General features: G+C 15.7%; 20 protein-coding genes across 20 annotated transcripts, besides 262 other annotated features; 8 read left to right on the forward strand and 12 right to left on the reverse strand. All coding sequences in view use genetic code 6, as the record gives it.

Moving 5' to 3' along the window:
• Positions 1 to 23: 23 nt before the first annotated feature.
• Positions 24 to 109: a microsatellite.
• Positions 60 to 151: a microsatellite.
• Positions 152 to 272: 121 nt separating this feature from the next.
• Positions 273 to 320: a microsatellite.
• Positions 321 to 458: 138 nt separating this feature from the next.
• Positions 459 to 504: a microsatellite.
• Positions 505 to 931: 427 nt separating this feature from the next.
• Positions 932 to 973: a microsatellite.
• Positions 932 to 991: a microsatellite.
• Positions 932 to 1,006: a microsatellite.
• Positions 938 to 1,010: a microsatellite.
• A 741-nt stretch (positions 1,011 to 1,751) lies between these two features.
• Positions 1,752 to 1,792: a microsatellite.
• A 36-nt stretch (positions 1,793 to 1,828) lies between these two features.
• Positions 1,829 to 1,859: a microsatellite.
• A 398-nt stretch (positions 1,860 to 2,257) lies between these two features.
• Positions 2,258 to 2,320: a microsatellite.
• A 557-nt stretch (positions 2,321 to 2,877) lies between these two features.
• Positions 2,878 to 2,924: a microsatellite.
• Positions 2,925 to 3,582: 658 nt separating this feature from the next.
• IMG5_116710 (pre-mRNA splicing factor, putative) lies at positions 3,583 to 6,422 on the reverse strand (the record flags this gene model as incomplete). The annotated part of the gene is made up of 2 exons (XM_004034579.1): positions 5,053 to 6,422; positions 3,583 to 4,930 (listed from the first exon to the last, which is right to left on the reverse strand). Exons 1-2 carry the CDS (start codon positions 6,336 to 6,338, stop codon positions 3,583 to 3,585), a joined length of 2,634 nt encoding a protein of 877 aa, XP_004034627.1. The 5' UTR covers positions 6,339 to 6,422.
• Positions 4,963 to 5,040: a microsatellite.
• Positions 4,975 to 5,051: a microsatellite.
• Positions 6,423 to 6,548: 126 nt separating the features above from the next.
• Positions 6,549 to 6,607: a microsatellite.
• Positions 6,549 to 6,614: a microsatellite.
• A 3,649-nt stretch (positions 6,615 to 10,263) lies between these two features.
• On the reverse strand, positions 10,264 to 12,099 carry IMG5_116720 (n-terminal domain protein; the record flags this gene model as incomplete). Its single annotated transcript, XM_004034580.1, has 5 exons — positions 10,264 to 10,467; positions 10,560 to 10,983; positions 11,052 to 11,218; positions 11,319 to 11,459; positions 11,899 to 12,099. 5 exons carry the CDS (start codon positions 12,097 to 12,099, stop codon positions 10,264 to 10,266), a joined length of 1,137 nt encoding a protein of 378 aa, XP_004034628.1.
• Positions 10,481 to 10,532: a microsatellite.
• Positions 11,586 to 11,625: a microsatellite.
• A 325-nt stretch (positions 12,100 to 12,424) lies between the features above and the next one.
• Positions 12,425 to 12,507: a microsatellite.
• Positions 12,457 to 12,507: a microsatellite.
• A 682-nt stretch (positions 12,508 to 13,189) lies between these two features.
• Positions 13,190 to 13,231: a microsatellite.
• Positions 13,232 to 13,737: 506 nt separating this feature from the next.
• Positions 13,738 to 13,792: a microsatellite.
• Positions 13,770 to 13,854: a microsatellite.
• Positions 13,855 to 13,917: 63 nt separating this feature from the next.
• Positions 13,918 to 13,957: a microsatellite.
• Positions 13,958 to 14,304: 347 nt separating this feature from the next.
• Positions 14,305 to 14,361: a microsatellite.
• A 256-nt stretch (positions 14,362 to 14,617) lies between these two features.
• Positions 14,618 to 14,660: a microsatellite.
• A 3,538-nt stretch (positions 14,661 to 18,198) lies between these two features.
• Positions 18,199 to 18,272: a microsatellite.
• Positions 18,273 to 18,731: 459 nt separating this feature from the next.
• IMG5_116730 (hypothetical protein) lies at positions 18,732 to 19,004 on the forward strand (the record flags this gene model as incomplete). Its single annotated transcript, XM_004034581.1, has 1 exon — positions 18,732 to 19,004. The coding sequence occupies one exon, from the start codon at positions 18,732 to 18,734 to the stop codon at positions 19,002 to 19,004; it is 273 nt and encodes a 90-aa protein (XP_004034629.1).
• Positions 18,741 to 18,777: a microsatellite.
• A 400-nt stretch (positions 19,005 to 19,404) lies between the features above and the next one.
• Positions 19,405 to 19,501: a microsatellite.
• Positions 19,454 to 19,489: a microsatellite.
• Positions 19,462 to 19,504: a microsatellite.
• A 51-nt stretch (positions 19,505 to 19,555) lies between these two features.
• Positions 19,556 to 19,657: a microsatellite.
• Positions 19,556 to 19,660: a microsatellite.
• Positions 19,556 to 19,663: a microsatellite.
• Positions 19,603 to 19,663: a microsatellite.
• A 118-nt stretch (positions 19,664 to 19,781) lies between these two features.
• Positions 19,782 to 19,825: a microsatellite.
• A 135-nt stretch (positions 19,826 to 19,960) lies between these two features.
• Positions 19,961 to 20,016: a microsatellite.
• Positions 19,962 to 20,016: a microsatellite.
• A 1,330-nt stretch (positions 20,017 to 21,346) lies between these two features.
• Positions 21,347 to 21,453: a microsatellite.
• Positions 21,381 to 21,472: a microsatellite.
• A 727-nt stretch (positions 21,473 to 22,199) lies between these two features.
• Positions 22,200 to 22,411: a microsatellite.
• Positions 22,308 to 22,411: a microsatellite.
• A 137-nt stretch (positions 22,412 to 22,548) lies between these two features.
• Positions 22,549 to 22,639: a microsatellite.
• A 714-nt stretch (positions 22,640 to 23,353) lies between these two features.
• Positions 23,354 to 23,439: a microsatellite.
• Positions 23,426 to 23,521: a microsatellite.
• Positions 23,436 to 23,484: a microsatellite.
• Positions 23,439 to 23,530: a microsatellite.
• Positions 23,442 to 23,503: a microsatellite.
• Positions 23,531 to 23,595: 65 nt separating the features above from the next.
• Positions 23,596 to 23,649: a microsatellite.
• Positions 23,650 to 24,061: 412 nt separating this feature from the next.
• Positions 24,062 to 24,119: a microsatellite.
• Positions 24,066 to 24,122: a microsatellite.
• A 912-nt stretch (positions 24,123 to 25,034) lies between these two features.
• Positions 25,035 to 25,126: a microsatellite.
• A 419-nt stretch (positions 25,127 to 25,545) lies between these two features.
• Positions 25,546 to 25,615: a microsatellite.
• Positions 25,546 to 25,620: a microsatellite.
• Positions 25,621 to 26,362: 742 nt separating this feature from the next.
• Positions 26,363 to 26,437: a microsatellite.
• Positions 26,376 to 26,449: a microsatellite.
• Positions 26,450 to 29,103: 2,654 nt separating this feature from the next.
• Positions 29,104 to 29,148: a microsatellite.
• Positions 29,134 to 29,185: a microsatellite.
• Positions 29,179 to 29,219: a microsatellite.
• Positions 29,220 to 29,710: 491 nt separating this feature from the next.
• Positions 29,711 to 29,758: a microsatellite.
• Positions 29,759 to 30,967: 1,209 nt separating this feature from the next.
• Positions 30,968 to 31,004: a microsatellite.
• Positions 30,968 to 31,010: a microsatellite.
• Positions 30,968 to 31,018: a microsatellite.
• Positions 31,019 to 31,301: 283 nt separating this feature from the next.
• Positions 31,302 to 31,346: a microsatellite.
• Positions 31,347 to 32,518: 1,172 nt separating this feature from the next.
• Positions 32,519 to 32,608: a microsatellite.
• A 405-nt stretch (positions 32,609 to 33,013) lies between these two features.
• Positions 33,014 to 33,069: a microsatellite.
• Positions 33,017 to 33,113: a microsatellite.
• Positions 33,114 to 34,060: 947 nt separating this feature from the next.
• Positions 34,061 to 34,116: a microsatellite.
• A 788-nt stretch (positions 34,117 to 34,904) lies between these two features.
• Positions 34,905 to 34,956: a microsatellite.
• Positions 34,957 to 35,119: 163 nt separating this feature from the next.
• Positions 35,120 to 35,151: a microsatellite.
• A 544-nt stretch (positions 35,152 to 35,695) lies between these two features.
• Positions 35,696 to 35,759: a microsatellite.
• Positions 35,760 to 36,103: 344 nt separating this feature from the next.
• Positions 36,104 to 36,147: a microsatellite.
• Positions 36,109 to 36,147: a microsatellite.
• An 81-nt stretch (positions 36,148 to 36,228) lies between these two features.
• Positions 36,229 to 36,280: a microsatellite.
• Positions 36,264 to 36,312: a microsatellite.
• Positions 36,313 to 36,594: 282 nt separating this feature from the next.
• Positions 36,595 to 36,628: a microsatellite.
• A 624-nt stretch (positions 36,629 to 37,252) lies between these two features.
• Positions 37,253 to 37,305: a microsatellite.
• A 45-nt stretch (positions 37,306 to 37,350) lies between these two features.
• Positions 37,351 to 37,401: a microsatellite.
• Positions 37,360 to 37,423: a microsatellite.
• Positions 37,362 to 37,412: a microsatellite.
• Positions 37,424 to 37,844: 421 nt separating the features above from the next.
• Positions 37,845 to 37,891: a microsatellite.
• A 238-nt stretch (positions 37,892 to 38,129) lies between these two features.
• IMG5_116740 (phospholipid-translocating p-type flippase family protein, putative) lies at positions 38,130 to 41,909 on the reverse strand (the record flags this gene model as incomplete). The annotated part of the gene is made up of 5 exons (XM_004034582.1): positions 38,130 to 39,736; positions 39,768 to 39,910; positions 39,999 to 41,366; positions 41,459 to 41,583; positions 41,637 to 41,909. 5 exons carry the CDS (start codon positions 41,907 to 41,909, stop codon positions 38,130 to 38,132), a joined length of 3,516 nt encoding a protein of 1,171 aa, XP_004034630.1.
• Positions 38,198 to 38,251: a microsatellite.
• Positions 38,260 to 38,363: a microsatellite.
• Positions 38,266 to 38,367: a microsatellite.
• Positions 39,925 to 39,995: a microsatellite.
• Positions 41,368 to 41,454: a microsatellite.
• Positions 41,386 to 41,451: a microsatellite.
• Positions 41,910 to 41,993: 84 nt separating the features above from the next.
• Positions 41,994 to 42,043: a microsatellite.
• Positions 42,005 to 42,046: a microsatellite.
• Positions 42,047 to 42,290: 244 nt separating this feature from the next.
• Positions 42,291 to 42,333: a microsatellite.
• Positions 42,334 to 42,478: 145 nt separating this feature from the next.
• Positions 42,479 to 42,532: a microsatellite.
• Positions 42,481 to 42,532: a microsatellite.
• Positions 42,484 to 42,528: a microsatellite.
• Positions 42,533 to 42,720: 188 nt separating the features above from the next.
• Positions 42,721 to 42,771: a microsatellite.
• Positions 42,742 to 42,783: a microsatellite.
• A 66-nt stretch (positions 42,784 to 42,849) lies between these two features.
• Positions 42,850 to 42,929: a microsatellite.
• Positions 42,930 to 42,938: 9 nt separating this feature from the next.
• Positions 42,939 to 42,985: a microsatellite.
• A 561-nt stretch (positions 42,986 to 43,546) lies between these two features.
• Positions 43,547 to 43,615: a microsatellite.
• Positions 43,547 to 43,676: a microsatellite.
• Positions 43,575 to 43,677: a microsatellite.
• Positions 43,678 to 44,484: 807 nt separating this feature from the next.
• Positions 44,485 to 44,547: a microsatellite.
• Positions 44,548 to 45,295: 748 nt separating this feature from the next.
• Positions 45,296 to 45,343: a microsatellite.
• Positions 45,298 to 45,365: a microsatellite.
• A 352-nt stretch (positions 45,366 to 45,717) lies between these two features.
• Positions 45,718 to 45,771: a microsatellite.
• A 295-nt stretch (positions 45,772 to 46,066) lies between these two features.
• Positions 46,067 to 46,128: a microsatellite.
• Positions 46,129 to 46,573: 445 nt separating this feature from the next.
• Positions 46,574 to 46,620: a microsatellite.
• Positions 46,579 to 46,666: a microsatellite.
• Positions 46,609 to 46,700: a microsatellite.
• Positions 46,609 to 46,702: a microsatellite.
• Positions 46,623 to 46,701: a microsatellite.
• Positions 46,627 to 46,702: a microsatellite.
• Positions 46,633 to 46,698: a microsatellite.
• A 210-nt stretch (positions 46,703 to 46,912) lies between the features above and the next one.
• Positions 46,913 to 46,964: a microsatellite.
• Positions 46,936 to 46,973: a microsatellite.
• Positions 46,938 to 46,977: a microsatellite.
• A 111-nt stretch (positions 46,978 to 47,088) lies between these two features.
• Positions 47,089 to 47,155: a microsatellite.
• A 1,118-nt stretch (positions 47,156 to 48,273) lies between these two features.
• Positions 48,274 to 48,371: a microsatellite.
• Positions 48,282 to 48,393: a microsatellite.
• Positions 48,309 to 48,373: a microsatellite.
• Positions 48,393 to 48,438: a microsatellite.
• Positions 48,401 to 48,439: a microsatellite.
• An 83-nt stretch (positions 48,440 to 48,522) lies between these two features.
• Positions 48,523 to 48,557: a microsatellite.
• Positions 48,558 to 48,916: 359 nt separating this feature from the next.
• Positions 48,917 to 49,046: a microsatellite.
• Positions 49,047 to 49,509: 463 nt separating this feature from the next.
• IMG5_116750 (hypothetical protein) lies at positions 49,510 to 49,777 on the forward strand (the record flags this gene model as incomplete). The annotated part of the gene is made up of 2 exons (XM_004034583.1): positions 49,510 to 49,667; positions 49,771 to 49,777. The coding sequence occupies 2 exons, from the start codon at positions 49,510 to 49,512 to the stop codon at positions 49,775 to 49,777; spliced, it is 165 nt and encodes a 54-aa protein (XP_004034631.1).
• Positions 49,628 to 49,754: a microsatellite.
• Positions 49,631 to 49,766: a microsatellite.
• Positions 49,633 to 49,757: a microsatellite.
• Positions 49,670 to 49,794: a microsatellite.
• A 1,001-nt stretch (positions 49,795 to 50,795) lies between these two features.
• Positions 50,796 to 50,888: a microsatellite.
• Positions 50,889 to 50,893: 5 nt separating this feature from the next.
• Positions 50,894 to 50,946: a microsatellite.
• Positions 50,947 to 50,968: 22 nt separating this feature from the next.
• Positions 50,969 to 51,525, reverse strand: IMG5_116760 (hypothetical protein; the record flags this gene model as incomplete). Its single annotated transcript, XM_004034584.1, has 2 exons — positions 50,969 to 51,406; positions 51,514 to 51,525. 2 exons carry the CDS (start codon positions 51,523 to 51,525, stop codon positions 50,969 to 50,971), a joined length of 450 nt encoding a protein of 149 aa, XP_004034632.1.
• A 1,130-nt stretch (positions 51,526 to 52,655) lies between these two features.
• IMG5_116770 (hypothetical protein) lies at positions 52,656 to 53,595 on the reverse strand. Its single transcript, XM_004034585.1, has 2 exons — positions 53,520 to 53,595; positions 52,656 to 53,460 (listed from the first exon to the last, which is right to left on the reverse strand). The coding sequence occupies exon 2, from the start codon at positions 53,178 to 53,180 to the stop codon at positions 52,704 to 52,706; it is 477 nt and encodes a 158-aa protein (XP_004034633.1). The 5' UTR covers positions 53,181 to 53,460; positions 53,520 to 53,595; the 3' UTR covers positions 52,656 to 52,703.
• A 109-nt stretch (positions 53,596 to 53,704) lies between these two features.
• Positions 53,705 to 53,764: a microsatellite.
• Positions 53,765 to 54,029: 265 nt separating this feature from the next.
• Positions 54,030 to 54,086: a microsatellite.
• A 213-nt stretch (positions 54,087 to 54,299) lies between these two features.
• IMG5_116780 (hypothetical protein) lies at positions 54,300 to 57,309 on the forward strand (the record flags this gene model as incomplete). Its single annotated transcript, XM_004034586.1, has 5 exons — positions 54,300 to 54,420; positions 54,478 to 54,677; positions 54,767 to 55,615; positions 55,666 to 55,756; positions 57,299 to 57,309. The coding sequence occupies 5 exons, from the start codon at positions 54,300 to 54,302 to the stop codon at positions 57,307 to 57,309; spliced, it is 1,272 nt and encodes a 423-aa protein (XP_004034634.1).
• Positions 54,687 to 54,753: a microsatellite.
• Positions 55,617 to 55,645: a microsatellite.
• Positions 56,744 to 56,791: a microsatellite.
• A 277-nt stretch (positions 57,310 to 57,586) lies between the features above and the next one.
• Positions 57,587 to 57,637: a microsatellite.
• Positions 57,638 to 57,750: 113 nt separating this feature from the next.
• Positions 57,751 to 57,809: a microsatellite.
• Positions 57,752 to 57,817: a microsatellite.
• Positions 57,757 to 57,815: a microsatellite.
• Positions 57,764 to 57,815: a microsatellite.
• Positions 57,818 to 58,546: 729 nt separating the features above from the next.
• Positions 58,547 to 58,601: a microsatellite.
• Positions 58,560 to 58,704: a microsatellite.
• Positions 58,681 to 58,711: a microsatellite.
• A 141-nt stretch (positions 58,712 to 58,852) lies between these two features.
• Positions 58,853 to 58,916: a microsatellite.
• Positions 58,856 to 58,906: a microsatellite.
• A 73-nt stretch (positions 58,917 to 58,989) lies between the features above and the next one.
• Positions 58,990 to 59,052: a microsatellite.
• Positions 59,053 to 59,673: 621 nt separating this feature from the next.
• Positions 59,674 to 59,717: a microsatellite.
• Positions 59,677 to 59,713: a microsatellite.
• A 16-nt stretch (positions 59,718 to 59,733) lies between the features above and the next one.
• Positions 59,734 to 59,772: a microsatellite.
• Positions 59,772 to 60,924, reverse strand: IMG5_116790 (protein kinase domain protein; the record flags this gene model as incomplete). The annotated part of the gene is made up of 3 exons (XM_004034587.1): positions 59,772 to 60,197; positions 60,371 to 60,722; positions 60,860 to 60,924. 3 exons carry the CDS (start codon positions 60,922 to 60,924, stop codon positions 59,772 to 59,774), a joined length of 843 nt encoding a protein of 280 aa, XP_004034635.1.
• Positions 60,215 to 60,323: a microsatellite.
• Positions 60,662 to 60,692: a microsatellite.
• Positions 60,746 to 60,841: a microsatellite.
• Positions 60,925 to 61,704: 780 nt separating the features above from the next.
• Positions 61,705 to 61,775: a microsatellite.
• Positions 61,729 to 61,770: a microsatellite.
• Positions 61,729 to 61,779: a microsatellite.
• A 37-nt stretch (positions 61,780 to 61,816) lies between these two features.
• Positions 61,817 to 61,872: a microsatellite.
• Positions 61,832 to 61,877: a microsatellite.
• A 777-nt stretch (positions 61,878 to 62,654) lies between these two features.
• Positions 62,655 to 62,706: a microsatellite.
• A 47-nt stretch (positions 62,707 to 62,753) lies between these two features.
• Positions 62,754 to 62,847: a microsatellite.
• Positions 62,769 to 62,825: a microsatellite.
• A 393-nt stretch (positions 62,848 to 63,240) lies between the features above and the next one.
• Positions 63,241 to 63,309: a microsatellite.
• Positions 63,310 to 64,081: 772 nt separating this feature from the next.
• Positions 64,082 to 64,106: a microsatellite.
• Positions 64,104 to 64,136: a microsatellite.
• Positions 64,137 to 64,860: 724 nt separating this feature from the next.
• Positions 64,861 to 64,902: a microsatellite.
• Positions 64,903 to 65,159: 257 nt separating this feature from the next.
• Positions 65,160 to 65,204: a microsatellite.
• Positions 65,205 to 65,345: 141 nt separating this feature from the next.
• Positions 65,346 to 65,371: a microsatellite.
• Positions 65,372 to 65,426: 55 nt separating this feature from the next.
• Positions 65,427 to 65,456: a microsatellite.
• A 96-nt stretch (positions 65,457 to 65,552) lies between these two features.
• Positions 65,553 to 65,605: a microsatellite.
• A 38-nt stretch (positions 65,606 to 65,643) lies between these two features.
• IMG5_116800 (hypothetical protein) lies at positions 65,644 to 66,602 on the forward strand (the record flags this gene model as incomplete). The annotated part of the gene is made up of 1 exon (XM_004034588.1): positions 65,644 to 66,602. A coding segment is annotated over one exon (957 nt), but the record flags the coding sequence as incomplete, so codon positions are not given.
• A 556-nt stretch (positions 66,603 to 67,158) lies between these two features.
• On the forward strand, positions 67,159 to 67,692 carry IMG5_116810 (transcription factor s-ii, putative; the record flags this gene model as incomplete). The annotated part of the gene is made up of 1 exon (XM_004034589.1): positions 67,159 to 67,692. One exon carries the CDS (start codon positions 67,159 to 67,161, stop codon positions 67,690 to 67,692), a length of 534 nt encoding a protein of 177 aa, XP_004034637.1.
• Positions 67,693 to 67,733: 41 nt separating this feature from the next.
• Positions 67,734 to 67,769: a microsatellite.
• A 152-nt stretch (positions 67,770 to 67,921) lies between these two features.
• Positions 67,922 to 68,025: a microsatellite.
• Positions 67,928 to 68,009: a microsatellite.
• An 89-nt stretch (positions 68,026 to 68,114) lies between the features above and the next one.
• Positions 68,115 to 68,173: a microsatellite.
• Positions 68,125 to 68,193: a microsatellite.
• A 12-nt stretch (positions 68,194 to 68,205) lies between these two features.
• Positions 68,206 to 68,279: a microsatellite.
• A 68-nt stretch (positions 68,280 to 68,347) lies between these two features.
• Positions 68,348 to 68,409: a microsatellite.
• Positions 68,410 to 69,143: 734 nt separating this feature from the next.
• Positions 69,144 to 69,189: a microsatellite.
• Positions 69,160 to 69,204: a microsatellite.
• Positions 69,205 to 70,001: 797 nt separating this feature from the next.
• Positions 70,002 to 70,035: a microsatellite.
• Positions 70,036 to 70,157: 122 nt separating this feature from the next.
• Positions 70,158 to 70,190: a microsatellite.
• An 877-nt stretch (positions 70,191 to 71,067) lies between these two features.
• Positions 71,068 to 71,130: a microsatellite.
• Positions 71,076 to 71,130: a microsatellite.
• Positions 71,083 to 71,154: a microsatellite.
• Positions 71,090 to 71,154: a microsatellite.
• Positions 71,130 to 71,171: a microsatellite.
• A 3,496-nt stretch (positions 71,172 to 74,667) lies between these two features.
• On the reverse strand, positions 74,668 to 76,273 carry IMG5_116820 (hypothetical protein; the record flags this gene model as incomplete). The annotated part of the gene is made up of 4 exons (XM_004034590.1): positions 74,668 to 75,213; positions 75,380 to 75,495; positions 75,630 to 76,031; positions 76,186 to 76,273. The coding sequence occupies 4 exons, from the start codon at positions 76,271 to 76,273 to the stop codon at positions 74,668 to 74,670; spliced, it is 1,152 nt and encodes a 383-aa protein (XP_004034638.1).
• Positions 75,274 to 75,346: a microsatellite.
• Positions 75,274 to 75,352: a microsatellite.
• Positions 75,274 to 75,374: a microsatellite.
• Positions 75,296 to 75,388: a microsatellite.
• Positions 76,075 to 76,117: a microsatellite.
• A 139-nt stretch (positions 76,274 to 76,412) lies between the features above and the next one.
• Positions 76,413 to 83,266, reverse strand: IMG5_116830 (hypothetical protein; the record flags this gene model as incomplete). Its single annotated transcript, XM_004034591.1, has 5 exons — positions 76,413 to 79,117; positions 79,176 to 79,386; positions 79,908 to 80,613; positions 80,692 to 81,672; positions 81,735 to 83,266. 5 exons carry the CDS (start codon positions 83,264 to 83,266, stop codon positions 76,413 to 76,415), a joined length of 6,135 nt encoding a protein of 2,044 aa, XP_004034639.1.
• Positions 78,061 to 78,104: a microsatellite.
• A 217-nt stretch (positions 83,267 to 83,483) lies between the features above and the next one.
• IMG5_116840 (leukotriene a4 hydrolase, putative) lies at positions 83,484 to 86,002 on the reverse strand (the record flags this gene model as incomplete). The annotated part of the gene is made up of 7 exons (XM_004034592.1): positions 83,484 to 83,723; positions 83,829 to 84,069; positions 84,154 to 84,377; positions 84,427 to 84,672; positions 84,773 to 84,979; positions 85,143 to 85,327; positions 85,474 to 86,002. 7 exons carry the CDS (start codon positions 86,000 to 86,002, stop codon positions 83,484 to 83,486), a joined length of 1,872 nt encoding a protein of 623 aa, XP_004034640.1.
• Positions 84,079 to 84,126: a microsatellite.
• Positions 84,678 to 84,763: a microsatellite.
• Positions 84,682 to 84,760: a microsatellite.
• Positions 85,329 to 85,470: a microsatellite.
• Positions 85,337 to 85,392: a microsatellite.
• Positions 86,001 to 86,035: a microsatellite.
• A 1,286-nt stretch (positions 86,036 to 87,321) lies between these two features.
• Positions 87,322 to 87,359: a microsatellite.
• Positions 87,358 to 87,423: a microsatellite.
• Positions 87,366 to 87,448: a microsatellite.
• Positions 87,404 to 87,570: a microsatellite.
• Positions 87,571 to 87,621: 51 nt separating this feature from the next.
• Positions 87,622 to 87,646: a microsatellite.
• A 342-nt stretch (positions 87,647 to 87,988) lies between these two features.
• Positions 87,989 to 88,050: a microsatellite.
• Positions 88,003 to 88,052: a microsatellite.
• A 936-nt stretch (positions 88,053 to 88,988) lies between these two features.
• Positions 88,989 to 89,043: a microsatellite.
• Positions 88,989 to 89,051: a microsatellite.
• Positions 88,989 to 89,060: a microsatellite.
• Positions 89,061 to 89,370: 310 nt separating this feature from the next.
• Positions 89,371 to 89,415: a microsatellite.
• Positions 89,386 to 89,682: a microsatellite.
• Positions 89,473 to 89,519: a microsatellite.
• Positions 89,482 to 89,740: a microsatellite.
• Positions 89,502 to 89,851: a microsatellite.
• Positions 89,584 to 89,851: a microsatellite.
• Positions 89,584 to 89,852: a microsatellite.
• Positions 89,591 to 89,772: a microsatellite.
• Positions 89,669 to 89,841: a microsatellite.
• A 419-nt stretch (positions 89,853 to 90,271) lies between the features above and the next one.
• IMG5_116850 (hypothetical protein) lies at positions 90,272 to 91,751 on the reverse strand (the record flags this gene model as incomplete). Its single annotated transcript, XM_004034593.1, has 3 exons — positions 90,272 to 91,002; positions 91,045 to 91,212; positions 91,264 to 91,751. Coding segments are annotated over 3 exons (1,385 nt in total), but the record flags the coding sequence as incomplete, so codon positions are not given.
• A 646-nt stretch (positions 91,752 to 92,397) lies between these two features.
• Positions 92,398 to 92,482: a microsatellite.
• On the forward strand, positions 92,461 to 93,928 carry IMG5_116860 (vacuolar ATP synthase subunit, putative). Its single transcript, XM_004034594.1, has 3 exons — positions 92,461 to 92,622; positions 92,679 to 92,894; positions 92,976 to 93,928. The coding sequence occupies exons 1-3, from the start codon at positions 92,491 to 92,493 to the stop codon at positions 93,840 to 93,842; spliced, it is 1,215 nt and encodes a 404-aa protein (XP_004034642.1). The 5' UTR covers positions 92,461 to 92,490; the 3' UTR covers positions 93,843 to 93,928.
• Positions 93,929 to 93,934: 6 nt separating this feature from the next.
• Positions 93,935 to 94,007: a microsatellite.
• Positions 93,935 to 94,036: a microsatellite.
• A 402-nt stretch (positions 94,037 to 94,438) lies between these two features.
• Positions 94,439 to 94,498: a microsatellite.
• Positions 94,499 to 96,108: 1,610 nt separating this feature from the next.
• Positions 96,109 to 96,195: a microsatellite.
• Positions 96,196 to 96,543: 348 nt separating this feature from the next.
• Positions 96,544 to 96,639: a microsatellite.
• Positions 96,578 to 96,652: a microsatellite.
• Positions 96,596 to 96,707: a microsatellite.
• Positions 96,688 to 96,735: a microsatellite.
• A 584-nt stretch (positions 96,736 to 97,319) lies between these two features.
• Positions 97,320 to 97,369: a microsatellite.
• A 377-nt stretch (positions 97,370 to 97,746) lies between these two features.
• Positions 97,747 to 97,785: a microsatellite.
• Positions 97,786 to 98,323: 538 nt separating this feature from the next.
• Positions 98,324 to 98,391: a microsatellite.
• Positions 98,392 to 98,402: 11 nt separating this feature from the next.
• Positions 98,403 to 98,516: a microsatellite.
• A 1,324-nt stretch (positions 98,517 to 99,840) lies between these two features.
• Positions 99,841 to 99,898: a microsatellite.
• An 88-nt stretch (positions 99,899 to 99,986) lies between these two features.
• Positions 99,987 to 100,027: a microsatellite.
• Positions 100,028 to 100,152: 125 nt separating this feature from the next.
• On the reverse strand, positions 100,153 to 100,798 carry IMG5_116870 (phospholipase carboxylesterase family protein, putative; the record flags this gene model as incomplete). Its single annotated transcript, XM_004034595.1, has 2 exons — positions 100,153 to 100,535; positions 100,594 to 100,798. The coding sequence occupies 2 exons, from the start codon at positions 100,796 to 100,798 to the stop codon at positions 100,153 to 100,155; spliced, it is 588 nt and encodes a 195-aa protein (XP_004034643.1).
• Positions 100,799 to 101,203: 405 nt separating this feature from the next.
• Positions 101,204 to 101,283: a microsatellite.
• Positions 101,216 to 101,284: a microsatellite.
• A 122-nt stretch (positions 101,285 to 101,406) lies between these two features.
• Positions 101,407 to 101,467: a microsatellite.
• Positions 101,468 to 102,499: 1,032 nt separating this feature from the next.
• IMG5_116880 (hypothetical protein) lies at positions 102,500 to 103,467 on the forward strand (the record flags this gene model as incomplete). The annotated part of the gene is made up of 2 exons (XM_004034596.1): positions 102,500 to 102,805; positions 102,940 to 103,467. The coding sequence occupies 2 exons, from the start codon at positions 102,500 to 102,502 to the stop codon at positions 103,465 to 103,467; spliced, it is 834 nt and encodes a 277-aa protein (XP_004034644.1).
• A 676-nt stretch (positions 103,468 to 104,143) lies between these two features.
• On the forward strand, positions 104,144 to 104,595 carry IMG5_116890 (hypothetical protein). The gene has a single exon (XM_004034597.1). The coding sequence runs from the start codon at positions 104,145 to 104,147 to the stop codon at positions 104,550 to 104,552; it is 408 nt and encodes a 135-aa protein (XP_004034645.1). The 5' UTR covers position 104,144; the 3' UTR covers positions 104,553 to 104,595.
• Positions 104,596 to 104,721: 126 nt separating this feature from the next.
• Positions 104,722 to 104,781: a microsatellite.
• Positions 104,782 to 108,018: 3,237 nt separating this feature from the next.
• Positions 108,019 to 108,111: a microsatellite.
• Positions 108,020 to 108,111: a microsatellite.
• Positions 108,036 to 108,110: a microsatellite.
• Positions 108,062 to 108,130: a microsatellite.
• Positions 108,068 to 108,122: a microsatellite.
• Positions 108,089 to 108,162: a microsatellite.
• Positions 108,163 to 109,222: 1,060 nt separating this feature from the next.
• On the reverse strand, positions 109,223 to 110,629 carry IMG5_116900 (nucleoside transporter family protein, putative; the record flags this gene model as incomplete). Its single annotated transcript, XM_004034598.1, has 2 exons — positions 109,223 to 109,640; positions 109,698 to 110,629. 2 exons carry the CDS (start codon positions 110,627 to 110,629, stop codon positions 109,274 to 109,276), a joined length of 1,299 nt encoding a protein of 432 aa, XP_004034646.1. The 3' UTR covers positions 109,223 to 109,273.
• Positions 110,630 to 110,704: 75 nt separating this feature from the next.
• Positions 110,705 to 110,763: a microsatellite.
• Positions 110,705 to 110,772: a microsatellite.
• A 25-nt stretch (positions 110,773 to 110,797) lies between these two features.
• Positions 110,798 to 110,864: a microsatellite.
• Positions 110,798 to 110,866: a microsatellite.
• Positions 110,809 to 110,846: a microsatellite.
• Positions 110,867 to 111,249: 383 nt separating the features above from the next.
• Positions 111,250 to 111,302: a microsatellite.
• Positions 111,303 to 112,045: 743 nt separating this feature from the next.
• Positions 112,046 to 112,106: a microsatellite.
• A 160-nt stretch (positions 112,107 to 112,266) lies between these two features.
• Positions 112,267 to 112,327: a microsatellite.
• A 73-nt stretch (positions 112,328 to 112,400) lies between these two features.
• Positions 112,401 to 112,475: a microsatellite.
• Positions 112,411 to 112,476: a microsatellite.
• Positions 112,413 to 112,443: a microsatellite.
• Positions 112,433 to 112,476: a microsatellite.
• Positions 112,443 to 112,481: a microsatellite.
• Positions 112,469 to 112,572: a microsatellite.
• Positions 112,474 to 112,564: a microsatellite.
• Positions 112,481 to 112,563: a microsatellite.
• Positions 112,491 to 112,541: a microsatellite.
• A 2,066-nt stretch (positions 112,573 to 114,638) lies between the features above and the next one.
• Positions 114,639 to 114,687: a microsatellite.
• Positions 114,644 to 114,694: a microsatellite.
• A 327-nt stretch (positions 114,695 to 115,021) lies between these two features.
• Positions 115,022 to 115,061: a microsatellite.
• Positions 115,062 to 115,171: 110 nt separating this feature from the next.
• Positions 115,172 to 115,233: a microsatellite.
• Positions 115,234 to 115,235: 2 nt separating this feature from the next.
• Positions 115,236 to 115,291: a microsatellite.
• Positions 115,246 to 115,289: a microsatellite.
• Positions 115,292 to 116,673: the final 1,382 nt, after the last annotated feature.

Raw genomic sequence — 116,673 nt, forward strand, 5'->3', positions numbered from 1 at the left:
TTTATAAAATCATATTATATTATTTTAATTTCAATATATAATTTATTTAATTAAAATTAAAATAATTTAATTCAATAAATATAATTTTTTTAAATAATTTAAAATAATTAATATCTTTTGTTTAAAAATAATATATTTAATATTATTTTTTAGATATATATATAAATTAAAAATATCAAATTTATTTATAAAATTATATTTTATTATAGATAAATAAGTAAATCAATATATATTTTTACATATAATATAATAATTATTTATATATATAATACATTTTTTTAGAAAATAAATTATTATTTTAAAAATAAAATTTATTTTAATATCTGCAATACAATAATATTTAATAATTATTTATATATTATATTTTTTATATTAATATATAAAATTATAATTTTTTAAAAGATTTTTTTATTTATTAAAAAAATTTTTTTATTCAAATTATTTAAAAAGTTTATATTATATTTAAATATAAATTAATTTTAAAATAATAAATTAAATTAAAATTTATTAAAATCTTTTATAAAAATAAACTTTTTACATTTATTTTAATTTTAAAAATTTTTTAATTATAAAAACTTAAAATTTAATATTTAGATATTTTTTTATAAAATATATTTTTGTAAATATATATATGACTAATTAAAATTATTATAATTTATTAAATATTTTTTTTTATAAAAATTAATTCATTTATATAATATTAATACTTTTTTTTATTTTTAAAGATTATTTATTTTATTTTCATTATTTTAATACAATATATAAAAACGACATTGATTTTTTTTTTTAATTTGGTCAATATTTCTTAAATAATATATTTAATTTTTTTTTTTTTTTTTAAAGAAATAAGAAATATACAATTATTAATATAAAAATATATATAATTAATTAATTAATTTAACTTAAATTAAATATTATTAATAATATAATATTTATATTTATTTTATTTTTATTTTTATTTTTATTTTTATTTCTTATTTTTATTTTTATTAATTTTTTTTTTTTTTTTTGTCATAATTTTTTTAATATTATTTTATATATTTATGTAAAGATATTAATATTTAATTTAATAATTAATAATAATTATAAAGAGAAACTAAAAATATATAAAATTATTTAATTTTAATTTTTTTATTTATATAATATTATATATAAAGATATTTTAATAATTTTTATATATACTTATTAAAGTATTTCTAAATTATTTAGAAAAAAAAAAAAATTAAAAATATAATTAATTATGTAAAATTTTAAATATTTGAAATGAAATTATTTTTTATTTAATGAAATAATTGTACCAGATTAATATTTTATTTTTAATGCTTATTCACATTTTATTTTATAATTTTAATGAATTTTATATATGCTATTTAATTGAATCCAAAGGATTTTATAAGAATGGTTTAAATTTTAATATTTATTAAACTTATTAGATATCTTTTATACTTTTTGTTATTTTTTATTAAAATAAATAAAATAACAATTTAAATACCTTTCTTTTTGTTTATTTTTATTCGAAACTCCGTTAAACTATTTATTCTATTTTAATTAAACTTTAGGTTATTAATTAGAAATATTTTCCAAATTTAATTTTATTGAATCCATATCAATGTTTCCTTTATTTATTTATTAAAAAAAATATATTATAAAAAAAAATGAAAATATACCATTATGATTTTAATCTATTTTAGATAAATATTCATTAAATAGCTAATTTAAATAAATAAAATATATAAAAAAATATTTATATTTATATATATAAATATATATAAATAAATATTTAAATATATATTTTTTCATTTTTTTTTATATTTTTATTTATATATAAATATATATATTATATTATATTATATTATATTTTGTACATTTTTTTTTATTATCTTTTTCTTTGCTTCTGCTCTTTTTCTTTATCCTCTTGATAATCGAATTTATTTATTATCTTTTGTTAGTTTTGACTTAATTTTATCTTTTCCTACTAATTTAGATAATTAATCGTTTGTTTATATTTTATCTTAAAATTTTTAAAATAATAAAGCTTTATTATTTTATAAATGAATTTTTTTTTAATTTTCAGATTCTTTTTTTTGTTTAATTGAAGACTTTTTTTTCTTTTCTTTTTGAATATTTTTAGAAATCTTTATTTTTTCGACTTTTTTAATATTTTTTTAATTTATTTATTCTATTTCAAAAGAATTTTGTTGCTAATATTCAACTTTTTCATTATCACTTTCAATTTCAAATTTACCCATTTTTAATCAAATATATATAATATTTATTTTTATATATAAAAAATATATATATATTTTTATATTTTTTATATTTAGTTATTTTTTTCTTCTTTTTTATAATTTTATTTAATTATATATTTATATATATATTATTAATGATTAATTATTTAGTTTTATTTATTTTATGTCATTTAATTTGTAGAAATACTGATAAATTAATTTTTTTATTATCATTAAATTATTAAAGAATTAAATAAACAAAAAAACTGTAAAAAATTACCAATACTACATTCAAATGCCTAAAAGAAGTAAAACATATATTAAAAAGTTATACTTTTGATTATTAATATATAAAAAAGCGCCTGGAGGAGGATTTGGATATATTTTCGGACAATAAAGATTTAATTATGGCTAATTTGAAAAATAAGAATAAAATTAATAAATTGAGTAATAAAACTAATCTTAATTTTTTTTTTTTCTGAATTAAAAAATACGTTTTCTTTAGGACTATAAATTATTGTTGAATTTGTGGCTACAAATCATACATATTTATAAGAATAATAAAATATTAAAAATTAATAAAATAGTTAAACACATAATTAAAAAGATGATATTTAATTTGCAAAAGTATTAATAATATATGAAACAAATATATATATATATATATATATATATATATATATATATATATATATAAATTATTAATTTTTTTGTTATTTATATTTAATTTATTTTTATAGTGATGCGGATGTCTATGGTACATTTTATAAGATGAAACTTAGCTTATTTACTATATAATCAAATTAACTATTATATATAATATAAAATTAATATACTTAAAATCTATATACTTAGCAAAATCAAAATAAATCATATATTTAATTATTAAAATTTAATTACAAGTTTTTAATTATATTATTTTTATTATAAATTAAAATTTATGATAAATATTTATCTAATAAATTTTTTAATAACAAATTAAAGAAATATTTATAATATATATTACATATTTTTTATTTCTTTATTATTAAATTTAGAATTTTTAAAATTCCAATATTTGATAAACTATTCTAAATATAAAAAATATCTGATTACTCATTAAATATTATTGAAATATAACAAATATAAAAAAAAATGAATTTATGAATAATAAAGAAATTACATTTTTATAAAATTCAATAATAAAATGAAAAAAATATATAAAGATAAATTGAAAACATTTAATAATAATAATATTAAAAAATATAACAAATATAATAATTTTAATAAGATAATATAATATAATTTTTTAATAAGAAAAAAAAAAGCAAATAAAAATGAAACACTTTTAATAAAAGAAAGAAGAAAAAAAAAATCATTCAATATTTAACATTTCTTTTTAAATAATTTCCAAAATCTTCTAAAAAATTTCATCAAAACTCATTTTCCATCCTTCATCACTTTTCTTAACTTTCATATAAAGCCTTCCTTATTTTTTCTCTTCACCATTCTTAATTTTTAAAAAAGCTTCTTCCGCTTTCCCACTTTTTTCATCATCATCTTTTTCAAAAAGATATAAAGTAGCCCAAGAATCGACAATGTCTGGTCTTTCCAAAAGTGATTTTTATATCCATTTTCTAGCTTTTTCCATTTTCCTTTCTTTCCAAAATAGCTTAGCTACACTAATATTAACATATGGATCCTACCTGCATTTATCTAAAGCTTCCACAATTTTTTTTTTCCTAGTAGCTTTTGGTTCTAATTCAATTGCATATGACCATAACTGACTATAATCAGGGCATTCTTTAAGTCCTCTAGCAAGCATATATCTCGCTCCTTTTTTATTTTCTGCTTATGTTTCCAATTCTACTGCTATACACCATAATTCAGGACATTTAGGTAATTTTACCCTCGACTTTTCTAATATGGGTCTTGCTCTAGGAAAGAATCTGTGATTCATCTCTAATTCTACATATCTTATTATCAAAGTGGTTGATAAGGGGTTAAATCGTATTCCCTTTTCGAATATTTATCGAGCAGCGTCTATTGATTTAAATTTATAGGCTATTTTAGCTAATAAAATGAACAATTTTTCATCTGTAGGGAATAAACTTATTGCTACTTGGGCATCTTGGAAGCTTTTTTATAAAGAACCGAGCTAATATTCCAATTTAATAGCGGCTATATATGCCTCACATGTGCCTACATTTTTGGCTTTTTGGGCTACAAGTCTTGCTTATTCTAATTGATTATTTTATTTGTAATTTTTTAAAGATAGGATTAATATTTGGCTGTTTTCCGGTAAATTTTTTTCAGCCTCATCTATTATTTCTCTTATATTGAAATTTTTCCAGTGAAACTTAATTCTTTAAGTCCAAAAAAATTCATAAAAAGGATGCTATTATGTCGCTGATTGTAATTATTTATTCAAATTATCCTTACTTTTTCCAATATTTTTCTCAAAATCAATGGTTTTTTATATAATAGTTAAATTTTCGGGGAATAAAACATCTATACCATATTCATATATTGCCCTAGCAGTATTTATGCAAGTCCTCTAAATCATGCTTTGGGCTTCTTCAGTAAATACACGCTCTCTTTCAGATTATTCGATCCCGTCACCAATTACTGCTCTTATTATAGCCACACAGGTTAATGGATTACCACTTTTTTCACAATAAGCAGCTTCATCAAGCCAATCTTCTCGATTAATAATATATCCTCTAAAAATATATATATTTAAAACGTAAAGATTTAAATAATAATTTATATATAAATAAATATATATATATATAAATATATATATATATATAAATATATATATATATATATATTTATAATATACCTTCTTTTATATAAATCAATAGCTTTTTATAATAATTCAGTAATTTTACTTTATGGTTTTCCATCTGATTCTTCTAATTTAGCTGCATTTATCCATATTGAATGTTCCTAAGGTAGTGCTTTTCTTGCTCTATTTAAAACTGCTTTAGCGTTTTCATAAGTTTCTAATTTAGCCAAAGCTAGCCACATGTCGAGATCCCCTGGAATACATTCTACTGCTTTATAGAGTAGTATTTTGGCTTCTTTTTCATTTTCTAATTGTATTAGGTATTTCCATAATTTTGGCTAGTCAGGTATATGCTCTAGTGCTTTTCTTAAAACTTTGATTTTATTTTCCTTTAAAACTTCTCTATCGGCTGCCGCGAGCCATATCTTTAAACTTTTCGGTAAAATCTAAGCTGCTTAAGCCAATATACTTCTTGCTTTTTCCGGGGTTTCCAACCTTGCAATTTCAAGCCATAAATCATCTGATCTCTCGCATTATTTAAGTCCTTAATAAAGAATATTTCTTGCCTATTAAATTTTTCCGTCTAACTCTTCGATTCTTGCCGCCCCAATCCATCCGTTTGCATTTTTAGGGTCTACATTTACCACATTTTTCATTAATTTTCTCGCTCTTTTAAAATCTCCGATATCTGCTTCACTATTGACTATTTGTTAATTTAAAGAAGTCAAATAACCGGATTTATCAACTGTAGAAATACCACTTACAGAATCTATGCTTTTATCTAATTTTGCAGTTAAGACTGTTTAATTTGCTTTTCCAATATCGTTTAAGTTTAGGTTTAATTAGGATTGAATTTCTATTGAATTTTAGATTTATTGTTCTTTTCGAGCCGAATCAATTATATGGTCCGGAACTGGCACATATTTTTCCTATTTTTTTTTTTTAATGGAATAATCTTATGCTTCTGGAATTTTCATCCATTCATCTTCTGTGATTTTTCCTAAATCACGTTTTAAATCTGCAAATTAATAGGCTACGGATGGGTTATTTTCCATTATTTTTTTAGTCTCTATTTTTTCTTTTTTTTCTTTGCGTTTATGTCGACGTTAATTCATATAATCGTCAACAGATTTGAACACTTCATCGGCTTAACGATCCTCGTCGTCGTATTTTTCACCGTTGAATATATTTTCTTAATAACCACTCCATTAATCAAATTAAACATAATTTGCAGGACCTATGTCAGAACGAGTGATAAAACCCACTGCTCCTCTAGCTAGACCTGCTACATAATTTGGTGGAGGGGGACCGAATTCGGTTTTGGCGTATTGGTGGCTCATTTTTTTTATTTTGATTTTTTGTGTCTATTAAATTATTGGATTTTTTATATATATATATTAATTTTTTCTTTTGATTTTTGATTTTCTTTTTATTTCTTTATTTTTGTTTGTTTGTTTATTTTATTTTAAAAGAGGTATATTATTTTTTGATTTAACAATTTTTTTTTTTTTTTTTTTTTCTTAAAAAAACAAATTATAAAATATTTCACAAAAAATTAAAAATAAAAATTTATTAAATTATAAAAATAAAATCTATATAAAAATAAAAAATTAAATAGATTATTATTAAAATATATATTAATTAGAAATTAAAAAAATAAAAAATTAAATTAATTATTATAATTTAAAATTTAAAAAAACAATACTTTTTCAATGTTTAAATACATTTTTTATATTAAAAATATTGAGAATTTATAAAAAAAATATTAATTAATTTTAAATAAGTAATAGATATAACTTTTTAAAAATCCAAAATTAATCATTTAAATATTAAAATAAAAAAATATTGAAAAAAATCAATAAATTAGTAAAAATAATAATGTTAAATAAGTGTTTATATTAAAGATTTTTAAATATGCATATATAATATACTATTTAAAGAAAGAAATATACATACAATTTATAATAAATTTAATTTAAAAAAAAGGAGAAAAATTATAAATATTTATAAAAAATTAAAATAATAAAAGTAATAAAAATAAAACAAGAAAGTAATAATTTTCATAAAAATTTTAAATAAGTAGTAGAATTGATTTTTAAGTTTTTTTGTTTTGTTTTGCTTTGTTTTCATTATTATTAATTTTTTATAAAAATCATTGAAAACCTTCAATTCTAAATAAATAACTATAATAAAAATTAGTTAAAACAATTAACAAAATACTAAACACAATTAAATCATCAATAACTCCGAAAATTCCCAAAATACACTCAGGTAGAATGTCCAGAGGACTTATAATATATAAAAGTCCAATAATAAAATATTAAGATGAACAAATTTAAGATAGCATATATATAATCCCTTCTTGAGTTCTTAAGAAAGTTAATGTTTTTTTAATTAAAAAAGGTGCATCATATACTATATTAAAAATCTTTGTATATATTAAAAAATAAAAGTTATAATTTTCAATTTAAATAAATATATAGTATTATTTTACTGATCTATTTTTTTTGAATATGTTTTATTGTATAATTTTATTAATTATAAAGAGTTGCATATATATTCTTTTTCTTTTTTAATTATATTATCTTCTATATAAAATCTATTTATTTATCTTCTACATATTGGACATTTTAATTGTTAATATTTTTTATTTTCCAATAACTCATAATACAATTTCCTTTTTAATTATGAATAAATGTTTTTTATGCTTTTTATTTTTTTTAAAAAAAATACCACAATAAGTATGTTCACATGTCGATGATACTTTTTCAGAAAATTATTATAAGCAAATGGAACATAGGCCTTAACAAAATTTGGAAAAATTAGGCATTTCATCTTTAGTATATTAAGGAAAATATTTTATTATAGGTTGAAGTAAATTATAAAAACAATTAATTGCAAACTTATATAAATCAAAAGATATTAAAATAAATGAAACGGATATTATCATTAATTTTTTGATGCTATCGTTTTCAATACCTTGCATTTTAAATTTTTCTTATTTTTATATATAATAATTAAATAATAATGTTATTTTAATGAAAAAAAAAAAAAATATTTTATATAATTGATCTTTTTTTTCTATTATTAATTTTTTTGAAAATTATTAATGTCTTTGTTTTTTGTTTTTTTTTTAAAAAAAATAAAAAATAATTAAAAATACATCATTTTAATTAAAAATATATTTATTATTTAGAATATATTTTTAAAATATAATTATTTATATTTCTTAATTATACAAATTTTTAATTTATTTTATTTTAAATAAAAAAATATTAATTTTTTAATTAATAAATACGCATATAGTTATAGTTTAAAGTGAAGAAAATAAATATTTATATTAAAATATTTGATTTACTATAACTAGATTCAAAGATTGTATATTTGTATATTATAAAAATAAGATTAAATATTTTATTTTTTTGTATATAATTTATTAATTAGTATTTTAGTAAATTAGTTAAAAAATATTAATTTTTTTTAATATTAATATAATATTATTTTTTATATTAATTTTATTTAACAAAAAAATCGATATATAATAATTGATCAAATACATTAATTTCATACTTATATTCACTTCTTTATAAAATAGTTAAATCATAATTTAATTATTAATTAATTTAAATAAATATTTTAATAAGTAATACTCACTCTTTATGAAAAAAAGTATTTATCAAACTAAAAAAAGATTAAAAGCATAATAATAATGTTTTATGAGCTTATTTAGTTATAATAATAACAGTAAATAATAATAATATCTATTTTTTATATTTTATAAATAAATAACTATTATTAAAATAAATTATAGATTATATAATTAATTTTATATGTATTTTAATTAGTTGATTATTTTATACTAAATAATAATATTTTATTTTAATTATAATTTATATAATATTTTCAAAAAAGTAATTAGAATGGTTTTTTTTTTCAAACTAATAAATTCTATTTCAAACTATTTTTTATTTATAACAATTTATGTTTATTATTGCTTATTTAGCATTTTATATGATTCTAATTAAAAATAATAAAATTTTGATATGATAGATTAAAAAATATCAAAAGAAAATAATAAATTAATAAAAAGAAAACTAGAAAAGCCGGAATAGTAATTATTAAAGAAAAAATGATCCATAATTAAATAGATAAAATATAAACAAATGAGGATATTAAAAAAACAAAAGATAATCAAGAATATTTTTTTATGGAAATCTAATAAGATTAACTTAAAGATAAAAATTAAAAAAATGCTGATTTTTATCTTGGAAAAATAAGATCAAATTAAGATTAGTAATAGTCATTTACAATAGATGAATTATTATAAAGGTAATTCATTAGAAAGATAAAATATATTTATAATAAAAAAATTAAATTTAATTTAAAAATAAAAAAATAGAAAAGGTAATTATTAAATTTTAGAATCGGATCACTCTTATATTTAATGGATTTTTCCTAATTGTTTTAAATCTTAATTTAATAGTAATTCATATACATTAACTGAAGATGATATATAGGAGTTTTTAATGAATAAAATAGTAAAAATATAAATAAAAATATTTAATAAATAATATATAGATTGCAGAAAAATATGTTTAAAGTTATGAAATGATGCTAGATTTTTATGGAATAAAACTAAAAATAAAAAAACTGGAGAATTATAAAGGTTTATTTTTAAATATTAAATTAAATAAAATTTATAATGAAAAATATTTAATATAATAATGTCTTTTTATTTTTATTTTTAAAAGGACTGAAAATTATAAATAAAGATATAAATAAGCTATTTAAGGTCATAATTATTTAAGAATTAGAAGAATTTTAACTTCTTTGAATAATTTAGGATTTAGAAGATATGCTATTAAATTAGTTGAATTTTTAAAAGGAGAGGCTGAGCAAGGATTATTAAATAAATAGAATTTTCATTAGAATTGGGAATTTTATGGTATAACAAAATATGAAATAGAAGGAGATGATAAAACTGATCCTAATAATGACCCTTAAATTAAGATGCTCGTTAGCAATTGTTTTATGAGTTATAATCAAATTAAAAGGGAAAATATATATTTCTAATCAAAATGAAAAAATTTTAAAGATTTTTAAAAATATAAATAAATTAATTTATAAAAAAAAAAATTAAAAATTATGTTTTATTTTAATAAAATAAAAAAATGATGAATATAAAAAAGCATGTTATAATATTTTATATAAAAATATTATTTTTATTTATTTGAAAAAAAATATGCTATATATTAAATCTATATTTCATTATTAATATTTAATAATTTAATATTCTTATATTAAAAATTAGTTATCAAATTAAAATTTATTTTCAAAACCATTAAATTTCTTTAAATTTTAAAATTAAGGATAATATATATCAAATTTTTTCGCTAAATCTAAAATAATTATACTTAATTAAATTATTAATTTTTATTCAATTTATAATACTGATAATACTTATTAAATCTAATAATATAGAATATATATATATATATATATATATATATATATATTATTATATATATATATATTAATATTTAAATATATTCATCATATACATTTTCTTCAGCTGAAAAATTTAAGTTAATTTACTATATAATTTTGAAAATAATATAAAGTACAGATGCAGCAATAGTACTATAGGAAGCCATTTTTATATTTTCATAATCATATAGTATCATTTTTGATAAATAGCTGCATATTTTGTGTACATATTAGAATTCTTAATTACTTAACCTATCTTAATAATTTAGAAATGTTAAAGTTTACATACTAATTTCATAAGGTGAAGTTCCAAACAAATTGAAATTTAATGTTATTAAAATATCAGCTTCCATATTTTTTATTTACTATTCTGAAATTTTTTTATGTGAAATTTTTTCATCTATAACTTTTAAAGTAATTGGATATATTTCTTCATATTTACTTGCTATAAAAAAGCAAGTAACTCCAACTAAATGTATATCAGATATTTCTTTAATTCTTTAAATAACGAAAATATTTTAATTTAAAATATATTTATTAAAAGTTGAAAATTATATATGTTTTACTTTTTTGTTTTTTCTAAATATAAATCTAAAAGTCTAACAGTCATAAAATATGTTTCTTCAGAAAATTTATATGCTTTTACGACTTCAATTAACCAATCAAGCATTTTAGCTCTCAATAGTTGTGGTATATTATGCTTAAAAAGGCAATTTTTAGGTACATATTTAGACTAAAGAAAATAAAAAAATTTATAAATATTAATATATAAAAATCAAATATTTAATAGTATATATTTGAATAATGATATATAAATAAATATATAATATAACTTCTTATTGTTTCTCAAAAGTTATGATATCTTATAAATAGTTTTTATTTATCTAAATTCTAGCCAAAAGCAATGATAAACTTTCTTCTTTATATGAATTTTGAATTTTCTTATTATCCGAAACATTTTTATTCAAATTAGACTAATATAAATTAATTTATTATTATTAATTTATAATGTAATTTAAGTCTTTAAATAATAAATTATTATTTGAATGTATATTAGGAGCAATTAAATTATTACTTGTATATATATGAGCAATTAAGTCATTATTATTATTATTATTATTATTATTATTATTTATTATTTAGTTTATATTTATTATAGGATTACTATTATTTAAAAAATTTATGTTCGAACTCACTTATTACACTTACTAAGAGTTTATTTTGAATTTTTTCTCTATTTCATTATTTTCTTTCTCAAATATAAAATTTTCTTTATTTTATAGATTTATATTACTATTTTCTTTTTTTGTCATGTATTATTTTATATGATAATAATTAATTATCATCATGAATTAATAATGCTTGATTTTAATAACTCTTACATTCATTCTAAAGTTAAATACGATTTTATACTGTCTATGAAAGAATATTTGCATTAGATTAATTGTTTTCACTTTTTTATTAGAATTCTAATTGTTTATATTATTGTTACTAATAAGGAATGGAAGAGTCTTTTAATATTTTTTAAATAGGAATTCTGTATGTATTGCTTGTAGAAATAGATGTTACTTTATTTTTAATCTTTTGCAAATTTTCTAAAGGCTCAATTTCCATTTTATTAATAAAAATATTGTTTTATTTATTATTACTATTTTTGGATACATAGCTGTTCTTCTTGTTTAATTAATTATTCATTTTTTTATTTTATTAATTGCTATTCTTAATATTATGTTTTAATTAGTTTTAATTAATAAATTATTTATTAAAAATGCATTTATATATTATTTTTTACATATTAGTTAATTAAAAATTTTTAAATGATAATTATAACGTTATTAAAAATATGTTTTAAATTACATTTAAATTTCTATAAAAATATTAATTTAAAAGTGTTTTTTTTTTATAAATATTATATTTTTTAATTAATTATTTTAAATACTATTTTTATTAAAAAAAAAATCATTTTTTATATTATTATTATAATCAAAAAATAAATTTTTATTATTAAAAAAAAAAAAAAATATTAGTTTTTTATATAATTATTTTAGTTATTTTTTTTTTTTCGAGACTATCATTTAAATATAAATAACAATTAATTTTTTCAGTTTTATGTTGTTAGTATTAATGCTTTTTGATAATTTGATTTATCTAACATTATTATTATTATAAATAACAATAATTATACTTATTAATTATCACATTTTTAATATTTCATTTAAATAACTATTTTAAATTAAAGTTTTATTTAATTTTTAAAGGTATTTAAAAAATATATAGTGTTAAGGATAATCCTATAATATCACTAAATTATTGTCTACATATTGTATTTAAAATATATTATTTTTATTATTTAATTCTTTTTTTAAAAGATTATTTTTAAATATTATATTTAATATTAATTATTTTTCAATTTTATAAAGATTTAAAATATTATTTTTTAATTTTTGCTACTTTAATCATAATTTTAAAGTTGATTTTCGCAAAAAATCTAATAATATATTACTCTATAAATTTTTTTCTTTGTATTTTTAATATATTACTTAATGTAATTTATTTATACAAGAAATTATAAGTAAATAAAAAATTAAGACCTATTTTTTTATATAAAACTGAAATTTATTGTTTTTTTATTTCTTTATCAACTAAATGAATTATTCAAATACATCTAAAACAAATTATTAATTATAAATAATATTCATCAATTTTTTAAAAATTTATTATAATTTTAAAATATTAATTATTAATTACAAGAAAATAATAATTATTAAACTTTAGCATTTAATTTATTAATTTATTTAATATATATTTTATTTATACATTATACAAAATTGAAATATATTATCGCTTAAAGTATTTTGTAAGAACTATAGTGTAATTAAAACATATTTTTAAGACATATATAATAATATTTAGCATTTAAAATAATATTATTTTATTATTAATAATTTTTATTAGCAATTAATACATTTTAAATCAATTTAATTTAAAATTTATTTCTTTATAAATTATAATATTGTTTTTTTTAAAAAAATATATTTTATTCAATTTTTATACTATCTTTAATTTTTCATGTTCTTATGCGTAAATTTACTTTCCTATTTTTAAATTATATAGTTTAAATAATTCTAAAGAAAAAAAAATTATAAAATTTATAAAATTTAAACATTTTTAAACATATATAATTAAATGTTTATATTATTTTATCCTATAGTTATATAAATATTCATTCATAACAATTATATTTTCTATGACTATTGTATTATAATTTTTTATATTAAGTATTGTTTTAATTATTTTTATATATTAAAATTTTTATGTTTATTTATTATTAATATTTTCTTATTTTTAATTTTCAAAATATTTTATTTTAAAAAAGATTCAAAAAAATTATCTTTTAAAATAAAATAATAACAATATTAAATAAAATAAAAAAAATTAATTATATTATAATATAAATTAATATTATAATAATTTTTATTTATATTCATCTTCATTTTTAATTATTTAACTATTTTAGTTTTTTTTTTATCAGGATATTTAGTTTTTGTATATAGTATAAATACAAATATTATATTTTACAATTTAACATAAAAAAATATTAATAATTCCTTCAGCTTCTTTATTCCAAATTACTAAAACTATTAATCTTCAAAATAAAACTAAAATAATTAAGTAAAACTTTAAATTTAAAAACAAGTAAACTTATGAAAATTATTTAAAAAATAATTGACTTTCATTAAAAGGTAATAATAATTTCATTTTATAAAAAAAAAAAATTATGGAACTTAAAATAAAATATTAAAAATAAGTAAACTATATTTTATTTATTATTTTGTATCTGAATTTTATTTATTTAATTATTATTATATTAATTATAGTAAAATTAAATTATTATCTAAATATTATATATAAGAAATTTATAATATATTCAATATTGTTATCATTTTTTATTATTAATTTAAATATAATTCAAAATTATATTTTATTTTAATATTAATTTTCAATAATCTAATGTTATATATTTTGTAAATAAAAACTTTATGAATAATTTTTTATTAACTGTTATAAAAGAATGCATAAATAAGTTTTATTTATTTTATAGATTTTATAATATTTCCTTATATTTTAGGTATATAATAAATATTTATTTATTAATATTTATTATATTAAATATTAAATATTATATCTTTTTTTTATTATATATATAATTTTTTTCTTTTTTATATTTAATCTTAATAATGTATATAAATTTAAAATAATATTTATAATAATTACAATATTTTTAATATTTTTTTTTTTGATTTTCATTATTTAAGTCAAAACAAATAATCTTTTATAATTTATTTACTAAATTTTTAAAAAAGTTTAAGATAAATTTTATGATAATTTAGTCATTTTTTATAAAAAAATATTATTTTATATGTAAATTTTCATATATTTCTAAAATAATTTTAATTAAACAATTATAATATTTGCTTTTTATACTCTATTTAAAATTTAATTCCTAATTTTAGTTTAATGATTTAGAGTTATAAATTACAATTATTTTTGATTATTATGATTTTTAATATTTATTTATTTTATAAATAATTAACCTTATTAATAATAATTAAAATATCTTAAAAATTACACATTTAACATCAGATTTTATATAAATTATTATTATTACAATTCTACACCAGTTATATCCTATATATCATTTAAATCTTTAATTATTATAATATATAAAAACTAATAAAAAATTATATTATTATGATTTATTTTTGTTATTATGATACTAATCAATTTTAAGATAAGTATAATTGCGAATAATTTAAATAATTTTGATAAAAAATATAAAAAAAATACATTTAATTATAATTATTATTATATATAGCTTTATTAATAATTAAAAAGATTTAAATTACTAAAATTATAAAAAATCAAATTAATATATATTTTTTTCTAAATAAAATAATACAAAGTTTTATAAACAATTATTTTATTTTTTATATCATAATAATGAATTACAAAATAAAAATATTTTTTATTATTAAACTATTAAGATGAAATCCCCCTTTAATTCATTAAGGTGAAAAAGAGGAAATATTAACTCAGATTTAATCCGAATAGGATAAAAGATTCAAGATTAGGATCGAGCCTCCAAGGGCGAGGTTTATGCAGTTCCCACACCCTAGCGAAATCGAGCCAAATAAACTACAAAGTCGATCCGTATTAACTACATGCGGCGATCCCAAATGAATAAATTCCTATATGCAATTGCTTAGGTTTTATAAAATAAATTAAATATATTTAAAGATTTTATAAATAGAAAAATAATGTTTTTTATAATTAATTAATTTAGTCTATTATAAATATTAATTAATTCATTCTTAATATATAATAAAAATAATAATAATAAATATTTTATTTAAATAAAAATAATTTATAATTAATATATATTATAATCTATATTATTTTACATAATATAATTATAATTTGTTATTTATATTTAATAAAAAAAAATATATATTAAAAGAATGATAAAATAATTATTTTATCTATAATTAATTGTTATTAATAAAATTTGGTAATATATAAAATAATAAACTTTATTCTTCTTAAGAACAAATTTTATATATACGTTTTTTTATATGTAGTTAGTTTATATTAAATATATATTTATATTAAAATTATAATTTTATAAATTTAATAGGAAGAAATATAATTTTTTAAGTATTATAAATATATATTTTAAAATATAATTATTATAATAATGGACACTGAAAGAATTATTTATTAAGTTTATGAATAAAAGTATTTAAAAAGTGCTATTGAATGTATTTTAGATGCAAAACATCCTAATGGATCATTAGAACATGATTTTAAATTTACATAAGAATAAATTTAAAAATCAACCATAAACTTACTTTCAGATAAAAATATATATAGAAACACTATAATAGCTTTAGATAAAACAAAGGAAAATCACGTAATAGGGATTGTTATTGGACAAGATTTTACTATTTATTGGCCTTAAAGATAAATTCCTTAATAAAATTAAAATATTGATATGTTATTTAAGGTAATTAGGAAACTTTTAAATCCTTTTTCAAAATAAAATTATAGTTTTGGAGAATTTTCGATTTCATCTTCTTTATGTGTTAGAAGAGAATATTAAAAAAATAATATTGGTACTATGATTTTAGATTATTAGAGAAAACATATTTTTGATTTAGGCTATAAATTAACAACCGGAATTGTTTATAATAAAATATCTCTTAAGATTTTTAAAAATTTAGGTTATAAAATCTTAAATTAACTTAATATTGAGGAGGTTTATTAGTTAGATTAAAATTTATAATAATATCATAAATAAGATATTTATTTCATGGGTTGCTTTAATCCTTATAAATAAGATAATTTTGAGTATTTAAGTTAACAAAATTTTGTTTCAAACTTATGAATAAAAAAAAAAAAAAAAATTGTATTTGTTTTATCATTATTACTATTATAATTATTTTAATAATAATTTCATTATTTTTATTAATTTAATAGTTTAAATTAATATTATTTTATGTATAAAATATTATTATAATTATATATATATATATATAAGATAAATTTAAAATCATTTTATTAAATATAAAAAACTATAAAATTTAAATTTTTAAATATTTATAAAAAATAAATTATATATTAATGCATATTTATATTATTTGTATTTTTTTCTTCTATTTAGAAAATAAAGTTTTTATATTATAAATAAAGAATATTTGTTTATTTTTTATATATTTAAAATAAAAAAAATTAATTAAAATAAAATATATATAAAATTAAATTGTTTTAAAAAATCAATAAAAATTATCAATTTTAATATAAGAAAAAATAATTTAATATAAATAAAATTTAATAAACATTAATATCAAAAATATAATTCTTTGAATTTTTTTTCATCTTTTTTAATATAAAATAAATAAAAAAATAAAAATATTATAGGAATTCAAAAAAAAAAAAATATACTTTAAATTCTTTTTTAAATCTCTTTTTCTACATATTATTAAAATGGTTTTGAAACTTTTTTCGGTTTACTCATTTTATAGGTCCATTCCCTTTATCTTCTAAATAAATTATTATCGTATGTAATTATTTGATCTGGATATTAAAATTAATTTGTAGTTCTTAACATATTTTTAAATTTTAAATTATTATTTTCTCCACTACTCATTAATCCTCCTGAGTTAATTAATATATATTTATCTCTACCCGAACCATCTGATATATAATGAATTGTCTTTTAATTTGAACATGGTTTAAAAACTCTAGGACCATCAGATTATCTTAAATATCTTCCTATAAATAATTTATTTTTAGAATTAATTTAATATAATAAACCTGTTGTAGGATATCCTGTTTATGGACGCGATTTAACTATTCCACCACTATCAGTAAGTATATAACCGTCTCTTCCTTTAATTTATATTTAATTATTAAATAATATAAATTTTTATTTTCTATTATATTTATTAGATTATACCTGTGCCGTCAGATTAATAAAACTATGATTTGGGGTTTATTTATACACACCTAGACATTTTTATAGTGGTTTTATTTTTATGTGTACTATTAAATTTTTATTTTATTTAATTTAAACTATATTAAAAATAAATTTTTTATATTGTTTATTTTAATTTTTCATATAAAAAAATGAAAATATTTTCATTTAAAGGATAAATATATATATATATGTATATATATTTATATATATATATATATATATATATTATATATATATATATAATTATATAAAACAATCTATAAATATTAATATTTATATTTTTTATTATTTTTCATAAAAAGAAATGTGTTAAAATTTAAAATTATAAGTTAGAATATTATTGAGTTCAATAAAATAAATAATAAATAAAATTCCAAAAGATAAGCAAGACAAAAATGCTTTATAACTTCAATAATTAATAAAAAAATATGATCCTGAAAATACCAATGATTTATTAAAACTTTAAAAAGATTTATAATATAAAATTAATTTCTTTAAACTAGCTTATCCATAAATTACACCAGATGAATCTCTATAAAAATCTGACGAATAAGATTTACCATAATTAAATAAAATCAATGAAAGAAATAATTAAATTAATTAATAAAAATAATAATAATAAGAATAATTTGAAAAATCAGGTTTTTTTTTTAGTGAAAAAAAAATTTTTCAATAATAAAAAAATAAAATATAAAAAGGAAAATATATAATGAAAGATGGAGAAATGATAAAAGGAGAAAGTGATAAAAGAGAAACTGTAGATTGGTCTAATTGGTTTGCTGGAAATGTAGATCCTGAGGATTTGAAAAAACATAAAGAACTTTTAGATAGAATGCATTTTGGCGGACCGATTTGGGAAGGAAAAGGAAAACCAAAAAGTATTATAGATGATGAAAATCCAGTATATGCGGAAGGTGTAAAAGAAGAAAATCCTAGTTTTAAAAATCCGAAAAAAATAGAATATGAGAATGTTAAAAGGTGATTATTATTTATTGAAAATATTTTAAAAATAATATATTTATATAATATATAACTAAAAAAATGACTAAATTAATTACTTAAAAAAAATCAATATATATAAAAAAAAGCTTTATTAAAATTCATAAATTAAAAATATTAAGTAAAAAATGTAGTTTTACAAAAATAATATGAAAAAAATAGTTAATATAAAAATTTAGATAAAATATGGTATTATAATATATATTGATTATCTGAACTTTTTAGTATTTTATAAAAAATAAAAGTGTTAATAGAAATAATAATATACTATTTATTAAATTAAAAAAATGTTTAATTGGTTTATTTTTATTGGGTAAAATAATACAATGAAAAGATATAATGGTATAAAATAAATTATAATAAAGAAATAAAAATTTTATTATATTTATAAAATAAAAAAAGAAAAAGAGAAAACAAAATATAATAATTTTTAAATAAAAAAAATAAAAAAAATAATAAAATATAAAATTTATAAAATAATAAGATAAATATATAAAGAATAAATTTGATAATTAAAAAAAATTTAAAAATAAAATATTTATATATTTTATATATTTATATATTTTAAATATTTATTTATATATTTATATATTTTTATATTTATATTTATATTTTATTTATATTTTATTTATATTTTATTTAAATTATAAAAAATATTAATTACATAATTTTAAATAATTTTTCATTTTAATTTTAAATATTTTTTATATATTATGATAACATTAAATTTTATTTTCTTTAAATAAATATTTTTTTTTTCTAAATTTTATTAATATTTTATATATATTTTATTTATATGTTTATCTTTTTTACATTTTTTTTTTTTGATATACATGATTTATTCATTATATAATTTATATATATATAAAATATTAATTAAATTAAATAATTATTAAAAAAGATAAAAAAGAGATTAAAAAGATTTACTTATCTAAATCTTTTTTAAATAAATTTATTGAATTTTTATAAATATTATTTTATTTTAAATAAATATTTATATTAAAATATTAAAAAAAAAAAAATATAAAATATTTTTTTTTTTAAATAAAAAAAAAATTACTTATTGATATTGTAAAAATATATAATAAATATAATATTTTTAATTACATAATAATTAATATTTTAATAAATATATATATATATATATAATAATATTTTTTATTTTTTTTCAAAATAATTATGTATTTATAGAGTTAGAATTATTAGTAAAATTCTCGAAATTTAAATTAAATAAATTTAATGATTTTTATGATGATTATTTTTAATCTGGCTTTTATTTTTTTTATAATTTTTCTTAAAGATTTTTCATTTTTTCTTAGATTTTTTTTTTTTAAGAACCTTCTTCATATTAAAATGCTAATTCTTATTTTTTTTAAGAAATGCAATTATTTTATTAAATATTTTCTTTGAAAAATATTTTTTCTTAAATATTCTATATTTCTATTTTTAACTAAATAAATATTAAAGAAAATAAAAAAACAATTTAAAAATTATTTTATTAAATTAAAATAAATAAAACTTTTCAAAATTACCTCATTATTTTAAAATTAAAGATTTTAAATATTATTTAATAAAAGTTTAAATTTTTCTTATTTTTAAAAAATCTTTTATAATAAATAACCTTCTTTTGTTTTCTATTCATCATTTTTTTCGTTATTAAATATATCTTTTTATATTTAAACCCAACTTTAAACTAAATTAGGTATTTTTTTATATTTTCCATTAAAAAAACCTTAAAAAATATCGAAAATAGACTAAAAGTCAACAACATTTTTTTTTTTTTATTCATAAAGGTCATTATATTATTTTTATAATTCCTAATATTAATTAAATATTTATTATTTTTCCTCTAAAAGAATGTTATTATCATTTTAAAGATTAAAAATTTTATTCTAATTAACATTTTATAATAAAAAATCTTATATTTTCTCCAAAGTATTCTCTATTTTTTAATATTTATCCTCCGAAATTTCATTATTATCTATCTATTAAAAAATCTAATCATCAGGTTAACCTATAGAAGAAATTTAATATAAAAAAGTACAATTTTAATAATTTTATTGTAATTTCTTTTCCAAAAAAATTTATTTTTTCATATTATTAAATAAAAAAATTCATGTTTTCAATTTCTTTTTAAAAGAAATTCATATTTGCATCATATTTAATTTATAATGTATGATATTATGCAGCTTCTTTTTCACAATTTTAAAATAAGCTTTTATATTCGAAAATTTGTTTTTCTAAAGATGTTATTTTTTATATATGTCTTTAATTATTTTCATAAATTTAATTTTCTTTTTCTTATATTAATATATTTTTTTCCTTTAAATATATAAATAGTATAAAATTAAAAAAAAAAATATATATATAAATATAATAATAAAAATATATATATATATAAATATATATATATATATATATATATATATATATATTTATTTATTTATATATTTTTTACTTAAATTTAATTATTTTTTGTTTCTAATTATTTCGTAAATTTCTCTACTATATTTATTTTTTCATTTTCATTTTTAGATATTGATTTTTCTAATATAGATTATTTTTATATTAAATCTTCATTTTATTTATTTAATTATTAAAATTCATATTATCTAGTATTGGCCGTTTATAACATATTGTTTAATTATTATTCTTTTTCTTTTAAATATTTCTCTTTTTCGTCAAAAAGTAAGTCCATAGAGTTCAATTTAGTTTAAAGATTTGAAATTTCTTTTATTTTTTTTTAAAGATCTTCTATCAAATTTTCTTGATTTTCTATTTAGTATTATTTTTAGTTTATATTATTTTCTAAAAGTTTGTTTTAATCCATTAATGAATGTATTTTTTACTCATAAGAGTATAATTCACTTAGTTTAATTTAAATAAGTTTTTCTTGAGGATATTAATGTTCTTCTTCTTATTTTTTTGATTTGTTCTTATTGTTATTGTTTATTGGAGATTATTAACTTTTTTGTTAAAATTATTATTATATTTTTTATATTTATAAATTTTGGGTAGGTTATATTAATTATGTTGGTTATTATATTATAGCTTAATTAGGTTAGTAATTAGAAAGATCTTCATTAAATTACTATTATTATTGAAGTTATATTAAAGGAATTTATTATTTATTTAAAAATTATTGTTCATTTATATACAATTATTAATTTTCTATTTTTTATTATTATTATTATTATTATTCATTAATGTATAATTATTATTCATTAATATACTGTTTCTCATTTATATATTATTAGTCATATATATATTATTAATTATTTATAAATTATTTTTATTTCTATTATTATTATTATTCGTTTAATTTTTATTATTATTAATCTTTATTTATATATTAATTTTATTAATCTATAATATATTATTATTATTATTTATTTTTAAATTAATCTTATTCATTTGCAATTTAATTGCTATTATTAAATTAATCATTCATTTATTATTTTTAATTAACTAATTATTATTAGTCGTCAATTTATATTTTTTATCCAATTATTTTATTATTAAAATTCTATTATATATTATTTATTTGCTAATTTTCTTATAGTTATTATTATTATATAATATATTGTTATTGTTCTTATATTTATTATTATTATATTAAATCTTATTAATCATTTATTACAAAAGAATAATTTTATTAAAATTATGGTAGTTATATACTATTATTTTTTTAAATATATTCTTCATTATTTTCGAAATCTTATTATTATTAATTATTATTTTAAAAATTTTCATTATAATAATTAGTAATAGCTTAATCATTATTTTTTTCTTAGTTTTCATCATATTCTTAATCCTAAATTATAAGATTTTCTTCATTTTTTTATGAATTTTAACTTTGTTCTTCCAATTAATATTCTTCTTCTTAAATTTGATGAATTAAATATGTATTATTATTTTCTTGAAAATTGTACTTTTTTTATTCAATATTATTATTTTTGATACTTTAAATATAATCAAGTAAGGAATTGTTTTAATTTTTTAAATTAATTTTTTCTTATTAATTTAAATTTAAATTTTCGATAGCTTTTTAAACTTAAAATTATAATTATTTTTCTAATTCAATAATTTTAGATTCGTAAGTTTTTACTTAATTTTCAAAGAAAATTATTTTTTCATTATTTCTTTAAATTAAATTCTTTAAATGCTAATTTTCAACATAAAAATCTATATTAATGCTTTTGTTTTTTTATAAAAACATACCATAGCCGCATTCTAATAGTTTTTTTTCTAGTTCCTATTTTAAAATATTAATATAAATTCTTTATTCTTCTGAATTTAAAATTTCTTTTCTTAAACATTCCTATTTTGTTAATAAATATAAATAAAAATATAAATATAAATATAAATATAATATAAATATAAATATAAATATAAATATAAATATATATATATATATATTTATAATTTTTATTAAATTTATATTTTTTATATTTAAATTTTATAATTTTATATATAAATTTACTTCTTATTATTAAATTTATTTTCTTAATTTTTTATTTATTTCAACTAAATTTTACATATCTAAATAATCCTCTATTTTTGAAGAGCTAGTATTTTAGTATGTTTTTTATTTTTATTATATGTTATTTTATTGTTTTTATATTTTTCTGTCATTTAGAGATTTACTACTTGATGATTATTCTGTATTATTTTATGTTTTTTCTACTTTTATTATTTATTCTTATTTTTAATTTGGTTTTTGATTTTGTGTTATTTATATAAGATGTTTTTTTATTTAAGATGATTATTATTTATCTGAAAATTCTTTTTTTTAAGAATATAATTGTGTTTAAGGTGTGTATATTTAATATTTTTTAGGTGTTTGGTTTATATTTCTTTCTGAATTCGTTTCACTTGGAGGCATTTCAAAACCTTCGATTTCATATATCTATTTTTTTATAAATATTTATAAATGTATTATTTTTAACATCATTATGAAAAGATCTGTGTTTATCTAATGGATAATTATTATTATTCATATTTTTTTGATTTTTAAATTAAATTTTTATAATTAATATATTTTTATTTTTTTTATTTTTTTCGTATTTTTATTTATTTGTTTTATTTTTTTTGATTTGTTGCAAAATTATAAATGTATATATTTTTTATATTGCTAATTATAAATATAAATGAATATATGGAATATTTTTGAATATATTAATTCTTTACTATAATAATTTTAATTTAAACTATTAATATAATAAAAAAATACTTAAAAAATAGTAAAATCATTATTTTTTTAAAACATAAAAATAAAATAAAAAAATTTAAATTTTTAAAAGATATAAATTAAAAAAAGTAAAAAAACAATATATATATACATATATAATAAATATAATAATATAAAAAATTTATTAATTTTTTTTTTATAAAAAAAAAAAAAAAAGTTATTTTTTTTTTTTTTTTAATTTATTTTAAAAATAAATAAATAACAAATAAAAAAAATCATTTCTTTTAAATTTTCTAATTTTTTTGTTTTTTATTTTCAACCCAATCTAAGGGATTTCTAATATAGTGCAACATAATGTTATTTTTATAATTTATAAATGATTTTTTATTAATCATATTACCTTTAATAAGATTTCTTAAATATCTTTCTTTTAAATACCATTTCATAAATTTTTTAAAAACATTCAATTTCTCATCTTAACTTTAAACTAAAATATGCTTTAATGTTTTGAAACCTGAAATAATTTCTATTTAAGACAAAAAAAAGATTTTTGAATCTTCATATAGTTTTTAAACTTCATCTTTATTTTTTTATTTATAAATTTTTTAGATTATTTATTAAACGTCATTTTAAAATTCTTAACTAACAAAACTTCTTATGACTTATCTAGTTATATATCTACAAGCATTTTTATCATTATTAATTTTTTTACACATTTTAAATTAATATTTACTAATTTAGAAGACATTATTATTACTATTTTCATTTTTTTTAATTTCTATATTCTATTCTTTTTATAAAAAAGTATTTACTAAAGTTTTGTATTTTTATTATTATAAATATTATTATTATTATTATTATTATTATTATTATTATTATTATTATTATTATTATTATTATTATTGTTATTATTAAAATATATCAAATTATTATTATTAAATGAAATGTAAAGGAAATAAATTAATTATTTCTTCATTTTATATATTAAAATTAATATTATTACTAAATAATCTATTATTATTATTATTATGATATTATATATTATTAAATTATAAATTTAATTTTTACAACTCTTATTAGTCAAATTATAGTTCTTCTAACTATCCTAAGTATTATCCAAATTTTTAATTACCAAATTCTGTTTCATGCATTTGATAATCTTTTATTTGATTTTGGTTGAAATCGAATATTTCATTTTCTTGATAATCTATGTATTCTTATTTTTTTATGCTTTAACATTCAATGTTATTAAGATAGTTTTAGTTCATTTTTTTTTCTCTTTTCTCTTTTAATTAATATTAATTTATTATATATTTTTTTATTTAATTAAGAATTTTTGTTTTTTTGTTTTTTTTTATTTTATTTTATTTTATTTTGTTTTTGTTTTTTTTGTTTTTTTTTTTCTTTTATATTTCGAATTATACATATAAATTCTTTTATTAATTTTAGTAATTAATCTATACTTAACTTACATAATTTATTTTGCCTTTTTTATTTTTGTATTTTATAGAAAAACTAAGTTAATAATATAATATTATTTTTTATTTTTTATTACACTATTTTTAATTATATTTAGTTAAGAAAAAAATATTAAATAATGTAAACAAAAGTATATAAAAAAGTATAATATATTAAATAATATGTTAAAAATATTTAAAAAATTTATATATAAATATTAATAATTAAAAATATTATTTTTTTTAAAAAAATTATATTTGAATAATTTAAACAAAATTTTAAATAAATAAATAAAAATTAAATATATTTATATTTTTGCAATAGACAATAGACAATAAAAAAATAATAGTGACCTATAACTATAAATAGAATTCATATATTCCATAATTCAAAATAACTAGGATCTTAATAAGGATCGTTAGTAAAAATAATTGGTTTACAAATAATATAATCATCAAATTCTTATTCTATTTCCATTTTATCTTTATCAAATTCACTCATATTTATATTTAGTTCAGTAGGATTATCTCCTTTTCTATTTTTTCCTATTTAGAAAATTAAAAGAATAATAAAATAAAAAAATATACTTGAAGCTAATAATCTACTTCTAACATCTTTACTAACTTAATTAGTTTTTAAACATCTTTTAAGAATTTATATATTAACAGCTCCCATTTCACAATTAATTCTATAATTAAAATATTAATATATATATATAAATTTAAATGTATATATATATATATTTATATAACTATTAATTTATATATTTATATATTTATTATATTAGAAACCCTTATATATCTCCTAAACTTTCCAAATATTCATTATCTTCATGTAATACTTTAATCAAAGCTTCTGCTCCTTCTACTCCTATTGGATTAAATGAAATATCTACCTCAAATAGTATTTGATTTATTTTCAAACAATCTGCTAGTTCAAATGCGAACGGATTTTTTAAATGGTTATGTGATAAATTTAGATGCGCTAGAGAGATATTATCTTTTAAGTTTTTAACGATATGAATACCTGAAATAGAATCTAAGGCATTATGCGATAGATCGAGTTTAATAAGTGTTTTATTTTTAAATAAGGCTTTTTTCAATGAGAATATTTATTCAAGATTTAAAAAACAATACTAGAAATTTAACGCTGTGACATGCATTTTATCATTTTCAAGTGCATTTTGTATATTTAACATTGCGTTTTTAGTAATTTTGGAATCTATAATAGATAAACTACTCAATGAGTTATTTTAAAACAATAATCTGGTTACATTTTCGCTCATAGAGTAGTTTTTGTTTTAATTTACGTCTTAAGTATTTACATCTAAGCATAAATGGTATAAATTATTTTATTTTTTCAGACCTTAAATTAAATGGGAAACTACAGTTTCATTATTGGAAAATAAATTTCTTGATAAATCTAAATATTCAATTTGTGAAACTGAACTTTTTAATAAATTCGCAATTTATAAACAACCTTATTTCCCTATATTATTTCTTTAGAGATTTATTTTTTTTACATTCGCAAGATTGAATAGACATGTTAGTTCATCTATATAAGTATCATCTATGCCATTATTTTATAATATAATTGTATTTAAACATCTCATATCCACTATTGATTCTAGCAGTTCTTTTAAACCACTCTTTGTGAACTATTTAAAGGCAAAATTAGATAAATTTATCACTTCAATCATATGATTGGGATTAGAAGGATCGAAAGTAGTTTACATATTCAATTTTCCCTTCTTTTTTTATTCACCGGATATTTTTTAAGGTAAACCGAGTTGGAGTAAAGCCTAAAGAAATGTCTATTCTTTATTTTCTAATTCTATTTAGTATTATTTTAGCTCTTCTTCACTTTAAAGTATTGGAGCATTGGATGTTTGTACATTTAAAAATTGTGATAATTATTAGGGAATATTGGCATCGTGACCTGTTTAGTTTTTATATTAGTCTCTTAAATAATCGATTATTTTTTATTACTCAACTAATTGATGTTATAAATTTGTTAAATGTGACATTTTTTATATGTATTTATATTATATATTTAAATTTTTTATTTTATTATATATATGTTTTTTTCTTTTTATTATTATTTTTCAATATATAGTATTTTTTTTTTATAAATATGCTCATTTAAAAAACTTTTTTATATTGTTCTTTTCCATATAGTTTAAAAACTGCTATATTTGAATTATTAAGTCTCATTTTCATTAAAAAATCTTCGTTTTAAAATTCCATCTCGTTTATAATTTTGTAATTAAGTTAAAAAATATTCATTTCTTTAATTCGAAATTATGAAAATGGGGAAAAAAAAGATTAAGAATCTTTAAAAATAATATACAAAACTCTCTTTTATATTTACTTTTTCACTTTTTAAAATAAATAAATCAATTTTATAAAATTTCTTAAGTTTAAAAAATATTTTCTTTTTTATTTATTTTTTCAAAAGGCATGATGCTTAATTAAAAACAAAGCAAAATAAAATAAATTCAAAATTCTACCCTTTTTAATTTAATTATTCGACATGTTGGGATTTAAAAAGGTAGTTTTTATATTAAAAAGATATTATCTGCCTATATTATTATTTACTAGAATAGGTTTTAGTATTTAAAGTGATAAAAAAAGATTTTATGGGTAAAATCCATATATTATGAGATTTTAGGTTTGAAAATCAAAATTTGATATTAAATAAAAAAAAAAAAAGGGAAAAATTATTTAATAAATTTGAGATTTTAAAAAAGGAAATATATTTATGGAAGAACTTATTTAAAACAAAGCTATAAAAGATTTCTAGTAAAAAAGCTTTTTTTTTTGAGATTTTTTAGTTTTTATTTTATTTTATTAGTATTCTTTTGGATTTTTAAAGTATATATAAGTCTTGTTTATTATAAAAAAGAAATATATATTTTACGGATTTTATTCAATATATTAGTGGAAAAATTTATATTTTTGTTGAAATAATAATTTGGTCTTTTTAGAGTAAAAATTAATTTTTATATCTGAGATATTAAAATTATTATTTATCTAAATCGTTTTTTTTATGTATTTTTTTTATTTTGTTAAAAAAATTTTAAAAATAAATAAAAATAAAAACAATATGAAAATATAATATTTATAGCGGAATTTTGAATATTTTTTTATACAATAAAAAATTAAATTAAGGATTATAATGATTATTATATTTTTAGACTTTATGTTTTAAAATTATAATTTTATACTTATGTTTATTTTTTATTTAATATAATATATATTTCTTTTTATAAATAATGATTATATATCCTTTATTATGTAAATTAAATAATTTTCTAGTTTATTATTATTTATTAATATATTAATTAATAATTTATAATTTTTATGTTTAGTCTATATTGATTATTTCTTTATTTTATATTATTATATTTTTTTTAATTTGAATAATGATAAAAATATTTAATTATATTTTTATTCTATATTTGATATATATATTTATTATAATATATATATAAATATATATATATATAAATATATTATTTTATTTTTAATATTTTTTTTATTTTGTAATTAATCTTTATTTATTTATATAGAATCTTCTTCTTTATATTTTTTCAATAAATTTTTGTCTATTTTTTATACTTTCTTGATTTTTGTTTTTTATTTATTTAAAGATAATTTATATTGTATTTTAAATTGTAATTTTTTTAAATTATTTTATTTATTTAGATTTAAAGTTTTTATTCTTAAAAATGTATATTTTTAAATTGTTATTTTTTTTTTTTTTTTTTAATATATCTTTAAAGTTAATTAATTTTTATGTTTTTGATCTTTTTTTTTATAAAAAAAAGAATTCTTTCTTAAAGATGACTTTTTTTTTTATTATCAAAAAAAAAATATTTAATTAAAAATTTCTATATTTATTCATTTTTTCCTTCTTCTTTTAGATATATCAATGTTTTATTTTATTCTAAAAATGATCATTTAACCTAGTTTAAGTTTTATATTATTTTTAATAATTTTTAATTTATATATATACATTTTATATAGATAGACTAAAATTCCTTTTTTCTTTTTTCCTTTTTTCTTATTATCCTATTTTTATTTTATTATTATTATCTTTAATTTCTCATTTTAATATATATGTTTTATTGTTTTAATTTAAAAAGCTTTTGAAATTATAAACTTTATTTTAATATAAAATAATTATTTCTTCCACAAATAAAACATTATTTTTAAAATAATTTGATCTTTATTAAAAAAAATACTCAAAATTTATCCGCTTATATCCACTAAAGGTAATATATTTTTTCTAAATAAATATTTCTTTTCTTATGTTTAAAATTATATTTACTACATTTATAAAACATATTAGAAATATTTTTAGGATCTTCTATTCTAAAAATGGTTCTTTTTCGAAAATTATAAATTATTCGGGAAAACAAACATTCTCAAATAAGCCTTTTTTCATAAGCTAAAAAAATATATATTGTTTTCTATTTTATTTTATTTTTATTTAAATTAACTTGATTATTCTGACTTTTAAAAAACTATATTACCAATATAAAAAATAAATTATATTATTATTTTTATTATTATTCCAGGACTTATTTGAATTATATAGGGTCTGGGCTTTGACTAAAGAAATAATTTCTGGATGAATTTTAGTCTTTGTGATAGATTATACTTTTTATTAATATAAATAAAAATGTATAATGCTGTTTAATAAGTAAAAAATTCTATAAAAAGATCAATGTATTATTTTATTATATACTTATTTCTTATTTTTTATAAATTATAAATTTATATTTTATACTATTTAAAAATGTATTAATTTTTTCTTTTTACTTTAAATCATTTTTAAAGAAATATTTATGAAGATTTATTTTATATTTTCTATTTAATTTTATCTATAATTCCTTGATTATGTTATTTAGGAATTATCTTTATTTATTAAATTTCTAAATATTTTTTATTTAGTTTTATTCATTAACTATTAAGAATTCTTTCTATATATTATTATATGATTTTTTTTTTTTTTAATTGAATATTTAAAATAGTATTTGATAATAAATAAATATTTAAGTATATTTTAAAAAATTAATTTTTATATAAGCTATTATTAATTTTATTTTTAAATACATTTTATATATATATATATGTATATATAAATATTTTATTAAATCATTTTTAATATATTTTTGTTTGTTTTTTTATTAAATAATTATATGTTTAATTTAATATTATTTTTTAAATAAAATTGAAAATTATAATAAATATTATGTTAATTAGTATAAACTTATAGAATATTTTATAACAATATAATATATATATATATATATATATATTTATATATTATTATTTAAATATAATTTTTTCATTTTATATAATAACTTCTTAAAATTAAAGATTAAAAATATTTTTATTTTAAATAATAAGTAAAAATTTAAAAACTGATAAGAAAATATGTAATTTAAATAATAAAAAAATAATAATAGACAAAAAAATAATATATATATATTTAAATAAACATAGGCTGATAATTATTAATAAATAAAATAAATAAATAATTTATAATAAATTTGATTTTAAAAAAAAAAATTATAAAATAAATTAAATTAAATGAAGAAACATAATAGTTATGTTATCCTCATTTAACAAATATTTTCATTTTATTTTAAAAATTATTTTTATTTTAAGCTATTAAACAAAATTTATAATAGCTTTTTAGATTTCAGATTTTTATAATAATTAATATAAGATTTTTTTAATATTAATTTTAAAAATTTATGTTTAAAAAACTTGGCTAATTTTAATACAAGAATAAATTTTAATTTTTAGTAGTTTTATGCAATAAAGTAAATATTTTTTTTTATAAATTATAAAATTATAAAAATATACAAATATTTATAATTTTATATATACTTATTTTTAAAATATAAATATATTCTTATATTGTATCACTATATTATTAATATTATTTATAAATTATATTAAGTAAATTTATTATAATTTTATATTTTTATATTTTTTTAAAAATAAAAAATAATTAAATTAATTTATTATATATTTTATTATTTATTACTGATATTATTTAATAATATAAAAAAAATAATAATTTTTTTTAATTAATTAAAACTTATTATAAAATTTTATATATATTAGATTTTTATATAATATATTTAATTCATTATTATTATATATTATTTTTTCAAAATTAATAAGTAAGATATAAACAAATAATTATATATTTTATATAATTTTATTATATTAAAATATTTATTAATTAATTAATTAATTTTTACTTTTTTTATTATTTTATAATTCAATATACTTTATTAAATAATACTTAAGTTTAAATATTATTACATTAAATAATATTTTTTAAAAATTTATACTTTTATTATTAAGTAATTATTTTATTTTTATTTTTTTATTCATATATAAAATATATTTACTATATAATTAATATATTATTTCAATTTTTAATTTCTTTATCTATAAAAGATATAAATATTATATATTTTTTTTATTATATATAATTATTATATAATTAATAATATAAAATAATTATAAAAAAAAGTAAGAGTATTTCTTTTTATTAGCTAAATTATATTTATAATTATTAAAAAATGAATGTTAATTAATAGAAAAAAGTATTTTTTAATTAAGCGTTGCCTAATTAAGTAAATCAGCAAATTGATATTGATAAAAAAGATATTTAAAAGTAAATGCAAATATATATTAAAAAAAAATCAAACAAATAATTATTTTGAAACTAAATATAGTTAGCAACACATTTCTTATTAAAAGAATGAATTAAATTAATTTTAAAATAAGTAATAATTTATGCAATACTATAATTAATTTTAATAATAATAAAATTAATATTATTAATAGCAATAATAGCAATAATAATAATAAAATAATTAATTAAATTAGTAATAACAACAGTAATAACAGTAATAAATAACAAAAAATGATTCGATGAATAGTTTGAATAAATTAAATTTAAATAATAATGATTGTGTTTAAATAAATTCAATTAAAGGAAATGTTAAAAATACGTATATCAAGAAAATATCTTCTTTAATGAAAATAAATAAAAGCGCGAATAACTTAATACATTAAAAAATGTATTTATTAAAAAAAATATATAAAAATATTTGAATTTTATTATTAAAATAAAAAGAATAAAATAAGAAATAAAAGAAAGTGAAGATGATGATGATAATTCTTATTCAAAATCTTATGAATAAAAAGGGGATGATTCAAACGAAAATAAAAGACTAAAAAAAATAGAGAGTCAGCAAGAAATTCAAGGTAAAGAAAGAAAATTTATATAGATTTATTGGAGAAAAAAGTAAAATATATATAAAAAAATATATATATATGTAAATATATATAAATACATATATATATATATATATAAATATATATATATATATATATATATATATATATAATTTTTTTATTTTTTTAAAATAATAATAGGTTAGTACATTAAATAATGAAATCGATGATATTTGTATTCTTATTGAAAAAAATTAATAATCAATTTAAAGTATTATATCTTAAAATCCATCTGTATTATTTTTAATAAAATAAGAATACAAAATTTAAATTCATATATATTATTAAAATAAAAGCTTTCTAGTTTAGTTTAAGTCAGATTTAGTTACATAGAAAAAATATAAAAACTTATTTAAGATAAAATTCTGAATGAGGATTAATTAAATTTATTATGTGATTCCTTTAGAGTATTTAATATATATATATTTTTTTTTTTTATAATTAAAATTTTAAAAGCTTAGATTAGGAGCTACTGGAAAAACAAGATTATATGCATTAAATATATTTTTTAATTTTCTTTATAACGCATTTTTAGAAAACAATTATTAATATTTTTTATATGGATACGATATAAATACAAATAATAATAATAATGGTTTAAAATTATATAATTTAAAATTTTATTAAAATATATTTATTTAAATAGTTGAAATATAAGATAATGAGTTTAATAAATATGTTGAAATTTTCAAAAATATAGTAGAATTACCAGATAATGATAATTAAATATATTGTGCACTTCCAACATTAAGAAAATTAATCGAATAAAGATCTTAATTTAAAAGGTTAAATATAAAAACAAATTTCAATAATAATTAAAAAATATAAAGTATATACAAAGAAATGAAAAGTTTATAATAGCAGTTTTATTAAAGAGCTAATAATATAGAAATTTTAATTGATAAAATATGCCCTTTATTATCAGTAATTTAAACTGGAAAATTAATAAATTCAATTGAAAAAGTAAAAAATAAATAAAAATAAATATATTTATGTATTTTATAAAATAAAGTAACGATAATAATAATAACTATCTTATATAAAACCAAAATATAATGTATAATAATAACAATAATATTAATAATAATATATGAATAATAATTCAAATAATAATACATTAGTTAAATAAAATTAATAAATAAATAATCAAAATTATCATAATCAATTTTAAATGATAAACCCAAACGTTAATTAAAATTAATAATTGGCTGTTTTAAATAATATTTTGTGTGCAAATGGAAATTAATAATGGTTGCATTAACCGAACAGTAATTTGATAAAATAAAATATTGATTTGGGTTCAGATAATAATATACCTACTCATCATTAAATTACCTAAGATGATTCAATGTACCATTAATATTAATTTAGAATGAATTATCAAATGTACCCTTAATTTAATATATAAAATTTACCAAATAGTATGTATTATTAACCTAATTCAAATTAACAATTTTATTCTAATTAATAAAACCCATTCTAAATGTATGAATTTATTGGCGGAGGTTAGTAAAAGGATGATAAAGATGAACCTATACACTTACATTAAATTACTGGTAGTAATTAATAATTAGGAATTGTTAATGAATAATAATATTATTAGTATGATACTATATAAAAGAAAAGAAAAGCCTGATAAAATAAATTAATTATTAAACTTTATATTTTATTTTATTTATATAATACAATTATATAGATTTTTTTTTTTTTTTAATATAAAAATAAAATTAAAATGAGCTTCATAATAAATTTAAATAAACTAATTATGATTATTTACATATAAAATCTAAATATTCATTTAATTCTTTTTATTTTTTATCAACTTTACACATAAGTTTACCTTTAAAATTTAAAGAATGTAATAAATCTTATAATTATATATTTATTTTGATATTATTTTATCTAAAAATAAAAATAAAAAATATATAAATAGAAAATAAATAAAATAAAAATAAGAAATTTCCAGATGCATTTATTTAAAATAATTATATCTAGCCATTTCTATAGTTTTAATATATATATTTATTTTTTTAATACAGTTTCCAATATAAATTATTTTATAGTTATATAATTAATGTTTTTTTTTATATGTATATTTTATTTTAAATAAAATAAAATTTATTTATTATTATTATTATTTATTTTTATTAATAATTATGTAATTTTTCTTCATTTATTAAAAGTCTTATTTCCATAAATTAAAATAACTTAGTCAAAATTTTATGTATTCTAATTACTTAAGCTTTTTTTTTAATTTCTATAATGTTTTACTTGCATTTTTTTCTTATATTATTATTAGAGATATTATTTATAATTATAGCATTAATATTTCTTTAATTAAGTAATAACTTATCTTTTTTCTTCACTTATAGACTCTATTATTCAATATTATTAAAACTCATTGTTTTTTACCTTTATTATTTTTTAATTATCTATTGATTTTTTTATTTTAAATGTTTAGAAAGTTTTGGAAAGAAAATAATATATTTAAGAAAATTCTAACTAAAGAAAAAATCTTTTTTTTTATAATACTTTTTTTTTTACACTAATTAAAAATTTAATGTATTTTGTTTGAATTTTAAAAATAACATAGAGTATTTGCATATTTGGAAAATAAATATAGGCTAAATAGAACATAATATATTTTAACTTAAATTTATAAATTTAATTCTTAGAAAAATAAGTAATACAGTTAATATAAACTAATAAATTATTTATAATATAATAAAATATAAAAATAAAGTATTTTTAAATATAAATTTGTAAATCAAGTATTTCTATATATTTAAATTGTTTAAAATATTACCGAATAAAATAATAATATTTATGTCTTATTTTATATAATCATATAAATTATATTAATAAGATTTTTTAAGATTTTTTTTTTATAAAAATATTTAGATTAATTTTTTTTATTAACTAAAAAATAAAAAATAAAGTTTTAAAATATTAAATATTTATTATACTATTAATACTGAAAATTATAATGCTAATTTATTTTTAAAAAAAATATCTTATATATTTTTTTAAAATAATACAATAAATACAATTATTTATAAATATTTATACATTTAAGAGTAACTTTGTAAATATTTTTCTTTAAAATATTATAAAAATATTAATTATTTATAAAATTATAAATATTTTATATTATTCAGATTGTTTCTATTTAAAATTTGTGAAATATAAAATGAAAAACTTATTTAATAAAATATTTATCTAACTTTTTTATATAAAAATAAAAAATATATATAAATAATGGAATAATTTATATAAATATAATATATTTTAATAATTAAAAATATTTTAATGTATGTTTTAATTATATTATAAATTAAATTTTTATAAATAATTTATAACTAAAGCCAGTCTTAAAAAATTATTTGTTTAATAAATGTTAATATAAAATTTAAAATTTGGATAGACATAATTATTATATAAAAAAATAAATATATAAATATGAATATGATATATATATATATATATATTTAATATTTATTATTAATTTAAATTATTTGTATAAATTGACAAATCTATTTTATTTTATTTTTCTATTAATTAAAATATTGTAGAAAAATATAATTACTTTTATTTTTAATTTATATATATCTTTAATTATATACATATATATTTTTATACTTTTTATACTTATTAATATATATTTAATTCTATAATATTTTATTTTATAAAGTATTTTTTATAAAAATATTTAAAATAATATTAATTTTGTTTTTTTTTAATTAATACAAATTTTCTTAAAAATATTTACGCACAAATTATATAAATAAAATATAATATATATATATATATATTAATTTTTTTCAATATTTTAATTATATCAAAAATATTAATTTTTATAATTTTTTCATTAATAATATTTTTTATTTAATTTATTTTAAATTAGAATATTTTTTATTTCTTATATTTAATTTTAATTTTAATTTTTTATTATGTTTATTTATTTATAGTCTTAACTATTTTTTCTATCTTTTTTTATAAAATCTTCTTTATTTTTAATAATAATATTATGATTAAAAACATTTTAATTATCTTCTTATATTTAATTCGAACTCATATAATTTTAATATTTTAAAATTTGTTTTATGCTTTTTAAAGAATCTATTACTTTTATAGAAATATTTTAAGCAATTTATTTTATATTAATAAGATTTTAATTTTCATTTATTAAAATATTATATATGTCTTATTCTAATTTATTTTTATAATCTGTATATAAATTATTATATTCTTATTTTATGTTTATTTCTTCTTTCATTTTATTTTTTTCTTGCTATTCTTTTATTATTTACTATACTTCTGGAGATAAAAGATGGGAATTTTTATCAAATTTATTAGATTTTTATATATTATTATTATATTCTTATTATATATTATTATTATTATTTTATTAATTTTTATTTTTGAAATAATCATGTACTTTTTATATGCTTGAATTTTCTGTTTAAAAATATTTATTTCTTTATGTACTTTATATATTAGGGATTATTAATTATTAATTTAATTAAATTTATCTGTCTGTATTTTACTGAATTTATTATTATATTTTTGTATTTATTATATTTTAGATTTTGTTTTCTTTATTTTCTTAATTTTATTAATTATTTAAATATGCCTAAGGTATATAATGAGTAGAAAAACACTTCCTTTCTTTATTTATTATTGGTTAACTTTTTGATGTATTTTTTTTTTAAATATTATTATGTTTTTAATTTTTTACTTATTTGATTATTTTTTATTTGAATACATTTTTTTTATAAATTATTTAACAATATTTTTTTAAATATACTAAATATTTATTTATTGTATTTTTTTATTATAAATAAATAAAATATATTAGCATATAAATATATTAATATAAAATATTATATATTATTTTCTAAATTTTAAAGATTATATAAATAAAAAAATTATATTATAATTGTAAAAAAATATAAATATTAATAAACAAGTATAAATAGAGATATATTTATAAAAAAATATATCATAATTTTTAAATTTTAACATTTTAATTTAATATTTTTTGCATTTCTATAGATATTATATTCTTTTAATTAGCACTAAAAAATCATTAATAATAAAAATATGAAAAAAAAAAATTACAAATCTTTCATTGATTATTCTATTTTTATTCTTCTAATCTTTTCATTGTTAACAATTTTAGAATAATATATGTCTAAAAAAAATATATAATTAAATTAAATATATAAAAAAATAAAATAATAAAGAAAAATACAAAAATATTTATATATATAAATATATATAAAATTATATAATATATATATATATATATATTTATTAATATATATTTATAAATAAATAAAATATAATATAAATATATATAAATACCATCTAAAACTAATACTGTATATTAAACTAGCAAGCAAACTCCAAATAGAAAAATTTAACCTAATATAAATATTTCTTTTTATCCTAAAATCATTCTATCAAACAATAAAAATGTGCTTTTATACTAAAAAGTTTACAAACAAATATAAAATAAACATACACTTATAAAACTACTTCCAAATATAAATATATTAGCTCCTTTGCAAAAAAAAAAGATACTAAAATTTGATATAAAGACTACATTTGATAATATGAAATTCCCTGTCAAATCTAAATAATTGCCAAATCCTAATTTACTAAAATAATTTTAATCTTCGAAAATTTAAACTGCTAAAATTCCTAATATACATGCCTAAAATGCTCCCATAAAAAACCATTTCCAGAAAACTCTCGAATTAAACATCATATTATTAATTCCTTCCCAATAAAAAAGCGGATTTTCCTTTAAAAATTTACATTTAAACTACTTATCGTATACAGCAAATATACCTATAGGCGCTGAAGTAAAAACAATATTATATAGTTAAAAAACCCAAATATCATATAAAAATTGCCCCGAAAAGCCATTAAAAAATCCATAAAACAACTAAGGCAGTACCAAGAGAATATTCTTATAAAAATTATATAAGACTATACCTGAGTTTTTTCTATAGAACTCCCTTCCGTAAAATAATAGCAATTTATTCAATTATTGGAACTCACATATTGCAAAATCGGAAGCTCTTGCAGCTTATTAGCCTTCTAAGCCTTTTATTCCTACACCAACATGTGCTCCAATGATCATATTGACGTCGTTTGCACCATCTCCTATTGCTAGGGTTTTACTTTTGGGCATTTTGGCCCGAAAAAGGTCTATTATTTGCCTTTTTTATTTCGGAGAAACTCTACAGAGGATTACTGATTCTACTAATTAAGTTATAACCATAAATTAATTTAATAAATTCTCTGTTTGTTCCTATTATTTCTAATGAGTCATAAATTCGAGAGATTAGCCAGTAATTATAAGGCTTATTTTTTATATATATTTTACAATTTAAGCTTATTTATATACATAATTTAACTTATTAATAACTATTTACATATCTTCGTCGTTTTGGAAATCTAACTCTAAAATTTTATAGTCTTTTTCAATTATAGCGGATAATAAGCCGACATTTATTGCTGTTTCTTTTTTATCTCCAGTTAACATCCATATTTAAATACCAGCAAGTCGTAAATTACGAATTGTTTTTGGAACATTTTTTTATAGTTTATCTTCAATAGCGGTACTGGCAAACAAAATTAAATTATTTTCTATTTCTGAAGTTATTTTTTCAATTTATTCTTCTCTCTATTAGTAAATATATTAAATATATATATTTGATTTGTCTATAAATTATGGTATTAGTTACATCTGGACCTAATAAAGTAAGGGCTTTAGTATATTTTTATTACCAATTGTCATATTCGTAATTTTACAAAGTTTTTTTTGCTAAAAGTAATGTCCTATAACCTTATTAGGAACATTAATTAAGATATTTTTAAGTTAAGTTTTTTAAATTTCTGTATAAAAATAGATATATATAAATATAAAAATATAAAAATATATAAATAAATATATATATATATAATATATATATATATATATTACTTATTTATTTTATTTTTTTTATCCAAATTTTAAAAAATAACACAATCAGCACCTTTTGAAAATAAGAATATTTTTTTTTTTTCTAAATCTTCGAAAATAATACTCATTTTTTTTCTTTGACTTGAAAATTCAATTATGTTTAGTATTCGATAAAAATACTTTTTTTCTGTTTTTATATTTTATATTACTAATATACCATTTTCATCACTTTCTTATATTTAAAAACCTCCTAATTTTAAAGCGAAATCCGCTATGCATACATCGTCTGGGGAACATCCATTATATATATACTAATTATTTTTTTTTTCAACAATAATCTAATTGCAAATACTTAAAAAAATGAAAAAATCTTCCTAATTCTACTCTAAATTGCCTTAATTAACATTTTTCTATAAATTTAAATCATTAAAACCTTCCAAACCATCATCCTAATTCCCATATATAATCCCTTCTAGCTAAAAGCTTTTAAATATCAATTAATTACATGTCAATGTTCCTGTTTTATCTGTAAAAATATAGCCTATTTACCCTAATTCTTCATTAAGTGAGCTACTTTATACCTGAGGTTTAATTAATCCGTCTTCTGAAGCCATTTCTTTATCCTTAATAACCCCCTAGGCTTAAAAAAACTTGACCATATCCAAAGTTACTAGCAAAGAAATAGGCACGAAATTTGAAAAAAGTAGCATCCACATTCCATAATTAACCAAAAATGGTTTAAAATAATTTTTTTGCTGAAAAAAATTCAAAGAATGTGAAAGTTCCCAAACTAAACATAATAAACTGCACAAAATACAAATAATTATCTATACTAAAAAAACCAATATAATTTCTTCATTCATCTATTTCTAAATAGAACTCATTTTAGGCCTTGCTTTGACCGAATTTAGCATTATTTTTGTATGATTTCCCGTATAGGCAACTAAACCAATTATAAAGTCAGTCTATTATAATGTACAACCCCTTAAAATAAACGCATTCGGGTCTAAAGGGACTTCTATTAAGCCTTTTTCAGTACAATTGAGGGCAAAACTGCCTTGAAATTAGTGTAAAAAATGATTAGGTCTTTCATATTTGGCAAAGGAGAAATTCTCGAAAATATTTTCAGGGGTTTTAAATATTTATTTTATTTATTTTGGAACTGTTTTTATTTTTAGATTGGTTTCACCGTCTAAGTTCTTTGTTTCAATGTAACATTTGCCTTTTTTATCAGAAGAATAAAGAAGGATTAAATCAGATGGTAAAGGTTCGTTTTTTTTCACTTTTATTATGTTTCCGATTCGTAAGTCGCGCCATTTTCCTTTTATGAAAATATTGTTCTGACCAATTTCAATTTCTTTATTATTTTCTTATTCATCATATATATGCCTATTTTTTTGTTTTTATATTTTGTATTTTTTATTTTTATATTTCTGTATTTTTTTATTTTTTTGGTTTATATTTTTTTATTTTTATAAAACCTGTTTAAATCTTCGTATACATCTTTTATAGCTGTAACTGTTAATATTATAGTTAATGGTATTAAAATTACGGGTTTTCCATCGGAATTGCTTATATCATGTATTGTTTGAGTTAAACCTATTATCTATATTATATTATTTATAAATATTTTTAATTATTATTTAATTTTCGAATTACTAGGAAATAGACATTTGATAATTTAGAAAATTATTCGAATAAATATAAAGGTAAAAAATTTAATAAATTATATTTAGCTGTATGTATTTGATTATCTATTACATCTAAGTCTGGAATATTTGTTTGTATTATACGATTTGGGTGCTTTTGGGGATCTGATATGCTACTTTTTAAACAATAATAAATATTTTATTATTCCGGATAGTTTTTATGGTTTAATTCTTCTTTTGTGAAGTACTTTTCTTTATTTTATAATAATAATTATTCGTTCATTTTATATTTTTTTGTTAATTATTTTTTTGCTTTAAAATGTGTTTCTTTAGTATTTTTATTATTTTCTTTAAATTGATTTGTAAATATTTTTTTTATTTTTATTTTATTTTATTAATTTTTTTTTTTATTTTATTAATGATAATTTATTATGATAAATATATTTTCCTTTATTTTTTCTAATTTTATTATTTTGTATTATTTTAATTTAAAAATATAAACTTATAATATTAATATTAATAATATTAAAAACAAAAGTTTGTTATTATATTTTTTAGTAAATTAATAGTTAATTTTTGAAAAAATATTCATAAATATAAAATAAAGAATTTAATTAAAATCATATAATCAAACATTTTCATATATTTACTAAAATAGAATCATATTTAAAAATAAATAATTAATTTAATAATTAAATGATAATTTATGATCTAAAAACAGATAGCATTATTATTATAATTAATAAATTAATTTTATAATAGTAAGAATTTTCATACAAATAAATATTTTATTTTTACTTCAGTAGATAAAAAAAAAAAAAAATTGTATTTTGCATTATAAATTTATTATATATAAATAAAATAAAGAATAAATTAAAAAAAAAAAAAAATTATAATAAAAATAAACTAATTATGTAAAACTCTAAAGATAAATATAATCGACAGCATAATAATTTATTAATTAAATAATTACATATATATTTTAAAAAATTAAAATAATAATATAGTATTAAATATTATTAATATAAAATATATATTAAAAACATCAATTAAATATTTTTAATTAAACAGATATTAATATATTAAAATTATGATAATATATAATTATTAATTAAAATAATTAATTTATAATATTAATAAATAATCTATAATTTTAAAATCTTAATAAAAAAATTACAAAATTAAATATATTAATTTTCTTAAATTTTTAATAATTATATAGTTACTATACTATACTATACTATACTATACTATACTATACTATACTATACTATACTATACTATACTATACTATATTATACTAATATATTACTTTATTTAAAAAAAATATTTTTATTTTAGAAAATATTTTTAATTAAATTATTAAATTTTTTAATTATAATATTTTTTTATATATGTTTTTTATTATTTGTTATTTTGTATATTTTTATTGAATGTTTTAAATTAGATAAAATTAAAAAACTAATAAAAAAGTAATTAATTAATATTATAATAAAAATTAATATAAAAATCTTTTTTATTTATCAATTAATAAAATAAAATTTTTTGAAATAAAGAAATTTTAGTAATAATTTATAAATATTTAAAATGATTTTTATATAATTTATATTATTAAAATTATATACTTTGTAAAAATATATTAAACATAAAACACATTTTTACTTTTTTTAATAAATATTTTATAATTTTAATTACAATAAAATCATCTTAATTATTTTTATATATACGAATTTTATTGTTATTTAAATAAATTTTTTAATAAAAATTGTCACTATTTAATTATTTTTTAATATTTTGTTATTGAGAAATAATATGCAAATTAGAAATTCCATTTAAATTTTTAGCTTATTTTTATTAAATTTATTCTTTCATATTTTTAATTTATAAATTTATTAAATTTATATCTTAAATTTAAACATCATTATTATTATAATTATTATTATTATTATTATTATTATTATTATTATTATTATTATTATTATTATTATTTATATTAATAATTTTATTTCTTTTATTATTATTTTAATTTTTTATATTGTTTTAATTTTTTTCTAATTAAATAGTGGTTTACTTCTGTATAATAGTTCGCTAATAAGTTTTTTTTATTAATATATTTTTTCTTAATTTTTATTTTCTTATGAATTACCTATCGAAATTTATTATTATTTTCTTTTAGTACTATCCTTATCTTAAATAAAACTATTAATATAATAGTAAATATTAATATAATAATACAATTTTTTACCTTTATTTTGAAAATATTTTTGTTAATGTTTATAAATTTTATATTTAGTCATATTATATATTTAAATAATTATTAGAAGGTTCCGTAATAATTCTTTAGTTTCCATATAAAGAACTTATATTTCCTTATTATTATTACTATTATTTTCTTCTACTGTTGATTGAAATACTTATATTATTTTAATTAGGCATTTTATGAGCTTTTTCATTATTTAAATTATTACTACTATAAATTTTATTTAATTAATTATTTAATGTTTTGTTTTGTAATTATTATTAAAACTATTAATGAAAACTTCGATTTTTATATTATGAATTTTATTAATTGCATAAACTATATTAATTTGAAAATTATTCGTTTATGAAAATATTATTATTATTATTATTATTATAACTTAAGTTATTTTTTTATATACATTTTATTATTTTTTAATTTCTTTATTAATTTTAATATAACTCTAAATTACTTTTATCATTTTAAAATTACTAATTACTTTTTTTTATAAAATAAAAAAGAAATAATTTAATTATATTAAATAAGATATATTTTTACTTTGATATTAGTTTTATACTATTTTTTATGTTTTATATTTTTGATACTATTTTCTAGGAATTTATTATTAATATTATTATTATTATTATTATTATTATTATTATTATTATTATTATTTATTATTTTGATTTATTTTTTTAGAAATTTCTTCATCACTTTTATTTAAATTAATGTATTTTTTCTATACGTTATTAAACTATTTTTCTTTAATATTATTTATATCTTTTATTTTTATAATTTATTATTAATTATATTATATCCCTGAATAATTATTTTTAGAAATATTTTTTTTTTATAATTATTAAATTATTTTAGTTTATTATCTTTAATGCTTTAATTATTTTTATTATTATTTTGATATTTATTTATTATGTTTTTTAAATTATTATCTTAATCTTCTTATTTTTTATTATCTTCGACATTTTTTTCTATAATTTATATTTTTTATTATATATTATTCTCAAAATCTTCATTTTCTTCAGTTTTAATTCTTCTAAATTTTTCATCTTTTAAAAGTTAGACTTTTTTGTTTTATTATTACTATTTAATAAATAATTTTTTATCATTAAATTATTAATTTTATTCTTATATTTTTAATAATTCTTCTTCTTTTTAATCATTTTTTATCTCTTATTATTTAAAATATTCTCTTTGATAATTTTTCATATTTTATTCGTGTAAATTATAAATAAAAACTTCTTCTAGAGATTATATTGAGGAATTTTAAGACGGTGAAAAGTTTTAATTTATATCAAATTTTTCATTTCCTTTATTTCCTTTCTTTTTTATTGGAAATTCATATTTTTAATTACATTCGCTTTTATTGAATTTTTTTTCTATTTCTATTTTAAAATCTAATGTTTTTTTAACATTATTATATATTATTATTATTTTATATTAATATATTAATTTATAATTTTTTTATTTTTACTATATTCTTATCTTTCTGATTAATTATTTTAACATTTTTCGAATTCTTCATATGATTTTTGGGTGTTGTTATTACTTATAGACGATTAAATATTTTATTTTTTTTATTTATGCATGTTTATTTGGGTATTTTTTTGATTTAATTCTTATTGTTTTAGTTATTCTATTGATTCATTTATTTTTATTTTTAATTTTTTTATTTGTTATTCATTCATTTTTTTTTTTTAATAAAGAATCAATTTTATTTGTTATTAAATATATAGGCGATAATTTATTTTTTATATTTTAAATATTTTTAGTAAGTATTTAAAAAAATAATAAATATATGTATATTATAATTATACAGTTAATAATATATTTAATTTAAAAATAATTATTTCTATTTAAATTTAATTATATATATATAAATATATTATATTTTTATTTACAAAATGAAATACTTTTTTTTTTAATTTTATATTAATGCTTCATATAAATTAAAGATTATTAAAAATATATTTTTAAAAAAATTATTATTATTATTTGATATTATAGAAAAATAAATTAACCAATTATTTGTTATTTCATTATTAATATAAATTATTATATATAAACTTTGTTAATTTTTATATTTTAATCATTATTTTTTTTTATAAAAAAAAATATAAATATTAATTTTTAAAAATACATAAAAGAAAATATAAAAATAATATAAATTAAAAATTTCAACTATCTAAATAAAAAAAAAATTATAAAAATTAAATAAATAAAAATAATTTTAAATTAAATAAATAAAGTTTGTTAACTTTTTATCTATATAAAATTAATATTAATAAAAAAAATGTAACTATTCATAGTTTAAATAATTTTTTACTCACCAATGTTTTTATTATTAACTAAAGAATATTGAATTATAAAATAAAATTAAATAATAAATAGGATAAAAATATTATTTAATATATAATTTATTATTAATTAAAACTTAACAAGAAAATATATTATTATATAATATTATAATATAATTTTTCTAAAAATTATTTTATATAAAATAATCATATTTAGTTAAAATTAAAATCCATTCAAAATTATTAAAAAATAAAAGAATAATTTTTTAATATTTTCTTAATAAAAAAAGAAAAAAATAATTAATATATATATAATTTATTAAAAAAATACAATAAATTATAAATTTAGCTTATTAAATTAAAAATAATTTTAAATATATGTATATCTTATAAAAAATAAAATATATATATATAAATATATAAATATATAAATATATAAATATTTTTTATATATCTATATTTTTATATATTTATATTATTTATATATATTATTTTATACATTATTATATTTTATTATATATATTAAGTTAATTTATTTATCAAATATTTATTTTTATCATAATATAATATCATGTTAATAATAAGGTTTAATTTTATGAAAAAATTTTATAAATAAATAAATAAGAAATATATCTTTTAGTATTACATTAATATTTTTAAATCATATAAATGAAAAACATTTTTATTCTTTTATTTTTATGTTAATTATTTACTTTAGTTATAGAATTGCTTATTTTTTTTTATATTAATAATATCTTTTTAATTTTTTTGTATTTAATATTTTTTTTCTTTAATAATTTAAATAATTTATTAATTAAACTTTCAATTATTTTTTATACTTTCATTATTTAAATATTATATTTTTTACATGTTTATATAATAATTTTTTCTTATTCTTAATTTTATATTTATTATAGAATTTAAAAATATTATTTTTTTTACTAATATTTAATAATTTTTTTTTATTTTATATAATTTTATGATATAAAAAAAAGTAATAATCTTAAAACAATCTTATTAAAAAAGATTAAACATTAAAATTAAAATTAAATTTTAATTTATATATATACAAATTTTACAAATATTTTTGATTGATTAATTTTACATATGAACGAAAAAAAACTTATAATAAATAAAATGCCTTTTTTTTTTAAAAAAAAAATATAATATTAAAAAAAAAAAAATTATAAAGAAACAATTTCAAAAATTTATTTATATAAAATGCATAACAATATTATTTAATAATAAAAAACTAAAAAAAAATCATTTTTTTTAACTTCTATCAGTTAAAACAACAGAAATAAGACTATTGACATGCAATAAAAGAGTCGAAACATTCATATAAATAGCAATAGCTCCAACCACCGGATCTTCCCTTGACCATTCAGTTTTTGCCCCACTAACGACAGTTTCATTTTCCCATACAATAAAGAATCCAAATAATATACAAATGACAGCCAGAATATAAATTGCATGTAATTAAATTGAGCTGAAAATTTCAAAAACAAGTGTAACAGCAAGTACATTTCCAAAAACATACAAAGCAGCTATTTAAAAAGTAAGATATCCTTTAGAAGTTAATACATGAATAAGGAGAGAAAACATAAGAGTGGCTCCATAAAAAAGTAGGTAAAATATAACTCCTGAGAATTAAGTAGTTAAATAGGCAAATAATAAGGCAAATGATAATACAAATATTACATAAGAAAGATAATTTACTAATAGACGAGATAATAATGATTTAAATAAAAAAGCTAATAAACCTAAAGTAATAGTTATTATTAAGCAAAATATAAAAGTAAATCCATAGTTATTTTATAACCATTTCGAATATTCTTCAAATTTCATAGCACATGACGAAAAGGTACAGGCTATTGTGAGTTGTAAAAATACGTTAAAATATAATTTCCTTAAATATAATACTCGGGATAAACTCTCACCTTGTAATATGTTTATGTCTTCTTCTTCTTACTCTTGTTAATAGTCCATGTTTTGGTTTTGTAAAGGACTATTTGATTGGAAATTACGATCTTGATTAGCTTAATAATTGGAACCGTATATTATTGATTATGGTAGATTTTGATTTGGATAGAACATTTTTAGTTTTTTTTATTTTTTTAAAGTATTTAAGTTTTTTTATTTTTTTGATTAGTTTTTTTTTTTACTTTTATAATTTTTTTTTTTTTATTTTTTTAAATTGCTTTCGTTTTTTTATTATAAATATATATATAAATATATATATTATATATATATATATATATTTAACGTATTTCTTATTTAATAAATATAAATTTTCATATTATAATAGTTATTATTTTATTTATTTATTTAAGTTATTTTAATATTTATAATTTGTTTAATTATAATATGTTTAAGTATATGATTTTTTGAATATAATCTAAAATAAAATAAAAATTTATATTATTTGTATTATTAAAAATTATTTATATCTGTTTTTTTTTAGTTTAAAAATGATTATATTTTTAGAAAAAATAAATAAATAAAAATTATATAAAATTTACAATAAAAAATAACAATATAATGATTTATATATAAATTTTTTTTAAAAAAAATTAAAAGAATAAATATATATTTAAATAATAAACATCAATTGTCATCATTATCATAAGAATTATGTTAATAATAATATTTATTATATTTATCATACACATATTTTTTATGAAAACTTCTACTCCTATTATTTTAATCATCTTTGTTTCTATCAAAAGATTTCGAAAAATTATTAGTATTATTATTATTATTATTATTACTATTATTATTATTATTATTATTATTATTATAAGATCTATTATTATAATCTTAATATTTATTATTATAATTATAGTTAGAATAATTATTATTATTATTAAATTTATTTCCTCTAGAATAATTACTGCTTTAATTTTATTCATTATAATCTCTATTATTATTATAATTATTATTGCTTTTATAATAATTATAATTATTATTATTTTAGTTTTTATCCGATATACTTTTAGGTAATTACTTATCCACATAATATTATAAGAATTCTTATGGTTCAGATTAAAAAACTTCTATATATCTTTAAAATATTTTCTGACCATGAAGTTTTTATTTTGCTTCTTTTATCTAATCTTTATTTTAAAGAAGAACAAAACATTCCCCACTCACTTTTTGTTCATTATTATAAACTCTTATTAATCCATCTTGTACAATTTAAAATCCTTTAAAAAAATCATATATATCTTTATTTGAACATGAATAAGGAAGACCCCTTATTCTTAAAATTCCAAACTTTTTTACGGTTTTCATATCTTTGAAATTGTTTTGATATTAGTTTTGAGATTAAGATGATGATGAGTGTTAATATTATTAAGATTATGTCGATTATTATTACTATTGTTATTACTAACCTTATTATTAAGATTGCTAATGTTATGAATATGACTATTATTATTGAGACTATGTTTATGATTATTATTATTAATGTGATTATTGTTATTAATGCGTTTATTATTATTATTAATTTTATTATTATTATTATTATTATTATTATTATTATTATTATTTTTATTATATTTATATTGATTATTATTATGATTGTTATATAGGTTATGATTATTGTTAATTATTATAATTCGAATAACTATTATTACTTTTGTAGGTTTAATTAATTTTTAATAGCAATTCATTATTAAATCTATTATTATTTTCATTAATAATAGGACTTCCTATTTATAATTATTATTTATTTTAAATAAAATGTGTTTATTGTATATTAGGAATTTAAATAAGATTTTATTATTATAATTATTATTATAACTTAGTATTTTTTAAAGGAAAAATGAAATTATTTTCAATTTTTATGATAATATTTAAAAGCTTTTGCATTTATTTAAAGATATTCTCAGTTGAATTTTAATGAATATTAGTCCTTAAAGATAAATATTTTATTTCAGACTCTATAGTTCTATATTCATGGAATTATATATTAAATAATTCACAAAATTATTTTATATATAAAATAATTTTCGTAATATTCCTTTGGTTATATTTTATATTCTTCTAAAAATTATAATAAAAAATCGTCATTATTTATTGTTTCGGCATTAAATATAAATGCATATCTTTGATTCTTTTAAATAATTTCGCTTTCTATCAATTTATTAAGAGTATTAAAACATTAATAAATCATATTATTTTACCTATCTTTTACAAACATGTTATTTTATATCATACTATTTTGATCATTTTTTAAATTTTATAAATTTAAATATTTTTATTCCTAAGTTTTTTTCTCTTTTACATTATATAATCCCCATATCATATCTTTTATCTTTTATTCATGTTAACTTTGCTCAAATCCAAATTCTAATATTATAAAATAATCAAAAGGTAATTATTAAATTTAGTTTGGGTATAAATTAGGAATATTTATTTATAATATGCTCATTTTTTTATATATAAATTTTTAATAAAATATAATAGTATAAAAAATATATAAAAAATATTTAAACTATTTTTATAATTATTAATATTAAAAATAAAAATAAATATTATAAAAATATATATCTTTATATAAAAAGAAAATATATTATTTAAAATAATAATGTATAAAATAATATTTAATAAAAATTATAATATATATATATATATATCTATATATCTATTATATATAAATATAATATATATATATTATTATTGAATATTATATTTTTATATATATATAAATACTTATATTTTTTTTATATATGTTTTTATATTTATTTCATTATTTTTATTATTTAAAAATTGTAAATAAAAAATTTTTCAATCTTCTTTATTCATTAAAATATTAATAACTTTTAAATCTATATCATATACTATTTTTTATTAATATGCCATATTTTTTTAATTAATCCACTAATGCTTTATTTATTATTTAATACTTTATCTATTTACAGAACTAACATTAAGTAAACAAGAAACAAAGTTTTTAGCATCATCACTAATATCCTTAGTAAAATTAAACTATCCTTTTTCTATTTTCTAAAGAGTTCCTTTTCTACTTCTTTCATAAAAAGGAGTTACTCCTTAAAGAATTTCATAAGCTAATACTCCAAAAGCCCACATATCAACTTACTTATTGTATTTTTCTCCTTTGACAATTTCTGGACTCATATAATCAAGAGTTCCACAATAAGTTTTTTTAGAATCTTTTTTTCCACAAACTGTGCTATATCCGAAATCTGCAATTTTCACAACATCCTTTATATTAAAAAAATATTTTAAATAAAAATACGAATTTTCAAATATATATATATATATATATATAATAAAGAAAAAAAAATATAAATTAGTTTTTTGTTTTTTACAATTTTTTACATTACAAAGTAAAATATTTTCTGTTTTAATATCTCTATGTATAACTTTTTTTTTATGAATGTAAAATAAAGCATCAGCTATTTACATTAAATAAAAAGCTGCTTATTCTTCATTTAATTTTCTTTCTGGTTATTATCTTTAATAGATATGGAGTTCTCCACCTGGCGCATATTCCATAATTAAATAAAAGTAATCTATATCATCAAAGAAGCCATATAATTTTACTATATTTGGATGCTATAATGCACTTTATACTTTTATTTCTGAACTAAATTAATTTGACATATATCCATCTATAAGATCTTTTTTAGAAAGCTTTTTAAGAGCAAATAAAAAACCTGTATTTGTATCTACACTTAAGAAAACTTCTGAGTGTTTTCCTTTTCCGAGTTTTTTAATTATTCTAAAATTATTTATACTATATCCTTAATTTATTTATACTAAATTATTATTATTTTCGGTTTTTTATTCATCTTCGAATTTATCTAATTAAATTGCACTTTTTATAATATTTTAAGGCTCGTTTTTCTAATTTTAAAAGTCAAAAACAAGGGATTTATTAGCAAGTTATTTCGGATATTTCAAAGAGATATTTAATTCTAAAGGATTTTATGAAATATCATTATTCTAAAAATTAAAAATTTACAATTGTCTTTATTATTGTTCTTAATCTGCTAAAAATATATCGTATTAACTTTTATCTACCTTATTAATACTTGGGGAATTCAAAATAGGAAAAATAACCGGACTATGTTAATAACTATTAGTATATTATTAAGAAATTTAATTCTATTAAGAAAGTGGGGGAGAATTAAGTACCTTATTTTAATATTCACTTTATAAAAGAGAAGCCTGAGTTTTCTTTTCATCTAAAATCACATTACTAACCTAACAACTATTTTCTATAAAATTATTATTCGTTTAAAAATTGAAATCAATTTAACTTAAATTATTTTATGAGCCTTATAATATTATTTAGGGTACTTATAATGCTTCATTTTGTACTTTTTCGAGGTCGTTAAAAGAATGATTTAAAGTATTAAAATTTACATAAGAGTTTATTATTTATTAAATATTATTATTGGTTTATGGATATTTTTCTTGTATATATTAATGTTCGAGATTGGTAAAACTTGATTTATATTAGTTTTCTAAACAAGGACTTATTTCAAAGGAATGGTCATTTTAGTGGGCTTAATATTATTAAGGCTATTATTATTGAAAATCGCAAAAAGATTTGTTTTTTTAATTATTTTCTAAGTCTATATATTCTAATTAATTATAGGTTGAAAATTGGTTTTTTGGATAATAATTTTAATTAAAAATTGCATTTTTTTATTCGTTTTATCTATATATATTTAAAGGAAATTTTTCTATATTTTATATATAACTTAATGTAGATCTTTTATCTTGTATAAAATTATCTTTTTCTGGTATTTCTTATTATAATTTTTGTTAAAATTGATAGTTTCCTAATTCTTGTTAAGACACTCTTTTAAGAATTTCCTCTACTTTTTTTTTGTCTCTTCTTTTTATCTAAGGCGACTAAAATCTTTTAATGGTATATTATCGCATTTAGATTTTTAAAAATAAGCTTCTTAGCTTTATTATTACAGGTTTTTAGATTAAGAATATTAATTATCCTGTATATTTGCATAAGTACGGTTATATTGTGGTAATTCAAGTTACTTCTGATATATTTTAGGGCTTTATTCAATAACTAATTGTTTCGAAAATGGCTATTATTTAGTAAATAATTGTTAGCTCATTATTGGAGTTTGACTTTCATATGTTTTTTAAGATTGAATTAGGGAATTTTCTGTGTATTTTCTTTAGAAGATTGAATATTGATTTTATTCTTTTTTTTATAATAATTTTGATGTTTAATTTTTATTTTATTTGTTTACTTTCTACATAAAGTGATAATTTAAATTGGGCTTATGTGCATATTTTTTTTTAATAATAATAAATATAGATTATTTTTAATTTAATTTACAATTTTTTTAATGAAATTTTGGCGTTAAGTTACCTTTTTTAGGCGTGTTTACCTAAATTTCAGCATCTTTTTTAAATTTAAAATCATCTAAAATTTTTAATGTTTCAGGTGAGATAAAATTTGTGTATTTCATTGTTTTTTTTATATTTAATTATTTTTATAATGTTTATTAGTTAATTTGTAAAATATATATATATATATATATATATATATATATATATATATATATATATATTTATATATATGTATTCATATGTTTTAATATATCAATTTTTTATAATTATTAATTTATTATGAGTTAATTAATATCCATTTAAAAATAAATAAAAGCATAAATATAATAATTTAATAAAAAATAATAAAATAATCATTAAAATTTTATTATTTATATATTGATAAATAAATAATATAATTATTTAATAATAAAAAATATATTTGTATTTATTTTATATATATAAATATATATATATATTTAAGAAAATACATATCAAATATTTTAAATTTATATATATATTTTTTTTTTTTATTTTTTAAATATACTTTAATTTTATTTTTTAAACTATTTTTATCTTAAATAAACTTTCTTTCATAATATTATATTAATTTTTTTTTTAATGAGTTATTAAATTATATATTTATTGATTTTTTAAAATAATTATTAATAATATTCTATTTCTTAATATAATTTTGTAAATAATTTAAAAAATAAATAAAATTAAAATTAAAAAATATAAAAAAAAATATATATATATAAAAAGATATTTGTATTAATATAAACAAATGAATAGAAAAATTGCTTCAGTTATAGTTTTCGGAGACATAGCTAGATCACCTAGAATGCAAAATCATGCAATATAATTATCTAAATATGGTTATTATGTATATTTTGTAGGATATGAAGGTAAAATAATATATAGTGATATCTTATTTTAACAAAAAATAATAACTATAAAAAAAGAAAACAAAGTTCATGATAAAATAAAAGAAAATAAAAATATTTAAATAATTGATATTTAATCATAAATAGTTAATAAATTAAAGAGACTTCCAAAAATATTATATTTAGTATATGCATTGTTTAGAATATTAATATAAATTTTATAGCTTTTTCATATTTATTTATTTTAAATACAAAAACCATAATTTGTAATAATTCAAGTAAATAAAATATAAATATATATATATATATATATATATATATATATATGTATTATATATATATATTTATTTATATGTATTATAAAAAGAATCCACCTTCTATTCCTGTACTTTCAACTTTATATGTTATTTGCCGACTGAAATAAATAAAAATGATTATAGATTTTCACAATTATGGTTTTACAATATTACAATTATCATTAAAAAACTCTTTAATATTTAGACTTGCAAAAAAATACGAAAAATATTTTGCTTCAAAATGTGATTAAGCATTTTGTGTTTCAAAATAAATGTAAAAAGACTTATCTTAAAATTGGTAAATAAAAGCATAAGTACTTTATGATAAAGCTAACCTTGAAGTCTTTTCTCCTTAAATTTTATCCGAAAATGAAAAGCCTTCTTTTTTGAAAAAACTAGGTTTTCTAAAATAAAAAAAGGACACTTTAATATTAATAAGTAGTACATCTTGGACAAAAGATGAAGATTTTAATATATTAATTGAAGCTATGGAAAAATACGAAAAATCAGACTATGTATATTCTTAAGAATCTTCTTATCCGAAACTTTGTTTATTTATTACAGGAAAAGGTCCGGAAAAAGAGAAATATGAATAGATTATTACTTAAAGATAAAGTACTTGGAAAAATATAATGATATAAACTGTTTGGCTTTAGCCTGAAGATTATCCGAAACTTTTAGTTTGCGCTGATTTTGGTATTTGTTTACACTATTCATCTTCAGGATTAGATTTGCCTATGAAAGTTGTGGATATGTTCTCATCTGGTTTACCTGTTTTTGCCATTGATTATGATTGGTATTTTGTTTGTTTATTTTGTCTGTTTAATTTTTATTTTATTTTTAGTATTCATGAATTAGTTGAAGATAAAAAAAATGGTTTTGTTTTTAAAAATTCTGATGATTTAGAATTATTATTTAAAGTTATTTTTTTTATTTTTTTTATTTTTTTTTAAAAAAAATTTATAAATAGAAATACTTTTAATATAATTAAGAAAATAAAAATTTAATCTAAAATTTATAAAAAAATGTTAAAGATTTTAGTAACTAAACTTTTGAAGAAGGTATTATTTATTTTATTCATAAAAAATAAACAAATAATATATATATATTAAACTATAAATAATTATATCTTTTTTTTTATAAGAATGGAAATAATAAGTATTACCAATAATAGAAAATATTAATTAAAATCATATAAAAAAAAATTGAAAAAAAAAAAAAAAAAAATCAAAATTAAGATATAAAATATTATAAATGGAAAAAAATTATTTATATCAGATTATTAATAAATTCTAATTTTTTGTTTTTTTATATTTTAATTTTATGGTTTTCTATTTTACAGTTTATAAATAATACCTTTTATTCGTTTAATCATAAGAAATTCTTTATTTGTCATTTCATTATGATTTCTATGATTATTTAATTTAATATATATAATATTTTGAGAACAAAACATTAATTGTGACTAAATTAAAAAGTTATTTAAGGCTATTTCTCTTATTATTAAGTACTGATATAATGGATATATATTTTAAAAAATATTATATATATGAATTAAACTTTTAATTTTACTCAAACAAATATTTTATCATATTAATTAATTTAATTATAAATTGATTTGTTTGTTTTTTAAGTTTCATTTATTTTAAAATTTATTAAGATAAGGGATAATATTATTTTTAAGAATTAAATTATTCTTATTATTATTAATTATTTATAGAGAAGGAAAATAATTTTTTGTATTTTATTTTGTTTGTAATCTTAATAAATACTTTATTAAATAATAAAAAAAGAGTTATATATTATTATGTTTAAAATAATTATTTAAGATTTATCATTATAATTGTTTTAAAGCATTTAAAAATTATATTTATGTTTATTTATTTTTGGTTGTTTTATTACAATAATTAAATATTTTATAAATTAAATAGTTTTTCTAAAAAAAAAAAATCATTTAGTATAAATTTAATATTTTATTTATTTTTTTATATAAAAATCTTTTTTATTCTAAACAGTTTATATATATTTTCAATTAAATATTAAATATATATATTTTATAAAGATTTTTTTTTTATTTATAATGATTTTTTTATATTCTTTAAGTTTTTTGCTTATTTTTTTTAATATTTCTAATTTATATACCTTAAATTGTTATTTCTTTGAAATATTTTAATCATTCAATTTTTGATGTGTCTAATAAATTCCATTTATACATAAATAAAATTTTATATTATATATATTTATTATTTATCTTTTTTTATAAATACAAAATACTTATTTTAAAATTTCTTATTCACTATTATCTTTAAAAATATTTATAGTAAAATATTTATATTGAAAGCGATTTAATTTAGAATTCTTAATATAAAAAAAAAAATTTTTCTGTTTAAATTCATTTAATATGATAAATTATTAATATCTATAATAACTATATATTAAATTATTTATATTTATAAATTAACTATGTTTATGTATGTTCAGATAAATTATAACTATTTATTTAAATATCTGTATTTGAAAAATACATTATTTTGTAAAATTTATATAATAATTTATTTTAAACAAAAACTTATATATTAATATTTTAATGAATATTAAAAAAGTTGATGAATGAATAAAAATAATAGACATAATGATATAATACAAAAAAATATTATTTCAATGTATTTTGTTATTAAAGTTTAATTTTACAATATTAAATACATATATATCAAAATATTTTATATAATTAAAAAGTATTTAATATTTCTTTATTTAATATTATTTGTTTTATATATTATAAATATTATAAAATATTATTTTATATAAAAAAAAATTAAATAGATTTATATTAATATTTGATATTAAATATAAACTATAATAAAAAATAATGTTTATATAATTTATAAATATAAATAATTTTTTTATATTAATTTGTTAAATATTTATTTTTTTATTAATTTTCTTTATTAAGATTAAGAAATAAATTTTATCAACAAAAGTATGTTAATTAATTAAGAATTTAAATAACAATAATAATTAAATATTATTTATAATTTTAATACAATTAATATTAATTTTATATTATATATATTTTATTTTATATAATTATTTTATATTATTATTTTTTATATTTATTTTTTTAAATAACTAATTATTATTTTTATAGATTATATATAAATATGGTAAAAATTCTTTTTTTAATTTTATTTTAAATTTAATTTAGCTTTTTTATATTTAGAATAAGAAAATATAAATATTAATAATTAATAATAAATAAAATAAATTAGAATTTATATATTAATATAATTAAATATATATATATATATTAATCTTATTTATTTTTTAATTATAGTTATAAACCATCTAAATATTTCTCTCAGTTATTTTATAAATAAAAATTCCATATTTTATTTTTATTAAATAAACAAAAAACATAAAAAATAAATTAAATCTCTTTTAAATCTAAAAAATAATATAAAAAAGTACATCAATTTATAAATATCCTGAGTAGAAATGTTGTAGAGATATACTTAAGATAAAATTTTATATGATCTTTTTTAATAATAAATAACTTAACAAAATCCTAATATAGAAGAGTAATAACTAGAATAATTAATAAACGAAAAAATATAGAATTGTGATTAAAATACATAATAGTAATGTCAAAAAATTACATAAAAAATAACATAAGAGTATAACAAACATAAAAAAAATACCTATTATATTATGTAAGATCTAAAATATTAACTTATTAACTAATTAAATGAAGATCTATAAATGAAAAATGAGAAATATAATATTGATTAAAATTTAGGTTAAAATAATATATATAATTCAAATGAAAACTTAAAAATATCACCTGAAGAAACTAAAATATCAATTAAAAATATATAAAAATAAAATTAAAATATTAAAATTTAAAATGAAGATGTAAAAACATCAAAAGAGAACATAAAAATATTAAATGAAATACTAAAAACTTAAAATGAAAAATTTAAAAAATAAAATAATAATTAAAAAAATAAAAATTAAAATAACTAAGATTTAATTTAAAAATCAAACAAATAATAAAAAATAATCAATAGTTTTGAAAAGTTTGAAAATTAAGTAAGAATATTAAAAAAGTTTAAATAATGAGAAAATATAAGAATTTTATAAATATTAAAAATAAATTAATAATATATAAGTATATATATATATATATATATATATATTTATATATATATATAATAATAATATTCATATTTATTTTGTTTTATATAAAATAATTTAAAAAAAAATATAATTTTATTTTAATATTTTAATATTTCTATTTATTTCTTTAATTCATATTTATTTTTTAATTTTTTTTTTTTTATCTTTTTTATTTTGTAATGGATTTCCAAAATCATCCTAATTATCATAATCAGCACTTATAGCATCCGATAGATTACTATCTATTTCATTTTTAGGCGATCTAATTATAAATAAAAATTAATTACATTATAATTTGATATAAAAATGTAAAAAGAATTTACTCTGATTTCCCTCCTTTATTTCCTTTTTTTTTTTTTATTCTTTTGCTTTTAATACCACTTAAATTTTAATAATTTATTTCCATATTTTCCTCTACTTTTTAACTAGCTGGAGATGTAAAAGAAGATAAGGAAAAAAGTCTTTCATGCTGATTTATTTTAGCTTTTTTTTATTACTGATTTTGATTTTTTGCTTATTTAGACGTTAAATAATTTTCCCAACCTTTTAATACATTTCCTAATTTTTAATAATTTATTGAGTACTTTCAAATGTAAAAAAATACCTGAATTATATGTTTCTTCTAAATATGTAGTTTCTAGATCATATATGTTTTTTTCTAATTATTTAAGTTCTTCTTCTAATTAACATTTTTTGTCGTTTTTGGATTATTCTGACATTATTATATGTATATTTTTAATTTAAATTAATAATAATTCTTTTAATTTATTTTTAAGATAAAATGAAATTTTATAATTTGATTTAAAAAAAATAAAATAAAATAAAAAATAATAATAAATAAATAAACAGAAATTAAAAGAGAAATATTAAAAAATTATTAATATATAAATAAATTAATAATCATTTTCTATATAAAAAAGCCTAATCATTTAAACTAATAATATCATATTCTGCGTTTTTTTTACTTTAATTTAATATAAAAGGATGTTATAAAGCATCATTTAATAATATTCTTTTTTTAGGATCTTTACAAAGCATTTTTTATATAAAATCAGCAGCATCAAATGATACAGGACCTCCAAATTAAACACTTCCATTAATAACTTTTCCAATTATAGCGTCATGATTTTAATTATAAAAAGGGCTTCTTCCAAATATTAATTCATAAGTTAAAATCCCTATACTCCAAACATCTACTGATTAATCGTAAGATTTACCTTAAGCCATTTCAGGACTTAAATAGTCTAATGTTCCACAAAATGTTTATCTCATTTAATCTTTTTAAATAATTCCGGCACATCCAAAATCACATAGTTTAATGACACCCTATTTATTTATAAGAAATATAATATAAATAATTATATATATATATAGTTAAATATATAAATTTTATATATATATATATATATATATATATATATATATTTATATATATAATTACATATATTATATCATTTTTATTAACATATATTAATATTAAATTAATATTCTTTATTTACATCACAAATCAATATATTTTCTGGTTTTATGTCTCTATGTATAAATCCTTATTAATGTACATAAAGAAGTATATGAATAATTTATTTTATATAATTAGAAACAGTTTATTCATTAAATCTTTTATTAACTTATGCTTATAATTCAGCAAATAATTCCTTTCCTGGTGCTATTTATTATATTATATTAATTGTATCATTTTCATAAAAATATCCATAGAGTTTTATAATATTAGGATGATCTAAAATTTATAGTGCTTTTAATTCATTTATTATATCTTCATATGCATCTAGCTTTTTTATATTTACTTTTTTTATTTACTTTATCGCTACTTTAAATCCTGTTTATTTTTCCCTTAAAAATTGTTTTATAAGATAATATATATATATATAAATATATATGTATATATATATATATATATAAATATATATATATATATATATATATATATATATATATACATATTTATATATGCTTAAAATATTTTTTACATTGCAATATACACATCACCAAATTTTCCTGATCCTAATTTTTTACCGAAAACGAAAGAATCCATTGATATTTAATTTTATTATATTTTTTTTTCCGAAGGAAATAATGATTATGCTTTTTCGTTATATATAGGTATTCTTTCTTCAAAAACAAGCCTATCTATATTATCGGATTAATTCTATTATAAATTTGGTTACATTTGTTGTATATTAGGAGGTTTTTCAAATGCTTTTGGAGATAATTTTGGTGATGTAAGAATTAATATTTATTAAGAATAGTTTTATTCAAATATTTTTTATTATTATTTTTTAGATATTTAATCATTATTAATTTCAAATTAATTGCCTATTGGCAATAAATCTAAATTATTTTTTATTTCTTATTTTTATTGAATAAATTATTGGTTATTGTCGACATTTTTATCTTTAAAATCATTCACAATAACTTTATTTTAATCTAAAAAATCAATTTTATCTTTAGGAGTATGTGCATAAACTTTTTAGGCTAATGTATTTTCAGACTGATAAGAAATCGAGTTTAATATAGGCTATCTTGTAGGACTTAAGGCGCCTTTTAGTTATTGTTTAGAATTTATATAATTTAATTCAAAGTTTAATTATTAAAATTGTTATTAAATTTATTCTATAAAAAAAATAAGTTCGGGAATTTATTTTGGATTAATTTAAAGTTATGTTTTATGTATAAATTCTTATAAGTTAGAATGGAATAACTATAAATTAAATTATATATTTTGCTAATCGTTTATATAAAATAAATTAGACATATTTAAATAATATATATATAAATATAATTTTTAAGAATTAATTTTATTTTAATAAAATATTTATTTATTTTTATTTAATATAAAATATATTATATATATATATATATATAATATATATTTATATATTTTTAATATGTTATTAATAATATCTTTTTTTATAAAAAACACTATTTATTTTCATATTTTATATTTTATTTTTTAATTTATTATATTTTTCATTTTTATATTGTTTTTATGCATTTTTAAAGTAATATTTTTTTATCAAATTCTTATCCAAACAAATTTTTCATTTCCTTTATTTTTAATTTTAAATATTTAATTTATTTATATTTTTTTTTACTTCTAAAAATTAATCAAAATTAACTTATTTATTAGTATTAAAATCATCTTATACATATATAATTGTATCTTTTATAACCAATAAATCTATATTTAAATCAACAATTTATTATTGTAAAGGAGTTTCAGCTTAAATATATTTTTCAAATAAATCATTTATATTTAATGACTATGTTTCTATTTATTAATTATAAATTATTGCTTCATCTATTAATTCATTAACTTCTGTTTATTTTTCATCTATATCTTTACTTGTTCTACTTAGAATCTATTCTTTTTATTATAAAATATTATTATAATCTATTTAATCAATTAAAATATTTTTTATTTCTTTTAAATCTTTATCTAAATTTTTAAGTTATGATATTTGTAATTCTTTGACTATTTTATTTTTTAAAATAATATAATTATAAAAATAACCTATTATAAGTAACGCATATTCTGTACTATTTTAATTATACATTTATAAAATTTACTATATAGAAATGTTATCAAAATTAAACAATTAATATTTTTATGTTGTTTTCAATTATTATTTATTATTATCTACTAGATCTGAACCAAGTAAAGGATTATTAAAATCAATTTATATATCATATTTTTTTTCGATATTTAAGTTTTGATAATTGTTATATAAATTAAAATTTACCTTTTTTTTTTTATTTTTTCCTTATATATATATATATATATATATATTATATATATATATATATATATATATATTTACTTATTATAGATTAATGTTTTCTGTATTATATTAATTTACATGTTATACTTATTATAGTTATATTTATTATTATTATTGGTTTTAATATATTTATTATGGATATTGTTATTAATATTAATAATTTTATTATATTTATTGGAATGGAATATATTTTATAAGAGTATCTTTCAAATCATTTAATAATATTAACTTATTTTAATATTTTTTAGTTATTTTATTTAAAATTTATTTTTTTACTATATTACGATGATTATTCCAATTTTTTTATTATTCTAAACTAACCTTATAATGTATTTCATTTTATTTTCCTTATAAATAATAACTATTAACTATATATTTTTATGCTTTTTTATTATTAAAAAAAAAATATATGTTATCTTTTTTTAACAAAAAATTAAATAATATTTACGGTCCGTATTTAATATATAAAATTAAGGTGCCGCTGTAGGATAAAATATAGGAAAAACAATTTAAATATATACTTGAAAATTTTATCTTAAAGTATTTATAGTTACTTATTTTGTTTAAATTATAAATATATATATATATATATATATATATATATATATATATATATATATATATATATATATATATATTCTTTAATTTTTTATTATTTTATTACTATTTCCTGATAACATTATTAACTTTTGATGCTATCCTTTATATTTAATAATCTAATATTATTTAAAAGTAAAAATATAAATGATACCGAATTGAAATTATTAAGCTTTTAATTAATATAGTTACAATATCTTTTATATACTATCAAATACTTAATTACTATTTTAATAAAAAATATAAAATAAGAATTCTATAATTATTTTTTTTAAATGAAAATTTACACGCTTTAATAATTAGAAATTTTTAATTTTTATTTTATATCATCGATCTGTTCTTTAGTAAGCTTTTAAATTTATTATTACATCATTATAATTTATTTTTACAATTTTTTAAAATAATTAATTAATTAATATATATATTAGTATTATAAAAATAATATCAATATAATATTAAAGAAAAAAAAAAAAAAAAAATATAAAAATTATAAAAATATATATTTTCTTATTTTAAGATTAGTAAATATTTTTTTTATTTTTTATTTTTTTTCTTCTTTCTTATCAGTAAAAAATATTCAAAAAATAATATCCTTTATATTCTTATATTTATATTCTAAAATAGCATACTTTAAATTTATATTTTCTATAAATTTATTTTGATTAATTGTTTCTCTTGTTATAGGATCATTTCTACCATTGACTTGTATATGTTCCAAGAGAAGACTTTTTTCATAGCTTAATCCACTATTTGAAATAATAGGTTCATTCATTAATTCCTATTATAAATTTATAGGTTATATATAAGTAAATTTATATATATATATATATATATATATTTTTTTTTATTTTTTTTTCATTTTTTTTTAAATCAATTAATATAATTTAAGTAACCCAAGTAAAAACACACTAATATGATTAAAAAGGTATATTATTAGTTGAATTATATTATTCAAGCATTTAATTAACAGTATTTTATGTTTAAATATCATCTTTTAATAAATTCTATAGTATTTATTTACATTTTTTTATTTTGTTTTCTTTTTCTTGTTTTTTTATTATATTTAATATTATATTAGCTTTTAAAATATTCTCTTCTATGTTTTATATCAAATCAATATTCTCTTTTTTTTTATTTTTAATTATTTCTATTGCTGGTTAATATTAAAATAAATATGAAAACAATTAATTAATATTTTTTTAATACAAACCTTATTATATACTTTGTATTCCTTCGAGTACTGCTTATTATATTTGATAATTATTTTCTATAGCAATTTTTATTTATGAAATTCCTTTCAAGCTAAATCCTTTAAAATTATTAATGTCAAGTTATATTGCTAATAATGAATCATTATAAACCTTGTTTTATATTAGAAAAAAATAAATATATATTTTTCGTTTAAATTAATAAGTAAAAAAAAAAAATATTTAAAAATAAATAAATGCATACTTACGGCCAATTTTATAATGCTTTATAACATAAAGCTCTATTTGTAAAATAATGTGAATCTTAATGAAATTCCTTTTTTTTAAAAAAATAAAAATAAAAAAAGGAATTAATTTTTATCTGCTTTTATTTAATTTATTTTACTATTGCTTTCGTATAATATTCTATTGCTTTTGTATATTATTTGCTTTTGAACATTTAGTTTCCTAAGTTTTTTAGTTTAATAGAGTCTTCTTTTTAAATTGGTTATCTTTCATTATTAAAGGATTGTTCTGGCATTTCATAATGCTGTTTTTTATTTACATTATTTTATATTATATATATATATATTTTATTGATTAATATTTGCCTCGTTTTATAAATACTTGTTTTTATTGTACTTTTTATTTATTATTCTATTGCTTACATATTTTTAAACAGCATCCCATTAAAAATTGAAAATATATAAATAAATATAATATTTTAATATTAATTAAGGTAATATTTTTATTTTTGATTAATGAGTTATTAAAAAAAAAAAATTCAACTAAATATTATAGTTTTTTAATAAATATATATAATATAAAATTATTAATACTCATATTTTAAAATTTTATACATTTTTATTATTTTTGAAAAAAAAAAAAAAATATATATATATATATATATATATATGAATCTTGCACATTCTTTAAAGTTATAGAAAAATTCAGTTTAACAATTTATTAATTTAAAAAAAATAAAATTAAAATAAATAAAAAAATTAATAGAAAAAATAAGAAAATTAAAATAATAATATTTTAATAAATATCTATTATAAAATAATATTAATTATTTGAATTTATATTATAAAGAGAATAAATAATTTAAATAAATATATAATTAATTAATAATAAATAATATAATAAAAAAATGGAGTCTGACCAAAATAATTACCAAATGAACCTATTATTTGAAATAAGTTCATGCACACTAACCCATACATAAAATAACTAAAAGCAAAGTGAAAAAAAGGGCATTTTAGCCATATATCATCTTGAAAAACTAAATCTGTATGTATTAAAATTACAAGAATTTCAATATTCACTTTCCAAATAAATTCCAGTAATGAAAAAACCTCATTTAAACTCCTATGTATTTCCCTAAGAAAATTCTAAATTTTCCTTATTGACAATTCCTAAAGAAACACCTTTATAATAAGTATAATATTTCGAATAAATATTATAACAAAACAGCGATTTTTTAATATCCGAAGATATAGCAGAAACAGAAAAAAAATAACAAAATTGGGACAATCTTACACCATCGAAAAAAATATAAGGTTATTTATATAAAGGAGGGGATTTTATAAAGGCTGGAATAATAACAGGGGCTGGTTATTTGGCTTAAGGAATATAGGAAGGTGGATAGTATATTTAGGCAAAAGTGACGAAAAAAGAAGAAGTTATTATTAAACCAGAAACTGTTTAGAAAGTTAAATTAGCAAATGTTACTTCTTCGGCAGTTTTAAATTTTACAAAAGCTTAAGTAGAGGGATTGCTATAAGGAGTTAAGGTTATTGGTAATGAAATTGCTAATTAAGCAGCTAATTCGGAAACTGGAAAGAAAATTTAATCTCATAAAAATTACTAGGATGTTAAAAATGTAACTAAAGGAGCAGTTAATGCAGTAGCTAATGTATATGAAGGAATGTATTAGGCACTCTGTTTGATTGGAAGGGGAATTTAAGGTGCTACTACAGGGGTTATAGGGGCTAAATATGGAGATGATGCGGCTAAAATAGCCAATGATGGATTAGATGTGGTGGGAAACGTGGGAGATATGGGAAGAATAACAAAAAATGGAGCTATTAAGGCTGTTTAAGATTGTACTTAGAGTACTTTTTATCATGGAGGGAAATAATGAGAAATATGTTTTGTTTATTATTATTTAAAGATATATTTCTTAAAAATTGTAAAAAAAAAAAAAAACATATTTTATATTAATTAAATTTAAGTTAAAATTTACTTCTTTTTATTTATTTATTTTTTTTTAAAAAAAAATATTTTATATTAATAATAATAAAAAAAAAAATGAATAAAATATTTACAAACGAAGAACTTTTTTAATTTCGTGAAAAAATACTTCTAAAAACACAAGAAAAATAAACTTTTTAAATTTTATAAAACCTTTTAGAAGCTAAAATAACTCCCGAATAAATGCAAAATACTAAAATAGGATCTGCAGTATAAAAATTATGTAAAAATCAAGAATAAAAAAATGAAATTCCGGAAAATATATAATTAATATCAAAACAAATATTACATAAATGGAAAAATATTATAAATAAATCCAAAAAAAAAAATGATTCTTATAATTCTTCCAGTTTAACTTATATTCCTTCTCTTTAGAAAATTAAAAGTAAAGAAAACAATTCTTCTAATTTACTAATTTTAGAAAAGCCTATATATACAGAAGGTATTATGGATCAATTACCTAAATTTGGATCAAATGAAGATGTTAGAAATAAAGGATTATAAGCTATTTTTATGAAATTTAAAGAATGTGATTAAGATAAAGCGGACATAGTAAAAATTAGTGTTAATTTAGAAGAAAAAATAGCACATAAAAATTCTTAAGTTGAAGTATATAAAAAAAATATTAAGGAAGTTTTAGGAATGCTTTCTAATTATTAAGTTATATAAGAAGTTTTAAAAGGAATTTTATAAGAAAAAATAAGTATAAAGGATGTTGCGGAATGTAAATCTTCTGTTTTTATGCTATAGAAAGAAAAAGAAGAAAATTTATAGCAATTATAAACTGAATTTGAAGTATTAGATCCAGAATTTTATAATAAATTAAGAAGAAAAAACTTAGTTGGCTTAGAAGGAGAGAAATGTAGAAATTGTAAAAAATTAACAGCTTTTTTAGTAAAAGAATTGTAAACAAGAGCAGCTGATGAACCTATGACAAGATTTATGGAATGTAATAGTTGTAAAAAAAAATGGAAAGAATGATTTTTTAATCAAATATATATTTTATATATATAAAAAAAAAGTATAGATATATAAATATATAAATATATAAATATATATAATTAATTTGAAATTTATTTATTTATATATATAAGTATAATATTATAAAGATATTTAAATATTAAAATTTTCTTTAATATTTATAAGCTTATTTATATTTAAAAAATAAAATAAAATTATTTTAAATCTTATTTTATTGTAATATAAAATAAATTAAAATAATTATAATAATAATAAAAATAATAATAATAATAATAATAATAATAATAATAATAATAATAATAATAATTATAATAATATCAATAATTTATAATATTTTTTTATTATACTCATTTTTAGCTAAATATTTAATTATAATTTTTTTTTTATTTTACCAATTTAATTTTATATATTAATATACTTTGTAATTAAATAATTAATTTTTTATATATAATTATATTATTATTTTTTTATATTAATAAATCTTATTATTATTATTATATTTTTTTAAAAAAAATTATATTCTTATTAATTTTATATTATATTTATATATAGATTTAATATCTTTATTTTTTATTTATATTATATTTTTTGTTTAATCAATTTGATTTTTTAAATTTTTATTATTATATTTGTCTTTTTGTTAATAAATTTATAATTAATAATTTTTTTATATTTTCTTTTTTATTTTATTTTATTTTATTTAATAATTTTTTTTATATATCTTATAATCAAATACAAATATTTATTAATTTTCAATTATTTTTTTAGAAATATATAATAATTTTTTATATTATTAATAAACAAATTTTTGTTTAATATATTTTATATTATCTTATTTTTTTTGAATTATTTACTTAATTTAAATATACTTTTTATTTTATGTTTAGAATTAGTTTTTGTTTATAGTTTATGTTTTCATAATTTTTATTATATATATTTGTATATTTTTTATATGTTAATTATAAAAAAATTATATAAATTTTGATATTTTTTCTATTTTCATTATATTAAAGTTAGTTTTAATCTCAAGAAAAATTGATTCTTTTAATTAATATATTATATATAAACTATTTGTTATAAATTATTATTATTTAATTGAATTTATTAATTTATTTTTATTTTTCAGATTTAATAAAAATATAATTATTATTATTCATTTTAATAATTTATATATTTTAATTTTTTTGTTATTATTTATATAATTTTTATAAAAGCCTTAATTTTGTTTATTATTTTTAAAAAATTATATAAATTACGGTAATTTTTATGATTTATGCATTTTTTTATTTAATTTAGAAAATATAAAATAATACATAAATAAAAAAATAATTTTGAATTCTTTTTATTTTAAAAAAATATTATTAATTTTATAAAAATAAAAAATTCAATCAAATTCACAAAAAAATAAACTTTTTTTTATTTTTTATATAAAAATTTAAAAATTAAAATAGTTTTGTTATTTTTTAATTTTTTTTATAATTTAATTTTTTTTTTTTTGGAATTATTAATTTTATATTATTTTTAATCATAAAAAATAAAAAATGTATTGAATACTATATATAGAATTTATAATATATGCATTATATTTTTATTATTATCTTAAATATAATCAAAAAAATTTTTAAATTGTTTTATGTTAATTTTATTTTTATATAAAATTCCTTAAAAATATATATATTTAATTTCAAATTAGTATATTAAGATTTATAAGTTTTAATAAAAAATATTTAGTATTATTATAATAGATTTTGTTAATTAAAGAATATAAAAATGTTAATAAATTGATGGAAATTATAAAATTACACAAATATAAGTTTAAATATAAATAAATTTAATAATGTATATTTTATTATTTTTGCTTTAATTATTAAAAAAATTAATTTTTTTTTTAAATTAAATAGGCAAATATTTAAAATAATAATGATTACTATCAGAAATTAATAATAAAAAAATAAAACAACCAAAATTATAATTAATTTTATAAACGATTTTATAAATAGTATTTAAATTAAAAAGAATCTTTTTATTTAATTAAAAAAATTAAAATATATACTAAAAAATAACTATATATTTTATAAAAATAATAAATTATATATATATATATATATATATGTATTTAAATACTTATAAAATAATTAAATATAAATATTTTTAAATTATAAACATATATTAGATTTTTATTTATTTTTAAAATAATTTAATTTTTATATAAAAAAGTATTTATCATTAAATATATTTTATAAAATAAAGAAAAAACTAATAAAATAATATAATTAAAAAATATATAATTTATAATTTTCTTTGATATAATATAATATATTATTTTATATATATATCTTATTTAAAATATTATATTCTAAATTCAATATAGTAAATAAATTGAAAATTTGATTTAAAATCATAATTTTTTATTTAATTATATCCTATATTATAATTGTATCTTAAATAAAAAAATATATATAAAATTAAATTATATTTTTTAATTTATATATTTTTAACTATTAGCTATTTTTTTTTTAAATAATTTTTATGAATTATATCAAATACAAGTTTATTATAACATTATTTTTTTATTTAATAAAAACAAAAAAGATTTATATTTATTCTTGTATATTTTTTATTATAACGGAATTTTACTAAATTAAAAAGAAGAAAAAAATCAAATTTAAAAAAAAGTTAAAATAAAAAATAAAGTTAAATGTCAGTTAATTTTTAAATTAGAGCTTAAAACAAAATAAATTATACAAATAACTTATCGAATAGTTAATAAGTAAATAACACGATAGATGAATTAAACAAAAATTATATATTATCTTAAAATACAATTGATAAATTAAAATAGCCAAAATACTTAGCCAAACGTTCATCATTAAAAAGAAACACATTAAATTTAACATCAAAGCTTAATGAATTTAGTTAAAAATATTGCAAAAATAAAAATTCTTAGGAGGAAAAACAAAATAATTAAGAAAATATTAATATTTTATCTCATAATAAAAAAAATAAAATAGTTAAGTATTCAAAAAAAAACTATTATGTAAAAAAATCAAAATAGTATTTAAAGTTCTTCAAATTCAGAAAGTTCATCATTAGAATTAAAAGAAGATAAATTTTAGTATTTTTTAAATTTATTAATTTTAAAAAAAATTAAAAAACAGGAAAAAAATATAGTTTAGTGTTGACTTATTACTTAATTGTATAAGAAATAATTAATAAAAATTAGAAGACAAAATGTTAAATTTTTAATTATAAATATAAAAAATAAAAAAATAAAATAGATAATAAATAAAATTATTAGACCCTATGAACATTATATTTTTTTTAATTTATTTTAATTCAGTCAATAATAAAAATAATTTTAAGTTCTTTTTATTCATAAATAAATATATAAATTATATATATATTTATATATATAAATATATATATATATTTATATATTTAATTATTTATTTTTTATATATTATTTTTTAATTATTATTAAGGTAATTATTTTTATATTGTAAATAAAATCTGTTAAATAAAGATTTAAACTTTTTATTCTAATACAAAGCGCATTAATATCTTAAGGAAATATAATAAAGTTAAATTTTAATAATAGAAAAACTATTTCTTCATAACTTTTTAGAAAATAAAAGTTAGGCTTTAGATTTTTTAAAACAGGCATTTTTAGATTAATTGTAAGATATTTTTAACTGCTCTTTATTATTTTAATACATTGATGAATTTTTGTAAAAATAATTCAAAATATATAAAAATAAAATAAAAAAAAGAATAATAATAAATGAAATTAATGTCTAATAAATAAATTTATAATCTTTAAAAATAAACTAAAAAATACTCAAATTTACTTTAAATAATGAAGACGAAAAAATAGTAAAATTATACTTAAAATATTAATTTGAAATAGTTATGGATAATGATAGCCAAATTTACAATTTTATTTAATAAAATTAATTTTAACATTAAAATGAAACTTTAAAAACTATAATTAATCCACTTCTTCTTTTAAATTATTATACAGTGGAATATTTTTCCGCTAAAATGCTTAGGTTTTTTTTTTTTTTATAAAATATAACATAATAAATTAGATTAATTATTTAAGATATTGATTTAGAATATAATTATAATAAGATAATATTATAGCATTGTATTAAATATCATTTGAATCCTTTAAGCAAGTATACATAAATAATTATATTATATTATTTTTAAATAGAATAATTTTTAAAAAAATAAATAAAAAAAATACATATTTTGATAATTAGATATTTCAAACCTGTATATAAAATTTAAACTTTTAATTCCTGTTTTATTATTTGAATAAAATAAGAACAAAAGTATGGAGTTGGCTAGAAGAAAAAGATAATCAAAAAGCACTTGTAAGAGCTTCTATAAAATCAAAAGGAAAAAACTTTGAATGCTTAATTTTCTTTTTATCTAAAATAGAACTTTGGAGTTCAAAAGATTTAATTTAATCACTTTCGGAAACACTTTATGAAAGACTAGAATGTGAAAATAGTGATAATAATTTTTTATTTACTTTTGGAAATCCTTTAAAAGTAGTAGTTTTGATAATAGAGCTCTTAAATATTACTATAAAGCATATTTTTTATTAAAAAATATGCTATTAAAGTTATTTATTTAAAATAAAATATATAAATATTTTTTATTTATTTTTAATAATTATAATAAAAAATAGAGCCTAAAAAAGATATTTATAATTTGCTCAAAAAATCATAAAAACATAAATTGATGAAGATTAAATGTATGAATTATTAGTCGACATAGACTTATAAGGACGTAAACTTTTACATATTATATACGAAAACTCACTCCATGATATAATTGCTGATGATAAAGTATAAGATATAATAGAAATAATATGGAATGGAAACAATTCTTCTACAAACAATATGTAATATTGTAATTAATTTATTTAATTATATATATAAAAAAAAGAACTAGTTTTATATCTATAAGTTAAAATATATTCCAAAACATAAATCGTTAATTAAAAAGCGAATAAAATTATTTTTATCCATTCGTTGATAAATATAAGAATGAATAATATATAGTAAAAAAGATGTATGGATTTAATGTATAAAATTCCGTCATTATTTCAATGAAGGAACAGCCTTAATTTTCATTCTTCTCTACATAATTTATTTTTTGGAAGTTTTTAATATTTTCCGTTAAGGAATTTTACCTCTAGACCCTAATTTAGAAATTCAAAAAAATACAATTATTCTGATAAAAGATAAAGCCTTAAAATGGATTTTTGTCCCTTTGTTTTTTGCATAAACGTGCCTTTAAATTCTATTGTAAAGATTATTTATTTAAAAGAATATGAAAAAAATATCAAGTTTAATTCTTCTTAGGTCATAGATTTTATTGTTGCAGTCCTAGCTCTTTATTAGTTAATTTTAATTTATCTTTTAGACCAAAATAATACTTCTATGGCAGAAATCGAGTTCAAAATAATCCATTTTTCCTTAATTTTATTTTGTTTTTTAAAAGCTATATTTTGCTTCTCGGCTACTTAGTCCTTTGGGCCTTTATTATAGGCTTTGATTTTTATTTTTAAGGAATGTGCGAAATTCTTGGTAGTTTTTATTACTAATTTGATTCTTTTTACCTTTGTAGGGTACGTGAATTTCACCCAATTAAAAACTTAAAGATTCGATACTTTTTTTAACTCCTTACTATATTTAATTGAGACTATGTTTGGACAATTTTCTTTTGAGGATTTCGAAGAATTATATCCTATATAAGGTCCAGTGTTCCTTTTTTTATTCCTTTTTGTAATCGCAATCCTTTTTATGAATGTATTAACTTCAATTTTGGCTTTTACTTTTGAAAAAGCAAATAGATAGGGTAAAATTTTCCATTATAAGCATATTATTATGCATATAAGAACCGAAAACTACCATTGGAAATATGGATGCTTAGTTATTATGCCTTTAATATTTTAGTTTACGTTAATTCCTTATTTAATTATTAAAAAAATAGTAAATTCGAATTCTAAAATAATTAATAAATTGGGAGAATTTTATGTTTCTTTGGCTTATTTTCCTATTCTTTTTTTGACAATTTTAGTTGTTTTTTTACTCAATTTAGCGTTGGTTCCGATCGGGTATTTAAAGAATTTTTTTTAGTTAATTTCTTTGTTTGTAAAATAAAAAATTAAAGGACTTTTATTAATTAAATGGCTTTTTTTTGGAAATTTAATTCTCATTTAAAGACTTGTTTTTATAGAATTGAAGGAGTTTTATATTTATTTAAAATCTAAAAGGGAAAAAGAAGATACATAAAAAAAAAATTTTGATGATGCCTTTATTTTGGTTTTCCATACTATAGTTAAAATGCATCAATAAGATTGCTTATATACTACTTTAGGGGAAATTTTTCGAAAAACTAAACACTACATATAGATTAATAGGATTTAGAAAAAAGACTGCGATATAGATCCTAACTAGTTAATTGGGGTTAATTTACTTCGGAAACAATCTATTGTTTAGGCAGAAGGAGGATATAACTAATCTTCTTAGTATATTCATAACTTTAATACATCTAAGAAATAAAGTTTGACAAATAAATAGATGGCTTTTTATAAAAATTAGGATATATAGAATAATATTAAGGGGAATAATAATTAATAAGTATCTGATATTAACAAAATTAAAGTAAAGAGTATTTTCGAAAATGTTCCTGAGATGGAAAATGCAGAAGAGATTTATGAATATTTAGAAAAATTCTCGTTTAAAACTACTATGGATGGTGATAGGAGAGATAGTGTTATTAATATTAGTAATATTTTGAAATTACATGATAATTATTAAAGAAAAGAATTAAAAGTAGTTATTCATAGTTAAATTTATAAAACTTTGAAAAATTTTTGAAAAATAAAAACAAAAAAAATATATTTTAAAAATATATTATTTATTTGTATGCAATTTTTTATTTTTATTTTTATTTTCAATTATTTTATATATTATTATTATTTAAAACACTTTCTTTTTAATTTTACATTTATGAATCTTCTTCTTATTCTCCATTATTTAAAACTTTCCAAATTAAAATACATCTATCTTTTTAAGAACTAGTCACTAAGTAGTTTTTATCAGGGCTCATAACACATTAATTAATGTAATTTAGATGATCTGTATATAAATTAAAGTACCCGTTACCAGAACTATCACATGGGTAGTTATAAATTCTTATAGAGCCCATTTCATCTGTTACTGCTATTTATTTATCACCAAGTCTTTATATTTTGAGTATTTTATTTTCATCAGAATAATAAGTGTAAACCCCTTTTATATTAGATGAAACTTTTATACCATCTGTACACCATTCCATTTCGAATTCAACTTAGTCTTTTGTTATCTTTTTAAAGTCTTGGTTTTTAAAGTCTATAATTTCAACATCTTCGAAATTATCTTTATATAACAAAAAAAAATTATCAGTTGAAAAATCTATAAATTCTAAAGAAGTGGACAATGTATTTACTACTTTAAATTACTTTATTAATTTATATAAAAAAACAAAATAAAAAAAATAAAAATATTTATTTAAATATTAATATATTAATATAATATATAAATATATATATATATATTAATTATATATAGATGTATTTATATATATTTAATATTTATATCTTTTAATTTATATATATATATTTTACTTCATATATTTTAGTTGTAGATGGATCAAGTTTATAAATTTCAATTTAAGCATTTTTTTATTCATTTGGATCAAGTGCTACAGCTAATATTTCTTCATTAAATGAGATTTTAATATCTGCAATTTTAGTTTTATAATTAATATTTTAAGCTATATTTAAATAATTAATAGAGTCTAAAAAGATTATTTTTTTTTCAAAAGCAATTATGATTATTTAATGTTTTTTAAGTACAAGTAGTGAATGTACTTACAAATGGAAATGTTTTGAATATATTCTTTTTATTTTTTAAATTACCAAACACATAATAACCCGCTTTCAGTTATTGAATATAAATTATCACTTGTACCGTTAAATTATATAGATTTAACTATTTCTTAATCATGACAAATTGAACGCAACTTAACTAATGAATTATTTCCTCTAGTAAATTATTTAATCTCGTTTTCATGAGGTCTTATTAATTCGTAAATATCTCCACTTTTTGTACCAGTGAGTATATATTTAGAACCTATACATACAGATTAAATACAGTTTTCTGCAGGATCTCTATCGATATTTTATGGATTGATATAATATTCATAAAATTTCTCAAGTATATAATTATATTCTGAACTTCCTAATTCCCATATTATTACTTTACCATCCATTCCTCCTAAATTAAATATAATAAAAAAAAACAAAACAAAAATATACACATAAATAAATATATATGAATAATATATATAAATATAAATATAATTAAATATTTATATATATTTATTTTATCTAAATTTAATTATTTAAATTTATAATAAAATTATATAAACCTGAAGCAAACATAGTACTATCTTTAGTAGTATTTAAACATAAAATAGGTGTTTTAGGATGTGCATTTTATTTTTTGACTACCTTCATATTATCCCAAACATAAAGAAATCCATCATTTCCTGCTGTTTAATTGTTTCATTTACAAAAATAAGTGCTAAGAAAGTTACTTTTAGAGGTTTTTTATTCTAATCATCATCTGATTCATCGTTTTCATATTAAACCTTTTTCATATTTTATACATAATATTATTATTAAGATCATCTTTTTTATTATTCTCATCATTAAACTCAATTATATCACTCGGGTTTTCTATTTCTAGACTTGCATAAGATAAAACTCCGCCTTTTAAACTCCAAACAACCAAATGTTATATTCCACAAGTTATAAATTTATAAATACAATTTGGGAAAAATTAAACGTCTTTAATTTTGAAAGGAATGGAATACGGCATATTTGCACAACCCAAAATTTTCACGTCTTAAGTATCTATCAAATATATAATCAATGTACATTCATTTGTAATCGCAATACATATAATATGTCTGTTGTCATAAGCGAACTTTATGTGCAAAATATAACTCGAATTTGTCAAATGCATTTACTTTAAACATGTTTGAGAACATATGTCCCATATAATAATCTAGGCATTTGTTTATATTGTACCTGCACATAGAAGCTTTTTATCCCTAGAAAGAACAAAACACGAAATTTCAGGGTCTATCGATTTAAAGGATTTATCTAATTTTATAAATTCCTATACTATTTATATTTCGTGAGAATCGGAAACGTTAGATGAGTTAAGTGATTTATTTTTAATTTAGTCTTTTTCTTCTAGTTAATGAGAGATGTCTTATTTTTGCGTTTTTTCTTCTTCTTGGTCTTCTTCTTCTTTTTCTTCTTATTGTTCCGAAATTGTATGTATTATTAAATTACTCCCTGCTATATAGATAAATCTCTCATCAAAATCATAGAACAAGTTTTAGTGTCTATTATGAGCTTTTCGGCCTATTATATTGATTAGTTATAGACAAGGGGATGTGTTATGTTCTTTATCAATATTAGTGATGGCATCTGCGATTTAGTTTCTTAAAGGAAGTACATTTTTTAGTAGAGATTCGAATTATTCCTTAGGTAGAATTTCTGAAAGGATTTTTTATTCAGGAGAAATTGCAGCTTCTTATTCATCGAAAAAATCGTAGTTTAAATTATCGAAGTCCCAAAAAGGATTTTCTTGAGTAATTTTCCATTTCATAATACATTCGTCTTTTATGCCTGTAGAAAATAAATTATTATTTTAATATTCGAGTTGGTTAATGTATGAAATGTGTCCAGAATAACTTTTTGCTAGTACTTAGTTATCTTTTTGATTGTTTTCGTAAATCTCTTTAGAAAATTGCTAAAGACAGTTTTATTTTACGAAATGAATATCACCTTTCTAACTTCCAAGTATTAAAGAATTTTTTATTTAATTCATAATACTCATAAGGGGTTATTGGGTGCTTATGTGGTGTTCTTTTCTTTATTCTTCTTACTATTAGAGTATAGATTGATATTAAATATATTAAGAATTTAAAGAATTTGCAAAAATACAAGATTACCATTAAGTATTTTTTAGTAAGTCAAAGTTTTTTATAATTTCTTTACGATCGATGTCCCAGACTATGTATTAGCCATTAGTATCGTTATTTTAGCGGATTTGAAAATTATCAATATCTTAATAATAAGCTAGAAGATATTAAGAGTCTTATGAAAAAGTCATAAAATAGACTAATTAAGATGAATTTATAGAATTAAAATCACATTTAAGAATATCTTTTAATTTGAATTATTTATCTTTTGTAGATTTTATTTATTAATTATTATTATAATTATTATTGTTTATTATACTATGTTTTTTATTTCTTATGTTTGTTTATTAACATCTATAAATTCCAATAAAACTAAGATCTCTTTCTCCATTTATATCAATTATGTTTTTTGTAGAAGCTTCGAAAGAAACTGCGAAAGTATCCATATCAGAAAGATCAAATTCAATATTTAAAACAATCGCTTTATTTTATTTATCATTAATTATTTACATTTATTCTATTATTGGGATTGCTCTTTTATCATTTTTGGAAAATTTGTTTTAAAGTATTTATATAGAAAATATTATTATAATTCCATTTGTAAATCCTATTATTATATATTCTCCATCTGGAGAAAATTTGACAACAGAAGGAGTTCCTTAATCCAGATATTGCTAATATATAAGTAAATTATTTTCGCAATCAAACATTGATAATTATTAGTCTTCTCCTACTGAAAGCATTAGTTTTTCTGAAGGATGAATAGAAATAGATATTTTTTTATTAGATTGTTTTAAAGAAAATTTCTGAGAAGAATGAAATCGTAAATAAATATCATAGTTGAACCTAAAATTTTCCGTTTGTCCATAGTTTTCCCCTTTTTTTTAAGAAATTATTTTATTAGTGTCTTCTTCTTCATTTGATGAATTAGAACTGGCCTAACTTGAACTTGACATTTCTTAATAATTTTATTTCTAATCTGTTTGTTTTTTAGAACCTTAATATTCTAAAGTAAATGACGCTTCAAATATATCGCCATTTCTAGTCCCTAATAGGAGTATAGGATACACTGTGTCATTATCGGAATCACCCAAAGAGTTCTCATTTTCAGATTTTTTAGGATATTTACATGAAAACAAATCTAAACTTTACGCCGATAGATTTCGGGAAAAAGGGACATCGCTAAATAAACCTGTTTTTCTTATGTTTATTTCGTTTATCATATTAAATTTCGTATCCCAGATTTTTACAAATTCATCTTCACCTGAGGTTATTATTAATACTTTATCTTAAAATAATTCAGTTATTTTTAAACAATTTATCATTTTTAGATGAGCTTTTTCTTTAGCTATTATATATTTGCCTTTTTTATTTATTTTAAAATAAAAAATTAAATGTACATATTATATATTTAATTTTACCACATGCAACTAATATTAAATCTCCATTATTATTACCCGCAATAATATCTGATTCAATTTAATCACCTAAACTATAACTAATATAACCAATACAAGTAATACAGCATTATTAATTATATACTTCTTCACATGCACTAACAACTTATTTCCTCATTAAATTTCTACCTTACATTTCCCAAAGTGTAATATTCTTAAATCCGCAACTAGCAAACTAATATTTATTATAAGGATTAAAGGCAACATCAAAAATTTATAAAAATCCCGTATTTCTAAAGGCTATGATTTCTTCAGTTTTCCAATTAATAATTTAAATTGAAAAATGCACATCTACCCCAACCGAAATAAGTAAAGATGAATCTCTATCTCTGGAAAAAGCAAGGTGAATAATTCCACTTTTATGGTGTGTTTTTAGAATTTTGAAAGGTTCAGGATTAAACACATTCCAAATATGAATTTTGGGATTATGTGAATTTTCTCCTGTGGCAACAAAGAATTTTAAAGGATGAATAGTTATACAAGTGATTTTATTTTTATGTCCTTCGTAAAATTTTTATTTATTTGTGAGAGGATTATATACTACAGCGATTCTACTAGTATAATAAACAAAATATCTTTGACAATTTTCATGCACTTCATCATAAGGAAGAAGCTGTCTTTTTGCAAAAAGCATTTCTTTTTAATATTGAACAGGAATGAGAATCGATTTATTAGTCTATTCGATTTTTTATTTACCTTATTATTAGGTTGTAGAGGATCCTTTTTTGTGTTTACCTTTCTTTTTTTGTCTTAAGGTTAGTCAATATAGTATATGTGAGTATAATATAAAGAACGGCGTCTATCGTAGGCTTGAAATCCGTAAATATAGTCTAATTAAATACTTATAGGAGGCGCTCTTTTCATTAAAGAGGTCATCGTTTCATATTATGGAATTAATATTTGATATAATGTGTTGATGATTTTTTAATTTACGCCCTTAAATAATAAGAAGGAATCTAATATATTTTCGTGAAAAACTAACTTTTGGTCATGTAATGAATAGACTAACTCTCGAATTAAACTCTCTTCCAGGATTCCGGTTATTTTGGAAAGATTTGTGTCAAAAAGTGTAACTTTTTGAGTTTTTTCATTTTATAGGTTTATATTTAATTACTTTTATTGTTCATATTCTTAATTAAATTCGATTTTCCATTCAATTACCGTATTATCTGTACTTCCTAGAGAAAAGAAACTGTCCTAAGTTTTACACATTCCTAGCCTTGAAATTGCGGAAGAATGTCCTCTTAAGTATCCTCCGCAATTTTACTCTATTTATTTTTTGTCTTTCCAAAAATATATATAACCAGTTTCTCCTCCTGCTAGGAATATTTTAATATCGCCACCTATTATTAGTGGTAATATTAATTATTCTTCAATATTTTCTACATCAATGTTTTAATATCTATATAAATATATTTTTTTTAAGGTTTTATATATATATTAAAATATTTAAACAATTTATTAAATTTTATATATATACCTTATATTCCATATAGTGCAATTAATTTACTCATTTTCTTAGAAAGTTTTAATTTTAGGATCTGAGAGATCTACTTTATATTATTTCCTTTAATTAGAACAAATTAAAAAGCTTTTATTATCATCCACAAATTCAATAGAAACAGCTTCTTCATTTTCCAATTTGAGATCTTCTTTAACTTCTTATTATAAAAAAGTCCCGTTTTAAGAATTACTGAATGAAAGTATATATATATAAGAATCTTGACCGCCTACAACTAGATAATTTCCATCTGAAGAAAATTTTACATCATTTATTCTTACTTTTTCTCTTTGTCTTTGATTTTTTTGCGGTTTAATCCATATTTCTTCTATTTATTTTTACTAATAGCGAATACATACTTGCCCTTCTTCGAATCCTATGGCAAAAATATTTCCGTGTTTTTCGCTGTTTATGCAATCTATGGTACTTATTTAGTAAGGATAGGACCACATGTCCATTATTTCATGAGATTCTAAGGAAAAAGAATATACTATTCGTTCGTTTCCGGCCACATAGAGTATTTTTTCATCACTTTCAGGTTTTTAAAGGATACATATATCATTTAGATTTCCTCTTATTCTGGAAATATAATTAATTCGATTCATTTGGATTTTAATCTAACCTTCATTTTCTTACAAAAAATCTACCTGAACTACATCTCCTTCCCTAGTTACAATAAATGACTTCCTTTTATAACTTTTTATCTATACTATTTCATATGATATCAATTATAGAGGAAGTTAACTTTATTCAAAATTAATTTAATGTAATTACATTTCCATTGAAATATTCCATAAATATATTTAAGAATTTATTGTCCCTATAAGAATTCCATAATCAAAATTTACTATACTTACTATATCATGATCTTATAATTATATGTTTTTCTCATGATCGAAATTTTACCAAATACATACTAATCCATTTTTATGTCCACTAACTATAATTATAAGATTTTCTCTTTAAAAAATAACATTGTTTATCAAAATAAACATATATTTATATATAAAATTAAATAATACGTAGTTCCTTAATAAGATATTTTTGAAGAAGCCGGAATTCTCACACAGGTAGCACAATTTAATTCTTCAAAAATATAAAAATCTTCCAATTTAATATCATGTGTAATAAAATTTCCATCAAAATAATGAAATAGAACAATCTATTATCCCGAGCAAACAATGAATGAATTATCATAATTAAAAAAATCATTATTATCTTACTAATTACTATTTTATTTCTTAATTACATATTCTTAACTATAATTATCTATTCCAATAAGTTCAAATGCAAACTCATTAATAAGAGTCGATAATACTAATGTAAAATCTTTCACATTATAAATAAGAATTGGCGAATTTGTCCTTATTCCACAACTAGCTAAATACTCATCTCCTTTAAAAAATTACAAAAGATGAATTCCTTTCTAATGAATCCCTTTAATAACTCCCAAATTCTATAAAGTATTCGAATCCCATAAATGAATTGCTGGATTATTCTAAGCGATTTCCCCACTGGCGACTAGAGAGCTATTTTTAGAGACGCACATGCTCAAAACCTCATTATCGTGTTCCAAATAATGTTTTTATTCGAATAATTTCGGATAGAAAATAACTACAATACAAGCTGTAAAATATAATATTTTTTCCGAAGCGGCTTTTTCTCCTTGACTTTTTATGAATTCCAAAGCACGTTTTACACCTTCACTGCGGATTCCGAAGACCCAGTTTATATGTGTATTTACGTCTTTGGTGTATTGGTCTTATTATTGGGGATTTTCTGAAGGGTTCATATGAAATATTTTTTTCGAAAGCATGGATATTAGGTCGATTTTTTGTTAATATTTTAATGAGTTTAAGATTTCTCCGAGGGTTTATGATTTAAATTGAGCCTCGCATTGTATTTTATTTGGATATTTTAATTATTCGAGGGTTATTATATTACTTTCTAATTATTATTTTACATCAGGAGGTTTCTTTTCAATTATAGTGATGAATTTAACGATTTCATTTACTTTACTGCACCATTTTAGCATTTATTAAATACCTATTTTGGATTCATCACTGAAATAATTATTTAAAAACTAAGATATTTCATCTTCTTTCATGTCTATTTATTATCCGAAAATCTAAATTATATTTATATTATAATTTACTTTATGTAAAAAAAATATATATACTTTAAATGTGGCATTTGCACATGAAATTAACATAAATTCTAAATCTACAATTGTTAATATATTCATTTCATTAAAATCAAAAATATCAAATAAAAAACGGACTTTTTCATTAAAAGAAGCATCTGAAAATAATATTAAACCGGAAAATAATTCCAAAGCATCAATTAAACCATTTTTATCTGTATCCCATATTTTAAATGAAGTTTCATTAGAGCCGAATATTTGTTCGTATTCAGTCAAGTCTATTGAAAATGTATCACATACGCTTTTAAATGAACCATGATATTCCCGAAGCTTTGATAAAGAGGAGTTTAAAAGGGGATTTGGTAGTGGTTAACATTCTTATTGTTCTAATTGTGTTATAAAATTTCCCATTTTTTTTTTATTATAATAATAATTTTATATTTTTTTAAAAAAAAAAAATAAAAAAATACCTCTTTTTTATAAATCTTTTATTATTTTTCATTTTAAATTAAAAAAATATTTATTTTAATTAAATTATAAAAATATTTTTGTTCTTAAAAAACAGATATAATATTAATAAATATTTTCATTTTTATTTTTTTAAAATATATAAGAAACTAAAATTCTATCATTTTTAATCAAACAAACTTTATGTTGAAGTAAGGGTTAATCCATAATACAAACTTTGATTTTAATCAAACACTTTCTTAGCATAATCAGCTCCATAATTAGTAATTAAAGATTAATAAACACATTTTACAAACTTCATTCTTCCATGTTCTTTTAAATGGGTTTCAACAAAAGGTAAAATTGTATCATATTTAGCACATAAAGCAGCTAAAATCCATTTTATGTAAATTTCTGGGTTCTAAAGTAATTATAAATGTAAAGTTTTGTCTAATAATTCTGCTTTTTAGGCATTAAAATTATTTTTATTAATAATATTTTAAAAAAATAAAATCTTTTAATTAACATTAAATTAATTCCATTATTTTGACAAATCTTCCAAAGTTTAATTATCTAAATCGTTATGTAAGAACTTTGTAGCCAATTGAATAGGTAATTTAACAACTTCTTCATCTGAATAGTCATATGTTTTTGGAGGATAACCAGCTTTATTTAACCATTCTTCCCAGTTTATTTATTTATAAATTAAATATCCAAAAAAACTTTTGAAAAAATTTTTAAAATCTTCAGTAGTAATAGACTAAAATCTAAAATAAATATATATATATATATATATATATATATATATATATATATATATATATTTTTTTTTTTTTTTGTAATTCTTTTACTAAAATTTATTAATGTAACTTTTATAGAATTTCATAAATTTATCTTCTCCGACTAATTCTTGTAAGAATTTTAAAAATTAAAATCCTTTATAATATGGTACAGAACTGAAAGCATCATCAGGATTTTCATGTTTTACTTAAGGATTTAAACTCGTATAACTATGACTAACTCCAATATAAGATATTTAGTTTTTCAATTCTTAATCTAAAATAGCACATCTTAACTTTATTTAATATTTATACTAAATTTAAGTTTAAATAAAAAAATTTTACTTTATAATCATTTATTCCTTTTAATTATTTTAAAGTTTCTAATTCAAAAAATACTGTCCAGCCTTCATTAAGCCAAAAAGAGTCCCAATTTTTACAAGAAACTAAATTTCCGCTCCATGAATGAGCCATTTCATGGATAATAACATCAATTCCTGATTTATCTCCTGCAATAATAGATGGACTAGCAAATGTTAATAAAGGATTTTCCATACCTCCATATGGAAAACTAGGTGGAAGTACAACAACCTTAAATAAATATATATATAAAAATATATAAAAATATATATAAATATATATAAATATATATATATATTTATATATTTATATATATATAATAAAAACAAACCTTATATTACTCCCAAACATATTTTGTGATTAAATTTTCTAAAGTTTGTAATTAAAATTCCATGTCTTCTAATTCTTTAGAATATTCTTCAACTACCTCCGGTTCTGCAATTACACTTGTTCTTTCAGATACTTTTTTCTCTTCTAAATTTCCTGCAACAATAGCAAATAAATAACTTGGTATAGGAATATTTTATTAAAAGCTAAACTATTTATATTAAATTTTAATATATTACAAGAATATTTTTTAATAAATTGTTTGAAAATTTTTTTTTTGAAATTTGTTTGAAAGCAAATTTAATATGAAATGATAAAAAGAATGATTAAAAATAAAAAAATAAATTAAATATATTTTAAAATATTATTTATACATTTTATATATTAGAATTTTATTATTGTGAATGAATGAGAACACCTGAAACATAAGCTTTAAGTGGATTATTAACATGAATTTAAGTTTAAAAAGTAGATTTTACACTAGGAGAATCCATACATGGAAAAATGCTTCTAGCATAAATAGGTTCACATTAAGTAAATAAATAAGGATGTAATTTACCTATAAATTTATATATATATATAAATATATATATATATATATATATATATATTTATTTATATATACATTTTTTTTATATTTATATATATTTCATAATATCTTATCTTTATTTATTCATTTTTAGTATATAATAATATATTTATTACCTTTAGTTTATTATGGATTTAACCAATTTAATGCTGAATTTTATGAATTTATTGTTGTATAATTGATTTAAATATGAAATATATTTCCTTTTTCAATATCTTCACATAAAAATATATTTAATTAATCACCTAATTATTCACTTACTTTTTAAATATTAAATATTAATTTTTAATTATTCATAAAGCATTATTTTACTTCTATATTTCTTATATCCAATTGTACTACTAAAGTATTTTTTAAAGCACTAAATTGATAATTAGTGCTCCCATTTAATACTTTATTATTAAAATCTATATATATAATATGATCATAATGGTCACAATATACTTCGTCTAAATTTGATACTGAGGATGAATCTATTGTATTGTACCAACCTTTATATCTTTTTTTTGTTAATTTTTCGATGTCTTAGTTATCTAACTTTTTTTTTTTTTTTTAGCTTCTTCTTAATATGTATAAAGAGGCTAATGATAATAATGCTAAGGATGTTAAGGAAAAGAATCTTCTTTTATTAATATATTTTAACATTTTTTAAGATATTATTTTTTAGATATTATTTTTATATTTCAAAAATATCTTAATTAATGAAAAAATTATTAATATTAATAATAAATAAAAATAAAAAATTAATAATATTTTTAGATTTTTATATTTTTATAAAATATGTATTACATATATATATACTTATATATTTATTCGTTATTTTATTGCAAATTCTTTATATAAATCAAATTTAAAATTAGGATTTATGTTATGTTAATATATCATATAATTATTCAATTTTTTATTTCAAAATTACTTTTACTTTATTTTAAATAATATTTAATTATTCAAAAGGAACACTTTTACCTGCTATCTTATTAGCTAAAATCCCTATAAATAATTAAAAAATAAAATTAAAAAAAATAGATAATTTTAAAAATTATAAACTTCTCTCATTTAATTAAATTCCAAAATATATATTAGAATATGAATTAATTTCTTCTATATATGAAGGATCGACAATAATAATAGACCCATCTAAAATACTTACTTATATAGGATAAATAAAATCACTAATTTCAAAATTAAGATATTTCTTATTGTTTGTATTTTATTCGATTTTGAATTCGCCATCTATTTTATTTAAATAAACTTCATTTACTTAAGAATTAAATAATTCAAACTAAGAAGCTAATAAAAGGGCATCATTTACATTTCCAGAATCATTTACGACTCTCAAATTAATTTATATTTTCCAATAAAAATTAGGTAATTCTGATGTAACTATACATTTTTGATATATGTTTTGATAATTTTAGCTAAATATATATTTTTTAGTTAAATTTAATAATATTTTTTAATATTTTTTACTTTATTAAATTTGTTAATAATATTGAATAATAACTTTCTGATTTTAAAATATCCATATAATTATATTAACCTTCTTAATTATTATATTTTACTTCAATTTCTATAAATAAAATTATATTTTATAATTTAAATGATTATATATTTTTTTATTACATATTAATTAATTTTAAATATAATCAAAATTAATAACTTATTTATCTTCATATATTTAAATATTAGAACTTGCAGCAATTAATGTTTTTCCTAGACTTAGTAATGTAATATTATTTTCTTTTTATATTATAAAAAAATTAATAGTTTATTTTTTAAGAATTACATCTTAATACAGATATTTATCTTATTTCATCAAATTATCTACCATCTTCTCTAATATTTTATTAAGAAAATCTTGCAAGATATTCTTTTGGTAATAATTCTTAAAAAATTTCTTGATTCATATTGCAGTATATAATTAAATATATATATGTATATATATTTTTTATTTATAAAAAAAGATTTTTTAATTTTAATAAATTTTTTAATTTGAATAAATATAATATATATTTATATTTATATTATATATATATATATATATATATATATATATATATACATATTTAATATTTTTTTTTATTATTTATAATTCTTATATATTTTAATTTTTTTTTTATTTATATGCAAACAATAATATTTATATATATATATATTTTATATTTTTCTTAAAATTTTTTAAATTTAATATAATTAATTGTTTTTATATTTATTTATATTTATATTATTGCATTTTTTTATAAATTTATTATTTTTTATTTAAATTTTATATACATTTTTTATATACATATTATTTTATATTTAACATATTTTATATTTATTTAATAAAAATATTATGATATTTTAACATAAAAATAAAATAGCATTATTTATTTTATTTATTATATTAGTTTGATTATAAAATACTATCATAATATTGCTCTTTTTATTTTTCTAAAAAACCTTTTTATTTTTCCTTCATATCCAGCATCTTATCCTGTCAAATATTAAAACGCTCCTTCTCCTAAGTTTTCTAAATTATCTTATACTTATTCAAAATATTAATTTATTTTCTACTATGGTTTTTTATTTTATTTTCTGTAATATAAATAAGCTACAATTGAGGATAAAGAAATAATTAAAATTTTTTACTTTTATTCATAATCTTTTTTATTTTATAAATATTTTTATTTATATTTTTTTTTTTTATAAATTTATTAAAAATTAGACTTTTATTATATTATTTTAATTTTTTAAATTAAATATTATACTCAAGTTTAAATTGATAATCAAATTTTTAATAATAATGCTGGATAACTATAGTAAATAAAAATATAATATTATATTCATCAATATATATAAAAATAAAGATAAAAAATACTCTTTAAGATATTAATTATAATTTTTAATCAAAGAAATATTATATTCGATTAAATTTTTTATTTATATTATATAAAAAATATATACTGATTATTAAAAAAAAAGAAAAAATATATATAATATAAAATATATATTATTTTAAAAATTATATTTTAATATATAACAAAAATATATTTCATTCACTATTCAATATATTTGGGATTTTAAATTTTATTGTTTAGCTTTATTTTTAAAAATAAAAAATATTAAATTTATTAAAAAATTAAAAAATAATATAATATTTACCTCAAATTCTAATCTTTTTAAATTATTGAAAGAATTATCATAATTATATTTTGTTTAATTTAACTCTTCTATTTTTTCTATCAAATCACTATTTTTTTATGTAAGTTCTAATTATCTTCTTTCTGATTATTATTTATACATATCCCTTTAAGCAATCCTTTATATTTAAAATATTTTTAAATATATTAAAATAAATAAAAATAAACAATTAATCTATTTCTCTTGCCATAGTTTAAATTTAATCTTTATAATAAATATTAGAGTTATTATTTTATTAATAATCAGACAGCTTTTAAAATAAAAAATAATATAATTTAATTAAATATTAAATTATTACGTTTGAATTTTATTTCTTTCTAAACTCATTTTCTAATATAAAATTATGTTTTTCTAATTCTTAAACCAGAGTTTAAATATATTAATTTTTGTTTTTAATAACATTTTCTAATTAAATAATATATTCATTATTACTTTAACTATCCTTAAAATATATATATATATATATATATATAATATATATATATATATATATATATTTATATTTATTTATTTATTTTTACAAAAGATTTCTTTTTTTCATTTTTTTAAGATATCTCAAAATAAAGTTGTGCTATTTATTTTTTAAGATCTTAACATTCATTAACTTTTAATTAAAGATTTTCCATTAAATCCTATTCTCTATTTTAAAGTAATTATATTTATGTATAATAAGACATTCTTTCTGCATCAGGAAGTATACTTTAGTTTTATTAACTAATTATTAAACAATCTTAAATATTTTTTCTTATTCCTTCAATATTTCCAATATTAGAATTATTTAAAAGTAAAATTTCAACTAAATTTGATAAAAGTACAATTTTCTCTAAGCAATTTATATTTGTATAATTATTTTATTTATTATTTTCATAAATATTACTAAATTTATTAATGTCATTATAATTATTTTTATGTTAATTTTAAGTATCAATTAAATTATCAACAATATTATTACCATTATGAATATTATTATTATCATTATTATTATAATATTAAATATATTTATTAATGTCATTATAGTTATTTTATTTTTAATTTAAAATATCATTAATATTATTAATATTATTATTATTATTAATATTATTTTTATTATTATTATTATCATTATTAATAAAATTATTTTTATCATTATAATTTATGTTATTAATATATTATTTATTTATATCATTATAATCATTATTATTATTATATTTTATATTATTATTTTAATTTATATTTTTTTTATTTATATTATTTGATTCATTATTATCTTTTTAATTTTCAAATATAATATTATTATTTTAATTAATATTATTATTATTATTGTTTTTATTAAAATTTCTTTTAATTTTATCATCTTCTTATTAAATATCTTATCTATTTATATCAACTATTTGTTTTTACGAATATAAATTATTTAAAATATTGTCTTATGATTTTTTAATATAAAAATCATCTAAATTTTATATTATTTTAGAATTATAATCATTTTACTCATTATTTAGATTGTTTTTTTTAGAATTTTAATTATTGTCTAAATTTTCTAGATTTTAAGGATTTAAATTGTAAGCATTATCCTTATTTATTTCTGAATACTACATACAACTTTATGGTTTATTAGCTTAAATCTAAGGTTTACTTTCTAAATTTTAAAGCAAATTTTGTACTTAATTTTAAAGGTCATCTATTAATTAATTTTTATTATCAACTTCTTCATTTAATTTATCATTTTCTTAATTTTTTTCTAACATTTCTCTATTTAATTCATCTATATATTATTTTAAAATAATCGGATCGTCACTACTTTCGACTTTTTTTTCCTCCAGACATTTTTTATTTTTTTCAATATTTTTCTATAATTTTTTCAAGTATTCATTTTCATCATTTACCCTTTCAATTTCCAAATAAGACAATATTAATTTTTATAAAATTTCCTTATTTTTTTCCTATAAAGATAGTGCCAAACTATTTAAATCGTTTTAGTTCATAAAATTATTCAAATATTAAATTTCTTTGACCAAATTTTCGTTATGTTATTAAAGTCCCCTATTCTTTTATAAAATATGTTCTATTTCAGAAGTTAAAATAACAATTTTTAATAATAATTATTTTTCATTAAATGAGTGTATCTTTACAGTTTCCTCATCTTTTTTTATATATATAGAGTTCTATTATTATTCATTTTGTAATCTACTTCTGGTATCTTTTAGTTGATTTTTTAAATCATTTAGCTCGTTTTTAGTTTCTTATAGTTCTCCCTTATATTCTTTTAGATCGTTTTTGGCTTCGTTTAGATCATTTAAGAGGTCTTAGTTTTTACATTTCCAGTTATATATTTCCTCATTTTTAGATTTTAGTTAGTTCATTAAATCAAGGTTTGGGTTTGTTAAGGAAACTTATCTTATGGGTTTTTCCACTTCAATATTTGGAAGAAGGTTTTGAGGAGTTTATGTTTCTTTACTTTTTATATTTTAGGATAACTTTCCCTTTTATATATATATATTTTATTTATTTTTGGTTTTTTTTACATCAATTTTGTCTTTTAGTTGCTGATTTTCATTTTAAAGTTTTTCTATGAATTAATTAAATTTTTAGATTTAAGATTGTAAGTTTTTTATTTAATTTTTGCTTTTGGCTAATTCACAATTTAGCCTTTCGATTTCTCCTATTAATTAATTCTAGTCAACATTTTCAAGCTTTTTTTAATATATATGTATGTATAAAATATATTAAATTTTTATTTTTACATTAAACATATGATTTTATTATTTTAAAGGAGAATTATTCAAAGATTAAGGCATACTTTATTATTCTCTAAGTCTTTGTATTATATAATCTTTATCCTTTATCATTTATTTTAATTTATTGATTAATTCTTAATTTTCATTATTTTTCTTTGATGGTGATTACGATGTAGAACTTTTCTATATTACATTATTATTAGGAAAATTATTGCTACTGTTTAAATAGGAAATACTGTTTTTATTGTTTAGAATGTTATTTTGAGGATTAAATGGGTTTTATTGAATTTTCTACTAGCATGTTATCACGCTGTCAGGGTTTGGTACTTTTAAAGGGGTGGTGGAAGGTAGTGTGTTTTTTTGGTAAAACTAAGCTTTTTTTTCAGAAAATTGACCTGGATGATGTTAAGATTTTACTTGATTATTGTTTTTTTTTGCAGATGATTGCTTCATCATTTTTTTTATTTGTTATTTTATTTTATTTTTTGTTTCGTAAATGAGAAAATATAATTATATTTTTTTTTATTTGCTTTTTATAATTATAAAATATCATGTTAGATAAAAATTATTTATATTTTCTTTATTTTTTAATGTGCGCATATGATTTGATAGGTATTTTTTTATAAAATAAAATTTTTATTTTTTATTATTATCAAATATTTAACAATGAACAAAAATTAAATTAATTTTATTTAATTTAATAAATTATTTTTAAAATACAATAAATATTTGTTTATTTAGTATATTTTTTTTTTTTAACAAAAAAAATAATTGTTAAAAAGAAATATAATAAATAAATAAAAATAGTTATATTTTATAAATTATTTATTTGTATTTTACGATTTTTTAATTATAATGATGATTAACTATTAAATTTATAAATTTTATTTAATAATTTATAATAAGTTTGAAAGTATTTTATTTTATTAATATTTAATATATAAATATTATTAATGTTTAAAAATATATTTTAAAAAATTTATTTGTAAATTATTAAATAAAAATATCAAATATAGAAGAAAAAATGCTAAATACACGTTATTAGAAACTAAATAAAATAAAGAAAAAAATATATATGTATATATATATATAAATTAAATAAAGGAAAAAAAAAAAATTTTATTTAAAGATAAATTAAATAATAAAAAAATATATTATTAATATATATACTACAATAAATAAAATACATATTTTTAATAATATATTTAAAATAACAAAAATAATAATAAAAGAATGAACCTTACTTCTTTTGCCATAAACGATGGTTATGCTGATGCAATTCTAAGAGGCCTTAGAGCATCATTTATAAGCGAAACTTAATATAACTAAATGAAAACAAGTTCAAATCTTTAAGATTTAAAATCTGTAAAAAAATATGACAATATTCAATTAATTTTTTTATTTTTTTTTTTAAAAAAAAGCATTTAGAAGAAACTGATTATTGCGCTTATTTACAAAATGACTAAACAGAATTATCAATCCCTTTATTGCGTTCTAAATTAAAAAAGAAATTAGCTGACGAATTCGAATATATATATTGTTAAAGTGTTGGATCGTTAAGTTAATTTATTAGATTAGTCTAACATAGATATATGATTGATAATGTTGTAAACATGATTGAAGGAATCAAAAACAAAGTAAAAATAAATAAATATATGCATCAATTTATAATAAATATATATCGTAATACATAAATAACTTATTAAATAAATGCATAGGTAAGCAATGAAGATTTATTAGCTGCAACAGATCCTTTAGGTTTTTTCCCAGAAATGACTTAAATAAAAGTATTAGATTAAGATGATTATACTGGGCTTTATAAAGATGTATTGATTGATACTCCTGTAGGTTCATATTTTATGAAATTCTTGGAGTAATCAATGGGTGCTTTATCTGAAAATAAGACTATGAATGATGTGCAGAACTTATTTAAAGAAATGAAGCCTGAACACATGAGAACTTCTTTAAAAAAAGTAAAATTTTTTTTTAAAAAAAACTAATATATATTAAAATTATTAAATCAGATGTGGTTAGAAGACTTTTATTATTTTTGTACTACTGAATTAAATGCAGAAAGTCAAGAAATTCTTGGAGATTTATTAAATTTCGAAGCTGATATGAAGGCTGTTTAGGTAGTCTATAACACTATAGGACATAAAGATATTAGTTCCGCAGCCAAAATAGGCACTACTAGAAAACAATTATGTCCCGCAATGGGATATTTATATCCAGATTGTTAAAAAAATCTTTTAAATTCTATGACTTTGGATGCTCTTAAAGAAGCTATTAAAGGAACAGAAAATTATCGAGAAATTATTAAAGATGCTCCAGATCCGGCAAAAAGAGAAGAATAGAACTTTGCTACTACTTTAGATGATTTAATGTATGATGCAGAAGTAAAGAAATATTCATTAGCATTTGATTAAGCTGGATAATATGCAGTTTTTTATGCCTATTTGAAACTAAAAGAATAAGAAATTAGAAATGTTGTTTGGTTAGCTGAAATGATAACTAGAAATTTACCCAAAAATTCATTAGGATGGAAAAAAATTGTTGTACCTTTTAGTCATTTATTAAATGTTTGATTAATTATTTTAAACAAAAAACAAATAATATTAAATACATTTTTTTATTTTGTTTTTATTTCGATTTTTACGATTTTTACATTTTTTAAACGATATATATAAAAATATATATATATAAATATTTTATATATATATATATATATATTAATATATATATATATATATTTTACATATATTTATCTATAAATAAAAATTTTTTAAATTAATTTTTTTATTTTTTTTTTTCTATTATAATTTTTAATTATAGATTTTTTTTAATATATATTACAACTTTAAATATTATATATATTATATTTATTTTTTTAATATTAAAATTTATATATATATTAATATATCTATTTAAATTTTTTTAATTAATTCAATATATATTTTATTATATTTTTTACTTTATATAAAATAAAATTTTAAATATAAAACTATATTTTAAAATAATAAATAATAAATTATTTTTTTATAGTAATTGTCATTTAAGAAATAATTTTTACAAAAAATAAATATATATACTATTTTCAAAATATTTTTTATATATTATATAATTTGAAAGACAATTAAATATTATATGTATTATTTATTATTTTTTAAATTATTTAAGAAGTTTAATAAAATAATAATATTAAAAAAAATATATTAATAAATGAATTTTTAAAAAAAATATAAAAATGTTAATCTAAATAAAATAATTCATTTATTGTTAATTATTTAAATTAAAAAACATTTGATTCTACTATCTTGACATGCCTTACAAGTTAACCTAAAAAGACAATTCAAATTTAATCATAAGAATCTTTAAAATATAAAATATAATAATAAAAATTTATTTAAAATATATCTAAAATAAGTAAACTTTAAATGCTAATTTCCCAAAATACAATAAAGAATGATTTATTTAGTTTAAAAAAATTAAATTCTAGTATCAATTAAATTAATAAAAAAAACAAAAACAAAGAGACATTAACACCTCCTGAAAAAATGAAGATATAATTATATGATGATATTAATACAAAAAAACATTCATAAAAAAATATACGTTTTCGTAGAAAAAGCTAATATTGTAATTTAACAGGAAAACTGACTGAAAAATGTTCAAAGTTCGAGTATATTTTAACAAAATCATTAATAAAATAGCATATAATATAAAAAATAGAAATGAAAAATACTAACTCTGACATTAATTAAATTTTATCAAAAGTAAACAAACAATTAAAAATATAAAATGTTTTATAGAATGTTGAAGAAAATTTAAATCTATAAACGTAAAATACAACATAATATTAAATGCCAACTACTCTAATATAAACCGAAAAACCATTAGATGAAATATAAAAAACATAACTATTAAATACATCTAATTAAACAAGTGCTAAAGGATATTAAAATGGAAAATAAATCCCAATAGTATTAAAAAAGCAATAATAAAGACTTCAATAGACAGAAGAATAAATAAAGCCTATAAAAATAATAACTGAGAATTAATTCAAGGAAAAAAAAGGATAATTTTAGTTAATTTAGTAAAAAGATAGTTACCCTTAAAGTCCAACTAAAAAATATTAAAAAATTTTTAAAAACACTATTATGACTCCAAAAAAAAATAAAGGATTATCAGTAGAAAGGAAAAGGATTTTGATGGCAAAACTAAGGATGACTACTAAAATGATAGGAATATATCAAAAATAAAAAAATTAAATAGTATGTATAATGAAACATATTATAATGCTTTAAATGAAAAAGAAGATAAGGAAAATAGTTACATTTAATATGATAGTTAGATTGATTTAAATAAAAATAAATAAAATGAAGGATTAAAAAAAAGTATTTATTATTAAAAATAAAAATTATATTTATCAGTAAATAATTAAAAGTCATTAAATACTATTTAAAATTAAAAAAAAATTAATAAAATGATAAAGATAAATTATTTATTTATAATAAATACCTTTTTAAAAGTTTTAAATAAGCTGAACATACAAAATTGATTAGTTAAACATATAAAAGTTAATTAGATTCAAGATACAAATAAAAATAACAATAATAATAAAATTCTAATTATTAAAATATTATTGACTCTTTTTTGTAAGCAAATAAATAGTAAGATTATTAACAAAGTGATAATTATTAATAAAAAGATATAAGTAATATAGTTAAAACGAAATATTAAAAATAATTCAATTAATTAAAAAGAATTGTTTAAAGCAATAATAAATAAAATCAAGAAAATAGTAAAACATAATAAAGAATGAATAATAATATAAATTTTATAAAATATGAAAATAATAATAATAATAATAATAATAATAATAATAATAATAAAAATAATAATAATATTAGTAATAAAAATTATAATATTTATAATAATCGTAATTTGTTTAAAAACTAGTCATTTATTAATAGAATATTTTAAAATAATAATTCTAATAATTCCTGTACTTAGAGTTTATCTGTAAAAGTTTTAAAAAAATAAAATAAAACAAAGATGTATTTAAATAAATGATTTTATTTTTATGTTATATATTTTAAAAAAATAAAATAATTATTTATTTTTGATTAAATAAAATAATTTAATTTATACAATATTAATTTAAAAAATTTAATTAATTATATTTCTAAGATAAAATTATTATAAATATTTATTTAAAATAAAAAATTTTAATATAAAATTGATTGTAATAAAGATAAATTAAATAAAAATATTTAATATATGCAAAAATATTTATTTAAATATATATATTAAAAAAAAAATATAGATATATAATAAATATATATATATCATATATTTATATATATATATATATTAATATATTTTATATTTATATTTCAAAAATATATTTTCATTTTATATATAATATTATTTTTTAATATTTATTTATATTTTTTTTTTACTAAATATTATATTTTTAATTTTATATTCAGCATTCTTAATCAATTTTTTAATTTTTATGTAGTACATGCTTATTTACTAAATTCAATTTATTTAAATATATTTCATTTTAACTTATTTCTTTTACTTTTTATTCCTAAAATTAATTAAAAATTTCTTGATTTTTTACATTTAAACTATTAATATTTTTAATTTTATCTTTTTCTTATAATTTTTACAGATTATTATTATATTTATTTTTATTTTAGTTTTAATACTTATTTTCTTCTATTTCATCATTATCATCATCTAAAATGTCTTTTTAAACTTTTATTCCATTTTCTGATTTTTAAATATAAGATTTTATTGGTGTCCCATTTTCAAAAAGAAAAGCTCCTAATTATTACTAATTTAAATTTTATGGAATTTCCACTAAGATTTCATTCCTTTAATAAGGATCTACTTACACTACAAAAGATCTATCAATATTAAATACATCATTAATTTATTACATTTAATTAAATTTATCATATACATATCTAGGTTTTACTAAATAATCTCTTTGATTTATAATTTCGACTATTCTTTATTTTATTTATTTTTAAATATTATTTATAGATATCTTTGGATCAATTAAATACTTAATAGGTTTGAATTAATTAACTATTTAATAAACTGGTTTTAATTCACGTTTTATTTTAGGCTTTAAATAATATTCAAATGTATTATTTCTGTTTTTATATAATTGTTCTTTTATTTCATTTTCTTCGTCTTCAATTTAAACTGGATTTTCATTTTTTTCTGATAAATTTATTATTTCTTTTAATGAGAATTTTTAGTTTGTTTTTAAATTTTATAATGTGTTTTATTAATTAGAAAAAGATGAAATATAATTTTTTTGTTAATTTTTTATTTTCTCCAATTAATCCTTGTCTTTTATATTAATAATTTCTTAATAATCAAAATCATCTTCACTTTCATCACTAATTTAACTATTTGTTTCTAATTAATTATCTGAATATTGGAAAAATAAATTCTTTTGTAAATCTTTTTTTCTTAATTCTTATTTTTTTAATTCCTCTTTTTCTTTTATTCTCATATCTTTTGTTAATTTTCGTATATTTTCTTGATTTTCTTTAATTTCTTATAAATCTTTTATATGTGCGAATTCATTTCCTATAAGCTATCCTTATTCATAATTATTTTTTAGATTATCTAATTTATTCTTATAATGTAAATATAAATATCCATATTAAAGTGATAATTCAGGTCCAAATCCTTTTAAAAGATATTCTCTAAATTAATCCAAAATATAATTTTCCATTTCTTCTTCGTATCTATCAATTTATTATAATTCTATATCGTCATCTTTTTGTTATCTTTTTTTCGCTTGGGATATTTTTTCTTTTAAAAATAAACCAATTGAATCTACAGTTTCACTATTTTTTAAAGACAATAAATGCGTTTCTCTCAAAAACTCTTTCTTATTTAATAAAGGAATATATGGGGTTATATGTTTTGATTCATATGGTAGTTTTTCTTGATATTTTCTTTATTCCGCTTTTCTAATGAGTGTTGCTGTATTTGACATTTTATTTCTTATTTTATTTTTTTTTGATTTAATTAAAAATATTTTTTTATATATAAATTAAATTTTTTTAATAATAATAATTATATTTTTTATTATATATTAAAATAAAAAAATAATATTTAATATTTTTAACAATATTTATATATTTTTTAATTTAAAAACTATATAATATTATTATTTTTTAAAAGTATTTATAATTTTTTACTTATTAATTATAATATATTTATTAAATAAATAAAAGATAATACAAGTTTCTTTTATTTTGTTTTTATAAAAAATAAATTATTATTTTAATAACTAATAGAAACTAAAATATATAAAAAAAATCGATTTATTATAGATTATTTTACATTTAATATAAAAATAAATTTATATTTAATATTTTTTTTTTATAAAAAATAGATTAATTTAAGTATTTTATTATTTTTTCTTTTCACTTTTCAAAAAATAGTACATTATTCATAACAACTAGCTTTATAAGTTAATTTAGGATTATATCTGATAAACCAATCTGAGAAAAAATTAGCAAATTATTCAAAAAATAAGCAATCTAATTAATTTATATACTTCAATTAAGCAATTATTTTTAATATTTATTAATCTTTCTTTTTAATATAAAATTTTTCTAAAACATTTTTAACAGCTTGTTCTATTTAATAAAACTAAATAAATCCAATTTCGTTTACATCTACTTTTTACCAACTTTCTTCTATCGTAAATATTTAAAATTCAGATAGAATATTCATTATTCTATATGTTTTAAAAATAAATTAAAAAATAAAAATTAATAAATAATAATTTTATTTTTTACGATTATTTATTTATTTTAAAAGTTCTTTTTATAAATCCTTTGTTTTTTTATTTGATTGTTCTTAAGATTTCTTTGAATTAAAATTCACTTATATAAATATTATTCTGTTATAATTCTAAAATAGATGATTTTATATATTTGTACATTTTTTCTTTATCAATTTCATATTTTTAGAAATAAAAATTTAATGCTTAAGGTAATTCATCAAAGTTCATTAATCTATTTTCATTTTTTATTATAATATTATATATTTATAGTGCGAAATTAGCTTCTTCTTATTCTAAATGGATTGATTTTTTATCAATAGTATTACCGTGACTTCTCATATAAAGTTTATTTGTAATTAATATTAATGAATTGAATTTATATTTAAATTTTAAAATTAAAAATATATATATAAATATATGCATAAATAAAAATATAAATAAATACATATTTATTATAATATAAATATGCCTTTATAAAATAGATATTAAAATAACGTATTTATTTGTAATTGAGAGTATTTCAAATTAAGTTAATTTAAAATATATTTTTTTATGCATATTTTTATATTAAAAGCAATAATATATAAAATAAAATATAAGTTATATGAAAGATTTTTTAACAATATAATATACCTTTAATAGAACATTTTAACTTTAATTTTTTCTTTTATTTAATATTTCTTTTTATTATTTATATTAATATAATTAAAATAAATATTTTTTTAGTCTTCTATTTTTATCATAAATTATTTATTATATTTATATTTTTTTCATATATTTATATTTTTAATAATTTAATTCTTTTCTATTTATCATTAAAATTAATAAATAACTTTTTTTTTATTATTATTATATATTTTAATTTTATATATTTAAAATCTTTTAATGTTATCATTAATAATTTTACTTTATCAATTTTTTTTTATTTTATAAATTATTTTTAATATAGAAAAACTCTTAAAAAAAGCGTTTATTTTATAATTAAAAATAAAAACTGTTTATTTATAATATATAAAAATTATAAAAAAATAAAATAAATTAATACATAAAAATCTCTTTAAAAAAATTCAAAGATTAGCCTTGATAAAATCCGCTATTAAAAGCCTTACTTTATAATTATCCATTTCATGAGCCATATTTTCAACTATTTTAACATTTTGAGATCCAATATCTTTATCATAACTAATTTTTACTTATTCCCAAGGTCTAATTTAATCATTATTCCCATGAGCTATAAGCATTTTAATATCTCTTTTATTATCATAACTAGTTATTTCAAAATAGTAGCCTGCAATACCAATTACACCTCCAATATTAAATGGAAGTCTAAAAGCAGTATAAATACTCATTCCACATCCTTAACTAAATCCACCAATAAATAGCTTCTAATAATCATTATTTAAAAGTTATAATTCTTATTTAATTATACGTTCTAATCTTTAATAGCTGTCTATATATATTAATATAAAATTAATTAGCTTTTTATATTTTTTATAAAAAATAAAAACCTTCTACGTCTGCTTTAGAAAATGCATCATCAAAAGGAATTGTAAAAGCATTTTCATATGTTTTTATATCAAACCATGAAATCATTTATTTCTTATGATATGTCATGTTTCTTGTTGGAGCTTTAGGAATTACTATTTTGAAATCCTTTAAAGCATCTTTTAAAGGATTCATTAAGAAATATCTCAAAAATAGCTAAGGTTCCATTCCTAATCCATGTATAAATATTAAACAATACTTGTATTAATTTTAATAGGGTAAAATATAAACATTTTCATTTTCACATATTGTAATTTTATAATCTTAATTCATTTGTAAATTATAATAAAATTTTTATATTAGATATTTTTTTATTATGTTTTATAGAAAAAATTAAATAAATTATTATTCTTAAAAATAAAAAAATTTCTGAAATTCTGCAATTGAAACCATATTATATAATAAAAAAGATAATTTTAAGCAAAGTGTATATGTTTTTTGTTAAAAAAAAATAAACACCAATAAAGCTAAAAATTACATTATAATAAATAAAGTCTAATAAAGAAATAAAAAATATCGGAAAAAAAATACTATAATATAAAGATAAACACTAAAAAGAAAAAATAATATTAAATAAAAAATAATTATATATATGTATATAAAAATAATTATATATATATATATAAATATATATATATATATATATATATATATGTTTACAATTTTATATAATTTAGTTTTTCGAAAATATTTTCTTTTAAATAACATGATTTATTATTTTTTTACTAAAACAATTAATAATGGACGTAGAAATTTTAGAAAATATTATAAAAATTATAAAATAATATATTTATTATTTAAATAAATAAAATTATCATTTATTTATTTTTTAAATAATACTTTATGATTTTTGAAAATAAATTAATGAAAAATATTATTTTCTGAATTTTTCTAAAGTTTTGGTTAAATTATTGCCATTTAGACCTTAATTTAAAATAAAAAAGAAATTAATCAATGACTAAGTCCTTAGTTTGCTTTTTTTTCTTCAATATCTAAAACTAAATAAATAAAACTTCTTATTAAGTTAGTTACATATATTTTAAACTTTACAAAAACTTCTTTGTTTGAGATTATAATATTAGATATAAATTCTTAATATATAATACATTTAAATTTAATGTCAAATATTAATAATTTTATCAAAATATAGATTTTTTTAAAATTAAAATAATTTTTAGAAATTAAAACATGTATTCTTCTCAAATATTTAATATAATTTTTTAAAAATAATTTTTATAATAAAATAAATCAAAAAAAAATCCTGAAAAAAATAATAAAAAAATATAAATAATTCAAGAAATCCAAACAGTATATAATAAAATTTTAAGGCTAATAAATTTATATTATATATAAATAAATGAAACAAAATTTAATTATTGTTATTATTTATTAAAAAATTATTATATATATTTTATTTGAATTAAAATTTTTTCTTTAAATTAATTAAAAGAATTTATATAAAGTTTAATAAATAAAATACTAAATTCGATTAAAAAATATATAATTAAAATTTAATATAATAAATATTCAATATTTATTTTAAAATTATAATTAATATATAAATTTTAAAATATTAAATATAATATTTCAATATAATTTTTTTTATATAAAATATTATAATATTATTGTTTTTAATAATTTAATGTATTAATTCATATTTATATATGTATTCAAATTTTTTATTATGCAATAATTAAAATAAATATATTATTGTTTAAAAAATATGTAAAATTATAATTTATTTTTTTAATATTCATTGCATAAATAAATAAATATTTATATAATATTAAAATTTTAATATACCAAAATACGCAAAATACACATAAAAATACATATAAGCAACATATAATTAATTATAATATAAAAAAAATGTAATAAGAAAAATATCATCAATAAATAACAAGTACAATCTTAATGGTACTTCCAACCGATTTTGACTACAATGAGTAAACTGCAGTAGACAACGAATTTATGTCTAAATATTCTGAAGAACAAATATCTTACTAAATCTGTCAAAAAGCGATATAAGAATTTGAAGAAGCTGTAAAAAAATTAAGGCAAAACGACATAAACGTATTAGTATTTGATAAGAGAAATATTTTAGAGTTAAAAAACACTATAATGCCCGATGCTGTATTCCCAAATAACTGGATAAGTACTGAGCCTACTGGATAGGTTATTTTATACCCAATGTTTGCCTAAAATAGGAATGAAGAAAAGAAACAATTTAGATTTATTTTAGAAGATTTATTATAAAATAATTTTAAAATCGAAAAACTAATTAACTTTAAAATACAAATATTTAATAGTCTTTAGAGGGTACAGGAGCAATAATTATAGATAGAATATATAGAAGAGCTTATGCGGCCAGAAGCTAAAGGGCTGATGAGGAGTTATTCAAGAATTGGTGTTAAACTTTCAATTATGAGGCTGTTATGTTCGATGCTAAAAGCTTTTAGGGAAATCCAATTTATCATACTAATATTATAATGAGTTTAGGAGAGAAATATGCGGTTGTATGTAAAGAATGTATTAATTATGGATAGGTGGAGGAAGTTTTGAGAAAAATGGGAGAAGGAAGAGAATTGATTTTTATTAGTATTAATTAAATGGAATAAGGATTATGTGGAAATATATTATAGGTTAAATCTTATATTAATGAAAATAGATATTTAGTTATGTCGAAGTTAGCTAATGAGAATTTTACTATAGAATAAAGGAAGATTTTAGAAAAGAATGGAAAAATTGTTGCAATTGATATCCCTACTATTGAGAAAATCGGAGGAGGGAGTGCTAGATGTATGTTAGCTGAAATATTTTTGGATTAAAAGATTTGAGAAATTATATTTATTATATAAAAGTTTTTATTGTTTTATTTTGTCTTTAATTATATTTATTTATCTATTTTTTTTTAAAAGCAACAACAAAAATTAAAAAAATAACTAAATAAAAAAAGAAAAATAAAAATGTAAATAATCATTTTTAAGAAACAATGCCTTTTAGTTATAAAGAATTATATTTAGTGAATCTTTTCTTTATTTGTTATTTAAGACTAACCTTCCTATCTAATTTTGTAATAGTGAATTTCTTTGTTAAAATTCTCAATATTTTAATTTTAGGATTAAAAAGTACTTTAAAATTATTATAAGGAAAATATTTAACAAATTCTTTCATTTTGTCACAATCAATGCTCATAAACCGTTCACTTTTTTCAAAAATATTAATAATAGACTTATCTTGATTTTTTTCTAAAATTTCTTCTTCTTTGTAAAATTATTCTATTGTATTTTTATTTTATTAACTCTAAATTACTGAAATTCGTTTTGAATGTTAATTTTTATCATCAAATTCTGCTTACATAGAAAATCTTTAATTTTTTCCACCTTGATTTTTACAACAAATAGAATTTTTTTTGATATTTAAAAAATTTTTTTTTGGAATAATTTAACGTGTTTATATAGCATTTTTAGGCGATTATAATTTAATTTATTTTATTTTTTACACTTTCAGTCTTATGTCATTAGCTTTCTTTTTCATAGAAGATATATTCTCTTCCATAATAATAGATTTCTTACTGTTTTCTAGTTTGTTTTCATCTGAAGAATCATTAAAATATTAATAAAAAGAATCTGTGTCTGAAAAAATTTCCGAATATCCAGGATTTATCTAAAAAGTATCATTAACATATTATATTTTAGGAGTTCTTAAAAAATATTCCAAATCTTCATCAAAACTTGTATTTTTTTCAAATAGCGATGTATTTTAGGAAGAAAACGAAACATTATTTTAATTTTTTAATTTGTAATTTTAAATGATGTTTTTTCGTATTTTTTTCAGTTATTTTTTTACTATATCTTTAATTTTTTTGGCATTTGTTTTCTCCTTATATTTTCTAATTTTGGGATCTTTTTACCTTTCTTGATTTTTAGAATGGTTATTTCGGTGAATTATTAATTCCTTACTTCTAACAAAGTGTATAAGAGGACAATTATTAATTGTATGAGATGATTTTTTACATGAATGGCAGTATTATTTAAATTCTTTTAAATTTATAATATAATTATCTTTAATCATACAAAATTTCTCCTTTAATATATATATATATTATATATATATATATATATATATATATATTTTATATTTATATATATTTATTCTACATAATCTTCTGGATAGTTTTATAATATTTATTTAAATTCTGATGCAGAGCAAGAAATTATTAAAGAAAAACTTAAACTTTTAGCATTTGTTTCATGCAAATTTTTCCCGAAAAATTCATTTTTCCCAAACACTTCTCCTTTCTATTTTTTTTTTAATTTTAATTATTTAAATTAAAAAAACTTACATATAAATTTTAAAAAGTAACAATTTATTTAGAAGTTTCCAAAAATAATTAAACTTTTCCTTTTGCAACAAAATAAAGTTTATCACTTTAAACATATTAATTATAAATAATTTCCCCTGGACCGTAGAAATTTTCTTACATAACTATAGACAAATCTTCTAAACATTTATTAGAAAAATTAAAAGCCAAAAGTTTAAATTATTTTAAAATATTTCCATAAAACTCTCTTTTAATTTCTTTTTATAAATCTTCAGATAGCATTTGGACTAAAAATATACTATTTTGCGGCTATTCTTTTTCTTTATGTTAAATATATTCTAAATACTTCATTATTTAAATTTATAGTTATCTATTAATATTCCTATTATTCAAATAATGTCTCAATTAATATCTCTAGAGTTTATACTCGTTTTCTTTTAAATTCTTCATTTACATAATACTCCCAATTACGCTTAAAGTATAACCAAAAACCCCACTAGAAATTATCGTAATAAAAATAACATATAATTTCTCTTAATAATTTACTGGATGCACATCTCCAAAACCCACAGTTACCATCGTAATAAAACTTATATTTTTTTAGAAAAAATAAAATAAAATAAATATACCTAAAATATAATGAATTAATATATATTTCAATTTCAGAAGAGAATTCTAAATCATTATTTTTAATCCAATTTCGTAAAGAATTACTTTTTCCTATAAAAATAAATCCACAGCAAATAATATGTGCAAGTGTAATATTGGCATAGAAAAGTTTTACCAAAGTATATATATTTTATATGCTTTATCCTAAAAAAAACCTCTAAGAAATGTCTTCCGAAATATTTACAATGGTTTAAATTTTAATTAAAAAAATCATTTTACTGAATTTTTCATTTTGAAAAATTGCATTAATACAAATAATTAAAATATCACTCAAGAATTATCTTTTTAGATAATTTTTGATAATTTTTTTCCTCTTACATACTAAATTCCCATACTTATAATAACTCGAATTATTTTTTAAAAAAATATCAAATAATAATATTGAAAAATAAACCTCACTTTTGACAAAAAAATTAAATTATTCAGTATAATTTATATATAAAGGAACTGTTATTATGATCATTATATGGTAAAAAAGTTAGAAAAAATTCCAAAAAAGTAAAAATGTAGAATTTGGGTTTAAAGGTTGGAAAAAAAATAATCTAGAAATATACATGAAAATGTATGTATTTTTTTATATAAAGGGTTAAAAATAAGATTTATCTTATATAATTTTCAAATGTTTGTTTTTTATTCTAGAAAAGAGATTAATGGATGAAAAAGCTTATATTTTTTCTATGAATTTTTTAACTAAATTTAACTTATTTATAAAATTCCATTATTATTTAATGTTTTGGTTCTTTTTCAAATTATTATTAGAATTTGTTTGTCTTTTCATTTAAATTTTTTATTATAAAATATTATGGGAATGTTAAGAATTATTACTTAAACAACTTATTAAATTATGTGACTTTTCAGAATTTTCCAAATTTTTTTTATAAAAAATCTTTTTTTAATGTTCATTTATGTATTTTTTTTATTCCTTTTTTATTGAAGGAGATACTTATTAATTTATTATAGTTTTCTGGGTTAAAAGAGTTTTCTTTTTTAATTGATTGTGTGTAAAATTAGAGAAAAAATTAGAGCGATTTCTTATTGGTAAATTAAATTTATTTGGATTCTTTTTTGATTTTGTTGTAAAAGTTTTCTCTTATTATGATGGATATACTTATAGAAAATTCATATTATTTTTATTTTTTTAGTTTTTTATTTTATTTTTTTTAAAAAAAAGGAAATTTAAATAAAAAATACTTAAAAAATAATAATAATAATTAATAAATTCGAAAAATACAAAGAAAATCTTACAAATAATTATAATTTTATTTATATGAAAAAAAAAAAAATCAATGTCCATTAAAAATGAGTTATTTTTCGAAAATATTCAATTTATTTTAATTATTAAAAGCTCCTTTATATTAATTAATCTTTTTACGTTTTATAAAATCTCCTTTGTAAATAGTTTACCCATCAAATTAATAATTTTCTGGCATAATAACATTATTATTATTAAATTACTAAATTTATTGAATGTTTTTTTCTTTTTTTATCTAAAAATTCTTAGCATTATTAAAGCTGGCCTAATAATTTGACACAGCATTAAATCCATGATTCAGAATTTTTTCTTTTCTTTCGAATTTTTTAATAGGATTTGGTTCCATTTTTTAAAAACTCTGTAAGTATTCGGATTTTTAATTTAATGGAATAATAAAATTAGGGTCATATGTGTCTACACTTTTGAACGGTTGGGTGTTTTGCAGTTTTTTAGGGTTAAAGTCTTTATTATATGTAGATAATAAGGTATTTGGGTGAAATTAGTATTCTTTTACTTAATCTTTGCCTTTATAATTGCGTTATTTAGAAATATTTAAGTCCCATTTACGGTATGAGTCTTTCTTAGTGGATACAAATAGTTAATCTTTGTGCAAAAAATGGTTGAATTCATCAACTTTGGATAGAAGGTTTGCACTTTGGACCCTTTAGTTTTATAATAATCTGGGATATTTTATGTTGTAACGAGTCCATTAGTCTGATTTTTTAAAATATATCGGACGTTGTTAGCTTTTTTAAGATTAAGATAATTAATTATTAGGGCTGTTATCATTTTGATCCACTTAAAAATAATAAAATTCTTTTTGACGATTTGCAAACATATTTTTTATATAACTTATTTTTTATTTTATATTTTATATTTATTAGATTTTTTTTTATTTTCTATTTTTAAAAAATTATATATAATAAATAAAATAATATACGTTAAGTATGTTTCAATTAATATATTAATTATTTCATTTTTATTATTTATTATATAAATAAATAAATTAAATTATATTATATTATTTTATTTAAAACTTAATATATATATATATATAAATTTTTTACTTTTAAATAAACTAAAGAAATATAATATTAAATGTTTAAGTTTAAAAAAAATTATAAAACACTGAATAAAATTTTGTATAAAAAATTAAAGTAAATAAAAAATAAAAAATAAAAAAAATTATAATAAATATAATAAAAATATAAAAATATATATATAAATAAAAAATAATATATATATAATATATATATATTTATATTTATATATATTCATATATATATACAAGAAAGGTAAAATAATTTAATTAACTAAAAAATAATATTTTTATAGAAACTAAACAAAGTTAATATATTAATATGTAAAAAAAAAATTATTAATTAATAAAAAAGAAATAAATAATGAAATCTTTTCATTTAAGATTTTAGGCTTTTAATATATTTTGAGTAATTAAATTAAAAAATTTTAGATGATGTAATCAAGAATTAAATTAAGTTAAATTATTTTTACTATTGTATTATAAATATCAATATTTTTAAAAACTATATTATTATTTCATATTTGAATAAAAGCATAATTTGTTAAAAAGCGTCTAATAAAACATCAACAATTTCTAAATTTTATTTTATTTAAATAATATTTAAGATTAACCCATTTTATAGCGTTAAAATATTTTTTTTATAGTTAATCATTAAACCTAAAAGATGTTAAAATATAAATTCTTACAAAAAAATTATAATAATATATGTATTTTTTTTCATTAAACTTTTATACAATTTATATGTAGAAAAATTATAAATTTTAATAAAATAATAGTTTTAAGGGAAAAATTTACTGAATTTTTAACTTATTATTATAATCATTATATATCCTTATTTTAAATTACTAACTTAAAAATTATTTTCTATTTAAAAATTTAACATAATTAGGTGATAATAAATTAGGATATTTCTTAAATCAATAATAAAGATTAAGAATACAATATTATTAAAGTTAATATTATTATTAGTGAAATTATAAATTTAATAAAAAACTGTTTGTGCGAAATATTTAAACGAAAGTTTCAATAATAAAAAAATTAAGCTAAACTTATTTAGTTCGTAAATATTTATTAAATCATCTACAAACTATAAATAGGAATGTTTCTAATTATATTTTGATTATTTTATTTTTTATAATTATCCTTATTATTATTAAACATTTTTTATTGAAACATTATTTATATATTTTCCATTTTCGATTTTTTAGTGTATAAAATTATATATATGTTAGTGTTAATATATAATTAATTTAATGGTATTTTATAAAAATATAATAATAACTAAAATAGTCTTTATTATTAAAACTTTTTTTAAAAAAATATACATAAACAAATGAAAAAGCTTATATATATTTTTCAATTTTGTTAATCTAATGTAAGTGCCAAAAGTTGTCCAGTCATAATTCCAAAAGTTAAACCAAAAGCGCAAATAAAAGCAATTAAATCTCTATCTTTAGAAACTTTAGCCTTTTCTGGAGCTAATCTCATTAAACCAGAAGTAGCGAATCCATTACTAAAGGAGAACAAGTACATATTAACACAGGCAAAAGCATCATGTTATAAAAACGCATTTCCTAACTAATGGACAGTCAAAAGGAATGTTAAATAGAATACAAATCTTCCCATTACAGTTAAATACATAAAAATTAATCCGAAAATTTTAAAAGAACCAACATATTTTCCAGTAACATCTCCAAAATTATAAATAGTAATTAAAATCAATCTTATTTTTTTGTTTTTTTAAACAAATATATATAAATACATAAAAAAAAATATTTACGCTTGCCATCCATCAGGCAATTAATGAAATTTTTTCTAAAAAACAGAAACACCTGGAAACAGCATAAAAGTTTATATATAAATAAACCAAATAAATACTGGAGCAAGTCCTGCTTTTTAAAATCCTTACATTAATATTGCTATATATCCTAAAATTCCTGGTTTTTCTTCATTTTATATGCTGATATTATTATCAGAAACAGCAGATCCATCAGTATTTTTATTAAGTAAATTATTTTAATCTCTTATTTATATTTCCTAATAATATTCACTTTTTATGAAATTTATTTATAAGAAAATTGTTATTATGGTAATCACAACAGCCAATATGAAATAAATTATAGTTCCATAGGTACTCGAATTATATGAATTAGCTCCAAAAATTAAAAAAACAAAAGCTCTAGACACATTCATAGAAAATCCGGAAACTCCCGTAAAAGTCCAAAAAACACCTAATAATTATTAATTAGTACTGGAAGCTAGTGCTATGGATGAATTTTAAGCTATAGAATTAAACATACCTAAAAAAAATGTACATAAAAAGCATAAATAATAGCCTATATTATTGGGTAATAAAAGGGCTAAAATTGGCAAAAAAATCATAAAAATAGCTACTCCTATTAAACATCCAGAAATTCTAATTGTTAGGGAATAAATATCAGCTAATTTAGGAACTAAGAGTCCGAAAAAAAAATTAGCTATAAATAATGGGATAGGGAATAAAAATGATACGTCGCCATATCCTTTGCTTTTTGGATAACGATTTGAAAAGAAGTCTAATGCTGTTAAAACTGCGTTCCAACCTATTAATGATGAAGCGCCTAAAAACATAAATGTTATTTTGTGAATTAGTTTTGTTGATTCTTATGATTCAGTTAATGGGGAATCAATTTATTTATGATCTTCAGTTATTAATTTTTATTTAGATTTCATTTTTAAGATTTTATTATATTATTAAATTTAAAGATTTTTTTTTTTTTTAAATAATTTATAAATATAAATTATTATATTTTATAATAATATATTTTTTTGTAAATTTTATAATTTTATATTATTTTGGTAAATTTAATATTTTTTTTAATGTATTTTATATATTATAGATATTTTTTTTAATTTTTATTTTAAATTTATTTTTATTTTATTTTATTTTATGTTTTTTTTTTTTTTTTTCAAATATTAATACATTATTTGTTTTTTATTTTCTAAATATATTTATTTATTTAATTTTAGTTATGGATAAAAAATAATATAAAAATAAATTATTTTATACTAATTTAAAATTTATGATTATATTTAAAGCAAAACAAAAAAATACTAGAAATAATTATTAGATAAAATTTAAATCATCATTAATTTATAAACTATAAATTATTAAATATAAAAAGATTATTATTATATTAGATATTTTTTTTTATTTATATATTTGAATATTTATTTAATAATTATTTTTTATTTTTGTTTAATATATTTTTATCAATAATTCATTAAATTTAAATAATATTAAATCAGGTAAAAAATATAAATATAAACTATTTTTTTCATAAAAAATAAAAAATAATATATTTTTATATTAATAATAATTTTATTTCAAAATAATTTTTTTATTTAATTTTCCATTAAATTCTTAAATGTTACTTATTTATTTATACTATCAATTTATTTAATAATTAGTTATAAATTCTAATTAATTTATAAATCTTTATTAACATAGTTTTTTTAATATTCTTAACTTTCTAAATAATTAAAAAAACTTTTTAACTATTCGCCAATTTATTCCCATTAATTAATTTCATGAAGAATTTAATTTTAGTTTAAAACAATATTTTTTTCACAAGAATCAATTTAATTTAAAATTTTTTATATATTTTTTAAATAATTCTTCATTTTCTAAATGGCTTCATATAAATCATTTTTAGTATTCGAATTTTAAATATTTTATATAAATGAATTAAATAAAACTTCTAAACCAAAAGGCTCCTATATAGAACTTAAAATTTATTTAAGTATTTCGTATCTATTTAATTTATTATTATTCAAATAATTAATTTAAATATATTATATATAATTTTTAATAAAAGGTTTTATCTATACAATTTTATTATCTTTAAAACTATCAATATTGTAATTTAATATGAATAAAATCATAATTATATGGTTTTCACGACTTTATTTCTCAAACAATGAAATTTTAAAAGGTTGAGTTTTCTTTTAGAAATCGGAACTAATAGTTTTAAAATTTTAAATAATATTTTCTAATAATAAATTTAGTCTTTCGTATATTTTTACTATTCTATGCTTATTATAATTCTTTGTTTCTTAAAATAATATAATTTATTTTTACACGTCATTATTTATTTTATTAATATCTTAATTTATTTTTTCTAAATATTAATATATTTTATTATTATCTATAGTTTAAAAGTTTATATTGAAATTTTCTTAAGATAATAGTTCATTCATATAAATAAGATTTTTAAATGTATTTTCTATATTTTCGATTATTAAAAACTATTATTTTATTTTATTTGAAGTTTTTTTTATTAGATTTTGCTTTTATTAAAATAATTATATTTAATTTTCTAAATTTTATATTTTTAAAAATTCTTTTTTTAAATTTTAGATTTATTAAATATTTTCGTTTGTTAAATCTTAATTTCCTTATATAACTCTCTTCAAAACGCCTATTAAAATTAAAAAAAATAAAATAAATAAAAATATATAAAATATAAATATAAAATATATATATATATATATATTATATATATATTTTAAATATATATTTTAATTTATTCTTTTTATAATTATTTATATTTATTTTAATTTATTTAATTTTTTATAATTATTTTTTTATTTTAATTTGTTATTTTATAATTATTATAATATATATAAAAAAGAAATACTTATTAATTTATGAATCTAGCAATTCATATTTTCAACTTAAAATGCTTAAAGGCTTTCCCATATTTCAATTTGTTAAAATATATGTTATTTTGAAAATAATTTTTCATTACTTTGTAAATATTAATTAACAAAATTCTTTAAAAAATAATAATAGCATTAATTTTGATTATTTTATTCTACAATAATATTACATGATTTTTTAAAATCTTCAATTAAATTATCTTAAAATTAAATATAGCAATCTTATTTATATTAATCATTTATAATTTATATAAATTTATCAGTATTATTAGATATATACCCTAAGATAGTAGAAATACCTTATGAATATTTAAAAAATTATTAGTCCTTTGCATTTATATTATTTTTAAGTTTTTTATTTAGTTATTCTATATATACATATGCATTTATATCTTCATCTTCATCTTCATCATCATTTTAGAGTTATTTAATTATTTGAAATTTTAAAAGAACTTTTTTTAATAAATATTAATCTAGAAAAAATGTTAATCTTTCTTTATTTTCCCATATTTCATATTCTATTTTTTTTTTTTTAATTCTTCAACTAGTTATTTTGCTTAATATTTTTAATTTATAGATAATTAAGACCTTTAAGATAATTTTTTTTTTTAAAAAAAAATTAATTTTTTACTATTTTTAAATATTTATCCAAATCAGTAATTAATGTCTCAATTTTGCTTTTGAAATTACAATTTTAGTTATTTTTTAAAAAATTTGAAGATATTTCCAAATTTATTTCATTTATTAATTTTTTACCTTCATTAATTTTATTCTAGAACATATTTTTTTAAGAACCTTCTTTCTCAAAAAATATTTAATCTAAATTTTCTTAAAGTCGGCTTATTTAATTCAAAAAACATTAAATTTTTTTGATTTCACTTTCAAAATTAGGTAAAGGGAACGGATATTTTTTATTAAAAGGCTCAGAAAATCTTAAAACATCAAATTTTATAGCCTAAAGTGCTTTAATAGTTTAATAAAAATATTAATTATTTAATATTTTTGCCTAATTATTTAAAAAGTAATCAACTTAAACTTATTTTTCTTTTAAAAAATTATCTAAGGTGTCCCTTTAATCTAGAATAAAAATATATTATTAAAAATGTATAATTTTTTATTCCAGAAGTCCAAACATAAATTATTACTAAGAAATTTTTTATGAAAAAACATTTTTTTAATTATTAGAAAAAAAAGGTTAAATTTCATTAAAAATTTATTATTTTCGTAAATAATTTTTTTATTCTTATAAAATTTTTAAGTCTTTTTAAGAAATTTCCATTGTATATAAATTATTTAAATGATTTTTTATTTCTGAAAGATTTATAATTTATTCTTCGAAAGTTTTTATTATTTTTTCGTCTTTATTTATTAATTTTTCTAATTCTTCCCTTTTTTTATGTATTTTTTCTCCATCATATTCCTCTTTTTAAATTTCTTCTTTTTTTATTTCTAAAAAAACACAAAATTCTTCTATTATTTCGTATATTTATATTTAATTAATTTAATTTTTTAATAAAGAATTTATATTTGTTATAATTTAAGTAAATTAAGCCATATATTCTTTATTTTTTATATTATGAGCACAATATTCATATAAATTTTTGTAAATATCTTTATTTTAATAAATATCTTATGTAATTTATTCAAAGTTCATTTTTTCAATTAAATTCCCTTATTAAATTTGTGAGAATTTCATTATATTTTATTCAAAATATTCCTTTATTTATGTTATTTTTTTCGAAAATGTTTTCTAGTTGAAATTATCTTTTTATTTTTCTTGGAAAAATTTCCTTTGGAAATTTTATAATTAAATATTTTCAATATAATAGATTATATCTTTCATTTTCGAAGTCCTTTAGGTATTATCGATTCCCTACAAAATCAGATTTTAATAATTTTCGATATATTTTTCTAATTCTTGTTCATGATTTACTATATAAGAACTTATATTGAAACCTTCTTTTAGTAATTTTTATGAATTATCACATGTATTATATAGAAAACCTTTTTTTATTAATAAAAATTTATATATATATAAATTTATTTATATATATATATATATATATATATATATATTACCTTTTAAATTATTTTAAATTAATAATGTTTATAAACTTTAATAAAAATTATTATTAAGAAAATATATATATCTTTATATTATTATATTATTATAGTGTTTTAAGGTTACACATATTTTAAGTTTTATTTAATTCCTTTTAATATATATTTTCATCTTCATTTGTTTTTAAATAATATTAAGTATAATATCTTTATTAATTATTTTTTGGCTCTGGTGTATAAGTTTTTAAAATTTTGTTTATTCATCTATGAATTTAGGAATTGTAACATATTATTACTATTAGTTTTAAATTTATTTTATATTTTAATAACTTTTGTTTTTATTTATTTATTAATATTGATTATTATTTATTTGATATTGATTTAATGACTAGTATTCGTTATATGGGTTTTATTATTTATGTATGTTGTAAATTATTGCTTAATTTGTTTAAGTTATTGATTAGTATGGCTTTTTTTTAGCGGAGAAATCCATTTTTATTTTTAAATAAATATATTTATTTTATTTTAGTTTAAATATATATTTTTTATTTTTATCATAAAAAATTTTATATATAAATAAAAGTTATATTAATAAATAAATTATATATAATATATATTTAACCTCATCATTAACATATATATGTTTTTTATTAAATATAAAATAAAAAGTAATTTTTTGTATTTATTTAATTTTAAAATAAAAAAAATTATTAAATCTATTATTTCATTCAAAAAATAAAATAAAAAAATTTAGAATATAAAAAAATATTAAACAATTATTTAATAGTATATAATTTTATTATATATATATATGTATATTACTATAAATTAAAAATGAAAAAAAATAAAAAAAAGAAAGTACGTACTATCATTATTTTTAAAACAATCAATTATTTTAATTTTAAAAAGATTAATATAACATCCATGCACTTTATCTTTAAAAGCATTGTTTGTATTATTTATAATATTCTTAATATCTAAAAACTATCATACAGTGTTTTTAATAAGCGCCATCTAAAAAATAATCTGAAGAATTCATCAGAACAAGTATATCTTCATCCTACTTTTCACTCATAATATTACTATCATCATTTTTTTTGATTAAATCTTCTGGTGTAGATATTAAAGTAAGATCGTCTTTTTCAACTGAAAAAACTTATGAGTTTTTCATAGTTTAGAAATTGCTAAAATTGAGAATTTCTTGGAGATTTTTTATTTATCCGCAAACAAACTTTAGTATATTATTTCCTATTTTAATTTCCTTTTTCATTAAAAGTGAATTATTTATGCCCATTTCAAATTATGGATTTTAACTTATTTAGAGATCTAATTAAAATACATGAGAATAATAGTCTTTTTAATTACTCAAATATAAATTCCAAAATTAATTAGAAGTTAGAATTGTTAATAATGTTCTTGAAAATACTAAAGCACTTTTTAAAGCTTTATTTATGTTGAATTTATGTTTATTTTACTTTATATATGCAAAGTAAAACTCTTCTATTAAATATTTAATATTTGTAAATTTCTGGTTTAAATATAACTATATACATATTTATGTTTTTTATATGTTTTCGGTCTTTCCTTGTATTTAATAGCTTTGGGATAAGGGAATATGTATACCGAAATTTGATTAAATTTAGGATTATTAAGAAGATTTAGTTTAGGTTTATTATAGAATTTTTTTTGTAAAAATTAAGGAGAACGCATTTTTAATACTAATTCTGTTAATTAATTTAAATAGGAAACAATAAAGTTTTCTTCTTTCATTTTTTTTTTTTTTAATTTTTATTTTAAAGAAGTTTCCTTTATTTTATTTTTTATTTTTTTCTAAATTATAAAAACACAAGAAATTATAAAAAATTTAAATATATCCAATTATCCAATTGTTTTTGATTATTTATTTTTTTTTACTTTTTTTTTTTTTTTATAAATATAAAGAAAAAAATAATTATTATAAGTATTTTTTTTATTTATATAATTATAATATATAT

Source organism: Ichthyophthirius multifiliis (genome assembly GCF_000220395.1).
Source record: "Ichthyophthirius multifiliis unplaced genomic scaffold scaff_1120509250947, whole genome shotgun sequence".
Lineage (NCBI taxonomy): Eukaryota > Ciliophora > Oligohymenophorea > Hymenostomatida > Ichthyophthirius > Ichthyophthirius multifiliis.